Below are 108,577 nucleotides of genomic sequence, written 5' to 3'. Positions count from 1 at the left end.
AAGGCTGAGATGCGGCTTCTCAGCGGACTTTGGTTCTTGGTCCCCTTGCCGCTGGCACCAGGACGTCTGGCTGCCTGGCTGCCCGCGCGCCCTCGGAGGCCCGTCTTAGGAACGCTTTTCCTGGGCAGATAAACACTCTTCTAGAAGCCGGCCAGCGGCGCATTTCGACTCTCCCACTGAATCTGGACTAAAGCCAGCCGGACTGCAGCTAGACAGCCCTGTGGTGAGGAGTAGCTTCTGAATCAGAGCTCTGCAGTAGTCAGTCTTGCCGAAGAACTCAGTTAACTCTGATTTTTCTACTCTTTGTCAATATCTCGGCGAGGAAACACCCAGGCTCAGTGCTGGAATAAGGTGAATTCTGGGACTTAGTATTGCTTTTGGTAGTATACCTTGGACATAACTCAGCTACCCTAATGAACTAGAGACTGGCACAATACTTTTAGGGAGACGTGAAGAAATTCTGTTTTGAAGAGGTTCAGTTCAGTTCAGTCGCTCAGTCGTGTCCGACTCTTTGTGGCCCATGGACTGCAGCACTCCAGGCTTCCCTGTCCATCACCAACTCCCGAAGCTTACTCAAACTCATGTCCATCGAGTGGGTGATGCCATCCAACCATCTCATCCTCTGTCCTCCCCTTCTCCCGCCTTCAGTCTTTCCGAGCATCAGGGTCTTTTCCAAGGAGTCAGTTCTTCCCATCAGGTGGCCAAAGTATTAGAGCTTCAGCTTCAGCATCAGTCCTTCCAGTGAACATTCAGGACTGATTTCCTTTAGGATTGACTGGTTTGATCTCCTTGCAGTCCAAGAGTAGAACAGGGTAGAAAAAGGGTGAAGAGGTAGAACAGGATAATGTTATGTGAGGACTAGCTGAAGAAAGTAACCTGGAAATAGGATATGTGCTCACCAACTCGATGCACATGAGTTTGGGTTAACTCCAGGAGTTGGTGATGGACAGGGAGGCCTGGGGTGCTGTGATTCATGGGGTTGCAAAGAGTCCGACACGACTGAGTGACTGAACTGAACTGAACTCTCCCTTTTATCAGAAGCCGTAAATATCTCTACTCATTTATATCACTTTCAAGTGTCATAGGCATTTGAATTTTCCATCTGTGATATGGTCCTGAGAGACTCCAGAGAATTTACTTACTCAAGAAGTATTAGCAACTGTGGGTGCTAGTCAATGGAGATACAGGTGGACCAAACAAAGGCAAGGTCTCTCCCTATGTAAGAGGAATGAGGAGTAACCAGTGTGTTCTTTAGGCTGACCAACTGTTTGCAAACCCATGGACTCCTCTGTCCATAGGTTTTCCATGAGAGAATACTGGAGTGTGTTGCCATTTCCTTCTCCAGGCAATCTTCCCGACCCAGCAATCAAACCCCTGTCACCTGCAGTGGCAGGCAGATTCTTTAACATTGAGCCACCAGGGAAGCCTGTGTTGAAATATCAGGTGTTCTGAAAAGAGTGATGATAGAAACTGTTAGAAAAAAATACTCTCCATTCACTCAAGAACGTGAAGATAACCTACAGGGTGAGAAAATATTTGCAAATCATACATCTGATAAGGTATCCAGAATCTATAAAGAGCTCTTACAACTCCAGCAATGAAAAGATGGGCAACCTCCAATTTAAACATGAGCAAAGGACCTCAATAGACATTTCTCCAAAGAAGACATGTGAACAACCAGCAAGCACATGAAAGGAGGCCAAACAGCATTAGTTATTAGGGAAACTCAAATCAAAACCACAGTGAGATTTCACTATACACCCACTAGGATATCTGTAATAGAAAAGATGGAGCAACTTTCCTGGCAGTTCTGTGGTTAACATTCCTCACCTTCACTGAAGGAGGCATGGGTTCCAACCCTGGTGAGGGAACTAAGATCCTGCATGCCACCTGGTGCAGCCAAAAAAAAAAAAAGTTGGAAAATACTGTGTTGGCCAAGATGTAAAGTAGTTGACACCCTCAAACATTGCTGGTGGGAATGTAAAATAGCACAGCCACTTTGGAAAATAGTTTTGCAGTTCCTCCAAAAGTTAAAGCATAGTTACCAGCTACTGGATGGCTACTGGATGTCTACACACAGAAGGGCAATTCCATTTTTGGGTATATACCCAAGAGAAAGGAAACGTGTTGAGACTAACCACTAGATGGCACTGGTATTTTAAAATTCTCAATTATATAATACTGCAAAACGTTAATTTGTTAACAATGTTGTGATATATGTTATAATCTGATTTGGATTAAGGCAAAAATAACAAATTTCTGTATAGGTTCCTTATAAAGGGGAAATAAGAGGACGCATAAATTTTAAGTTCCTTAAAATTATGCTTTGTATCAGTAAAACAGGATGTGATGGTCTAATCTGTCTTATTATTTTTTCAGTTATCACAGAATAAGCAAATGTGTCTTTGGTTGTTTGACTTCTGAAGTCTGTCAAGTTTAATTCTTCAGTGTTAGTGGTTTTCAAATACATAGGAGATTGAAAATGAACTTAAATTGAAATATCAAAGGATATGATGTTAAAAGGGGCATTCCAGGTGGCACAGTGATAAACAAACCTCATGCCAATGCAGGAGATTCAAGAGACTCAGGTTGGACCCCTGGTTGGGGAAGATCCCCTGGAGTAGGAAATGGCAACCCACTCCAGTATTCTTGCCTGGAAAATGCCATGGACAGAGAAGCCTGGTGGGCTACAGTCCTTTGGGTCCCAAAGAATCAGACATGACTGAGCACACACACACACGATGTTAAAAATAAGTTTAATCTTTAATTATCAAATAAGGACTCTTCTAACCCTGACCTTGTATAATAATATATATATTTTAAAGTGTGTAATGCACTCGTTTGTTGACCACAACCCACATAAATAAATTTTTCATCCAGACCTAGTAAACTTTTCTATTTAAATCCATTGTATACTACCCTGTTTGTTTGTGTTTTTTTTTTTTTAAGTTGATTGTAACCTACAACATTATTTCAATGACTCATTCTTGGATCATAACCTACCATCTGGAAAACACTGCTTTAGTGTGCTGTAATTTGCCATTGTAATTTTTCAACTTGCCTTTTAAGATATTTTAGGTTCCTTCAGTCAAATGTAAAATTATTAATTAATGGTTAGAAGCCAACAATGGAGAAGGCAATGACACCCCACTCCAGTACTCTTGCCTGGAAAATCCCATGGACGGAGGAGCCTGGTGGGCTGCAGTCCATGGGGTCCCTAGGAGTCGGACACCACTGAGCAACTTCACTTTCACTTTTCACTTTCATGCATTGGAGAAGGAAATGGCACCCCACTCCAGTGTTCTTGCCTGGAGAATCCCAGGGCCAGGGGAGCCTGATGGGCTGCCGTCTATGGAGTCGCACAGAGTCGGACACGACTGAAGCGACTTAGCAGCAGCAGCAGAAGCCAACAATACCATGTGACTAACAGCAGGTGCTTTCAAGGGCATTTGAAGAGTCAGGGATCACTTGAAACTTTCATTTCTTTCACCCACAAGATAGCACACCCTACTTTAGAAGGTGAAATGGAGAAATCCTTAGGGGGTTTTGAGTATATAACAGTTGTTTCTGACAATGGACCAAATCTTCCCAGTAGGACCCCTCGCTGTACCTTTTGTTGCTCAATGACTTATTGCCACTAATTTAAGCAGCAACAATAGGATAGTAACCTCTTTGCTGTATTATAATGTCTATATTTTTCTCGTAGTACATTATTCCAACAATCTAACAAAAGTGAAACTTTCTCTGTAATATCACCCTTGAGAGATAATCATTGTTAATAGTTTGGCATGTATCCTTTGAAATTTTAATATAGATTTTGATTGCATTTAAAGCAAAAGGGTGGGTCACAACAAACTGTGGAAAATTCTTAAAGAAATGGGAATACCAGAACACCTTTCCTGCCTCCTGAGAAACCTGTATGCAAGTCAAGTAGCAACAGTTAGAACCAGACATAGAACAGTGTGGTTCAAAATTGGGAAAGGAGTACATTCAGGCTGTATATTGTCACCCTGCTTATTTAACTGATATGCAGAGTACATTGTGTTACATTCCGGGCTGGATGAAGCGCAAGCTAGAAGACTGCCAGAAGTATCAATAACTTCAGATATGGAGATGACACCACCCTTATGGCAGATATAGAAGAGGAACTAAAGAGCCTCTTCATGTGTAGGTGAAAAGAGGAGAGTGAAAAGACTGGTTTAAAAGTCAACATTTAAAAAACTAAGATCATGGCATCTGGTCCTATCACTTCGTGGAAGATATATGGGGAAACAATGGAAGCAGTGACAGACTTTTCTTTCTTGGGCTCCAAAATCACTGCAGATGATGACTGCAGCCATGAAATTAAAAGATCCTGCTCTTTGAAAGGAAGCTATGACAAACCTAGACAGCATATTAAAAAGCAGAGACATCACTTGGCCAACAAAGGTCCATATAGTCAAAGCTATGGTTTTTGCAGTAGTCATGTACGGATGTGAGAGTTGCACCATAAAGAAGGCTGAGCACTGAAAATTGATGTTTTCAAACTGTGGTGCTGGAGAAGACACTTAAGAGTCCGTTGGACTGCAAGGAAATCAACCCTGAATACTCATTGGAAGGACTGATGCTGAAGCTGAAGCTCCAATACTTTGGATCTGATGCAAAGAGCTGCCTCATTGGAAAAGACCCTGGTGCTGGGAAATGGAGGGCAGGAGGAGAGGAGAGTGACAGAGGATGAGACGGTTGGATGGCATCACCAGCTCAACGGATATGAGTTTGAGTAAGCTCCAGGAATTGGTAATGGACAGGGAAGCCTGGCGTGCTACAGTCCATGCAGTTGCAAACAGTCGGACACAACTGAGTGACTAAACAATAAAAAGCAAAGGGGAGATTGTTAGTGTTACTCACTTAGTCATGTCCAACTCTTTTCTGCCCCATGGACTGTAGGCCGCCAGGCTCCTCTGTCCGTGGAATTCTCCAGGCAAGAATACTAGAGTGGGTAGCCATTCCCTTCTCCAGGAGATTTTCCCAACCCAGGGATCGAACTCAAGTTTCCAGCATTGCAGGTGAATTCTTTACCATCTGAGCCACCAAGGAAGCCCAAAAGGGAGATTATATATACTCTCGTTTTGGAACCTGTTTTTGTTTTCCTTAGTGTATCAAAACATCTCTTCAAATTTACACCTAAAAGTTCACCTTAAATTTAAAAAATTAGATGTGTTATCCACCCAGGTCCTTGAACTCTTTAATCAACAGAAATTTATAAGAGGCTGGAGGAGAAATTCAGGCAAGGCTTTCCCGGGACTTGTACTGCAGCACTAGGGAGAGAAAACAAGTTACAGGTGCCCTTGCTTGCTCTCCTTAAATGGAGTGAGGGTAGGGGCAGCTCCATGGGTCTGGCAGAAGGGGTAGCTTAGGTGGTCTGCCACCCTTGTGGTGGTGCTGTGTGCACAGATCACGCTCAGTACCCTGCTTTTGCTCCAGGCACCTCAGAAGTGGCCGTTGGTTTGTGGCCTTTTTGTATCATTGTTCATAATCACCCTGACTGCCATGCATTCAGCTGTTTTTAGTCCCGTATAGTTTCTTGTATTCTGTTGCTCCATGAGCTCCTTTTGTCCAGGCGCAGGCACTCCAGTAAAGGGTCCCTGATCCCAGGTCCCAGACTATCTTAGGTTCATGGTTTTCTTTTATATGAATGTACTCCAAATTAATTTTACCTCTTGTGATGGTATTTCAATAGTTTTTTTTTTTATAAACAGTATTGCAATAAAAGCCATTTATTCAATGTCTTGTTTAGCAGTGGATATGTTTTCGAGTTCTGGCAAATGTGAGCTCTGCTGGAGAAGGTTTTCTGACTTTTAAGAGAGAGACCACTGAATATATCACCTTTCTTCTTCTAATTTAATTTCTGGACATGATGCTTGGAACAGCTGCATTGGTCTTGAAACCACGAGAGGAACTAGCCTTCCCCTTTCCATACCTCCTTCAAAGGTGAACTTTCTCCTATAATATACAGGAAAGGGAGACAGGGGGCAGTTGTCTGAGAACCCACCTAGGTCTTCACCTAGCTTTCTGACACTCCCCCTGCTCAAAGACACAGTGTGGGTTTTCCTCACTTGGCAGCTAGCCAGCTCTTACAATTCTTGGAGACAGTTCCCTCAGTAGACAACTGCCTCCTTGCCTGAGTACGAGCAGTGGAGTGGGTGTGCGGATCAGGCCATAGTCCGTTTTTCACTCTGTTGGTTTGTTTACTACTCAGTTCCCACACAGCTCTTTACCAAAGAGCTGAGGCTTACATGAGGGAACTACCATCTTTTCGTGTGCTGTGTGTGCTACGTCACTTCAGTTGGGTCCAACTCTTTGCAACTCCATGGACTGTAGCCCGCCAGGCTCCTCTGTCCCTGGAATTCTCCAGGCAAGAATACTGGAGTGGGTAGACATTCTCTCCTCCAGGGGATCATCCCAACCCAGGGATCGAATCTTGGTCTCCTGCATTGCAGGCAGATTCTTTACCATCTGAGCCACCAGGGAAACCCATCTCCCTCTCTCTCTCTGTATGAAACTGCTGTGTCAGGCTTATTTGCCTACCCATTACACATTCTCCACTTCTTATCAATGGTATATCTCTATTATTAAGAGGTGGCAGTATGCCCAGTATAAACATTCCATCTCTCAAGCCTCCCTTGACTAGGGATGGCCATGTGACCAAATTAAGGCTAATGAGGTAAGTGGAAGATATTGGGAAGGACTTCTGGGAAAACTTCTTTAAAGGGCTTCCAGACATCTTGTGATATTAAGAATGAAGCTGTGTGTTTGCATAACAGAACATAAAGGAGACTGGATCTTTGATAAACATGGAATGCCATTACAGCCCTGAAACCATTACTTCTTTTGCACAATAAATAAATTTTTATCTAGGGCACTATTATTTTTTGTTTTCTGTTTAATGTATCTGGACCTAACTCTTAAATGATACTTTGTCTCAAGGCAAAGTATCAAAAGACTAAACAACTGAAGGGAGTTCCCTCTGGAACCAACAAGATCCCTAGCCTTGTTCCTTGGTTTCATATATGCATTTTTCCCTGAGAGCATTAGTTTTGTTCAAATTTCCTTCTTTAAAATTGTCTTTAATATTTCCACCACTTTTCAGGAACTCCCAAGCCCTGCTCACAGGAGTTGGTCTCATGCTAAGATCCATCCTCCCTTCCCTAGCTAAATACTTTCCCAAGAGTAAATTATTCATTTTATTTATTTTTGTTAATATTTATCTCTTTATTTGGCTGCGCCAGGCCTTAGTTGCAGCACTATTGATCTTTGATCTTTGTTGTGGCATGCAGATATAGTTCTCTGACCAGGGATCCAACCTGGTCCCCTGCACTAGGGGTGTGGCGTCTTAGCCACTGGACAACCAGGAAAGTCCCCTATTCATTGTATTTAGAATATGACTTTAGCAAGAGATCCATGATGGTTGTAGGTATTCCAAGTCCACTTCCCTTGGAGACAGTCTCACCTAATTCTTTCTGGTATCCAGTATGCGACTACTATGTCAAACACACCCACCTGTCCCAAACTCAGGCATTCCTTCTGAGATACAGTAGTCTACTGTGAGTACATGTAATCTTTCCAAGCTGAGAAAAAGAAACATTTGATTCTTCTGTAATCAACATAGCTTCAACCCTCCTCACTATAAAGATAGCATTTTATCATTTTATACTGAGGAACAATGTCAGTTATTTTTTTATCTTCTAACTTTCAAACTGTGCCTACCATTGGGAAAGTACGGACATTTTAACTTAGCTTAAGGATCAGGCCCATAATTGAGCCATCTATCTCTTGCTGGCCATTACTTTGCTACACAAAGACCAGACTTTGGAATTCTCCCATGTCTTTCTGCTATGCCAAATTAAATTCTCAGAGGTGCCATCCTCCCACTACACTCTACTAAATTAAATTTTTGATTAAGCTCTCCTACTCCCACTGCTGCAGGAGAAGAGAGGCTATATGAAGACATTATCCTCTAATACAACCAGTCCTCCACCTCCAAGAGCGGGGTGTGGAGGTGGGAAGACTTGCTTTTCCAGTTACATAAATAACATTCTCATAGCGAAGTCCTCCAGACTGTTCTTTCGTTTTTCTGCTACTGACCTTTTGCTTGTTTGCCTGCTCAAGGCTGAATGTTTGCCTGATGCCCTGCAGGATCACATGAAGTAAACATCTTCTAGAACTACACTGGGGAGGGACAGCAATAGTTCTTTCCAGTTGTCTGGAATTGCAAGACTCATTCCACCAACCTTGTAAACTATGACCAGATTTTTGCACAAGACTATTTCAGCCAAGGGCAAATAAGGACAAAGAAAAAAAATATATATTTTCTAACCAATCAATAGCCAGATATGGCTCCTTGTTAAACAGTTGTATCAAAAATTTTAGGGGAAGGTTTGACTCGACCAAAGTGAAGGCTTATTCTAGTGAAAAATAAAAGTATTTCCTATTAAAGATATGGTCTCGATTGCTAAGAAGGGACTATTTTGTCTCATATAAGAACACTTACAATATTATAGACATCTTTGTTTTTTTAATTTTCACTGTGCTGGGTCTTTACTGCAACGTCCGGGCTCTTCACTGAGGCTCGTGGGCTTGCTCTAGTTGCAGCACGCAGGGGCTTCTTGTAAAACACAGCCTCTCCAGTTGTGGTGCATGGGCTGAGTTGCCCTGTGACATGTGGGATCTTAGTTCCTGATCAGCTGGTAAGGGATCAAAACTGCATCTCCTGCATTGGAAGGTGGATTCTTAAACATTGGACCACCAGGGAAGTCCAATAGGCATCTATAATATGTATTGACCTCATACATCTGTAGACAAATGGAATACCAAGGCAGTAAAGGCAAATCAACTCATTATAGTAAGCCAACTTCAGTTCAGATGGGAAGAATTACAGGCAACAGGTTAACAGGAAAAGACGGGTGAAAAAAAGGAGTTGTCCCTTTCCTTCTGCTACTCTACTCACAGATATTCCTCTATGTTCCATCTTTGAAATGACCAGGGTGAATCTCACATTAGTTAACTGGTTAGGCATAGATAAGTTAAGGGAGAATCATGATAAGGACTGGTGAAAGACAGTATAGAAAGCTGCCACAGAAGAGTGGGAATATTGTAATGAAAGTCATTAGTTATCACATTAATTTGCAGGGAAAATGGAAGTCCAGGAAAATGAAAAGAAAATGAACCTGAACCAGAGAAAATTTCTAGTATAATAAACTAGGAAACTGACATAACCCTACCACAAACTATGAAGAATACCTTCCAATTTGTATCCAAATTAAGGAAGGAAGTGATACTTAACAAGCATTTCTTCTAAGAAACAACTCAGAGCCATTTTTAAGAAAATAACTGGGATAGACCTAAAGGTCCAGCAGCTACCTGAAATTTGAAGAAATAAGGACTAGTGCTTCAACAGTATGTGTACTGAGAACTTCCAGATGTACAAGCTGGATTTAGAAAAGGCAGAGGAACCAGAGATCAAATTGCCAACATCCACTGGATCATAGAAAAAGTAAGAAAATTCCAGAAAAACATCTACTTCTGCTTCATGGACTATGCCAAAGCCATTGACTGTGTGGATCACAACAAACTGGAAAATTCTTAAAGAGGTGGGAATACCAGAACACTTTACCTACCTCCTGAGAAATCTATATGCAGGTCAAGAAGTCACAGCTAGAAATGGACATGGGACAATGGACTGGTTCCAAATAGAGAAAGGAGTACATCAAGCCTGTATATTGTCACCCTGCTTATTCAACTGATATGAAGAGTACATCAAGTGAAATGCCAGTCCAGATGAAACACAAGCTGGAATCAAGATGGCCAGAAGAAATATCAATAAACTCATATATGCAAATAACCCCACCCTTATGGCACAAAGAGAAGAGGAACTAAAGAGCCTCTTGATGTGGGTGAAAGAGGAGAGTGAAAAAGCTGGCTTAAAACTCAACACTCAAAAAACTAAGATCATGGCATCTGGTCCCATCATTTCATGGCAAATAGATGGGAAAACAATGGAAACAGTGACAGACACTTTTTCTTGGGCTCTAAAATCACTGCAGATGGTGACTGAAGCTATGAAATTAAAAGATGCTCGCTCCTTGAGAAAAAAGCTATGACAAATTTAGACTCTATTGAAAAGCAGACACATTACTTTGCTGGCAAAAGTCCATACACTCAAAGCTATCATTTTTCCAGTTCTAAAAAATAAAGTTTATTTAAAAAATTTTAAATCTTATAATGCTACATAAATTTAAAAAAAAACTATTTTAAATGACTGAATGAATTTAGAAGAAACCAAGGGAAATGTCTAAGGCAATGATTCTTAATGGAATTTACACCCCAGAGAATATTTGTGAATGAATGTCTAGAAACATTCTGTTGTCACATGTATGTGAGGGATGGTACCAGTATCTAGTGAATGGAGTCCATGGATGCCACTAAGTGTTCTACAATACACAGTACATCCCATCTCCCTGAGAATTATCCCATCCAAAATGTGCTGAGGCTGAGAAACGCTACCCTAATGGATGAGCTTTGGGACCTATAGTCGTGCTGACAGAAATAGGCTGGATTTTGTGCATGTGTAATATTTGATACATCCAAAATATGTATGATATATATGTAAATTATGAGATAATAATAAACATCTGTGAAACCATCACCCAGCTAAAGAACTAGAAATCGTGAGTCATGTGCTTCTCTGATTTCCACCTCTCTGCTTCCTCTCTAAAAGTCACCTCTGAGTTTTGTGTTTACTTCTTCTTTGTCATCTTTTATAAAATTGTGCGTGTGTTTGTGTGTGTGTTCATAATACATTGGTCAGCTTTGCATGGTGGCAGTTCCTTTTCAACTTTATAGAAATAGTATCTTAGTATATAGTTTTTTTCTGATTTTATTTTTCATTCAGTATTTTGGTTTGACTTATCCGTATCATTACTTTTTGTGTTTTATTCATTTTCATGGTTGTATAGTATTCCATTGTGTGACTATGCCACAATTTATTTGCCCATCTCTCTTGATGGACATTTGGGTTATTTGCATGTTTATTATATAGACTAATAATAGTATAGAATAGCAGTGGTGCTATGAAGAATCCTTCATATGTCTTCCCTGGCTCAGAGGATAAAGCGTCTGCCTGCAAAGCAGGAGACCCAGGTTTGATCCCTGGGTTGGGAAGATCCCCTGGAGAAGGAAATGGCAACCCACTCCAGTATTCTTGCCTGGAGAATCCCGTGGACAGAGGAGCCTGGCAGGCTACAGTCCACAAGGTCGCAAAGAGTCGGACACGACTGAGCGACTTCACACTACGTACATAGAGAAGTACTCAAGTATGGATGTCTTTAAATTGAAATTATGTTAAGAATTCATCTTCTATTCTGAAATCATAAAGACAGTCTCCTAAATGTTATTCTAAAAGCTTAAAAACTTTGCCTTTCCTTTCTGAGTCACCTGGAGCAACCTTGAGGTGGTTGTTATCTATATTTGGAATGAGGTAGAATCCCAGGGATGGGGGAGCCTGGTGGGCTGCGTCTATGGGGTCTCACAGAGTCGGACATGACTGAAGCGACTTAGCAGCAGCAGCAGCAGCAGACATCAACTTCTACTTTTTCCCCCTAATTGATCTAAATGTCTTCTGTGTCCTACATCAAGTTTTCATTTATATCCACATCTGTTCCATTAAACAATTTATCTATCTCTGTGGCAATGCTACATGTTCTTGATTATTTGACTTTATAAATTTTAATACTTGGAGAGGCAAGTCCTATTACATTGTTATTCATCAAGATTGTCTTAAGTTATTCTAGAAATTACTTCATCAAACTCCTGGGAAAATCACTTGGGACTGCCTTGAATCCATAGATCATTTTGAAAAAGTACATGTCTACAATTTAGTGTCTTCTAGTCCATACATGGTGTATCACTTCTTTAGGATGTCTTTTCTAATGCAGTTTCTTTCCATAAGATATAACAAATACTTGGTTACATGTATTTGTAAGTATCTTTAATTTTGCTTTCATACAAAATTTGATGGCATTCTGTGTGTCTGTTTATGTGATAAAATGTACAAAATAAAAATTTTATACTTTTAACAGATTTTAGGTGTACAGGTCTGTGGCAATGGTATTACCATCTTTCAGTGATATTTTCTCACTGTTGTTGCTGGTATATAAAATGCAGTTGATTTTCATGCACTCAGATTATACCTAGATTTCCTACTAAACTCATTAATTTTAATAACTTTTACATACTTCTGGATTTTTCTATATAGTCCTCCTAACTGCAAATAATAGCAATTTGCTTTCTCCTTTCCAATATTCGTATCTTTCATTTCTGTTTCTTGTCTTACTGTACAGGAACTATGGTATAATACTGAATAGAAACTTAAGCAAAAGGACCAAAACATAAACAAAAGAAGATTAAGACCTTTTATTTTGTTAAAATTAAGAGTTTTTGTTCATTAGATGATAACACAAAGAAAATGAAAAGAGAAGCCACATTCTGGGAAGAAGGTATCTACTATGGCTATTTATTACCAAGGACACCTGAAAATCAATAAGTAAACAACAGTCAAATAGGAATTTTAAAAAGATAAAACACATCAACAGACATACTGAAGAAGATTCATGACTGGCCAGTAAAATATGAGATAATATTCAATTGTATTAATAATCAAAAAGTGAAAATTTAGGGCACATATGACATTTTTAGGCTCAATGGCAAAATTTTAAAATTGTATTAGTTACAATACCAATTGACCAACTGAGGGTATGAGCAATGGGAGCTCTCAAACACTTGATAACGGTGGTAGTGAAAACTGATAAAATCACTTTGGAAACACAGTAAAGATGAAGATTACCAAATTTCATCACTTCTGAATGTATAACCTAGATTGTCAAGCCTAGAGAAATCTCTGAGTGCCTCAGGAGACAGGTACACAAATATTCACAGAAAAATTATTTATAATAACACAACAAGAAGCTGAAACTAGAAACCAGTCAAATATCAATCAAGAGAAGAATGGATACACTGCAGCATATTCTCATTGAGAAATACTGCACAGCACTGAGAATTAAGGAAACATGGAATTAACCACAGAATCAGAATATTAAGTGAAAAAATCAAGTGGCAAAAAGATATTAAAAATATTATACTGTTCATATAAAGTTCCTATGGTTTAGGAATTTGCACACCTTTTAAAACTATAAAGCAAGCAAGAATGAGTAATCATAAAACTCAGGATTACCATTCTTTGCACTGGGATGGGAGAGATTAGAAATGGGGTTAGAAAAGGACATAAAAGAATCTTTGAGATTTTCCATGGTGGTCCAGCGGCTAAGACTCCACACTGCCAATGCAGGGGTCACAAGTTGGATCTATGATCAGGAAACTAAGACTTCACATGCCATGTGGCAATGCCAGAAAAAAAAGAGACCTTCAAATTTTGCCTTTGTTATCAATTTCTCAAATTCTCCTTGGTGGTCATTTTATGATTATGCTTAATAATTTATGTAAGTGGAAATGCCAACCCACTCCAGTATTCTTGCCTGGAAAATTCCATGGACAGAGGAGTCTGGTGGGCTACAGTCCACGGGATGGCAAAGAGTCAGCCATGCCTGAGCAACTAGCACATATAAGTTTATTAAATTTTTATCTTGAAATAAATGTAGATATTCAGAAAAACTGTAAAATTTCTACAGAGCATTCCTGAATATGCTGTCCAGCTTTCCCTAATATTATTCTCTTGCATAACCACTGTACAATAATCAGAACTAATAAATAATCATAAACATTATTAGCTGAACTACAGACGCGGGTAGGCAGAATTTTAGCAGTTTTTCCCACCTTCCATCCAACAATATTCCCATTCCCTGGTTATTTAAACACTAATTGTAAGTACTGCTGTGAAGGGATTTTCAGGTCTAATTAAAGTTCCACATTAGCTGACTTTAAGAAACAGGGATTACTGGACTCAAATAAGAGCCCTTAAAAGCAGAAGCTTTCTCTGGCTGATGGAAGAAGGCAGAAGAAGAAGTCCTACAGATCGAGGGTATTAGAAGGACTAGCCTCACCAATGTTGCTGCCCTAAAAAGGAACGAAGGTAACCTGAAGGAACTGAGGATGATCCCTGGCTGACAGCAAGGAAACAGGAATCTAGGATCTACGGTCAGGAGGAACTGGATTCTTGCAATAACAGGAAAGAGTTTGGAAGCCGACTCTCCCCAAATGCTCCAGATAAAAGCCTAAACTGGACAATTCCTTAACTTTTGTATTGTGAGATTGAGGAGAGACCCAGTCAAGCCCATGCGGGTTTCTGACCTATAGAACTTCCAGATAAAAATTTGTATTGTTTTAAGCTTCTAAACGTGTACATGATTTGTTACTGTGGAGAAGGAAACGGCAACCCACTCCAGTATTCTTGCCTGGAAAATCCCATGTACAGAGGAGCCTGGCAGGCTACAGTTCATGGGATTAGGAAGAGTCAGACAGGACTGAGAGACTGAGCAACAATTTGGTACACAGCAACAGAAAACAAATAGCCTTTGTATTGTATCTATTTATCTACTAATGTCCTTTTTCTGTTGTAAAACCTCACACTGCATTTAGTTGTCATGTCTCATTAGTTGCCCCCAATCTGTAATATTTTGTCAATCTTTGCTTGTCCTTCATGGTGTTGACACTCTTAAAGAGTCTGTCAATTCTTCAAGAAAAAATACATTTTTTCATTGTAATTTGAGTTTCTCTGATGTCTTCTTGGGGTTAGATTGAGTTATGCATTTTGGACTGGGATATGATAGCAGCAATGTAACCTTGCCAGTGCAGTCCATCAGTTTATCAGGAGTTCACGTCAACATGTCACATTACTGCTAATTTTGACTGCTTAGCTGAGATGGTGTCTGCTGGATTTCATTGTAAAGTTATTATTTTTCTCCATAATTAATAAATATCTTAGGGGAGATACTTTGAAATTATGCCACTATTTTAAGGTTCGCTCACTAATTTTAGCATTAATTGGTGGATCTTGTCTGCAGCAATTATTCTAATACTGGTTTTCTATTTCCTGTATTCCTTCTATGCTTATTAATTAGAATTATTCTGTAAGAGCTATCCTTTTTCCCTTATTTGCTTATTCAAGTATTTATTTATATAAATATTGACTCATTATTTTACTTTAAAGGCTATATAATACTATTGTTATTTATTTTGTTGCTCAAACTATTCCCCCTTTGGTCCCTGGGAGATCTTTCAGCTAGACTCCTGTGCCCTTTTGACAAGTCCCTATCATTTTAAAAGTACTTTACTTTTTAGCAAACTCAAGTTGCTCTAAGCTCATGTATTATTTTTATTTCTGCAGCCCTGGAATCAATGACTTCTCTGTGGAGTCCTGGTTCCTTTTATTGGGGACTGATATTTAGTAACTAAAATGTTGGTAAAGTTAATGGGGTATCATTGTTTGGCTTTCTCAGCAGACAAAACTTGGAAATACAAGTATACATAGCAACCATACATACCAACCAACGCCTGTACACATATCTATATCTAATTCTGCTATACTGTACCTCTCTCTATATATATAAACATATATATACATTGTAAATCAATTATACTTCAATAAAATACCTGTACATGTATATGTAAGATAATACCATGAGATGAAAAAAAGAAAAAAATTTGACAGTTAATGAAAGAATGAGGAGAAAAATAAAATATAATTTTAAAACATAAAAATAGGAATCAAACCACTACTATAGAAATCTGAATTATGGTTGGAGAAAATAGGCTTGAAAAGTTGTACAGAAAGTTAAGGAGAAACAAAAACATGACACTAAAGAATAAATATTGAAATGATCAGAGATCCAATAAATAACTAGTTAGCAATGCTAAGGAAGAAAACAGACAGAGTGAAAATGAAAAGTTGCTCAGTCATTATCTGACTCTTTGCAACCCCATGGACTATACAGTCGATAGAATTCTCTAGGCCAAAATACTGGAGTGGGTAGCCTTCCCCTTCTCCAGTGGATCTTCCCAACCCAGGAATCAAACCAGGGTTTCCTGCATTGCAGGCAGATTCTTTACCAACTCAGCTATGAGGGAAACCTAATAAATATTGAAATGATCAGAGAGCCAATAAATAAATAGTTAGCAATGCTAAGGAAGAAAACAGACAAAGCTTAACATAAATTTAAAACAAAACTTCAAAATCAAGGTCTCTACAAGGAACAACATATTTCATGTATTTATTTAATAAGATAGTCACTGGCTACTATGTGGGAGGCACTGTTCCAGTTGTTAAAAATACATCAGCAGACACACACACAAGTATCACTGCCTTAATGATTTTACATTTTAGTGGAGGGAGACAAACAATAAATAAAACAAGTAGGTTACATATGTTAGAATAAGGAGAAAAATAAAGCAGGGAGGAGAATAAATAACAGGGGTGAGCATGATATCCAGTTTCAAATAAGAGTGGCCAAGAAAGGTCTTACTGGGAAAATTACATGCGAGGAAGGCTAATGAAGGAGCAAACCATGCCGGGGAAAGCGTTCCAGGAAGAGGGAACAACAAGTATAAAGGACTCTGAGATGGGAACCTGCCTGGTCCCAACTAGGAACAACCAATCGGATGTTCAAGAAAGAGTTCTAGGCTAGAGAAATAAAGTTGGCACTCTTCAGGCTATAGATGATATTTAAAACCCTAAGACTGTATCAAGAGAGTGAGTATAGGAAAAGAAGGTCAAAGACTGGGTCTTGAAATATTTGAAAGCTGTTAAGTCAGAACCAGGAAAGAAGATGGGGTGACCAGAGACGAAAAACATAACAAAAATGCGGTTTCCTGAGAGCCAAGTGAAGAAAGTGTACCAAGGAAGAAAGTGAAAGTGAAAGTCACTCAGTTGTGTCCCCCTCTTCACAACCCCATGGACTGTATAGTCCACTGAATTCTCCAGGCTGAAGTGGATCCCCTTCTCCAGGGGATCTTCCCAACCCAGGGATCGAACCCAGGTTTTCCACATGCAGGCGGATTCTTTACCAACCGAGCCACCAGGGAAACCCATCAAGGAAGAGGGAACAGTCAGCTACTGCTGATGGTTTCATTTAGATGGGGTCTGAGAACTGCCCATTAGATTGATTCTAGAAAAATCAAAGACTCAAAATAAAGACATAGCCTAAATAATTATCTAAATTTCAAAGATGAAGAAAAACTCTTCTAAGGATCAGTCTTTTCCATCATAGTTATACGATGCTGAAGGTAAGTAGGGCTATAGTTATAGAGTTCCTGACTGACTCAATAGTTCTTCATATACTGAAGCTTTACCTTAGATAAGTGATAGAATATATAGAGACTCAGGAAACAACCCAAGGTTCCTTCTAAAAAAATCTTGAAAATTTATTCTACTAACTGAAAGATGATTAAAAAGCACAACACTGTCAATTATTTCTAAATAAGTGTGATTATTATTATTTTTAATTTATTTGGCTGCACTGCGTCTTCGCTGCGGCATACCAACCCTTAGCTGTCCTCACGTGGGATCTAGTCTCCTTACCAGGGACTGAATGCAGACCCCCTGGTTGGGAACCCAGAGTCTCAGGGTAGAGAGTACATTGTACCAGTTTTAAGGACAAAGGCTCAGTGCTTAAGGGCAATGATTCTTTAAAGAGGGTAGTGATTATCACTCAAATTGTTCTCTGGCCTTGTCTCAGATTCATGCCTAAATCTCAAAGGACTTTCTCAGAATAAAAATGGAAAGGTCTGGTTTATTAGAAACTCTGAGTGACACTGGGACCTCAGTGATATAGTATGACAAAAGGAAAATTATTCTTGAAAATCCACAGCAACTTTGACATGGGCTGGCAACTGCCACTACCGGTCAGGGACTGAAGACAGCACCTTCAGCGCAAATGCTCAAGTCCTCTGGACTGGTCTTACTAAGCTTCACACGGAAATGACTACATCAGGGCCAAGGATGGGCTCAGGAACATGGACATAACTCATGATGGCAGAGAGGTCAGTGAGTATGTGGGAAACACTTTCAAGTCTCTTCCTCACACAGTTGGGAAGGACTTTGAAGGAAGGCTCATCGTTCAACAGATTGGGCAGAGTGTCAGATTCAGTGTGTGTCAGCTATTATAACCTAGTCTGACTACCAAGTTAACAGCACCTGAAAAATATGAATTATACACCTATATAGTTTCCTTCAGCCTCTGAAGTTTGTTATTGGCATTAACTATTGAACAAATAACACGTACTTAAGGAACACTTGGCAATTTTTTTTTGTTTTATTTTTGAAATAATTACAGATTCACAGTAAGTTCTAAAAGAAGTACCAAGAGGTCCCAGAAACTCTTCACCCAGTTTCTACCAGTAACGTCTTAATAATTGTAACAAAATAAATTGACATTGGTACAATTCATAAATCTCACTCAGATTTTACTAGTTTTACATGCACTGTGCGTGTCTAAAGTTCGATGCAATTTTATCAGATTCTGTAGATTTGTACAGTCAACCTCACAATCAAGACTTGCACCATCACCACAAACATCCCCCTGCTATACTCCCTTATAGTCACACCTGTCTCCTTCTCTTTCTGTATCTTCCATCACCACCACCCTGCCATCCTCCTTCCTAACCCTTGGCAACCACTAATCTGTTATCTATCTCTGTAATTTTGTCATTTTGAGACTGTTAAATAAATGGAATCATACAGTTTGTAGCCTTTTAAGTTTAGCTTTATTTCACTCAGTATAATTTCATGTTTGTATTTTAGTGTATATATGCTAGCAATTATGATTCTGTATTTGTCAGGGGATAAAATGATATTAAAATGTCTCCCTCCTAGATTCATCAAATGGCTGGTCTTATCTCTGACTTAAATTGGGATCTTTTTATTTTTCTGTCTTAGGTATTATTTTTCTATCTTAAGTAATCTTACCTATAAACATGAATAGGGTAACGTGTGTGTGCTAAGTTGCTTCAGTCATGTCAGACTCTGACCCCATGGACCACAGCCTGCCAGGCTTTGGTCCATGGGGTACTCCAGGCAAGAGTACTGGAGAGGACTGCCATGCCCTTCTCCAGGGCATCTTCCCCACCCAAGCATCGAATCCACGCCTCTTATATACGTCTCCTGCACTGAGAGGCCCTTTCTTTACCACTAGCGTCATGAGCAGGGTAATAATGTTCGTTAAATGTTAACTACCACTGCATATTGCAATGTTTTAAGGCAAATGTTCAAAGGTTACATTTTGCCCAAACATCATAATGGAGGGGGTAGGGAGTGTCTCATTAGATGAAGGTGTTTCAGGGCAATTTCTTACAATAAAAATTAGAATAAAAACAAAAGAAGGTAAAGTATTAGAAAATTTAAACTAAATTATTTTAACTGTTTTACTTTTCAAAAGTAAAGAGCAATTAGCAAATAAAGACTGTGTGATCATCAGGAATCCAGTATACAGAACATATAGCTCTTTATGTCAAGGCAGGTCACGTGGGTGATTATCTGATCGTTCCAGAAACTCAGAAACTTAGGCTGATATTATAGGCCACAGCTTTCTAATGCCATATGGATTATAGGAATAGCTAGTATTCTAAAAGTGGTCATAGAAGAACTAAATTCTATTCTATATATTGTTTCTGAATCAGAGAAACTCACAAACCTACGGCGTTCAATCCATGAAAAACCTTTTAAACTTATGGCCAACAGGCAGGGGAGGGGGCAGGGTTTCACCTTGTGTTCTGTCCTGAGTTGTCTTCTTACTATCTAGGCTTCTGTTGCACAACTGGATGTGACTGGTTTAGGAAACGCCATACAGTTCTGTTCATTTCAGCCAGGTACACTTTACACTGGAGACCGTTCAGAGTTATTTTTGGTACTATGGATAGTGAGTGTGAGACAGACTTCACATTTATTTTTTAATACTGAAATCTGTCAGCTATCATAAGGCATTGGCTAAGAGAAATACAACTTTTAAAAGTATAAATTGGTTCAGCTTTTGGGAATCATTTTGTCAATATTTATGAAATCTGAGAATGCTTATGCCTTTTGTCCTCCAATTCTGCTTCTAGGAATCTATTCCTTGATATAATCACATACAAGCAAAGATGCTCATACATATATGATGTTCTTTGCAGTACTGTTAATTATTTTGAATAATTAGAAACAATGTAAATTTCCACTATTTTGGAAAAGGTTAAATAAAATTATGGCACATGAAATAATAGGCAGTATTAAAAAGAATTAAGTAGATTTTTAAGTGAAAAAAGGAAAAAATGGTGAGGTGTTGGAAGAATGCATGCACAACTGTTAAGTGGCTATCATGGGCAGGGGGGTAGCTTGTGAAGAGAAATAATACCTTTTTATATTTAAAATTGTTTTGAATTTTCCAAAATGAGCATGTATGTATATTACTACTTGCATAGCTTAAAAAAAATTGAGGCAATTTTATCAACAGAATATATTCCCCCAACAACAGGAAGACCTCCTCAGCTACTTATCTTGCTGGTATTTTTAATACCCATCTGGCAGTGTAGGTTGGCAATGTTTACAACTGCAACTTCATATTTAGATTTAACATAAGAATCAAAGTATATTTGACCTTTTGAAAAGTAAGATTTAGGTTAGATAACAGTATTTTTAAAATGATCTTTCTTAATAAGATACCTGAGGTATTCAAAAATTGTGTTTTGTCAACAAACAAATAATAAACTGAGAGGAATGCAGCAACCGTCAAGACTGGAACCTGATATTCTTGGTCAGCCCTGCAGTGCTTGGCAAATAGTAAGCAACAAATATTGACTGAAAAGATGGGTGAATCAACAGTTTAAGTCTTTTCAGTAGCACCCACTTTTTAAAAAGCAGGATAGTAGCAAGGATAGATGATGGAGCTTGTAGTTAGTGGCTTTTCGAATGAGGCTGAGAAGGAGCTGTCCCCTCTTTCTACCCAGGAAGTTAAGAATTTGGTGGAGGACAGTGTTCAGTGGCTCACGTCTTGGCGATCTGTGAATCGAAAAATCATTCAATTTCAGAACCAAACAGAATATGAGGGGAAAAAAAACCGAGTTGCCAACTACTTATATTCTTATAATTTTACTCAGACTAAAAGAAAAGGGTTTCTGTGGGTGTCAAACTGTCGGCAAATCACTCATGTCTAAACTTTCATCTGAGAAACGAGAATAAGCACTCTTTCATACGTTTCTGTTTTTTTTTTTAATAGGGAAAATGTGGAAACTTTTATAAAATGCTACCAATATAGTGGCCATTCCATACAGTGCAATGAATGTTTCCTGTAAATTCAATGCCAGACTGAGTGGAAAAGCACTCAGAGAATAAATAAAGCTGTATATTCTCAAGTTCGGGGTAATCTCATTCACCTCTTTCATCTTCATCCCAACCTCACCTACCGAATCGGTGCGGGTCACCGGGCGGGCGACCGGCGCTTCCCTGGGCTGCCAGGCCGGCGGAAGCCCACAGCCGGCGCCTGGCCTCGGTGCTCGGGGCCGAGCCGACAGTCTCGCCCACCCGGGGCAATTTCGCAGCGGTTCTGGGGCTCTCGCGGGACACTCCTACCTACTGTCCGGAGTCGGGTCCCCAACGATTTCCCCGCTGGTACAGGGAGGTGTCCAAGCTAGGGAGCCTCGGGGCAGAAGAGCCGGAAGGCAGGCGAAGCCCGCGGGGGCGCGGGGCGGGGTGGGGGGGGGTGGGGGGCGGCGAAGCGGGAAGCACAAGGCGCGCGCTCCCGCGAGCAAGGAGGCCGGCGGGGGCGGGGGGCGCGCGCCGGGGCGGGGCACCCGGAGGCGGGGTCTCTAGGGCGGCAGCAGGAAGAGGGCGCCCTGGAGCCGAGCCGGAGAGCGGCTGAGGGCGGGGCCCAGGGAGGGCGTCGACGCTGAGGGGCGGGGTGAGGCGAGGCGGGGACGCGCTCGGGGGGTGGAGAAGGCGGGGGCGCGGCGGTGGCGGGAGCGTCCCTGGTCTCCGCCCCTGTTTCCCACTCTCTCTCCACCTCCGACCGGCCGGGGCTCCGGAGAGGCGCCGTTTGCCGGTTCCCGGGGCCGCCCTGTTGCCGCCGCCTCTTTCCTCCGCTCGCGGTGAGCCCGTCAGTCCCCGCACTGTGCTCGCCTCCGTCTGGGCCATGGATGGGTAAGTGCTCGGCGGCGCGGCGGTCACCGGGCTGCGCTCGTCCTCTTTCCCGCAGCTCTCGGCCGGACGCGCCGGAGCTGGGAAGCCGGGCGCGGCGCCGGCGACCGGAGGAGCGGCCCCGGCAGAGCCCGACGGCGGGGCTTCCGGGTGCCTCCTTTGGGGAGCCACGAATCGCGGAGAGGCGGTCCGCCGCAGCCTCTCTTTCCCCCTCGGGGCGCCCCCCTACCCCGTCCTGCCGCCTCTGTACACCCTCGCCCCGGGAGGCGGCGGAAAGCCCGGGGCAGACCCGGGTTCCGAGGTCCGCCCTCCGCCCGAGAGTCGAGGGAGCCCGGCCCGGCCTCCCGACACTTCCTCTCAGAAAATGGTGCGCGGCGCTGGGGGAGGCGGAGGCGGCGCTCAGGGCGGGCGTCCTCCCGCTCGGGGAGTTGGTGTTTACCGGTGAGGTGGGGCGAGCGCTGGAGCTTCCCCTGGCGGGGAGACGAGTGGCCGCGGAGTGGCGGACGGCGAGGGCACGCGCCGGTAAACGTCTGGGCGGCGACCCGGTCCCGGAGCCGGGGCCCCACGCGGTCTCCGGGCTTGTGCTGGGAGCTTGTTACGATTACGGTACTCCGGGCGTCTGGACTCGGTGAACAGGGATGCGTCCCCTTACCAACCCCACCTCCGCCCCCAAGGAACTTCGTGAATTCCCTGCGCTCTATGCAGGAAAAAAAAGTGCGATTTTCCAGGCGGTTTGAAACGCTCTAAAAGTGAATGAAATCTGTGGCCAAAATAAAGATTTAGGATCATCGGTGTAAATATTTCTCTGGGGACTCCTTGGGTGGGACCAAACCAATATTTGAATGATTAAGAAAATAACTAGATTAGATCTTAGTGAATTAGTTGAAGATCCTAGTATATGTCTGTCAAGGTTAAAAAAAAAAATCTGCTCTCTTAGAGCCTGCAGATCCACTTACTTGTTTTCATTATGCACTTGAGATTTTGGTTGGCCTGTTACTTGATTTTGATGGCAAGATTTCTGTAAACCTCTTGGTTGTAGAATATATGGAACTTGCTTGTACAGTAAAATCACGTATATGTTGCCATATAGTTGATTGTTGTCGTGCTGTGTAAAGATCTTCCTGTGTAAAAGGATCTTCGAACAATTTTTGCCTTCATTAGATTTCATTTATCCTAGTTTTATAAATCTGTAAATATATATAAATGCAGATTGCACAGTATTACAGACGTTAGACAAAGTGCAATTTTAGATTTCGCTTATTGTGATGTCCTCTAAAGTATTTTTAAGATTTAATTGAAGCTGTTTTTATTGTTTAATTGAAGCTTTTCTGAGAGCATTGTTAAAAACTCATTTTACATCACCTTTTTTCAACTGCACTTTCTATGGGTGCAAAATTTTGCTATCTTAATTATTTGTGTGAGTATGCCAGTATTTCATTTGAGGAAGGCTGTGAAAGTGGTATTTTCATTATGTGTAGTGAATTGTCTTGACTAGTGGTTTAACGTGAGACGTGGAAGCAGGCTAGCTTTTTGTATTGGAAACTTCACCGTGTTATAAAGAGGACTCTTGGATTATGCGTCTTCGCTGTTAAACTCTTGAGCAACTGTGAAGTGCACACTTACTCTTTTGGGTAGTGTTTAAGAAATTAACTTTTTCTTCCTCCTAAATGTAGTTTGAAAACTAAAAATGAGTTTATTGGCTTAAGTATATGAGGCAATAAGAAATACTGAAAGGTAAGTTCATTTGGGAGTTCAAGTAGGAGCATGCTCTTTGCATCCGGACCAATACTGTGGTATACCTTACACAATCTAATTTTTTATCCACAGATGTCAGAGATATCACATTTAAATTTAAAACAAAACAAATTCGAGTTTCCAAAGTGTATAAGAAAAAATTTTAATCTATATCGTTATTGTTTAAAACAAATTTGCATCATTAGACAAATATAAATTTGTTTACTTCTATTAAATAATGATATAGGTTATTAACAATATATAGAATTTTATTAGAGCTTTCTTTTAGAAGATATTGAGACAAACTTAATTGAAAACAGTTTCTTTTGGGTTAGAAGAGATGGATTTTTGTTTGGCAGAACTATATAGGGTTTTTTACATCTTGATGTTAAGGGATATGGTTTTTAACTCAGTGAATTTATACTTTCAGGAGGCTAATTAAATTTCTACATTTTTCCATAGCCTGAAAAAAGGTCCTTTTTCATTATTTTGGATAGTTAAGAAACCAGCAAACCTCCAGTCAACATATCTTCCTAGTTCCACCTCAGATGCCAGCTGCCCTTGTGTGTGTATGTGTGTGTATGTGTGTGTATGTTCATTTCTTTTTGAGGTAATTTGATCACAGATATGATGCGGTAGGACTTTTTCAAAAGCAAATCTTTGACAGTTTTGATGTCTGGAGTTTGACGTTTGTAATTATTTTAGTTCTAAGGCTGTCTTAGCTATATTTTGGTGAGCCATTTGGGTGGTGGATGCAAATTTTCAAGATATTTTCTATTTCTATAAAATCCACTCAGTGGTTTTGTGTCAGGTAAAACTTTAAGTATGGTTACTCATGCCAGTGATTTAAAAGAATGAACTTTGGTGATTATAAGGCTTGGCTGGATTTGTTAAATAGAGGTAAATGGATAAACCCATTTTCATTTATTGAAACAATTATTTTTCTAAATACTGAAAAAGAATTTGATTTATTATTTGTTTCTTACATTGGCTGTTAAAGCTTTGCTTTTACACTCTGTTGGCTAGACTGTCCCATCGCTTTTCTTTGTATTAACATTTCACAACTTGTCACATTCTTATTTTTATTATTTATTATAATGCTTTTTCTTTTTTCTTTATCTTATCTCTGTCTTTTAAAAACTTGTTTCTAACTTTGTTTTCCATTTTCTCTTTTTACTTTTTCCATACAGTGTTGTTACAGATCTTATAGCAGTCGGTTTAAAGGTAGGAATCTTTTAATATCCTTCCATAAGCATTTAAAAATCTTAGTTTTGGCATTTTTTTTCCAATGGTGAAATCATCTCACCTGTTCATAAAATTACCTGTTTTCCGTATGGTAATAATCTTTTGTCTTTATTTAGCTCCACCATTAGTATACCTGTAGGTTTTATGTATGTATAAAGAGTGGTGACAATATTATCTTGTTTCTATAAAATGTGAACAAAAAGTTTCACTTGAACTGTCAGTGTATTTGTTTGTTTTTGTCTTGTTTTAACAGTTACATGTAACCTTGGCTCTGATTTATTTTCCTGTCATGTCCTTCTATTTGTCTTCTCTTGGATACATTTCTGAGTAATAAAATAAAAATAGCAGCTAAAGTTTCTTCAGTTCCTATTATATGCAAGCTGCTTTGCATATATCTCACTAATCATTAAAATGTTCATTCAAATTAGGTATTAATATTCCAATTTTAGAGATGAAAAATAGGTTCAGAAAGTTTATGTTTAAGGCATGGTGCCTCAGAGTTCAAACCCATGTCTTTGTGGTTCCAAAACCAGACTTTTTTTTATTTTATTTTTACCTCACTGCCAGTAATGAGGAGGGTACTTGTCTACAAGATGAACAGCAGGAAAGCTGCATAATTAATATTTTACAATAATGAGTCTTCTAAGTTACAAGTCATTTCAGTTTTGTCAAAGTCGTTTCATTTATTGGATTCTGAAATAAAAATCAAGTTTGTTAATATGAGACTTTTAAAAATATAGATGGAAGTTTAAGATTTCTTTTAGCAATTTGACATTTGATATACCTGAATTGAAAATCTAGTTCTAAAGGCCACTAACAGTTCAGATGACTGTAAAAAATAGAAATAGTTCCTGTGTACATTGCATGTATTTTATGTTAAGCTGTTCTTCTGCTTTCTGTCCATCATCTCTTGCTAACAATTTCAATACTTCTGCATTTATATTAGATCTGATGGTGGTGCTCATATTCTTAAAAGATCTTAAGATACAAGCATACATATGGTGAACAGCGTTTTAGATTAACAATAGATTGCTCAAGATTAGCTTAATTGGGAACTACTGCTTATACTGTCTTTTGAAGTTGAATGGTGTTAGCTTGCTTTAACAAACTTTGAATATATTTTATGAGTTGAAAGTAAATGGAGAAGCCACTTTTGGTGGGATATACATTTATTTATTTATTTATTTTGGTAGATCCTTAGGTCAATTTCTCATTTGAAAGCGAATACTCATAGACTAGAAACTGCAGGCTTATATTTTGAATCCCTTTTGGTGTTTCAGTAGGGGCCTATGAAGGAAGGGATATTTAAAGTGAGCATTGCTTTGGTCTTACCAGAAATGTAATTTGTGATTCTAGAGTTCATCTGGGAAAAATGAATACATGAGACATTTAAAAAATTTACCCCTTGGGAATTGAGGAGTTACGCTTGAAGGACTGTCATGCCTGTTTTGTTGTGGGGAAAATGTATATCTTGATGATAAATAAAAGAAAAATTTAAATGTAGGGCGCAAGGGACTAGATTTGAATACACAATTTGGATTTCTGGCTACCTGTGTTGCAGCAAGCATTTTGGAAAGAAAGATCAAATCCTAGTCTGAAGAAAAGATGAGCTGGTTAGTTGATTCACTAGGCAGTACTGGAAGTGTCTGTAAAATTATTCATTATATGAAGAACATTCTCATAAGGTTGTTCTGCTTCTTTCTTGGATCCCATCCAAGGAAGTTTAGTTACCAAGTAATAGGCCAATAAGGCTCATATTTCCTCTAAATTTTATAAACCGAAATTAGTGAATTTAAAATAATTCCTTCAAGAATGTCTGTTACTTTTTTTTTAATTTGCTCTCTGAATATGACGATACAGGAAGAGTTTTAGCCAGTGAAAGAGTGGATTTCAGGTGATGCTCCATCAGTTGCTTTCCTCGATGCAGGAAAGTAATACGGATCTTATTTTAGGGACTTGAAAATACCCTTAAATATGAAATCCATTATCTTAGAGAAAGAAAGCTAAATTGTTTTTAGAGATTAAGTGACTCACTGGAATGTGTCATGAGGATAGGAATTTTTGATATTTCCTTCACTACTGTGTTTCCAGTGTCTGGCACGTACTAAGCTCTCAGAAATGCTTGATGAATGAGTGGATGCCAGATTCTCACACAGCCAGTTAGGTGGCAAACTTATACTGGAACCCGAGCCTCCTAGTTTTGCTGGTGTTTCTTCTAATGGGGATATACCATGGTGAGAGAGGATTAAGTTCATTTTTTAGATTGGGATTTTCTTGAAGATGGATAAACATTTTCAGGCAGCTTACATGTGCCATGTTTGAGATTTATTTATACTAGTTGTGTACCCTGGATGTCCTTTGCAAGATATCAATTTTTGAAGTGAAGCGAAGTGAAGCCGCTCAGTCGTGTCCGACTCTTTGCAGCCCCATGGACTGTAACATACCAGGTTCCTCCATCCATGGAATTTTCGAGGCAAGAATACTGGAGTAGGTTGCCGTTTCCTTCTCCAGGAGATCTTTCCGAACCAGGGATTGAACCTGGGTCTTCCACATTGTAGGCAGACGCTACCATCTGAGCCACCAGGGAAGCTCAGTTTTTGAGCCTTGTCTAAATTAGGCAAGGAAATTAGCTTTTGGTACTTCTCAGAAAATGCTTGTTTTATTTCCATTCATTATTTAGTATTCTGAAATGCTTTTTAAAACATCAAGAAGGGATTGCTGTTCTTAATTTTCAATTCTTTCAAATAAAGAACGAACCAGGTGGTTATGAGTGATACTGAATGTGTTTCAAAAACTTTATTATACCAGAAAAAGCATCACCATTTTGGGTAGCTATGTGTGTACCTAAGTATATTTTAAATTTCCAGTTCATACTTTATTACTAGCCAGTTTATCTTAAGTATTTCTCTATTCCTAGATAATTTTTCAGGATATTATTGTAGCTCTTAAATGATTTTCTAAAATGATGATCTTGCATATCAACCATATTAGGGATTTTCTATTTTAAAATAATTACACGAGTGTAGAAAAACAAGTTTAGGAAGGATTATAATCAGCTTCTACTAATTATCATTGCCTGTCACCATATAGGAAAGAACAATGCATCGTATTTAATTTTTTTTTAAACTTGACTCTGAATTAGAAATTAAGCTAAATTAATTTTGAAGATTGATTTTCTGTTTGCTCCACCAGAAGTTAGCAGACTACATACAGCCTGTGGACCAAATCCAGCTTGCCACCTGTTTTTGTAAATAGTTTTAGTGGAACACAGCCATGCTCATAAGTTTGCATATGAGTCTGGATACTTTGATACAATGACAGAGGGGTTATATCAGCCACCATATGACAGCAAATTCTAAAAGATTTACTTTCTGACCCTTTGGAGAAAAAAATTCATCTGCTACTTGCTGTGCTTGAACTACAGAAAATACTGAAGGCCTTTGCCAGGAATTGTTTTTTTCTTTTAAACTGAGCTGTAATTTACATAGAGTGAAATGCATGGATCTTAAGGGTACCATGCAGTAAATTCGACAAACTTATCCCCCTGTTTCCTGTCACCCTTTTCCAGACCCAGTCAAGGCAACTCTTTTGATTTCTATCACCACAGATTAATTTTGCATGTTTTGAACTTCATATAAATGGAATAAAATATTCATGCTGCATGTATACAGTATCAGTTTCCCTGATGGCCCAGTGGTAAACAGTCCACCAGCCTATGCAGGAGACTCAGGTTCGATCCCTGGGTCGGGAAGATCCCCTGAAGAAGGAAATGGCAACCCGCTCCAGTGTTCTTGCCTAGAAAATGTCATGGACAAAGGAGCCTGGGGGGCTTATAGTCCATGGGGTCGAAGAAGAGTTGGACATGACTTAGTGCTAAAATAACGATATACAGCATAAGCTCTTTGATGTCTGGCTTTTACTCGGCAAAATGGATTTTTAGATTATTGATATCTATGTTGTATGTATCCGTATGTTTTTCTTCTTTCTTAATGAGAGTATTGCATTGTATGAATATGTCATGATATTTAAAAATCCATCCTCATGTTGACAGGCATTTAGATTCTTTTCAAATTGGAGCTATTATGAATAAAGCTACTATAAACATTTGTGTCTGTCTTTGCGTAAATGTTTGTTTCATTGTACACCATGCCTCAGAGTAAAATTGGGTGTGTGTGTATTTAACTTCGTTATTTTGCAAAATGTTGCACCACTTTACACTCTGACCAGTTTTGTATTGGAGTTCAGGTTGCTTCACATCCTTGCCAACACTTTACTGTTAGCCATGCTAGTAAGTATAACTAGAACGGCTAGTAGTATCTTATTATAGTTTTAATTTCCATTGACCTGATGACTGGTAGTAGTGTGTACCCTTCCATGTGCTTGTTAGCCATTCACTTACCTTCTTTTATGAATGTTAACTTTTTTGCCCATTCCTTTAAAGTGGATTTCTTATAGACCACATACAGTTAGGTCTCTTTTGTTTTTTTTAAACCCACTCTGAACAGTGTCTTTTCATTGGTATATGTAGACCATTACCTTTCACACTTCAAGAGATGCTTAAGTGGGTTGAATTAGCAGGTATCTTGTTAATAAACTGTTTTGTATTCACTGACTTGTTCTTTGTTTTTATTTTTCCCCTTCTCATTTTTTTTTGCCTTCTCTGGTTTTAGTTGCGCATTTTATGTGATTCCTTTATCTCCTGTTAATCTCTCATAGTTTAAACCATTCTTAGTGGTTGCAGTCTGCATTTGCAACTTTAAGTCCACCTCCAAATAATACTGTACTGCTTCATGTGTAGTGCAGGTTAGCTTAAACAGCGAAAGTGAAGTCGCTCAGTCGTGTCTGAATCTTCGCGACCCTGTGGACTGCAGCCTACCAGGCTCCTCCATCCATGGGGTTTTCCAGGCAAGAGTACCAGAGTGGGTTGCGATTTCCTTCTCCAGGAGATCTTCCCCACCCAGGGATCGAACCCGGGTCTCCCGCATTGTAGACAGATGCTTTACCATCTGAACCACCAGGGAAGCTTAAACAGAGCATTCCCAATTTGTCCTTCCTGTCCCTTAGGACATTGTTATCTTTCCTTTTCTAAAACAATTAGTTATTTATTCGGATCTGCATTGCTGAGTGGGGATTTCTGTAGTTGTGGTGAGTGGGGGGCTGCTCTCCAGTTGTGCTGCATGGACCTCTTGTTGCTGCGGCTTCTCTTGTTGGAAAGCAGGTTCCAGGTGTACACGCTTCAGTAGTTGTGTCTCCCGGGCTCTAGAGCAGAGGCTCAGTAGTTGTGGAGTGTGGTCTTAGTGGTCCCATGGCCTATGGGATCTTCCCGGACCAAGGGTGGAACCCATGCCTCCTGAGTTGGCAAGGGGATTCTTCACCACTGGGCCATCAAAGAAGCCCTCATCTTCCATTTTACTTAATTATATGCTGTAATCACCCGGTATCTTGTTACTATTCTTACTTTAAATAAAATCTTTCAGATAAATTAAGAATAAGAAGTATAAAATACCTTCACTAATTCCTTCTTCAGTAGTCTTCCTTTCCTTATGTAGGTCTGAGTTCTGATCTGTTTAATTTTTTTTCTTCCCAAAGACCTTCTTTTAATATTTTTTTGCAGAGCGGGTCTACTAACAGTACATTTCCTTGGTTTTTGTGTGAGGAAGTCTTTTTCTTCTTTACTCTTCATATAGAAATTCTAGATTGGTGTTTTTTTCTTTTTTTCCCTCCATTAACACTGCAGATATTCCACTCTTCTTTCTTCCATGGTTGTGGTGAGAAAATAACCTCTGTAATTCTTACCCTTCTCTGTTACGTAAGATGTTTTCTTCTTCTCCCCCCCCCCCCGCCCCCCCCCGCAATATTTTCTCTTTGTTTTTGGTTTTCTGCAGTTTGAATGATACACTGAAGTGCATATTTTTTGGCATTATCCTGTTGGTGTTCTCTGAGATCCTGGTTTTGTGGTTTGGTATCTATCATTGATTATAGAAAGCTCTTAGTCATTCATTACTTTCAGATTTTCTTTTTTTCTTCACTCTCTCCTTTTCTTTCTGCACCACCACCCATTCTTTTTTTCTCCTTGCATTTCAGTTGGGAGGTTTCTATTGGAATTAACCTTCAAGCTCATAATTCTTTCCTCAGCCATGTCAGTCTGTTGATGAGAATTACATAAGATAGGTATTATTTCTTTCTTAAATGTTTGATAGAATTAATCAGTGTAGCTATTTGTGGATGTATTTTCTTTGTGGGAAGGTTTTTAATTATGAATTCAGTTTTAAAAATAGATAGTGAGCTATTAGGTGTTTTTCTTTCTTGTGGATGTCCCACAAAATTCGGTATACTCGGTTTTAATTTTTACTTAGTATAAAGTACTTTCTACTCTTCCTGTGATTCTCTTTTTACCTATGATTATTTTATAAGTGCATGATTTAACTTCTGAATATTTGGGGGTTTAATTTCTAAATACTTGGTTTCCAGCCCAAATCTTGGAATTTCTAGTTTTTTTAAAAAATGCTGCTTTGAGTAGAGAACATGCTCTGTACCATTTCAGCCCTTGACATTTCCTGAGATTTGTTCTGATGTCAAGCGATGGTCTGTCTTTGTGAATGTTCTATGTAGACTTGAAAAAAATGTGTACTTTACTTTTGTTGGGTGTAGTGCCTCTTTATAAATGTTGGTAGGATAAACTGGTTGAAGTTGCAAGTCTTCTGTAATCTTCCTGATTTTCTTTCTATTCTGTTCATTATCAGATTTTCTTTCTATTCTGTTCATTATCAAAAGAAGAGAGGGATATTGGAATTTCCATCCACAGATGTGGTTTTCTTAAATTTCTTTCTATAGTTCTGTCCGTTTTTGCTATATATATTTTAAAGCTCAATTACTCTAGTGGTAAAGAACCCACCTGCCAATGCAGGAGATGTAAGAGGCCTGGGTTGGGAAGATCCCCTGGAGGGAGGGCATGGAAACCCACTCCAGTATTCTTGCCTGGATAATCCCATAGACAGAAGCCTGGCAGGCTACAGTCAATGGGGTCACACAGATTTGGACATGACTGAAGCAAAGATGCATTCACGTTTAGGAATGTTATATTTTCTTGATGAATTAACGTTTTAATAAATCATTTTTGATATACATCTTTACCTAGTAATAGTTCCTGTTCCAAAATCTACTTTGTCTTATAGTAATAAAGTCATTCTAGTCGTTCCAGTTTTCTTATGATTAATATTTGTGTGGTATATCTTTTCTTCCTGTTCCCCCTTTTTTGTCCTTTTAATTTGTCTGTATTTAAGATAGATTAAAGGGTGGATGAACCAGAGATAGTAAGGCGCAAGATGGTAGTCTTAAATCTCCTTGAAGGATTAGTTTCCGAAAGCCTGGCTTCTCTTGCTTTCTCTGATGGAAATGAGCTGCCTTATGGAGAGGCCCGTTTACAGACTGGATCCTGCCAGCAGTCACTGGAGCGAATGCGGAAGCAGGACCTCCATTTCCTCTGTTGAGCCTTGAGATGATTCCAGTCGGTGAGAGACCCTGAACCAGAGAATGGAACTAAGCCATGCCTAGATTCTTGGCTCTCAGAAATTGAGTTTTAAAAAAACTTTTTTTTTTTTTTGAGAACTTCCGTAGTGGTCCAGTCGTTTAAATTCTGTGCTCCCAATGCAGGGGGCAAGGGTTTGCTCCCTGGTCGCAGAACTAAGATCTCACATGCCACATACCAAAAATAAAAATTAAAAATTAAAAAAACTTAAAGTTACTAGATTTTGGGATAATTTGTTAGGCATACATGTATAACTAACAAAACTACCAGTAGTGAATAAATATTGAAAGATGAGTAATAAAATAGCTTATTAATGTCTAAGTTTTCCCTGGTGGCTCCGTTGTAAAGAATCTGCCTGTAGTGCAGGAGACGCAGGTTCAGTCCCTGGGTCGGGAAGACACCCTGGAGGAGGGCATGGCAATCCACTCCAGTATTCTTGCCTGGAGAATCCCATGGACAGAGGAGCTGGCGGGCTACAGTCCATAGGTCGGAAAGAATTGGACATGACTGAAACAACTTAAAATGCACACAGGATTATAAAAAATGCAAATACTTTTTTGGTTGTAAATCACTGTGCATATGACTTTTTTATATTACCACATTCTCTCTCTCTGATAGCTTACTGTAGTTTGTACATATGATTTTTACTTTATAAAGATTTTCTTTTTTCTTTTTGTACTTAAGTGATGAATTTCATTGATATCTTTTTAAACTTCAATACAAACTTACAGAAAGGTTGCAGAGTACTAAAAAAAAACTTACATAATCATTATCCAGGCAATTCACATTTGCACCATTGTTTTATTTTTCATTTATAGTCTTTTCTCTCTCTTTGTATAGCTATATGTTACTTTCTGCAGATATCTGTATATCTCTCTATTTTCCTTTTTTATCCTTCTGAATCATCATTTGGTTAGCATGATTTTCAGCCCAGCTCTCCACTATATTATTAATTTTCCCTTCTTAATTGTATGTCAAGGAGATTCCTTGCTACTTCATTGATATATTATTTTACTTTATTCTTTAACCCCTAAATACTTTAGAGTATATTGTCTAAAAACAAAGACATTTGACATTACTGTAGCATAATTATCAAAATCTGGAAATTAATCTGAAGTGTTGCTTCAGTCTTTGATTCATGATATTCATATTTTAAAAGAATATAGGCATGTTATTGTGGAGGATATCTCTTACTTTGAGTTTATCTGTTTCTTTTAACTAGATTTAAGTGAATACCACTTAGTTGTTCTTAGTGTATTTTTTCAGAAGGCAAAGGATGTTGATTTGTCCTGTTACTTGTAATGTGTTAACTTTGATCACTTTAGATTGTCTTTGCCAGATTTTTCACTGTAAATTTACTGTTTCTCTCTTTGCAACTTGTTAGTATTTTGGGGAGTGATACTTTGAGGCCACACTAACATTATTTTAATTCTCAAACTTTAATGTACTAGTTTTAACATCTATTTTGATGATTCTTGCCTGAAATTGTTATTATAATGATAGTTGTAAGGTGGTGATTTTCTAATTTTACCCTTGGAATTAAGATTTCACTCACTAGCTGCTTAAAATGAACTGAGAAACTCTCATTCTTTTGCTGTTTTTGTGGAATAAATGTTTTCTTAATAGTTTAGTTGACCTCACCTGCAAAGTCATCTGGACCTGGATCAGTGGTGGGGAGTAGGGATGTCTTTGTATATTATTTCACTATCTTTAATCCTTATGGTCATTTCAGATACTTTATTCCTCTCACACTAATTTTGGGATTTGGATTTGCTCTGTTGTATTGGTTCTTTTCAGTCAGATAATTAACTCACATATTTTAAAATCTGCTCTTTCCTCATAAATGTATTTTCAACTATAAATTTATCTTTAAGTGCTAAAGGTGGATCCCACAAGTTTTCAATTTATGTTTTTCATTTTCATTATATCCAAATGTTTTTACGTTTTCCTTATTATTTCAAAGTTTTTATGTATTTATTTTTAAAGTCCAGTTGAGTTACAGTGTTGTGCTTGTGATGCACAGAAAAGTGATTCAGTTACATATATATATATTTACATATGTGTACATGTATCCTCTTTTGTATCCTCTTTTTCAGATTGTTTTCCATTATAGTTTATCACAAGGTATTGAATAGAGTTCCCTGTGCTGTACAGTAGTTTATCTGTAATAGCAGTTTGTATCTGCTTATTCCAAACTCTTAATTTATCCCTCCCTCTTTTACCTTTGATAACCAGAAGTTTGTTTCCTGTGTCTCTGAATCTGTTCCTGTTTTGTGCAGAAGTTCATTTATATCATATTTGAGATTCCACATGTGATATCGTATGATGCTTCTGTTTCTCTTTCGGACTCCCTTCATTGACTATGGTAATCTGTAGGTCCGTCTGTGTTGCTGCACATGGCATTATTTCATCCTTTTTTTAATGGCTGAGTAATACTCGTGTGTGTGTGTGTGTGTGTGTGTGTGTATCTTACAACTTCTTTTTCCATTCATCTGTTGATGGACATTTAGATTGTGCCCACAGCTTGGCTACTGTAAATAGTACTGCTAGGAACATTGCGGCACATGTACATTTTGAAAAAGTTTCCATTTTAACTCCAGGATTATTTCATAGCTTTAAAAGTTTAGTTGTCAAACATTAGCTATTCTTTTTTTATCATTTCTAATTTTATTATAGAAAACATAGTATGTTCAGTATATTCCTTTGAATTGTATTGAAACTTCTTTTATGAACTAAAATGGGAATTGGCAACTGTTGTCCAAGGACTAAACAGGGCTCGCTGCCATCTGTTTTTATACATCCTTTACTAAAATGGTCTTTATACTTCAAAGTGCTTGAAAGAAATCCAATGATTAATATTTTGTAACAGGTGAAAAATAGGTAAGATTCAAATCTCAGTGTCTATAAATAAAATTATATTGAAACACAGCCATGCTCATTCATTTTCACATTGTCTATGATTGCTTTTGTGAATTGTGACAGAGACTGTATGGCCTACAAAGTCTAAAATATCTTACTATTTGGCCCTTTACATATAAAGTTTGCCAATCTGGCACAGGGTCGGTTTTTATAAATGTTTATTCTTAGCTGGCTGTCTGGCTCTGCATTCAGTATATCTCTTAGCTCAAGTTGTTGATTGTTTTATTTGTTTTTTTCTGGTCATATTTTATGTGTTTGGTCTATTGGTTTCTAAGAGAAATAATTTAATTTCAATTCAGCTGTTGATTTGACTTTTTTTCCTTATATTTCATCAGGGCCTTCCTCTCACTAGTTTCATTCCAGCGACTCACACATCCCTTTAGCTTCTGCAGCTTCTCAATGGTTGATTTTGGAGATGGGCGTTAACAGTTTATGCTAACTTCAGACTTCCGACTAATTTATTGCTTAATACGGGAAGTGCATAGGACAGTGATAGTCTTGAGCTTCAGATCCACCTGTTTATTACCTAGTACAGGAAGTACAAAGCATTATAACTTAGATATGTTATTGTGAAATTTTAGAATTCCATGGGTGAAGAGATGATTCAGAAAACTTCCAGGCAGAGGAAAAAAACAAGTCAGTTTTAAAGAAATGAATGTCAGACTGGCATCTAATACTTTATGCTAGATGAAAATGGGACTCTGTTTACAGTTTTCTTAAGAAAAATAATTTTTAACCCAGAATTCTTTACTGTCAAATGATTAATTACGAGGATAGAATTTTTAGACATGCATGGACCCAGAAACTTTAACTTGGTGTTTACCGTCATTTAGGTAGTTATTTAAGGTTGCAGCAAAATAATGTGAACTAAGGACACGGAAGACAGAAGTTCAGGAAAAAGTTAAGTCAACCCAGATGAAAGTGAAAACAAGGCTTAAGTTAATGACTGTTCAGAAGTCCTAGAAAGCAGTCATTCAAGATTGAAGCAAGAGAAAAGAGGGTTTTAGGTGGGAGATCTTAGGAAGAAAAATGAGAACTGTATGGAATGAGTGGTATCATGAAAAGTTTGGGGAAAATTTGATGATATAATAAAGGATAATAATGTCAGAAAAATAAAGACAGTTTTAAAATGTTATGGGAAGCAAAATGAATGAATGAGTGAATGAATGCATAAACAAAGATGTCTAACTGTGAACCAAATTAGAATATATCGTGGTGTTAAATTGATAGAGTGTAATAAATAATCCATTTAATCTTGATTCTAAGAACAGTCTTTTTCAAGTGGTTCTAAGGTTGTGACGTTAGACATATAGAGTAAAAAGCGAAGTGTTTGAGGATTATGTTTCCTTGTACAATATTTACATAGTAATAAAAATATGAATATTGTTTCTTGATATTCAATTTTGAGTCATCCTTTGGACAGGACAGAAATGGACAAAGCCAAGAATGCTACTGTTGGAGGGCAGAATATAACAACTATACCAATAAAAGTAAAAATGAAGCTGATGGAGAGGGAGGGAAGGTGGGGAACAGGTTACTAGCCCCAAAAGCTTTCTTTCAAAATGGAGAATCAAGAGATAATGTCACCTGTGTTCAACTCCTGGTCAAGGGATTAAGATTCCACATGCTGTGCAGCATGGCCAAAATAAAATTTTTTAAACATTCAAAGAAAAGAATGAATGTATGTATAACTGAACCACTTTGCTGTACACCTGAAACTAACACAACATTGTAAGTCAACTATACTCCAATAAAATGAAAATAATTTTAAATAATAAAAAATAAAAGAATGAGATCTAACATTTCAAAATATATACAAAAAGAGATAATGTCAAGTTGATAAGCAATAAAGATATAAGTTTGGTATTTAAAGTTCAAAGATACTTAAAACAAGAATTAAAACTAATAGCATATATTTCAAACATTGAGAGAACAGAAAAGGGAGGAATTTTAGAGATAAATTCTTAAGGTTTCATATTGGAGGTCAGTCAGTTGATTTTTCAAGTTGATAGCTTGTAAGTACTAAGATAAACATGCTGTCCAGTGTTGTGGTGGCAACCATTAGAATAAGAACTGTTTAAAGACTGGGTTTGGGTGCTGAGATCTGCTTTTATCCTATAAACTCTTTTGTAATATTTGTTCTAGTACACGTATTTGATAAAAGTAAAAATTAAATTCATAAATAAAAGAACAGAAGTATTTCAACAGATTCAACTGTGTACTTGTGGAGAACTCTTATTCACAGTGTTGCCCCTCTTCTTGTCTTTTCCATAAAGACAACAATTTTATTAGTTTTTTCTTTACCCTTCCAGTACCTTTCTAATGCCTATATAGGGCTTCCCTGGTGGCTCAGACAGTAAAGAATCTGCCTGCAACGCAGGAGACCTGGGTTCCATCCCTGGGTCGGGAAGATCCCCTGGAGAAAGGAATGGCTACCCTTCCAGTATTCTTGCCTGGAGAATCCCATGGACAGAGGAGCCTGGTGGGCCACAGTCCATGGGGTCGCAAAGAGTCGGACATGGCTGAGCAACCAGCACTGTACCAGAGACAGCTATCCATATTTTTTCTTCCTCTTCTAATACATTATCAATATCAGTAATCTCAGATATGCAGATGACACCACTCTTATGGCAGAAGGTGAAGAGGAAAGTGGAGAGGAACTGAAGAGCCTCTTGATGAAGGTGAAAGGGGAGAGTGAAAAAGGTGGCTTAAAACTTCAAAAAAACTAAGACATTCAAAAAACATTCAAAAAAACTAAGATCATGGCATTCAGTCACATCACTTGATGGCAAATAGCTGGGGAAACAATGGAAACAGTGACACACTTTATTTCATTATTTTTCTTTCTTTCCTAAACTTTGCTTATCTATTGTAGTTTTAATCTAATTATACAGAAGGAAAAACCGGTGGTGTTAACTATAAGCTAATACCTTAGAGCAAACCTAATACCTAATTAAAAAAGGTAGTTCTAGTATCATGGAAAATAATGAGTTTTTTTGATAGCTTCTTTATGATCATAGTACCTTGATAGACTAAAATAAATATCTTATTCTTGAATTTCACATGCATTTAAGTATGATCTGAAATTTAACCATGAGCTAATTAATGGTTTATTTTCAGAATCTTCCTTACCTGTTATTTTATTAGCTGATTCGCAGTTGTGTGGATTGCCTTTTGTCATATTAATAATCTCACTTTAATGCTAAACAGAACCACTTCCCGTCAAATTGATAATAAAACACTTTATTTGTGGTCCTTAATTGCAGTATTCCTTTGCTTTGTTGGCCCTGTGTATTTAATTATTCTTCAGCAGGAGAGAGCTTCAATAATTGATACTTGAGGCAGTGAAGCTAATTGGTGTGTTGACTTAACCAGAAAGCTAACAAGTCCACAGAACGGCTGTTGCACTTTTATAAATTTACTGTGTGTTTCTAAGGAGACTGTTGAGCAAATATTGTTTCTGCTCCACCCCCACCCCATGATGTCTTCATTATTTGATTTGTTAAAGCCTTTTTGTTTAATGATAATTTACCTGTGGTACAGTCTTTTCTTTCACTTTTTAACTTTTTTTTAACAGTTTTCTTCTGTTGATCATCTACAGTCACTCATCCAAATAAGCTTTCCATCATTTATTTAGAGTCTTCATTCTGCTTATCTTCCATTCATCTTGTAAACTATAATTTCTTACCATAGCTGGCACAGAGTGCTGTGCTTAGTCGCTCAGTTGTTTCCGACTCTTTGCGGCTCCATAGACTGTAGCCCACCAGGCTCCTCTGACCGTGGGGATTCTCCAGGCAAGAAGACTGGAATAGATTGCCATGCCCTCCTCCAGAGGCAACTTCCCAACCCAGGGATCAAACCCAGGTCTCCCACATTGCAGGGCAGATTCTTTACTGTCTGAGCCACCAGAGAAGCTCCAGCAGAGAGTCAGGTGGAGCAAAATATGCCACCCTAAAATAGGCCACTTTGGTGTGTTGATTATTTTGAATTAAAGTTACTTAAGAAACAGATGATGCAAGCACACTGACCCTGCTTTGTCTCCCTGAAAGCAGGAAATAAATCTTCCAAGTGAAAGTATCCTCCTCACATTAGGACAAGGAGGGTAGAAGTCATCTTTTTCACCAGAGATAGGAAATTCAAGGCAGAGAAGGCTGATTAAGCCCCAGGCCATTTGTTTTGTCAGATCTCCACAAATAATTGTTTTCTTTGTCTAAAAGGCATAAAAACTGCATGCTTTGGTCACTTCTTGAAATCTCATATCTTCATGATTTCCTGTATGTATGAAATTAAATTTTGTTTTTCTCCTGTTAATATGTCTCGTGTCAGTTTAATTTTTAGACCAGTCAAAGAACCTAGAAGAGAAGGCAAACGTTTTCCTCCCTTACAAGACACTCAGTTTTACCTAGGTCTGCAATGCTCTTCCTTGACTATAATGGAAAATTAGTTTTCAGACACTTAGGATATAAATATTAAGCATGATTTTCATAAATACTTTTTGTTTTTTGTGAAGTAGTCTGTTAATTACAGGCAGTGATTCCCGCCCCCCAACCCCCACCCCAGGAGAAAGAATTGATGTCAAGGAAAGAATAGTTGTTTAGTGAACTGATTGTGTTTTTGTCACTGTTTACAAGGTTACAAAGTAATATGACTCGGGATTTGAGCTTTATAATGTTTTAAAACCTTTATTTTCTATGATTTGAAAATGAATATTTGGGAGCAAAAAAGCTTAGCTAGTAAATTTTGATTATCAGAATATTTTTTATGACTGCATTTTCAAATGTAAGCTCTTTTTGCTATCTTTGTCTTTTATCACATCCTGAAATTATTAGGGTCAAAAGTTATCAGTTTTTTAAAGTGTCAAAATTATTTGAGATATGCATTGTTTATTCTGTAAAATGAATGATAACCCCATCCCTGCTATTTCCAAGTATAAAACTTTAGGATCAAGTATTTTAATTTTTCTTATTGTATAATAAGACATAAAAACAGGCATTCCAGCATTTCACTGGATCCTATAGGGTTTGCTTTACTTATGCATTATTTTAGGCTACTCTCTTAAAAAATTGTTCTTGTTACTATTGGAAGATCTAGTAGAATTATCAAACTTAAGTGCTTTTATTTTGAAGACTCTGTAATGTTCACCATTTCCTTGTTATAGTTTATATTTCGTGTAGAAACATGAGATATAACAGTTAATGTTGCATTACTTAATATGCCATATAAATTTATCTTTTTTAAAATATTTGATTAGTAGATCACAATTTTGGACTAAATTTTTCTTTTACAGTTACAAATCTGAATGGTGATTTAGAGGTGAAGAATAAAGTTTTAAAAAATCCTTTAAATGAATAGTTATATTTGCCCTATTGATTCATCATTTATCCATGAGAGGAATTAGGCCAACAGTCAAGTTAGAGAACAGGCTTCCCTGGTGGCTCAAATGGTATAGAATCTGCCTGCAATGCGGGAGACCCAGGTTTGATTTCTGGGTCGGGAAGATCCCCTGGAGAAGGAAATGGCAACCCACTCCAGTGTTCTTGCCTGGACATAGACAGAGGAGCCTGGTGCACTGCAGTCCATGGGGTCACAGACATGAGTCAGACATGATTTAGCGACTAAACTACAAAACAGCAATTCTGTATAGCGCAAACAACAACTCTGTGTTAAGCATACTTGTTTGCTCTGGAGGCTAATCTTAAAATTTATTCTCCAGCCATCCCTCTAACACTGTCTGGTGGCTCAAAGCCCCTCAGGTTTAAAAAAAAAAAAAAAGACACTTTCTCAGGCATAACTTTACCAGGGGTTTAGAGATTACCTCCTAGAAGGAGAGGGCAAAAACCAGACCTCTCTTTGAACAAGGTTAGATTCTTTACTACACAGACTGTGAGCCAAACTGAGTAATATTAAAATTGTGGTGGTCATGTGCCAATTCCAGCAATATTTGAAGAACCCGTTAGAAGTAGCTCAGCTGGTAAAGAATCCACCTGCAATGCAGGAGGCTGGTTTGACTCCTGGATTGGGAAAATCCGCTGGAGAGGGGATAGGCTACACACAGCAGTATTCTTGGACTTCCCTTGTGGCTCAGCTGGTAAAGAATCCGCCTGCAGTGCAGGAGACCTGGGTTCGATCCCTGGGTTGGGAAGATCCTCTGGAGAAGGGAATGGCTACCCATTCCAGTATTCTGGCCTGGAGAATTCCATGGACTGTATAGTCCATGGGGTTGCAAAGATTCAGACACAACTGACCGACTTTCACTTTTACTGTAGAAGCAAAAATGCATCTTAGTAGTCACTTGTAGTGTATTAGTAACTTGAAGTTACTATATATTGTTAAATAGAAGCTTGAGGTTTCTTGCAGTTTTACCTTCACTCAAAAAGAAAAGATTGTCTCTTTTACTTCTGAATATTTATTCTATGGATAGAATATAAAATATAGAAAATAACTGTATTCTAAATGCAGCATAATTTTGGGGATCAATAAGTTACATGTGATGCTAATATTGAGTAGTAGGGAAATAGTAGGCAATTATAGAATTTAAGAATTCATTAAATAATTATGATGGAGACTAACAAAGTGACAAAAGCTTATCAGTTAAAAATTTTACAGAGGAACATAGATTCATATTATAACTTTGTACAGTGTGTATTAGGATAACACAACTATGAAAATTATCTAGCTAATTAACATCTATATATTTTCCTGATATAATTGGATAAGTATGCAAAAATGTTTAAATGAAGATGGTTATAGTGAAAAATTTGACCTCCTGTTTTCTTCCTAAACAGATATCATCAATGTGCTGAAGGAAAGTTCTAATGCCACATTGTTTATTCTTCTTATGTCCTACTCTTGCCATCCCATGGACTGTAGCCCGCCAGGCTCCTCTGTCCATGGGATTTTCCAGGCAAGATTACTGGAGTGGTTGGCCATTTCTTTTTCCAGGGAATCTTCCTGACCCAGGGATTGAACCCGGGTCTCCTGCACTTCAGGCAGGTTCTTTACCAACTGAGCTACCAGGGAAGCCCCTCTTATTCTCAAAGGTTAATTACAAATGGAACTTTATTAAATCTCTTTTGCAGTCCTTTCCATTTTGAATTTGTCAAAATCCAGTCTTTTATCAATTTATCTGACAGAGGGAATTTGCTTTTTGTTGGTATCAAAAATTTGGATTTCTTTTTAAAACTTTAGAAAGTTTCCTTTATTGAAAGAATATTTTTACCTTTAAGGGATTGCTATTCACTACTAATTACATTGTGTATGTATAACTAGATCTCCCCCATGGCTCAGCGGTAAAGAATCCACCTGCCAAGCAGGAGACATGGGTTCCATTCCTGGGTCGGGAGGATCAGGAAATTCTCTTCTGCTGTTGGGGGCCAGGTTTCGATCTCTGGTCAGAGAACTAAGATCTCGCAAGTGGTGACGTGTGACCAAAAACATTGACCGAGAGCTGAACAAATGACCATTTGAAATAGGTTGGTTTTAAATTTATACATGTTGCTTATTGTCATTCCTATATATAAATGTTTTAATCTTGGTAATAGACCTCATGGTTACAATGAAAAGGCTAGTCCCACTCACTCACCTTTTAGCTTTGATAATTCAGCTTTGAAATTGGTCAAGCTCTTACCTGAAAAAAAGTCTTAAATTACTTAAAAGAGTAGTTATTTAAGAAATAATACACAGTAAAGACCATTTAAGGAATAATGGATGAAAAATCACTTATTTAAAGGATTTGGCCAATATAGAAATAAATTACATCTTTTTGTTCAACTTTTAAGAATATATGTATATAATATATATATCATGAAAAAGTATGTATATATTTATATATATATGTATGAAAAAGTTGGAGTGCTGCACAAATTATTCACATGCAAATGCTTAAAAAAGGTTATGGGATTAGGCTCCCAATTATGTGATGGCAGTTCTGTTTTTTATTGTTAACAACCATGTTGATGTGCCATAATTTTCCTTTACTGTTCTCTTCCAACCTTTAGATATGATTCTTGAGGTGTTCTCCTTAAATGCCATGATATCAGATTTAAGTACTAGTACTAGCTTTTAAAATTTTTGGTAGTAAATTTATGGATCATTATCAGAGACTCATTTTTATTAACAGAATATTGCTCTTGCTTTTCAGCGGGGGTCTGATGAGCTTCTTTCTTCTGGCATCATTAACGGACCTTTTACCATGAACAATTCCACTCCTTCTGCAGGTGTATACGGTGAGTTTTCTTTTTTTTTTGAAATTTGAGAATTTTCTTCCCTGGATTTCAAACATTTTTTCCACAGTGTTCTTATTTTGCTCATCTTATAACATCAAGTGCCACTATTTATAACAAAAGCTAAAATTTGTGGCAGTGAAGTTCATATAGATGAAGTTCCTAGTTACAGCACCCTTAAATTTAAAGGATTAATTTGGATCTAATTTTTGACTGACATTCTTTGTTACATAATTGTGATAAATTATCAATAAGTTGGTGATCTAGAACTGTTGAGTAAAAGAGCTAGATTTAAAAGGTTGCACTGAATGATGATGGCTTTAGAAGTATTAAAACTAAGTTAAAAATTTATAAGCTCACATGATTTTAAAACTAAATGTTCTTGAAATTTGAGGACTGTAAAATGCATTGGAGGAGTGAAGTACTGAAGAGATCGCGAGGGGGTGAGGAGGCTATTGCTGTATAGGAGATCCTGGTAAGGGAGGAAAATTTGTACTGTAGCAGTAGCAGTTGTGATGGAGAGAATTAGAGAACTTAGAGGTGAAATTGATGGTAATTGGTGATTAGTTGAATGTGTGAATAAGGAATTCCACTGATGCTTTTCAGATTTTAGATTTGGATAATTGTGTAGCTGAACTGTAGTGCCTTCGTTTATTTTAGAAAATACAGAAAAAAATAGGGTTAGACAACATAGCGTGTTCACATTTCATACAATGATTTGAGGTTCCTCTGGGAACATCCAGATGGAAGTGTCAGGTAGGTAGTGGGTTCTTCTGGTTTCAGCATCATAAGAGAAATTTGGAAATTGGTATCACAGTCACTTAACAATGGAAGCCATGAGAGTAGAGAGTCTCAGAAAAGGTGAGATTTTTTTTTTTTTATCCAAATGTTTTTGGAGTTATAGGAAGTTAGACAATGAGTGGACCTCACCTTCTAGACGCTGATGTTTGGAAGAGTGAACAACCTTTATGTGAGGACCCCTATAAGAGAAGTGACAGTTAAGACAAAAGATGAAAAGAAAATTCAGTGAAGAGATTCAAAGTGTATGAGAATTGGTCAGCCATGGAACATTACTCTAGAAGATTCATTGGTGGGGCAGCACTAGGGGGTTTGTTCTTGTGGAAGTGTGAACTGTAGATAATAGGAGCAGAGGACTGAAAGCTCTCTCAGACTTGACTTGGCTTCAGAGTCATCCGAGTGTTAAAGCACAGTTGCAGAGTTCATCCTCAGAGTTGCTAGGCCAGTAGATCCAGGATGGTCCTGATAATTTTGCATTTCTACAAGTTCCCAGGAATGATGATGCTGACGTTTGAGGAGCCACACTTAAAGAGAATTACTGAATGAAGGAAATAACTAGAATTTGAAGTTCTGAATTCTGATTATCCTGTTGATGTGTTAGACTTTTAAGGAAAATTTGGCTCTTACTCCTAGAGCTATGGTACATCTGGGAGGGGGTGGGCCATGTGTTTGCTTTTAACTTTAAAACTGAGGTCAGTTTGTTTGATCATATTTATAAACTACTGGAACAGATGACCAGAAAGACTGACATCTTGATTGATTGATTGGTTACTTAGGAAAAGAAAGATGTATGAGCTGTGAGTTTATCTGGCAGCAGTAGTCCGCTCTGTTTTGTCTTATGTTTTGAATTTCTTCTTGTATCCCATTTCATTCTAGGTTCAGTGTTTTTAGGTTGACAGTTATTTTCTCTTAGTACTTTGCAGGTACTGTTTTATTATTCTTTTAGCCTCTGTTATTGAGAAGCCTTTTGTCAGCCTGTTATTGTGTAGACAGAATTAATTCTCTGTAGTTGTTTTAACATTTTTCTCTTTAATTTTGTTCTGTGTCTCTAGCTATGTCTGGGTGTGGATCGCTGGTTCTCTGAGGGTTCACTAAAATAGCTTGGGAAGCTTTGAGGAAAATACAGATACCTTGACCTACTCCACACCAATTCTGAAATTGCTGGTTGGGGAAAGAGAGGCCTAGGTACTGTTTTTAAAGCTTCTTAGCTGATACATGTAAGGTACAACCAGGGTTGAAGACCATTGCTGCAGACTTACTTTGATTTATCCTGCTTAGTAGTGACCCCAACTTTCCACAGAATTGCCTCCTTCTGGAACTCCAGTTAGACACGTTTTGGGCCACCTCATTTAGTCCTGCATTTGTTTAACGTCTTGCATTCATTGTCACCTCTTTCTCCTTAAAGTCCTGTATTTTGGATAATTTCCTTGAAATGGTTTTCTGATTCACCCCTTTTTCAGCTTTTTCAGCTTTGTCTAATATGCTGTTTAATCCTTCTGTTGAGTATTTGATTTCAAGGCATATATATATATTTTTCAGTGTCTATTTGACCCGTTTTTTAAAGACCACCTAGTTGTTTTTTTTTAATATCATGTTCTTTTCTTATGGTTTCTATTGTTTTTTCCCCTAATTTTTTAATTATTTAAAGCAATTTTTATAGTCTCAGATTTTACAATTACGGAGTTCTTAAGGGATGCTAATATTCCTGGGTTTTGTATCAGCTAATGTTTGCTTATGGTATATTATTTTTACTTGATTCATAATTTTTGGTTATGAGATAAACTTCAACTAAATTATTTTTGAGAATCTTTTGTGTTTGCTCTGCTAGATTTGCTAGGGTGGAAATGGCAACTCACTCCAGTATTCTTGCCTGGAAAATTCCATGGACAGAGGAGCCTGGCGGGTTATACTACATGGAATCGTACAGAGTCAGACACAACTGAGTTTGCACACATAGTATAGTTCTGCTAAGATATCCTAATGTATATGTTAATATATTGCTTTGGGGATTCATATCAGAAGAAAAGAGAAAATAAAAATCTGGATATTTACATTTCTCCATTCAGATCTCTGAACAGACATATACTTCCTTGTTCAATACCTGTGGTAGATGGAAAATTTCTAATCTTAGTTTGCCTTTTACTGAAAGGGGTCCTCCTAAGGGGCCGGCCTATTGGTACCTAGAAATTTTACTTCTATTTTTTAGGTCACCTATACATTAAAAATACTTTTGTAATACTTCATTCAATATTTGCAATTCTCTAAAAACTTCAAAAACTAAAGATTATGTTACTCTTAGTTCTTGACTTTGAATAAATGTTTCTGATTGATTTTGAACAAATTTTATTGGAAAGTTTCTAGGGCTCATTTAAAGAGTTTAATCCCATTTTAAGATACTTAAGTAGTTCTTCAAAGACACAAATAATTTTAAAAATCACATTAATAATGGGTTGCTAAAAGAAAGCCATGTGTAGTACTGTGTTGAAAGATCTTTTTGTTTTCAGTACAGTCTTCAGCACAAAATTGTTGTAGTTTCAATTTAATTAAGTCACTCAGTTGTGTACAACTTTTTGCGACCCTGTGGACTGCAGCACGCCAGGCCTCCCTGTCCATCGCTAACTCCCAGAATATATTCAAACTCATGTCCATCAAGTCGGTGATGCCATCCAGCCATCTCATCCTCTGTCATCCCATTCTCCTCCCACCTTTGATCTTTTTCAGTCTTTCCCAGCATCAGGGTCTTTTCAAATGAGTCAGTTCTTTGCATCAGGTGGCCAAAATATTGGAGTTCCAGCTTCAGCATCAGTCCTTCCAATGAATATTCAGGACTGATTTCCTTTAGGATGGACTGATTGGATCTCCTTGCTGTCCAAGGGACTTTCAAGAGTCTTCTCCAACACCACAGTTCAGAAGCATCAATTCTTTGGCACTCAGCTTTCATTATAGTCCGACTCTCACATCCATACATGACCACTGGAAATACCATAGCCTTGACTAGACGGACCTTGTTGGCAAAGTAATGTCTCTGCTTTTTAATATGCTATCTAGGTTGGTCATAGCTTTTCTTCCAAGGAGCAAGCGTCTTTTAATTTCATGGCTACAATCACCATCTGCAGTGATTTTGGAGCCCAAGAAAATAAAGTCTGTCATGGTTTCTGCTGTTTCCCCATCTACTTGCCATGAAGTGATGAAACCAGATGCCTTGATCTTAGTTTTCTGAATGTTGAGTTTGAAACCAACTTTTTTACTCTCCTCTTTCACTTTCATCAAGAGGCTCTTTAGTTCCTCTTGGCTTTCTGCCATAAGGGTGGTGTCATCTGCACATCTGAGGTTATTGATATTTTCTCCCAGCAGCCCAGCATTTCTCATGATGTACTCCGCATATAAGTTAAATAAGCAGGGTGACAATATACAGCCTTGATGTACTACTTTTCCAATTAGGAACCAGTCTGTTCCATTCCATGTCTAACTGTTCCTTCCTGACCTGCATACAGATTTCTCAAGAGGCAGGTCAGGTGGTCTGGTATTCCTATCTCTTTAGGAAACACAGTTTGTTGTGATCCTATCAGTGAAAGACTTTGGGATAGTCAATAAAGCAGAAGTATATGTTTTTCTTGGAACGCTCTTGCTTTCTTGATGATCCAACGGATGTTGGCAATTTGATCTCTGGTTCCTCTGCCTTTTGTAAATCCAGCTTGAACATCTGGAAGTTCACGGTTCATGTACTCTTGAAGCCTGGCTTGAAGAATTTTGAGCATTACTTTGCTAGCGTGTGAGATGAGTGCAATTGTGCAGTAGTTTGAGCATTCTTTGGCATTGCCTTTCTTTGGGATTGAAATGAAAACTGACTTTTTCCAGTCCTGTGGCCACTGCTGAGTTTTCCAAATTTGCTGGTGTATCGAATGCAGCACTTTCACAGCATCATCTTTTAGGATTTGAAATAGCTCAACTGGAATTCCATCTCCTCCACTAGCTTTGTTCATAGTGATGCTTCCTAAGGCCCACTTGACTTCATATTCCAGGATGTTTGGCTCTGTAGACAAATGTTTTACACCTGTCTACATAAATCATATGCTTTGCCTTCTAAATGTAATCTTAGGAATGATGGCAGAGATTATTTATTGTGTGCCTCAATACTTTTCTATTTTCTTAAGCAACAGAGCGCTCATTTTTAACAGGGCATGTTGTCACCCAGATTAAATGACTGCTTTTCTAGTCTTCCTTATAGCTAGGTGTGTTCATGTGATTGAGTGCTGTCTAACAAGATATAAGTGGAAGTGTTACATTTCTACATGGGTTTTCCTCTATTATCTTTCTGCCTATAGGAGTATTAGCTTCCATCTGTGAGAAAAACGCTCCAGAAATCTGCCTTTGAATTTATTGCTGAATATTAAGCCACACATGCCTGACCAGTAGGGGTGGTATTTCAGCTCTACAGTAAAGACTATTCTAAACCCACCCTAAAAAGACTTAAAAACAAGCTATAAAACAAATACCTGATCTGAAAGTAACTTTTTTTCAGGAAGGAGTCTGGCACTTTAAAGGAATGAAACAAATGCTGGTGCTCACAATGTTGAGCATTCAACCAAAAATTGCCAGACATGGAATGAACCACAAAATTGTGACCCATAGCTAGAAGAAAAATCAGTCAACAGAAACAGGTTTAAAAAATGACAGATGATGAAATTAGCAGATATGGACTTTGGAACAGTTATTAAAGTATGTGAAAGGATTTAAAGGAAAATATCAACAAAGAGAAAATAAAAATCAAATGTAACTTCTAGAGATAAAAATATAGCATCTAAAAAGAAACAGGCATGGCTCCAACAGCGCTAATATTCTGTAAAAGAAATAATCAGCGAATTTAAAGTCAACAGTAGAAACTAAACACAGACCAAAAACAAAAAACTGGAAAAAAAAAAAAAAATCAGAGCCTTAGTAACCTGTAGAACAAAGTAAAGTGGTTCTAAACATGTGTATATTTGAAGTCCCAGCAAAAAAGATGGGGGTTGGGAAACAAATATGTCTAAAGAAATAATGACTGAATATATTCCAAATTTGGTGGAAACCGTAAACCCACATATCCAAGAAGTTCAATGAACCACAGGCAGGATAAACACAGTGGAAACCACACCAAGGCTCATCATAATCAAATTGCTGAAAACCAGGAATGCAGAACAAATCTTAAAAGTAGCCAGAGGAAAAAAAAACAAGTCACATTTTTCAGAGAAACAAAGATACGAGTAAGGAGAGTTCTTGCCCCCAAATGGTGCAAATCAGAAGACAATGGAGAAACATCTTCAAAGTACTGAAGATAAATAACAATCGGACCGAAATTCTATGTCCAGTTAAAATATTGTTCAAAAATAAAAGTTAAAGCTTTTTTGAGGCACACAAAAGCTGAGAACATTTGTTAGTAACAGACTTAAATTTTATGAAATGGAAAAGGAATTTCCTCAGACTTGAGGAAAATGATACCAGGTGGAAATTTGGGTCTACACAAAGTGGTAAATATGTGGATATGTGACTTTTCTTCCTTATGTTTTTGGTTAAGTTCAAAGATAATTGAGGGATTCTGGGGAGGTGGTAGAGTAAGAAGCACCAGCAGTCTTTCTACCTAAACGACAATTGGGCTGGCAGAATCTGCCTGTAACTAATTTGGAACTCTGAAGTCTTTTGAAGGCCTGCGAGTTCCAGGGGAAGACTTCGAAGGTAAATTGTGGTTAATTATGGTCGATTTTAGCTCTCAGCACAGTAGCAGCTACCATCCCTCACCCTCAGTCATATGGTAAGCAGCTGTGTGAGTTCCAGAGCAGCTTACAAATAGGACCCAGGGTGGGCAAAAAGGATCTTGTCCGTCAGCTTCAAGGATCTGTGCTCTGATTGCTCCATCTGATCACATAGATGCAAAGAGGCAGGCAGCCATTCTTCTTGCCTCTCTCCCTTTTGTCAGCACCTCTCACCCCCAGTACATGTGACTTTCAGAGGATATAAAGGGCTGGTGTTTTCCACAACTTCCTCCCCTTCATTTTCCTTCCTCTGCCCCCTTTTGGGAAGCAAATATTAAAGACTAGGACATTAAAAAAAACAACTGCATCTACAGAGAAAATTAGAAAGTAATAGTGCATGCCCAGGAAAAGACTCAGAAGACACTTGAGAAGGACTTAAATTTAGTCCTTTGGCATAGAGACAGTCCAAAAGAATCAGAAAAACAACACAGACAAGAAAACCCTGAGAAAAGGGAAGAATCTGATTTCCAGCATTACCACAATACCAAATTTGATGAAAAATATGAATATAAACATCTAAGAACCTTTATGAACTCCTGAATTCGATGAGACCCACACTGAGACACATTTGAAAACAATCTTTTGGAAGTCAGATAAAGAGAGAATCCGAAAAGCATTAAGAGAGAATTGACTCATCACATGCAAGGGATCCTTAATAAGAATATGAGCATATTTCTCTTCAGGAACTTGAACAAGGCAGTGGGCCAATATATTCAAAGTTCTAAAAGAATGTAACTGTTAACCAGGTATCCTATGTTTGGTAAATTTGTCCTTCAAAAGTGAGAGAGAAATTAAGGCATTCCCAGATGAGTAAAAACTGAAGAAGTTTATTACTTAACTAGATCTGCCCTGCAAGAAATAGTCAAAGGAGTTCCTTGGGGTGAAGTGAAAAGACACTAGACAGTAGCTCAAAGCCGTTTGAGGAAATAAAGATCTCAGTGAGTGCCACTGTAAAAGCCTATATCATTCAAACAGTGGTTTGTAATCCACTTTTTCTTTTCTGCAGATTTAAGGGCCTAATACACTTTTTAAAAAAAATTATTAATCTAAAAGCTCTCAAGTGACTTGGTTTGTAACTCCACATTTTGTTTTCTACATAATTTAGGAGACTGATAACATTTAAATAGATTATTAGTTTGTTTTTCTGGGCACACATTGTTTAAAGATCTACTTTTTGTGATAATAGTGGGAAGGGGTGGGGACAGATCTATAAAGGAGCAGAGTTTTTGTATGTTATTGAAGTTAAGCCAGACTAAATTCAAATTAGAGTGTTATAACTTTAGGATGTTAAAAGTAATCCCCATGGTAACCATAAAGAAAACAGCTATCTAATATGCTCAAAAAGAAATGAGAAAGAATACTTAGAGTAGACAGAATCTTAGAGCGAGAGAGTAGAATGGTGGTTGCTAGGGACTGGAAGTAGAGGGTTTAGGGAGCTGCATTTAATGGATATAGAATTTCAGTTTTATCAACACAAGGTGAAAAGTGCTACGGAAATGAATGGTTGTGATAGTTGCACATTGCGAATGTATTTAACATCACTGAATTCTGTGTTTAAGGATAGTGATTTTATGTGTATTATACCATAGTAAAAAATTTTTTGAAAAAAACCATAGAATGCTCTCTGTGGAAAGCTTCATAAGATACAAGTGATTAAAACAAGATGCAAAAAGGAAAAAAGGTAATTGACTTTAAAGCAAGATAAAATTAATATAGTTGGGTTGTAGCAAATGCAAAAAGTACAATATATGACAGTAATACAAAGGATATGTATGATAAGAGAAACAAATGTATACTTTGAAAAGTTCTTACATAATACCTACGTATTATAGTATTTTAAGGTAGACTGGGGTAAGTTAAAGAAACTTATTGTTGATTAAACTCCAGAGCAATCACTTAAAAAAAACTAACCAAAAAAGTAAACATAATTGAAAACCAGAGGTTATCTGCCATTTATGTGCATGTTTTATGTGTGACGTATTATGTTTTCTTGATAAACTGGTCCCTTTATCATTACGAAGTGTTTTTCTTTATCCCTGGTGATATTCCTTTTCCTGAAGTCTACTTTGATATTAGTACAGCCACTTTATCTTTCTTATGATTAGTATTTACATACTTATCTTTACCCGTCTTTTTAGCTTTAACCTGAGATTTTTATATTTAAAATGAGTTTCTTGTTCACACCATATAATTGAATTTTGCTTTTATCCAGACTGTCGTAACTTCTGCCTTTCAATTGGAATCTTTATGCCATTTTCACTTCACATAATTATTGATATGGTTGGGTTTACATCTGTCATCTTGCTATTTGTTTTCTATTTATATTCATTCTGTTTCTGCTTTCTGTCCTGGCTTTCTTTAGATTATTTTTTATATTCCATTTTATTTATCATTTATTACTTTGCATTCCATATATTTATTTATATTTCTTGATACATATATATATTTTTCACCTAATTATAGAGCTTCAGGATACATAAAGAATACTAACAACTAAACAAAGAAATAGAAAAGTCCACAGTTATAGCTGGAGATTTCAATACTCCTCTCTCAGTAATTGATAACCCAGTACATAAAAATTAGTAAGGATACAGAACAGGGGTTGGCAAATTCTCCTCTTGGCCAGTTCCATTCCAGTTGCTCATTTTTGTATTGCCCATGAACTGAGACTGATTTTTTACATTAAAAAATAAACTATATACCTCATATTATTTCATTAAAAATTTTTTTATTATTATTATTTTTTGACCCTATGGCATAGCATGTGGGATCTTAGTTCCTCAACCAAGGATTGACCTGGAGCCCCCTACCTTGAAAGCATGGAATCTTAACCAGTGAACCACCAGGGAAGTCCCTGATTTTTATACTTTAAATGGTGAAAAACACAAAGAATATTTTGTTGTGATTGTGAAACTTACATGAAATTAAATTTCATTGTCTGTATATAAAGTTTTATTTGAACACAGGCATGCCTACTTGTTTACATATTACCTCTGGCTGCTTTCATTTTATAACTGCAGAGATGAATAGCTGGGTCAGAGCCTGTATGGCCCACAAAGTCTAAAATATTTATGTGACCCTCTAAAAGAAGTCTGTAGGTCCTCTAATACTGAAGTTTTCATTACTCTCAACAAGCTTGACCTAATTGACATAATGGAATAGTCTCCCCAGCACTATCAGGATACATACTCAAGTTCACATGAAGTGGTCTGCAAGGTAGACTATATGCTGGGTCCTTAAATAGGTCTCAGTTAAATATGAGTGCATTAAAATTAGATCTTAGAATTGTATTAGAACTAGAAATTTTTAAAAATGATACTCAGATATTTGAGAAGAAATCTCCAATTGCTTAGAAAAAGAAAGTAATACAGGTATACATATATCCCCTCCTTCTTGAACCTCTCTCCCATCTCCCTCCCCATCCCACCCCTCCATGTTGACACAAGGCCCCTGTTTGAGTTTCCTGAGAAATATAGCAAATTCCCATTGGCTATCTATTTTACATATGGTAATGTAGGTTTCCATGTTACTCTATCCATACATCTAACCCTCTCCTCCCCTATGTATATATGTATACATACATATATATGTCTATCTATGGCTGATTCATGTTGAGGTTTGACAGAAAACAACAAAATTCTGTAAAGCAATTATCCTTCAATTAAAAAATAAATTTGGGGTTCCTCCTTCCCTAAGATGGCAGCAGCCGAAGACGAGTTACTGCTCCCGCGGCTCCCCGAGCTGTTCGAAACCAGCAAGCAGCTTTTGGATGAAGTGGAAATCGCAGCTGAACCCACCGGCTCCCGAATAATCCAAGATAAGGTGTTCAAGGGACTGGATCTCCTGAAGAAGGCTACTGAAATGTTGTCGCAGCTCAACTTGTTCAGCCAGAATGAAGATTTGGAGGAGATCGCGTCCACCGACCTGAAGTACCTGATGGTGCCAGCATTTCAGGGAGCGTTCACCATGAAACAAGTCAGTCCCAGCAAGCGTCTAGATCATTTGCAGTGGGCTCGAGAACACTTTTTAAACTACTTAACTCAGTGCCAGTACTATCACGTGGCAAAGTTTGAGCTGCCCCAAACCAAGACCAACTTAGCTGAAAATAACACTGCTGATTCCTCCATGGCCTATCCTAGCATCATTGCTATGGCATCTCAGAGACAGGCTAAAAAAGAGAGATACAAGCAGAAGAAGGAGGTGGAGCATAGGTTGTCTGCACTGAAATCTGCTGTGGAAAGTGGTCAAGCAGATGATGAGCATGTTCGTGAATATTACCTCCTTCACCTTCGAAGGTGGATTGGTATCAGCTTAGAAGAGATTGAAAGCATTGACCAGGAGATAAAGATCTTGAGAGAAAAAGACTCCACAAACGAGGCATCAACTTCTCAGTCATCTCATCAGGACAGGCCTCCAATGAAACCATTTGTTCTCACTCAGAACGTGGCCCAAGCCAAAGTATTTGGAGCTGGTTATCCAAGTCTGGCATCTATGACAGTGAATGACTGGTATGAACAGCATCGGAAATTTGGAGCATTACCAGATCAGGGGATAGCCACTACAATGTCAGAGTTCAAAAGAGCAGCTCAGCAACAAGAAGATCAGGAGCATGAGGAGGAAGAGGAGGACGAGCAGGCAGTCCGCAGAGCTCGCGAGTGGGATGACTGGAAGGACACCCATCCTAGAGGCTGTGGCAACCGGCAGAACATGGGTTAGCCTCCCCCAATAAGGCAGGACAACAGGGGCTTACGTCTTCCCCACCAAAGACAGCAGTGCTGTCTCCCCGTCCCTGCTCTTCTGCTTCAGCTCTGCACAGTGAAGGCAGAGATGCTTAGTCTTGCTTAATGTTCAATAAAATGTCAAGCAATGAAGTGTGTATTTGTACCCTAAATGATAAGCCAGAAATCTTCTTTTGGAATTAATCATTTTCATCATGATATATTTTAATTTTCTTAAGTAGAAAGAAAAGAGGACTGAGAAATGGCTCTGTATAATCAATCAATGGTTGTATGAATTATCTTAAAAACAAAAAAGTCCCTTCTATCACATGCGCCTGTGCAGAAAATAAATAAAACAATTAAAAAAAAAAGTAATACATAATCCGTGGATCAAATAAGGAAACACAAGGGAAATTAGAAGTATTTTGAAGTGGATGAAAAGGAAAACATGGCTTACTAAAATTCATAGGATTCGGCTAGAGCTGTTCTTAGGAGAAAATTTACATCTTTAAATGTTTTATTAGAAAAGGAGAAAATGTCTAAAATGAATAAGCTTCTAAGTGTAGCATAAGAAGGACAAAGTAAACCCCAAGTAAACAGAGGAATGAAAATGTTAAATATGAAAAGAAAGTTAATGAAAGAAGAAAATGAGGATTAATGAAAGCAGTAGTTGCTTTCTAATAGATCAATAAAATTAATAAACTTCTAAGTAGACAGAAAAAGAAGGTAAGTTACCAATATCAAGAAGGATCCTGTAGACATTAAAGAGGTACTTTTATGGACTGAATATTAGAGTGGATTGCCATGTCCTCCTCCAGGGGATCTTCCCAACCCAGGAATTAAACCTGTGTCTCTTTGGTCTCCTGCATTGGCAGGTGGGTTCTTTACCACTGGTGCCACCTGGGAAGACCTGGATAAGTTATTTGAAATCCTAAAAGATAATGCTTTTAAAGTGCTGCATTCAACATGCCAGCAAATTGGGAAAACTCAGCAGTGGCCACAGGACTGGAAAAGGTCAGTTTTCATTTCAATTCCAGGGAAAGGCAATGCCAAAAAATTTTCAAACTACTGCACAATTGCACTCATCTCACCCACTAGCATAGTTATGCCCAAAATTCTCCAAGCCAGGCTTCAAGAGTACATGAACTGTGAACTTCCAGATGTTCAAGCTGCTTTTAGGAAAGGCAGAAGAGCCAGAGATCAAATTACCGACATTCGCTGGATCATCAAAAAAGCAAGAATGAAGTTGCCCAGTTGTGTCTGATTTTTGCAATACCATGGAATGTGGCTTACCAGGCACCTCCATCCATGGAATTTTCCAGGCAAGAGTACTGGAGTGGGTTGCCATTTTCCTTCTCCAGGGCATCTTCCCAACCTAGGAATCGAACCCAGGTCTCCCGCACTGCAGGCTCTTTAATGTCTGAGCCACCAGGAAAGCCCCCAAAGTTGTGCCTTGCCCCTCTTCCTCCTGTTTCACCATTAATAGGAAGAGACTAAGTTAGGGCCCACTCTGTTTCTTGAAGAGCAAGGAAACCACCCGCATCACCAAATGGTTCTAACAGAAAGGGAAAGTGAAGTGAAAGTGAAAGTCACTCAGTCGTGTCTGACTCTCTGCGACCCCATGGACTATATAGTCCATGGAATTCTCCAGGCCAGAATACTGCAGTGGGTAGCCTTTCCCTTCTACATGGAATCTTCCCAACCCAGGGATTGAAACCAGGTCTCCCACACGGAAGGTGGATTCTTTACCAGCTGAGCCACCAGGGAAACCTGTGTGGATAACAACGAACTATGGAAAATTCTTCAAAAGATGGGAATACCAGAACACCTTACCTGCCTCCTGAGAAATCTGTATGCAGGTCAAGTGCAGTAGTTGGAACTGGACATGAAACAATGGACTGGTTTCAAACTGGGAAAGGAGTACATCGAGGCTGTATACTGTCACCCTGTTTATTTAACTTATATACAGAGTACATCATGTGAAATGCAAGGCTGGATGAAGCACAAGCTGGAATCAAGATTGCTAGGATAACTACAGATAACCTCAGATAGGTAGACGACGCCATCCTTATGGCAGAAAGCAGAGAGGAACAAAAGAGCCTCTTGATGAAAATGAAAGAGGAGAGTGAAAAATCTGACCTAAAACTCATTCAAAAACCTAAGATCATGGCATCTGGTCCCATCACTTCATGGGAAATAGATGGGGAAACAGTGGAAACAGTGCCTGACTTTATTTTCTTGAGCTCCAAAATCACTGCAGATGGTGACTGTAGCCATGAAATTAAAAGACGCTTGCTCCTTGGAAGAAAAGCTATGACCAACCTAGATGGCATGTTAAAAAGAAGAGACATGGCTGTGCCAAGAAAAAGTCCATCATGTTTGGATTTGAGAGTTGGACTGTGAAGAAAGCTGAGCGCCAAAGAATTGATGCTTTTGAACTGTGGTGTTGGAGAAGACTCTTGAGAGTCCCTTGGACTACAAAAGAGGTCAAACCAGTCCATCCTAAAGGAAATCAGTCCTGAATATTCATTGGAAGGACTGATGCTGAAGCTGAAGCTCCAGTACTTTGGCCACCTGATGTGAAGAGCTGACTGATTAGAAAAGACCCTGATGCTGGGAAAGATTGAAGGCAGGAGGAGAAGGGGACAACAGAATGAGATGGCTGGATGGCATCACCAACTCAATGGACATGAGTTTTAGCAAGCTCCAGGAGTTGGTGATGGACAGGGAAGCCTGGCGTGCTGCAATCCATGAGGTCACAAAAGAGTCAGACACGATTGAGCAACTGAACTGAACTGATGGAATGAATGTTTGTATACCCCTAAAATTAATGTGTTTAAGCACTTATCCTCAGAGTCTTTGGAGATGGGTCCTTTGGAGTGGAGTTCGCAAAGGTTTTAGTGTCTTTATAAGAAGAGATATCAGAGAGCTTGGTTTTTCCCTCCACCCTGCCATGTGAGGACCATGTGAAAAGGTGGCTGTCTATAAGGCAGGAAAAGAGTCCTCACTAGAAAGTGACAATGCTGGCCCTTGATTTTGGACTTCTATTCTCCAAAACTGTGAGAAAGTAAATTTTGATTATTTAAATCACCCTGTCGTATTTTATCATGGTATCCTGCCCAGGTTAAGATGGATCTCAGGTGAACATTATGAACAGTTTTAAGCCAGGAAATTTAGATGAAGTGGGCAAATTGCTTGCAAAACATAAGTACAAAAAAATAGAAAACCAGCTTCCCTGGGAGCTCAGACAGTAAAGAATCTGCCTGCAGTGTTGGAGACCTGGGTTTGATCCCTGGGCTGGAAAGATCCCCTGGAGAAAGGATTGGCTACCTATTCCAATATTCTTGCCTTGGAGAATTCCACGGACAAGGGATGGGCGGGCTTCCATCCATGATGTTGCAAAAGTCAAACACAACTTAGTGACTAACACACAAATAGCCCTATTCCTGTTTTAAAAATCAAATTGGTAATTTAAAAATTCAGGTGCAATTTTCTTTTTTGTGGTCATATGAGTCATTTGTCAAAGGTTGTCAAACTCTGCATTTAAAAGGTGGGTGGGTTCTACCATATCTAAAATCTGCCCTAATAAAGTTAAATTTTAAAAAAGATCCATATTTCTAGGATAGTTTTTCTGGTAGATCCCTTCACTTTTGAGATGGGAATATATGAATTTTTTAAAAACCTCTTCCACTGTTCTCTTTGGAACATGATTAATATATAGTAGCCATTCAGTTCAGTTCAGTTCAGTCGCTCAGTCATGTCCAACTCTGCAATGCCATGAACCGCAGCAAGCCAGACCTCCCTCTCCATCACCAACTCCCAGAGTTCACCCAAACCCATGTCCATTGAGTCGGTGATGCCATCCAACCGTCTCATCCTCTGTCGTCCCCTTCTCCTCCTGCCCTCAATCTTTCCCAGCATCAGGGTCTTTTCTAATGAGTCAGCTCTTCGCATCAGGTGGCCAAAGTATTGGAGTTTCAGCTTCAACATCAGTCCTTCCAATGAAGACCCAGAACTGATCTCCTTTAGGATGGACTGGTTGGATCTCCTTGCAGTCCAAGGGACTCTGAAGAGTCTTCTCCAACACCACAGTTCAAAAGCATCAGTTCTTTGGCGCTCAGCTTTCTTCACCATCCAACTCTCACATCCATACATGACTATTGGAAAAACCATAGCCTTGACTAGATGGACCTTCGTTGGGAAAGTAATGTCTTTGCTTTTTAATATGCTGTCTAGGTTGGTCATAACTTTCCTTCCAAGGAGTAAGCGTCTTTCATGGCTACAGTCACCATCTGCAGTGATTTTGGAGCCCAGAAAAATAAAGTCAGGCACTGTTTCCACTGTTTCCCCGTCTATTTCCCATGAAGTGATAGGACCAGATGCCATGATCTTAGTTTTCTGAATGTTGAGCTTTAAGCCAACTTTTTTGCTCTCCTCTTTGACTTTCATCAAGAGGCTCTTTAGCCTTTAGCCTCTTAGTTTAGTTCTTCTTCACTTTCTACCATAAGATGGTGTCATCTGCATAGCTGAGGTTGTTGATATTTCTCCTGGCAGTCTTGATTCCAGCTTATGCTTCCTCCAACCCAGTGTTTCTCATGATGTACTCTGCATATAAGTTAAATAAGCAGGGTGACAATATACAGCCTTGACATACTCCTTTACCTATTTGGAACCAGTCTGTTGTTCCATGTCCAGTTCTAACTGTTGCTTCCTGACCTGCATACAGGTTTCTCAAGAGGCAGGTCAGGTGGTCTGGTATGCCCATCTCTTTCAGAATTGTCCACAGTTTATTGTGATCCACATAGTCAAAGGCTTTGGCATAGTCAGTAAAGCAGAAATAGATGTTTTTCTGGAACTCTCTTGCTTTTTCGATGATCCAATGGATGTTGGCAATTTGAACTCTGGTTCCTCTGCCGTTTCTAAAACCAGCTTGAACATCTGGAAGTTCATGGTTCACGTATTGCTGAAGCCTGGCTTGGAGAATTGTAAGCATTACTTTACTAACGTGTGAGTTGAGTGCAATTGTGCAGTAGTTTGAGCATTCTTTTGCATTGCCTTTCTTAGGGATTGGAATGAAAACCGAACTTTTCCAGTCCTGTGGCCACTGCTGAGTTTTCCAAACTTGCTGGCATATTGAGTGCTGCACTTTCACAGCATTGTCTTTCAGGATTTGAAATAGCTCAACTGGAATTCCATCACCTCCACTAGCTTTGTTCGTAGTGATGCTTCCTAAGGCCCACTTGACTTCACATTCCAGGATGTCTGGCTCTAGGTGAGTGATCACACCATCGTGATTGTCTGGGTTGTGACGATCTTTTTTGTACAGTTCTTCTGTGTATTCTTGCCACCTCTTCTTAATATCTTCTGCTTCTGTTAGGTTCCTACCATTTCTGTCCTTTATTGAGCCCATCTTTGCATGAAATGTTCCCTTGGTATCTCTGATTTTCTTGAAGAATTTTGTAGTCTTCAGGAAGCCATTCAGTAGCCATTCACGAAGTTTCTATCAAAAAGTACAAGATTTATTCAGGTTAAGTATTTTGAATGCTTATTTTCATAATACAGTTTTCAGAAAGTCTTTTATCATTTGTATAGAGAATAATTCGTCGAAGCTGCATATTCAGTACAATAGAATTTCCTTGTTTCCTCCTTAATTAAATTATGATTCCATATATGCTTATATGCCTTTCCATTTTTAAATTGTTATATTTATCAAGTCTTTAATTATAACCTTTTTTGGGTCATCTAGATGAGTAGTTCTTTAGGTTTTTAGATTTCACAGACTAATAAAATTTTGAATTAATTTTGAGCAATGTGTTAATTTTGCAAAGTTAGGACAGCAAGAGAAAAAAGCTGCTGTTGGCCTACAATCTTCATTTTAGCACCAAAAAAAGTAGAAAGAACATACTTTCCAGGTAAAATAAGCCCTCTTAAGAAAATGAAGACATATGTTGTTGATCTCTTTGTAATGGGCATTACATCTAGCATTTAAGTATTAATGCTGCTGCTGGTAAGTCGGTTCAGTCGTGTCCAACTCTGTGCGACCCCATAGACGGCAGCCCACCAGGCTTCTCTGTCCCTAGGGTTCTCCAGGCAAGAATACTGGAGTGGGTTGCCATTTCCTTGTCCAGTGCATGCATGCCTAAGTCGCTTTAGGCATGTCCGACTCTGTGCGACCTTGTGGACAGCAGCCCCTAGGCTCCTCTGTCCACAGGATTCTCTAGACAAGAATACTGGAGTGGGTTGCCATTTCCTTCTCCAAAAGAAAAGGATGAGCAGTATCTTATTAAAGATGGTTTTGTAATACAAATCAAGTTCCCACATGTGTTTCATACCAGTGTCCTGCATATTGGAGGAATAAAAGAAAGACCTCACATCCAGATGAAAACAAATGATCTGGAATTGGTTGTTAATATGTTACTCAAACAAAAACTAGTTACCTCATTAGAATGATTCTCTAACAAGAGAACCGAAGGCAGAGAAAATATGCTAACATTGCAAAGAATCCTGAATTTAGGTTATATATGAGGATGAGTGGCTTGAATGAGAAGGTTGCTTAATTTAGGATTAGATATTGTGAGATCTTTTTATCTGACATCTCTAGACATAGGCTGGATTGTAAACTGTATATCTTGCTGTGATGTAATTTAATTTTCCAAATACTCATACTACAATTTCTAAATACTGTTGTTATACTCATTTTATAGGAAAAGAATCTGAGGCTCAGTCATATCAGAACACGATGTCTGTTTTTTTAGCCCATGCTTTTAACATAGCAGAGACTTTTATAACACAGAAGAACTGAGAACTTGAATTGGTTATGTATCTGCATACTTCTTGATAAAAAGTTTGTCACGATTGGTTTTTATTTGATAGTGCAGTTCAGGTTCAAGTAGCTTGTATGGGTATTCATTTTATTTCACACGTGGTTTTGCAGAGATTATAAACACCTCAGTTAAAGAAATACCCTTCTTAATGTTCATTTATTTGTTGTGGATTATTCTGGGTAAACTTCTAAAAGCCTTTGCTCCTTAGGATGATTTTCTAGTCTTTTAGCACCTTATGCTGGTCAAGAATATACAGGGTTGTGGTATTTTTGTCACAACCTAGCCATCTAGGCTTACAGAGAGGGGCGGTACAAAAAGGCACTTCATACTTGTCCTGGAGGTGATAATGTAGCATTTGATTTAGTGACAATATTATCACTATAATACTATATACTGACAGTATAATCCTCATAAATCTGTATATACTCTGAAAATTTATTGTCATCATCAAGTTGCTTACTTTTTTTTCTAGGAACGGTAACACACTTAGAGATTTTTGTGATTAAAAAAATTACCTTTAAACTTAAGTTTGAATAATGCTCTTTTCACTTCCTAGCTGTATACAAAAATTGTTTAATCTCTGATCTGTTAAATCTCTTCATCTCTTCATCTGTTAAAGTTAATAAGATATAATTTAATGTATTTTTATGTGTTAACTCCAGTGAGGCAGTATAAATGAAAACAGCATGAAAACTAGAAATTAAGGATCTTTTTAGGTAGTTGGAAGCCTGTCAGGGTGTTTAGAACAGGATAATGACATGACACATACATTTAGGATGATAAAACGTTAGATCTTAGTGGAAGTGGAGGGAGTGACACTAAAGGAAGGCAGAGTGGAAGGGTCATAGGTCATAGGGATCATAGGTGAGGTGACATTGAGAGTCGAGATGAAAGTGGAATCAGTTATTTTGGAGGGGAAAATCGATGTTTCATGATGATTCATGAGGAAGGAGAAGGAATCTTTTGACTCCCAGAAATTAAATACTTGATTTCCGATAAGTATTTGCTGATTATTTTCCACACACTGTCCTAGGCATTTGCTGTATACAGGCACAGACCTGTAAGGGCCTCTTGGAATTGATAGTATTGTTAGGATGTTGCCTGCGTTCATGAACATAGAGAAATTGGGAGCAAGTGCTAGTTTTGGTATTAAGTGCACCTATTGACCTGTAAGCTAGTGATGTTCTGTGCTATAGGAACAGATACAGAATATTGCCAAGACTTTTATGTGGTCCTCGTGAAATTTGTTTATTGAGGGTCACAGACATATGACTGTTTTTTCAGTGTTTTAGAAGTTTTTTTAGTATTTAGAAAAACGGTAATCTCAGGTGTTTGAAAAGATTATATTTTTCTTCTAATAGTGCTAAGTATGATGAAGTGAAGTGAAGTCACTCAGTCATGTCCGACTCTTTGTGACCCCATGGACTGTAGCCCACCAGGCTCCTCCATCCATGGGATTCTCCACGCAAGAATACTGGAGTGGGTTGCCATTTCCTTCTCCAGGGGATCTTCCCGACCCAGGGATCGAACCCAGGTCTCCCACATTGCAGGCAGATGCTTTAACCTCTGAGCCAGTATTAAAAAAACAACACTATAATGAAACTTTGGCTTTTAGATAATTTGCATTCAGTCTTACGTGGTGCTATTTCTGGGGAAGAAAAAAACCTTCCTGAATCTTATTTATGTACATAAATTTGACTACTTGTTACAGGCTTGTCAGTTCTAGTTACTGTCAGTGTTAAAACATAAGCTTTAAATAAAATTTGGCTATAAACTGGCATACTGGATTACAACAGTGGTTCTCAAACTTTAGGTTGCTTCAGAATCATCTAGAGAGCTTTTAAAAACACAGGTTACTGGGATGTTTCTGATTCAGTAGGTCTGAAATGAGGCTTAAAATTTGCATTTCTAAAAGGTGATGATACTTATGTCAAGAGCTGCCTATTATATCATAAAGAATAGGATTATCCTAAGGAAATCACAGTTTAGCTTCTGAAAGTACTTTAAAAAGTGAATTGGCAAAAATTGTATGCCTGAGAAATAAACTTATTTTCATAAAAATGCATCTCAAATTTAAATCCTTGTAGGGTGTGATAAACATGAAATTTTTATTACCATCTATCCTAAAAGTTTTTATTCTGTTTTATTAGTAACAGGACAAACTAGAAAAGCATCTTTTAAGATAAATTAAAGATGATATAACTATTGTTTTCTATTCACAACAAATAGTTGACCATTTAGAGGTTTTTGGTACCTCAACATATGTAATTCATATATCAAGCACTTTTTCTTGAAGTTTAAAATCCAAATTCAGTTTTAAAAAAATATACCTGCAGTGAAAAATTTTAAAAAAAACCACTCATTGAAAAGCAGATGGTTTTGTTTTCAACTGTCTTCTACTCTTCTCCCATCAGTCCCGTAGTTCCTGAATTTCAAAACCTGAAACTCTTGGAAGATCAAATGTGATGATATGGTTAATGTAGTATGTCAACCCAAATTAGTTTCGGCAATTAAAAAACAAATCTTGTATTTTTTAGCTAATGGGAATGACAACAAGAAATTTAAAGGAGATAGACCTCCCTGTTCGCCTTCCCGTGTTCTCCATCTTCGCAAAATTCCAAGTGATGTCACCGAAGCAGAGGTCATATCATTAGGTCTACCATTTGGCAAAGTAACTAATCTTTTGATGTTGAAAGGAAAAAGCCAGGTATGTAAGTGTTAAAGATTGACCCACAATTTTTATTTCTGGGTGTTAGTGGGAAAAAAAAAAAACCCACATTATTTTTAAGGGAATTCCCTGGTAGTCCAGTGGTTAGGACTCTGTGCTTTCACTGCCAAGGGTGCAGGCTCAATCCCTGCTGGGGGAACTAAGATCCTGCAAAGTGCAGCCAAAATAAAAGAAATGAAAGGTTTTTATTTTCTTGAACTTTTTTCCTAAATTTTGTTCTATTTACATAGCTTTTAAAAATAGAACATTTTTAATGACAGGAAGCAATAAACAAAAATTACATGGAAAACAGGATTCTCTCTTATTTATTATCTTGACCAAACATATTTTACATTCTTAATTACAAAATGGTTTATGAAAATATCCTGTGATTATCAGAAGAGATTGTTTACTATCCAAGATTGGATAATGACGTCTGATTCAGACCTCTATCTTTAGTAAACTATTTATTTAAATTAACAGCCTTGTTTAAGGTAGTTGAGGTTATTAAGAACTGGAGAAGTTAAGTAGTATGTCTTAGTATTCAGTCCTTGTTGTGTTTATACATTTTTCTTATATCTTTTAGAGGTAATGTAGGCACTTGGATCTTAATTTTCTTTACAGACGCCACTGTTGAGAATAGTATGGTTTGCACAGTTTGAAAAGAGCCAACATGACCATGTCTAATGGCTGTCTGATGTCTAACAGGCACGTGTTACGTACATTAGTATGTTTCATGTAGTATATCGTATATTTTATGTCAGATAACTCTGAGAGGCAGCAGGCAATGTCACAGTTTCCTTTGTTTCTGCTTGGTTCTAGGTTTATATTTTTCTATAGTGCTGATTGCTGTTAATTGCTTGTCTTTTGATCCTAAATCCTGTTCAGAATATACCTTGTTAGTAATCTACTTCAGCAAGAGATTCTGATGTGAGTCACTATAGTAGTACTTGTAGGCATAATCATTCCATGGTTCTTGGAGGTGGAGTGTTGAGGATAGAGTAAGGGTTTTTTTCACCAGCCTTTCTGTGGGTAGTGACTTTTGATTTTCTCTTCATCCTACATTATGAAAGTTGATCCTTGGCTGGATACTTTGGGAAAACATAAATAAGTCTTTTACTGGACTCCATGTGGAAAATTTTATTTTTAACATACGAAGTTTTAGGTTGTATCTACGTATAGGAATGATTTCCTGACTAGAATCACAATATCCAAAGACATTGTTCAGCCTTTCCTTTGTGTGACATTGCAGGAGTCTCAACATTTAGTAGGGAGTTTACAGGAAGAGACTCTCCCCATATGGTGAATATTATTAGAATGTACAGTTTACAAATTCTATGTTGAAAAGATGACTTTAAAAAACCAGATAGTTGGGAAATACTGGCATAGCTATTTTTGTTACCTTGATCGTTTTTATCTACTTCTCTTAGAAATATAAGAAAAACTGTATTACTTATACAATTGGATAGAAGCTTTAAAGTGTATCATGGACATTTGTACCTTTTAGATACTGTAAATGACTTAAAATCTGTTTCTTTCCTTGAAGATAGTGATTTGGATCATGAATTCTTCCTGTACTTTAAATTGGAAGTGTTCTTAGAGGTAGTTAGGGCCCAGAACTGTTAGTATATGTTTTATCTTTTTAACCATTGAGACAGGGTGATAAAATCTGCCACCTTGAAGATCTGTAAGTATCCAATTCCTGTCACATAAGTTAATGGGATTTATGATGGTGAGGAGAAGCCATAAACAGAATGAGACATGGATCCTAAGGAGCTTCTTCCATCTCAGTTCTTTTTCATCTTCAAATAGCTAATATCAGTACAGTGATTACCAATAGCCAAAAAAGGTCACTTGAATGACCCAAATCAAATCAATATTGACTTAATATAGGATGTTCTCCCATTTCCCTAATTTGTACAATTTGAGCCTTGGCACATGAATGTTCTAGTTACATTCATAAAAAGGCAAAGAAGAACAGATCATTGGAGAAATTTTTAGGAAGAAACTGAACGCGTCTATTTATAGTAGTGATGTACATATTTATTTTTGCTTTTTTAGTTGTTTCTAAATTTTAGAAAAAAACGAAGTAAGAAGAAGACCAAAAACCACACAGAGTTATTTAGTCAACTGTCAATTTCCCGATCCCAAATCCTTTATTGAACCCAACTTTTGTCAAATATGTTTTCAGTAACTACCAGTGATACAGTTAGAAACAACATTCTTTTCATCCCCTTGGGGGCAATATGACTTCTGTTAAGAATGCATGAGTTTTAGAACAAGCTAGAATGACAAAATAGTTCTTAGCTGCCTTTCAAAAACAGGAGCTTTCACTTTACTTTCTTGTGTTTATTGCAGGCTTTCTTAGAAATGGCTTCTGAGGAAGCTGCTGTTACTATGGTGAATTATTACACTCCTGTTACTCCTCACCTTCGAAGCCAGCCTGTTTTTATTCAGTATTCCAATCACAGAGAACTTAAGACTGACAATCTGCCTAATCAAGCTGTAAGTATTAATATCATTTATAAAAACAGTTGTAAGAATACATGATATAATAACTAATTTTCTGTTTTTAAGTGGAAAAAAAATCATGTGTTTTCCTTCATCATGAGATGCTCTATTGATAAAGATTGTATATATAAATTCTTATCCAAAGACTCCAATAAGAAAGCACTGCCATTTGAAACTGTGTTTGAGGATATGGCCTTAGAAGTGGCAGGCAATCAGTTTTCCCTTGAAACTGTTTCCATAAGGGGGGGAAAGTACCTTGTTAATGTCTCTTAAAATTTCAGATCTAAAGTCAGACCTTTCTTTTTACAGAATATGTAGCAAAGGCATTGAGAAGTTGAGTGGTGCTCCTATTGTTATAATAAGAGTTTATATAAATATGTTAATTAAATGATTTTTGACTCTCCAAGATAAATGTGGAATATAGAATATGAACATTTCTTACCTCATTTTCCAGTTTTGATATAATTCATACTGAAACTTTTCTGTCTCTCCAGGTTGATTTTACAAGTAGTTAAAATAGTAATTTGAAGTAGTTTAAGGGTAGGAAAAATTTATCCACGAAGCAAGTACATTTTAAAAAATAGGTTTTATATTATGCTGAGAGCATTGTTTGGCCCTGATAGTCTTGTGCTAGGCAAAAGAACTCCTTCAGCTCTTTGTTTCTGTGTTGAAAATCATTATAATGCAAGCTGCTGAATTTAAATTCTAGTTTTCCACATTTTTAAAAACAATCACATTTCCTGCATCTAATCCTTAACTTATTCTAAGACATATTAATGACATATAATAAATTATCTAAACTTGAGTAAATGAAATGTTAGATATTTTTAAATGTATAAAATTTTTTAAGTAAAACATTGCCTTGTAAGTAGGATACATGCTCATGGTAAAACATTCAGACAATCCAGAAAAACAAAAAACAAAAGACAATCCAGCTACCTAGGTATAACTGATTAACATTTTGCAGACATTTTACTGTGTACCCTTCCCTATTCAGGTTTTGTCTGTGTATATAATTTTACACGAGTGGAATCCTAATGTTTTAAGAGCTACTGTTTTTTCTCTGCAGTAGGTCAGTGATGATCTTTCATGAGAAGAAATACACAGTTACTTCATACTTTTTATTTTACTTTTTATTACTTTATCATTTTTAAATGACTGCATAATACTTGCTTCAAAAGGACAGCCATAATTTATCCAGTTTCTTGTTAATAGACATTGAGATTGTTTGCAATGTTATGCTTTTACAAATAGTACTGTAGTAGCATTCTTATATAGGAGAAGGCAATGGCACCCCACTCCAGTACTCTTGCCTGGAAAATCCATGGACAGAGGAGCCTGGTAGGCTGCAGTCCATGGGGTCGCTAAGAGTCGGGCATGACTGAGCGACTTCACTTTGACTTTTCACCTTCATGCATTGGAGAAGGAAATGGCAACACACTCCAGTGTTCTTGCCTGGAGAATCCCAGGGACGGGGGAGCCTGGTGGGCTGCCGCCTATGGGGTCGCACAGAGTCAGACACGACTAAAGCGACGCAGCAGCAGCATTCTTATATATCTTGGCACAGTTGCAGCATTATCTTATAGTTTTTGTTTCTGGCAACAGAATTGCTGGTACTTAGCCTGTGTATGTTTTATGTTTTGATACACATTGCAATATCGCTTTCTGTAAAGATTATTTGCTGATTCAGGGTGCCAGTGATAACATATGAGCAAGCAATTTTCCTGTCTATTTTTGTTAATACAATAGTTAACAAATTATATCTTATTGTTTTACTTACTTTTATGTAATAACTTGTGAAGTATTTATAGTGATTTCTGTTAATGCAGTTTCCCTCCCCATTTTTTCATTTGTGATAAAATATGTATATAATATGAAATTTACCATTTTAATCATTTTTAAGTGGCATTCTGTGGCATTCCCTGGTGGCTCAGACAGTAAAGAATTTGCCTGAAATGAAGGAGATTTGATTCACTCTCTGGGTCGGGAAGATACTCTGGAGAAGCAAATGGCTACCCACTCCAGTAATCTTGCCAGGAGAATATGGAGAGAGGAGCCTGGTGGGCTACAGTCTGTGGGGTTGCAAAGAGTCAGAAATTACTAAGCGAGTGAATAACACTTCAGTGGCATTAAATACACTCACATTGCCCAACCTGTCACCACCATCCATCTCTAGGACTTTTTCCTCTTCCCAGACTGAAACTCTGTACCCTTTAAATACTGACTCCTCGTTTCCCCCTACCCCCACTGGCAGCTGCCATTCTGTTTTCTGTCTCTGAATTTTGTTTGCTAATTCAGTTTTAAAATTATTTTTATGTAAGAGTCAAGTCTCTTAAGTTGTGTTGTGATCTCTGACATGGGTACCATACTCATAAAAACCCAGTATAGCAAGATTAAAAAGTTTTTTTCTGCCTATATTTTCTGATACGTCAATGTTTTGGTTGTCTTTATTTTAGTGTCTAAATCTTTGTTGAGACTGTTTTGTGGATGGAGAGGGAGGCTAGGGTCTTTCACTTACTCCCACTGACCAGTTTCTCTTTTGTTGTGGTTGAGGAACCCATTTATTATCCATTCACGTAAAACTTGTCCTTAGTCATGTTCTCCTTTTCTGTACACAGGCTTTGCTTACTTACAACATGGATAAACATACTTGTTAGACATGACTGCACATTTTGCTCGCGTGACCTCCATCTACCCTCGTGTGTGCTGCTCACGCGGTATGCAGTCTATGTCTAATCTGGATTACCTTTTGGATTCTGTTCTGTTCCATTCCTATTTCAGTGTCCCTGTGGCTTAATCTACTGTAGGGCAAGGCTCAATTCTTCCCCTCTCTTTTTAGAAATTAAATGTATAATACGTTTTGTTTATTTCTCAGGCTATATTAGAATTATTTTGATAACTCCTGTCCCCACCAAAACACAGTTGAATTGGTTTGATTTTATAGATTAATATAGAGATAATAACATATCTATATTGCTAACTAATCCTTTTGAGGAGGAAGTTATATTTTATTTCCTATCTCTCAGTAGAATTTTCAGTTCTCCTTTGTATAAGTCATGCAGTTTTGTCATTAGTGTGATTCCTAATTATGTTTAAGTCTTGAAGAAGAAACAGACAAGTTAATAAAACTCTTAAAGACTGGATTATTCTAAAGGGAAACAGTGAGAAATCCCAGTTGCTTGGCAACCAAAGCCAGCCCAAATGACCTAGTTTATTCTTAGATAGCCTTGATTTCTTCCTAGTACCCTTGCCATTTTGTTACTTTTGTCCATTTTTTGCATTGACTTTTGATAAAATAATGGTTTTCTTTTATTCAGAGTCCTACACAAAAGCTGAAGTCAAAATTGAAGGTACCTGTTTACATACGTATTAATGAAAGGTACCAGATGTTCTTTTATTCTTACAGCCCTCAGAAGCTGATAAATTACTGTTTCATTCTCTTTTCTTCTCTGAAGAGCAAGATATCCCAAAACATACTTATGGACATACTTGGCAGAGGGTCAGGTGAATATCAACTATTTCCCTCCCTTGCTTTAAACTAAAATTAGAGCTAAAAGTTTTAGATGGTATTTTTGAGGTGCAGCATTTGAGAAATGGTTGTATTAGTAGCAGTCATTTTTGTATAGACAGTTTTTCTTGATCTTATAGGTATAAATTTATAAATTTGCAAAATGATGACCATGGAAAATTTTTTCCTTAAAATATTTCCCCCAGAATCATCAAACTGAACATTTAAAGATCTGTGAATTTTGTTGTATATTCATTTCTATCTCAACTTTAGAAATACCTTCTTTATATTTTCTAGGCATATTTAAATTTTACATGAAGTATATATACGTTCCCAACCTCAATAAGTATTTGTTGGTTTTTCCTTCACAATACTGCTATTTCCTGTACTACTAATTAATGTAACCATTCCAGACAGTTTGTGGCTGAAACATTGAAAAATTATCTCCCATAATAAAAATTCTGCTGCCTCGTAATGTTTAGCAGCAGATACACAGAAAATACGTCTTCTGTGTACCTGAACTATCTCTTCATATTAAGAAGACATTTCTTTTTCCTCCCCCTCACTTTTCTTTTGTCCTCAGTGAAGCGTGTCCCTCTAACTTTTCATTTTCTTCCTTAAATATTTTTGCGTAATTGAAAATTGAAACTAGAGTTACTTATTAAGCAAATCTTTCTCAGATTTTTATTGTCAGAAAATTTTTTTTTGCATGCCTGCAATGCGGAGACTTTTGTACTCAGTGCTCTGTGAAGTACTCACGTGGAGTATGTTGACAACTGTAGAGTGATTAGGACAGTGCTCTGTGAAGTACTCACGTGGAGTATGTTGACAACTGTAGAGTGATTAAGACAGTGTATACCGTATCTTCTCATATTTCTCCAGTGTGAGATCTTTTATGCCAAAGAAGGAGTGAAGGAAGAGAAACTGCAACAATAGCAACAATAACTGTAATATAGCAGTAGTGAGCATATATATAGAATTATTTAATAAAAAGAATTGATTGAATGATTGGTAGATAAGGAAGTAGAGTCAGTGAGGTTGGGAATTCCCTGGTGGTTCAGTGCTTAGGACTCCACACTTAGTACTAAGATCCCACAAGCCACCCAGTGTGGCCAAAAAAAAAAAATGTCAGTGAGGTTACATTTACTTTCAGTTATTCAGGCTTAGTTTTGATAGGATGATTAAATCTTGAATAATGGTTCCTTTCCTGATGTGAGAGAAAAAGGAACCATTATTCCACTGAGAGCCTCACTGTGTTGATGTTTGTTCCTAACCATTCTAAAGTTGTGAGTAACTGCTAGCTTGTTCAGTAGGTTTAATATGGTAACTGCTCGCTTGTTCTTTAGTCACTGAGTCATGTCCGACTCTGTTGTTATTCTGTGGACTGTAGCCTGCCACACTCCTCCGTCCATGGCATTCCCCAGGCAAGAATATTGGAGTGTATTGCCATGCTCTCCTCCGGGGATCTTCCCTGCCCAGGGATTGAACCCAAATCTCCTGCACTGGTATGTGAATTCTTTACCACTGAGCCACCTGGGAAGCCCTCAGCTGCTAGCTAAATGTGAATAAATTTAAATAAAAAAAATAAAAAATTCAGTTCCTCAGTTGCACTAGGTACATTTCAAGTGCTCACTAGCCACCAGTGACTAGTATCCAATATACTGTAGATGTCGAATATTTTCATTATCACAGGAAATTCTATTGAACAATACTGTCTTCCATGTCTCTGCTTAACCTTTCGTGTGAGTGAGTGTGTGTGTGTGTGCGCGAGCACTTGATACAGATATAATAACTACTTTAATGTTCTTGTTTGCTAATTCTAATCCCTGTGTTAATTGAGTCTTTTTTGAATGACCTCCAAACCTCATCATTGCCTATTTAAAGGCTTACTGTGGGACTGTGAGCCAATTTTCAAATTTAAAAGCAGTACAACCCTGTTTTCCAAATAAAATTTTCCTGGGGAGCCCAGTATAAAATAGGTAAACTGCTACGTGTGAAGCAGAATTGGGGTGCTCAGTATCACACACTTGATTTTACAGGCGCATATGTATTTAATGATATAAAATATTCAAATTATTCATATATTGTTCTCAGAGATGATTTGGAAACTGAACATTTGGCAGTTTGAGTATTACTTGATACGTAAAAGTCTTTGTATGGCAGAAAATGTTAAACGGTTTAAAAGGAGTTGTATATAAGTACAAAAGTGGAAGTTGTTCAGTTATTAAGCATACAGAAAAGACTGCCACTTTTCAGAAAGACATTTATTTTAATGTTATTTTTCATAACAAAATGTTAAAAAGCTACTCATCCCACTTTTGAAAGGTGGTATAATAAATAGTAAACTAAAATTAAAGTCATAAAAAAAATGTTAATATAAAATAACAAAGAACTGTGACACAATACTGTGGTCTTTAAAATTGCAAGTGAATACAAGATATAGAAATGAAAGAATCTGCATTAAAGTGGTGGGATGTTTTTTCATTTTTTCGGCACAAACATTTTATTCATTATCACTATTGTTAGGAAATTTGTAAGTACAGAACACAAGATTGATTAAACTTACATTTAATTTCACTAATTATTAGCTTAATTATTAACCATGCTTTTTTTCTCTTCAGTTCCCCCTTTTCACCTGAATAATTGTTTTAAATTTTGAGACAGTCACAAAATTTTTAAAAAGAGTCGTAAATACAATACGAAGAAGTTCTGATTACTTGAGGCGTTTGGGAAAAAACTATTAATCTGGCGTATCTTTGTTGGCCAAAGTTTCAGTGTGCATTTCCTTCAAAGAAGGATATTCTTTTACAAACCAGAATGCACTGGTCAAAATCAGGAAGTTAACACTGATGTATTACTTCCCTCCAACCCTTAGCCCCCATTCAAGTTTTGCCAGTTGTCCCAGTGATGTTTGTTCTAGCAGAATAAGCATTATTCAGAGTCGCGTGTTCCATTTAGAAATCATATCTGCTAGTCTCCCTTTGTCTCAAACAGTAAGTTCTTTTTTTTTTTAACTTTCATAACCTTGATACTTTTGAAAATTATGGGCTACTCATCTACTAGGCTATCCCTCATTTTGAGTTTGACTGATGTTTCCTGTGATAAGATTCAGTGTATGCACCTTTGACAGGAACATCACAGAAGTAATGCTCTTTTTCTCTCATTGCATCGTATCAGGTGGCACGTAATTTCAATTTGCTGCATTGCTGATGGTGTGCTCTTTGATCACTTGATTTGACTGCTCTTTGCCTGGCTTCTCTAGTGTAAAGTTATGACTTACAAAGGAGGAAAGAAGAGTATTTGAGGGGAGGTACTTTAGCAGTGTAAATAGACTGTTCCTTATCAACTGTCAATTTTTATCAGCCTGTGGACTTGCAGGTTTCCTGTTTTATTTGATGGGTTTTCATTTGTTACAGTCACTATTTTGGTTCTCAAATAATGCCAGTGGGAGCCCCTTTCAAGCTGTCTTCTGTGTCCTTTTGGCTTGCTTCTGTTGCTCTTTGAAAACTGTTTTGCATTCCGGTACAAAACAACAACAAGAAAACCCCACAAAACTGGAAATGTTGTACACTCATCTTGTGCTTTCCTGCTCCAGTTTTAGAACTAGACATTTTTTAGAGCACCCGGTTCCTTTTAATAGAGCATCATATTTAGAAACTTTTCTGCCTTCCTTTTCTTTGATTCTCACACCTCATACCAGGCTGCCCCCCCCCCCCCCTTTGAATTCCTTACTCCATTCAGGCCCCATGGACTGACCTCCCTACTCGAATTATCTTTACTACATTGGCTACCTATTCCCTGTGGCTGCTTTTGTTAGTTGCTAAGTAGTGTCCAACTCTTTTGTGACCCCATAGACTGTGGCCCGCCAGACTCCTCTGTCCATGGGATTTCCCAGGCAAGAATACTGGAGGAGTGGGTAGCTAGTCTCTTCTCCAGAGGATCTTCCCGACCCAGGGATCAAACCCGCATCTCCTGTATTGCAGGTGGATTCTTCAACAGTGAGCCACCAGGGAAGCCCCCAATTCTCTGTGGCCCTCTTCTTGACTCTCCCTGGGCTCTGATAATCCTGGCTAGGCTGCTCTCCTCTGGATATCTTTCTTACCCTTCTTATGCTCCCCAGGTTCTGACAGCTGGCAGTGAGCCTCCCAGTCACAGATGCCTTACTTACCTTGTTTGGGCTCAGGTTCCCCTTGCCAGGCACATGGATACCTTCCTCTTTTCGCTCAGGCTCTGATGCTCCATGCCAGGATGCCCTCCCTGCCCGACTCTGAAACACTACGGCTCCTCCTTGTTTATGCCTATCATATGCCACCCAGAGGTTTTAGAACTCAGTTGTTCAGAGAGGAAAAAAGAAGAGGGATTTGAGTGATTTTTTTAAAGTGGTCTTTAATGTTACTTTCACATTGCTTTCTTCCCTTTTGTCATTAAAAAATGAGGATATGAAAGATATATACAAGTTTTCTTCTTTTTTGGTTGTATTTTTTTCATTTATTCAAGTAAATTTAAGCAATTTTATTAAATATTGTGTCACTGTGATAAGAAAACAAGACTTTTGATTTTTGACTGATTACAGTATTAGGATATATGCATCCAGAGAAAGTTTAACAGATATGTATATTTTTATTTAACCATAGTACTTCATATTAATGTACATCAACTAAGGATTATATAATGTGTCTGTGTAACCACAAGTTCTCATTTTGGATTGTTATATAGAGAGCCCAAGCTGCACTGCAGGCTGTCAGTGCGGTCCAGTCAGGAAGTCTGGCCCTTCCTGGAGCGCCTACCAATGAAGGCACAATCCTCCCTGGGCAGAGCCCTGTGCTCCGAATAATTATTGAAAACCTCTTTTATCCTGTTACCCTGGAAGTTCTTCATCAGGTAAGGAGGAACATGCTTATGAAAGCAGGGTCAATTATGACCTCTGTAACTTTTAATGTTTTCTGTCTTTAGTTTTTCAGGTTGTTGATTCTGGTTAATGTATTTACTTATATAATAAAAGTCCTGTTTCATGCAAGGAATAGTGTCAGTTAGAGATAGTTTTTGAAAGCCTCCTTTTTCTAACCTAAATAACTTGATTTAAAAAGGAATGTAAGAATTCTGTGTTTTTATACCTAAGCATGAAAATGAACAAAGCATAGACTCCTGTTAAAAAAAAAAAATTGGTACTAGTTATTCCTGAGAAAGTAACATCAATATAGAAAACAACAAATTTATTTCTATAGATTTCTCCATACATTTGAGCACTTTTATTTTAAAACTTTAAAAGGAAGATATGAGTAACTTCACATGCAATATGGAAGTATCAAGTTAAATACTGATTCTCAACATAACTTTCATAGACTATCCATTACTATGTCTAAACTGTCTTGATAAGAGGCAGTGTACCACATCATGGCCTACTATGAAGAGACGGAATTTAAGAATTGCAAGATCTGTCATCTAGTTATTACATAATTTTGTAGTGAATAAAACTAAATCTCCAATAATTGATAAGTATTGTAAAGAATAATTGAAGAACCAGTCAGAATTCAAGCTTCCTGATGTCATCTCCAGTATCCATTTCATTATACTTAACAACCTATATATAAAAATTATTTTAAAGCACTGAAACATTATATGCTTATTTTCATATTTATATCTCAATATATATAATATTAAACAGTATAACCCTAGGCCAATTTAGAATCATTTTAACTGTTTTCTAAACCTTTGGGTTTGTACTACTGAATGAAGAGTCATGGGGGGTCGTATGTGTGCACTTATATCTAAGAATTGAAATGTATCCTCTCCTGTTCTCACATTTTACAAATAAGGAAAGTGGGGACCTTAGAAGTTGTTACTTTCCCCGCAGTCATTGTACCAACTGGTGATAAGAGCTCAGATATATTTCCTAATATGATTCATGTTGGGCTTCCCTGATGGCTCAGACAGTAAAGAATCCACGTGCAATGCAGGAGACCTGGGTTTGATTCCTGGGTTGGGAAGATCGCTGAAGGAGGACATGGCAACCCACTTCAGTATTCTTGCCTGGAGAATCCCCATAGACAGAGGAGCCTGGTGGGCTACAGTCCATGGGGTTGCAAAGAATTGGACATGACTGAATGACTACGCACAGCACATGGTTCACATGCTATGCATGTAAATACCAAAATATACCATTTATTATGCCTACTCTATTCCCTATAATAGTTTCCTGAGTACCGTGTTCTAAATACGTACGTTTGTGAAGCATGTCCTGTGGAGGGCTTTAGCAGTGGTATTCATAGCCACTGTTGTTTCCTAAAAGGGTTCAGCAGTTACTTTGATTGGCTTCTTTGTCCTGATGGATTTTCACTTCTTCTGTTCATCCCCCCAAGTAGCATCGAGCTCTCTGTGATCCATCAGCATTTTCTGTTTGCTTTTGCTCCTGTAGCACTGTAGCTGCTGCTGCTAACTTCTGTTGCTTCTCAAAAGATGTTACTGCACCTGTGGCTCAACATTGCTATCAGTCAGCAGTGCACTTAGCCCAGGTTGTGTGGTCCTGTTTTGTTATTCCATTTGTCACTTCGCTGAGACCAGTAACAAACCTTGTTTCTTTCTCTAAAGATCATGGGTCCTTCAAGTGAAGAGAAGTATTTCTGAGTCTTCAATGGTAACCATTGGGATAGGACTCTCAGCCCTTTAGTAATAGCAGTCTCTTGTTGAATCCTACTTCACAGTACTGTTGCAAAAAGCAAAATTCCTTACCAGGGCCCTTAATGCCCCCATATCAGACCTCTCACTGTCTCTGTAACCTCACTTCCTGACTGTTCTGCTTATTTAGCACCCCGGCTTTTCTGGCTCTTTGACCCTCTTCCTCTTACCCTTCATATTTCTGTCTTAGTCCATTTCTGTCTTCTATTTCTTGGGCCTAGCCACTTAGCTGAATCTACATCATTCCATTTTCAGCTCAAATTCACCTCCGAGTGTCTTTCTCTAATTACATTAACTAAGCCCTAACCCTCGGCACTCTTTTCCATTAACCGATTTAAGTATAGTATAGCAAAGTAGTAAAGGGTACAGTTTCTGGAGCTGGTTTGAACCCTAGCTCCACCACTTACTACCTCTATAACCTGGGGCAAGAAACTTGCTGCTTCTGTGTCTTTTTCTTATTATATCATGGGGATGAAGATGGTATCTCTTTTACACATTTGTTATGAGGATTTCATGGGTTGATGCATTTGAAGCACTTAGAGCAGTGCCTGTTACATACTAAGCTCTCAAGAAGTGTTCACTGTACTTAACAGATGCTAGTAAGAAGCTGTTGCTTTGTAAGAAACAGATCCTTGCTCTTGTGGCCTTCTGGGTAAGATGTAAGTAATAGCATGGAATGTGATAAATATTGTGATTGGGAAATACATGGAAGAGTAGAGTTGGTTGCACATGTTATAATTAGCAAATTTTTCTGTATTCTCTGCTGAAGAGTTGACATTAGCTAAACTGCTCTCTAACATCTATGGAAGCTAGTGTTTTTCCTTCAGCTCATGGTGGGGAATTAAGAGTGACTGAGATGGTAATAGTGCTACTTCAGATGAGAGAAGTTTCAGGTGACGGAAGTATTTACAATATGATGACATTTGAGCAGAAGCCTGAAGAATGTGAGGGTGTTAAATTATGTGTATATGTGGTAGAATAATGATCTAGTCAGAAAGAACAGCAAGTGCTAAGTCCCTAAAATGGAAGTGTGCTTAATGTACTCCAATATCAGAAAAAAGACTAATAAATTGGATATAAAAAAATACGAAAGCTATGACTGATAGGCTCAGAGAAGGGGTTAAGACCTGATGATGCAGAGCCTTTATAATCTTTACACTGAGTAAAATAGGAAGCCATGGAGGATTTTGAGTAGAAGAGTGAGATGACAGGCTGAATGTCTTAACAGAATCACTCTTGTTGCTATGTTAAGAATGAACTATAGGCATACGTGATGGAGAAAGAAACGGCAACCCACTCCAGTATTCTTGCCTGGAAAATTCCATGGACAGAGGAGCCTGGCGGGCTACAGTCCATGGGGTTGCAGAGTCAGACACGAGTAAGTGACTAACACACACACATAGGCATAAGTGAAAGCTCTGAGGATAGTCCAGATGAGAGTTGGTGGTCACCCAGGTGGGGACGTGGGCACTGGAAGTGGTGATTACATATGTATTTGGAACGATGTGCTGATGGGTTGAGTAGATGTGAGTTATGAAGAGAAAGAGAGTAACCATCAGTGCTTTCCAGATTGTGGATGTAAACTTCTGGTAAAGCAGAGCCATCTTATACTAGATCGTAAAGACTGAGGAGGGGAAAGATGTGGGGCAAGGGTGGGAGATAGGGGAGGAATCAAGAGTATATTTTCAACTTAAGTTGGAGATACCTGTTAGACATCCAATGGGAGATGTTGAAGAAACATTTGGGAAATAAGTCTGTATTGAGTGTAAGAATTCAGGACTGGAAAATTGGTGATCATTTGCATATGACTGGCACTTAAGGCTGCGGGATTGAATGGCATCACTTCGTATTTGTAGGTAAAGAAGGCATTCATCAAGTGATCCATTATGTAAACTCAGCCCTGCATTCTTCTTTGTCTACTAATGGAGTAAGGCAAAACAGTATTTTTTTGGAATCTATTACTTTGAAGTACCATCGTGTGTGGTGTTAGTTATGTCCAACAGAGGTCCAATAGATGAATCTCTTCAGGATGAAAGACAGATAAGTCCTTTTTGAATCGAAGTATAAAGATAAATAGCTTGCAAAAATCAATTATTATTGTATCAAATAAAAGAATCAACACTAGTAATATAAAATTCTAATTTAAAAAGTTACTTATTTCTTCTTTTTGACTGCTGGGTTTTCGTTGCTCTGTGGGCTTTTTTCTGGTTGTGGTGAGCAGGGACTGCTGTCTAATTGCAGCGCGTGGGTTTCTCATTGCAGTGGCTTCTCTTGCTGTGGAGTGCGGGCTCTGGGGCGTGTGGGCTGCAGTAGTTGCAGCCCTTGGGCTCACTCAGTAGCTGTGGTTCCCAGGCTCTAGGGCACAGCAAACAGACTTGGTTATTCACAGTGTGTGGGGTCTTCCTGGATCAGGGATCGAACCTGTGTCTCCTGCATTGGCAGGCAGAGTCTTTACACCACTGAGCCACCAGGGAAGCCTCCAAATTCTAATTTTTAAGTCCCCTTTTTGTTGCCTACAAAAACTATTGTAAACAAATTGTGGCTAATGTGCTTGCTATTTTTCTAGTATGAATAATGCTTTTTTCAAGTGAATACTAGTGAACAGTTTCAGTTTCTGGCAAGTTCTCATTATCACTCTTTATTAATCTTCCTCACCCTGAAGATTAATGTTACCAGAATCTGATCTCTTGTATTTTATTAGTCCCATTTTGAAGTCTGAAAAGATTAAAATGCGCAAGACATATCAAGAGTTGAGTCTCTGTGTATTTGTATTTATGACAGCAAAATATATATATTAGGGAAGTTGTCAAAGACCTTGTAATCAATAAAAATATATGTTGAACTTTCCTAAACAGTGATCTTTTGAGGCCAAATCTATTTAAAAATAAGTGTTTTGATAATTATAAAAAGTTGTTAAAAATCACACTTAAGGCATTGCTGAATTCCCTGATATTGGTGTTTGCTTACTTTAATATCAGATTGATCTTTGTAGCTCCTCAGTAAATACAATCCAGGGAGCTCTAGAGAGCATGGTTAGCCAGATGAGTACATTTGTATTCTCTTAGCACATTCAGATGAAAATTATACAGCCAAACACATCTGCCAGGGAGGATATGCTTCAGGCTGTTGTTCAAATTAAATGAGAGAAAGGGATCTAAACATTAACAAAATCTGAAGATTAAGTGGAAATTAATTAGGTCCTATAGCATAATATAGTATAAAAATGCCAAATTTTAGAGCAAGCTATATGTTCTTGTTACTTCGTTAACAAGATAATTTACAAAAGAAATGTTTATCATTTTAAAATTTGCATATTGCCATTATTCTTCAGTCAGGTCTCAGAGTATAATTTTTTTAATCAATTAATAATAAACTTTTACTCTGTGCCTTGTATGTGCCAGGAAGTTGTCGTCAGTGCTAACAAAATGACCAAGACAAGCAATGTACCTTCAAGGAACTTTCAGTCTAATTAAAGAAGACATATGTAGACAAATGTATAATACAATATAAGTAAAACAGCAAGATAAGTATTTGTATGAGGCCAAATGGGGATAAAAATATTTGGTAAAGAAAATGAACTCTATTGAGGTTTGGGCGAGGCTAAGAATTTTCTGGTGGCATTATTGCTGAGCTGAGTTTTGAAAGAGAATAAATGAAAATTTCCTAGGCATTATGTAAAGAGATACAGGAACAGGGAAAAAGCCACATGTATAGGCATAGAAGTCTGAAACCGCTTTGTGTATCTGGAGAACTACTGTAGTTGTTGATGTAAATAGTGTAAATAGTTGTTGATGTTAATAGTATAAAACGTGTAAATAAATAGTGGGAAATAGTGTCAGGAAATGAGGTTGGAGAGGTACACCAGGGAGAGATTGTGTACGTTATACCAGAGAGCTTGGATTTTGCTGTGTGGATAATGAGGAGATAGTGAGGAATTTTAAGCAGGGAAAAATGTAATCTGGCTTGTACCTGTGTGCAGTATGAAGGAGGGAAGTTAGGCAGTTAAATATATCTCCTTTTATATATATACACATAAGTATATGTGTGTGTGTTAAAATATATATGGATAACAAAAAAGAACCAAAATATTTAAGAAAAAAAGCTACTAGAACTACAAAAACACTATTTATTGTTGGAGACTTTAGTAATATCCCTCCAATACAGACTTAATGCATAAGTCTGTATTGAGACTGTAACCATAACACACACACATATGCATTTTACAGATATTTATCTATTTATCTGACTGTGTTGGCCCTTAGTTGCGGCGCGTGGAATATTCCATTGTGGTGCGTGGGCTCAGTGATTGCCGCACGCAGACTCTCTGGTTGTGGCACATGGGCTCCACAGCATATGGGATCTTATTAGTTTCCCGACCAGGGGAATATAGGGATCAAACCTTGCAGGGCAGTTTGTTAACCACTGGACCACAAGGAAAGTCCGTGGTACTATTTTATAAACTTTATTCTCTAGGATATGAGGGTGTATTGAGGAAGTACTTATTATAAGACCAAACCTTTCATTAAAAGAGCAAAACAAAAATTTCCTAGTGTTTTTCAAAATAGAGTTATATGAGGGATTAAGGTCTTAACATTTTGAACTCTGAAGTATGACCATAATGAAATTATATATTTTTTAAAACATCTTAAATTTCAATAGAGAGCCTTCAGACTACATCTTTAAGAATGCAATTTTCTAGTGACCCTTTCCAAGACAAATTAGTTTCACAAAGTAGTCTTGTTGATCTCCTATAAGAATTGTTTGACTCTATACAGTGGTATAAAGAATCCGCCTGCCAGTATAGAAGACAGGTTTGATCCCAGGGTCAAGTAGGTCCCCTGGAGAAGGAAAGGGCAACCCACTCCAGGATTCTTGCCTGGGAAATCCCATGGACAGAGGAACCTGGAAGGCTAGAGTCCATGGAGTCGTAAGAGTTGGACACAACTTAGTAACTAAACAACGACAGGGTTCCTCATAAAAGTGGAATCACTCATCATTTGCTGTTTTGAGACTGGCTTATTTCACATAACAGTGTCTTCAGGGTTCATCGGTATTGTGTGAGAATTTCCTTCCTTTTTAAAGCTGAATAATATTTCATTGTTTGTATACACCACGTTTTGTTCATTCATTCATCTGTGGATGGACACGAGTTGCCATTGAGCATCTTTTCTTGTGCTTGTTGCTATTTGATTGTCTTTGGAGAAGTGAAGTGTCTTTGGAAAAGTGAAGAGAAAGTCGCTCAGTTGTGTCCGACTCTTTGCAACCCCATGGACTGTCCATGGAATTCTCCAGGCCAAAATACTGGAGTGGGTAGCCTTTTCCTTCTCCAGGGGATCTTCCCAACTCTCCTGCATTGCAGAAGGATTCTTTACCAACTGAGCTATCAGGGAAGCCCTTTCTTTGGATAAAGTTCTTTTCAAATCCTTTGCCTGTTTTTTAAATTGGGTTTTTGTTGTTGCTGACTTGTAGAAATTCTTTTCATATTTCTGTATATTACCTCTTATCAGATAAATGATTTGCAAATATTGTCTTTCATTTTGTGGGTTGCCTTTTTTCAATCCTGTTGATAGTCTTTTGGTGAACATGAGTTTTAATTTTGATGTAGTTGAATTTTTCTATTTTTTCTTTTGTTGCCTGTCCTCTAGGATAGTTATTCTTGATCATTCATTCTGATAATAAAAAAGCAGGATATTTGCCTATTAAGGAAACACATACATAGTATGTAATGACAGCAAATTCTTACCAGCATAGGGAATACTTAGGTTTAAGAAGCAAGACACATTTCTGGCTTCTTAAAATCCAGATGTAAAATGAGACATCAGAGGAAAGCATAATGCATTGTAGGAACCCTGGCCGTGAACTGTGCTGGGGAAGTAGAACAAGTGTTGTAAGAGCATTGGTAACCAGGGGTCTGTCAGGAAACCTTCCCCTCATTCTGTTAATTCCTTCTCCAAAGACTCTTCAGAGAGGCCTTCCTTGAGCACCCTTGCACCTTCCCAACTTGCATCACGCTCATCCCTTTCCCTTTTATTTTTAAAACAAAACACTTTTGTATGACCAGGTATTGTTGTTTATTTGCTTATTTATTGTCTTGTCTTTGCTTGCAAGAGCAGAGACTCCTTTCTTCCTTCCTTATGATTTTCTAGGTGTTTTTTCCTGTTACTGGTTTCTTATTTAAATCTATAATTGAGAATATACATTGTATGATTTTTATTATTTTAAATTTAAGTGTGCTTTATGGCTCAGAATATGTCTGTCTTGGTGTTCATGTGTATTCTGCTATTATTGGATATATTATTCTATAAATGTTAATTAGATCCAACCCCTCTCCCCTTTGGTATCCATACGTTTGTTCACCGTCTCAATACAGACTTATCCATAAGTCTGCATTGGAGGGATATTATGAAAGTCTCCAACAATAGTGTTGTTGTAGTTCTAAGAGCTTTTTTTCTTAAGTATTTTGGTTCTTTTTTGTTACGCACATACATTTTAAAGATTGTTCTGTCTTCGTAGATAAATGACTCCCATTATCTTATATAGCATCCCTCATTATCCCTGATAATTTTTCTTCAGAGGTCAGCCTTGTAGGAAATGAATATAGCTCTGCCAGCTTTTCTTAAAAATTAGTGTTAGCATGGCATATCTTTCTCTCTCTTTAGCTTAAGTCGTTATATTTAAAGTGGATTTTTCTCGAATAACCTAGAGTTGGGTCTTGCATGTGCGTTTTAAAAAGCCCACTCTAACAGTTCGGTATTTTAATTAGCGTATTTAGAACACTGGCATTTAAAGTGGCTTTTTTATATATCTGCCAAGATATATCTGGACATGTATCTGCCAACTTGATAACTGTTTTCCTACTTAACTCCGCTTGTTTGTGGTTTCCTCCCCCGTTCTCTTTCTGCCTTTTCTAGTTTTTCTCCTGTTTCACATTTTGTTTTATTAGAATTCTTTAGAGCATTTTTAGTTCACAGAATACTTTGAGCAGAATATATATACCTCCTTACCCCCACAGACACACAGTTTCCCCTATTATCAAGATCTTGCATTAGTATGGTACTGTTGTGTAAAATTGATGAACCACTGCTGAGATTCTTGTTTCTACTTTGTTCACTCCTGACTTTTTTCAGAGCTTACAACAATTCTCTATGGCTATTTGATGAGTTAATAGAGCATTGGACATTTTGTTCTTCATTTTGTTGAATATTTTGTAGTTTTACTTTCTATAAAAATTTCAGGAAGTAGATGCTGATTCTCAGGCTGAAATAGTTGATCTGTGTGACTCTTCCATTTCCAGGTATATGCTTTGCAACACCGTTATCTCATAGCACTAATTAATTCCTGTTGTAACCTTCTGTTTCAGTACTGTGCCAATTATGACAAGTTATAAAATAGGTTAAATAGTTCCTATTGTATGTCAGACACTGTTTTAAGCCATGTATGGGTGTTAGAACATGAACATCTTAAGCTTGATTTAAGTAATTTTGGTACCAGTAGTTTTAATAAAGGATATAATTTTCATTTAAAACTGAGATTTATGAATCAAGTTGTATTTATAAAGATAAGTTAGCTAAATTTTTCCCTTAAATTTAACCTAATGTGAACTTTTTTCCAGATATTTTCTAAATTTGGCACAGTCTTAAAGATTATCACCTTTACAAAGAATAATCAGTTTCAAGCCTTGCTTCAGTATGCTGACCCGTTGAATGCACATTATGCCAAAATGGTAATTATGATCTTTGTTTCATTTTTCACTTGTTACTATAGTCACTTTAGTGATACCAAAGAAAGTCATCATGTCTTCTCCTGTGCTGTAGTTTACTATGTTTTTTTTTTTTAAAAATTGTAATAAAATATACAAACTAATTTATCCTTTTTAGATGTACTGTTCCTTTTGCTCTTTTTATAGTCTAAAAGCTACTCCTTTCTTCATATGAAATGGTTTCAAATCCCTTATCATTTCTTATATTTCTGGGACTCATTTCTGTTTGTCATATTTGAAGTCTACTAGAGTTGCACAAAGTACTCCTGATATAATCTAACTAATAGAATAGAATTATCTTTGCCCTGGTGCCCTCATTTACTTCTATTAAGTGAGCCAAAGATTGATTGATTTTTATATTTTTGCAACCATATTCAGTGTTGAATCTCATTGAGCTCTAAATTGATAGACGTTAAATCTTAGGAAATATGCTGCTTTCAATTCATACTGTCTTCTTTTTAGCACACAAGTGCTTGACTTTTGACAAGATATAAAACTTCACATTCAGTTTAGTTGTGTTTGATCCATCTCCTATTGAGATCTATCCCTAACTCTAATTCTGTCTTGTATCAGTATCTGAATCACTTCTAATTTTTTCACGAAGATAGAGACTGAGGCGGACAGCACCTTGTGTATCACATAGTGAGCTCTTGACTGGGAATGACATTGATATTTGCTGTGTCTCTGCCTGCATGCATTGTTCTGTACCTTTACAATGGCATACTCATCAGTAACTGTTAGGATAAGTAAGCGTTTTTTAGTACATTTGTTTTTTGTTTTATTTTTTGTGTTTTAGTTTCTGGAATCTATTTTTTGTAAATTCAAGTGTTTGTGGAAGTCATTAGTAGCTATAAATATCCCTTCGGAAGATCTTTATCATTATGAAAGAAGAGATTGCTAATTTTTGATCTTGTATCTGCTCTGACTTAAAACTTCCCTCAATCTTGTTACTCAAAGAAAATAAATTTACAACAACAAAAAAAAGTGGTTGATACTGTTCCACATATTGTGGTTCTGACAAGTACCATTTACAAAGACTTTATATCATCTTAACCTATATAAACTACACTAATACGAATTAAGATGAAATGTTAAATTTAAATATATTTAAACATTTTAAAATAATCATAATTAGTACAGTGTACAATAATGTGTTATAGGTTTTCAAGCTTATACATTTCTCCTCTTCCACTTATCTTACCATAGATAAAATAAGAGATTATCACTTTACAGAAGAAAAAACTGAGAAATAGAGTTATCGTTTTCTCTCTTAGGCTCACACAGTTAGTGATAAAGGTAAAAGGAAAAACAGTTCTTTGGCTTTTAGTTTAGTCCTCTCTACTTTACGCCCGATTGCCACTTTTTGTCAAAGTAGAGGCTACTTGATTTATTGTTGTCTTGCAAAACATCAGTCCCTTTCTTACGTGCTTTAGGCTCTGGATGGCCAGAATATCTATAATGCATGCTGCACTCTGCGTATTGACTTCTCCAAGCTCACCAGCCTTAATGTGAAATATAATAATGACAAAAGCAGAGACTTCACTCGCTTAGACCTTCCCACTGGTGATGGCCAGCCATCCCTTGAACCCCCTATGGCTGCTGCTTTTGGTGAGTAGTTCTGTTTTGGGTCATAGAACAAGCTTTCTGAAGTTAAAAGTTTGATTTGTTAATCCATATATGTCAGCTGATTTCTTCTTGGATTCTTTCAGGATTTCTAGAGAAAAGGGAGACTCATGGAACAAAAATGTGTTCATTAACTGAATCTTAATATTAGTAGATTCTATTAGTTGTCAAAAACAAGTGGATACCTAAAATTGAATTTATTTTCTAACATTAATTAAAGAATATTGCTCATTCTTTATAAACCATACAACCATTTGTCTGGATTTAATAGTCATATATTACTATTGGTTTAAACAAGTTGATTTATAGCCAGCAGAATATTCACATAAGTGCTCTTGAGAGAAATACTTCTCCTTTTTAAAGTAGTGATATTTTACAACAAGGGCCTGAATTGGTAGTATGTTCTTTCTTTATTCAAAGAAGAGGATTTTGTTTTTTAAACATCAGAACTTTTCGTTATTACCCTAAGTTTGTGTGAAATTGCATTTTTGCACTAATAAAAATACAATCTTCTGCATTATTCATGCTAATGTTGCTTTGAAGAGCTTCCTTCTTTTGTTTAAGATCAGGTCTCAGTAATCTAAACTTTTGAAGTAAACCTTTATGTAAAAGGAAAAGTAGTGAATAGCCTAGTTGAATATATCACTAGATTAATGTACTTTTTGGCTTTGCAGCACTCAAATGTGGTTTATTATTTAGATAAGGTATTAAATTTTATTACCCTTCGTGATTGATTTTTCTTTCCCAGATGACACCATAAAATACTAACTCAGACTTTCAGTGGTATTTAGTTTATCTTCATTTTACAGGTGAGAAAAAAGAATCCTTAGCCAAATAGTTGTCCAGATTTTCTAGAAAACAGTAAATTTAAAATAAAAGCTTCTTATTATTTATAACTGGAAAAAGTCAAATGGATTGTTCAGTTTGTGTCCCTGAATTGTTAAAGTTTCTGTTTTAGTCTAACCAAGTTTTTGTGTTTTATACATTTGGCCTTCCATATCTACAGGTTTGGCATCTGTGGATTCAACAAACCACAGATCAAAAATACTTAGAGAAGAAAAAAGTTTCATAAAGTTCCAAAAAGCAAAACTTGAATTTGCCTTGTACCAGCAACTATTTACATAGCATTACATTGTCTTTACCGTGGCTCAGACGGTAAAGCGTCTGTCTACAGTGTGGGAGACCTGGGTTCCATCCCTGGGTTGGGAAGATCCTCTGGAGAAGGAAATGGCAATCCACTCCAGTACTATTGCCTGGAAAATCTCATGGATAGAGGAGCCTGGTAGGCTACAGTCCATGGGGTCACAAAGAGTCGGACACGACTGAGCGACTTCACTTTCCTTTCCTTTCCTTTACAACATATTAGGTATTATAAGCAATTTAGAGATGATTTCAAGTATACAGGAGGTGTGCAGAGATCATATGTACATACTGTGCCGTTTTATAAAGGGACTTGAGCATCCTTGGATTTTGATGGTATCTATAGGGTTGGGAGTTGGGAGTGTCCTGGAACCAATCCCTTGTAGATACTGAAGGGGGCTGTATTTGTTATCAGCCTCTACTCATATGTACAACTTGACAGAGCCCAAGGTCTTTGTAATTAGCATTTTAATAGCAGGTGATAGAAACGGGCTGTCATTCAAGTTTGCCAAAGCTTGGCTATCAAGTGCAGGACTGCACGTATTCCAGTAATTAAATGCATACTGTTGCTGTAATTAATGTTCTGCATTGTGGGAGGAGGACATTTTAAAAATACGATTAAGAATTTTGGTTTCTGAATATAAAATATCAAACTGTTGCTATCCTTTCTTATTGTGTTAATAAGTCCTTTGTCTTATTGCAAATAGTATGTACATTCTAAGATAAGTAATTTATCAAACAGAACAATACTTTTAGGTGTTGTATGAAAGTTTACTCTGCCTCTCACAAATATTTGACATAGTTCACTATTCCCTCCTTTTTTTCCTCTTGGCTTTGAAAAAGCTACATTTCCACGTCTCTGTTCCTTACTTAACTAGCTGTTCTTTCTTTAAAGATTACCCTTTCAGGTTCTTAAGAGCTAAGTTGTAAGCATTCTGGGGTCTTCCTGATCTGTTTTAGAGATAATATATAATATAATATTATATTATATTAATAGAAAAGCTTGTAAAAATATGTGAATATAGTTTTTTAATTTTTTTTTTCATGAAATGTTTAACATTATTCTACTAATTTCATTTAGTTAGTTGGTTATGGCTGTGCTGGATCTTCGTTGCTGTGTGGGTCTTCCTCTAGTTGCAGCGCGCCGGAGTCCGCTCTCCAGTTGCGGTGGATGCCCTTGTTGCAGAGCATGATCTCTGGTGTATGGGCTTCAGTAGTTGTGACTCTTGAGCTCTAGAGCACAGACTCAGTAGTTGTGTGCCACGGGCTGTTGTTCCATGACATGTGGGACCTTCGTATATCAAAGGTCCTCCTGCATTGACAGGCAGATTCTTTACCACTGAGCCACCAAGGAAGCCCCTGAGTACAGTTTTAAATATCCATACTACCCAGATTAAGAAATAAAGTGTATACCCATACTGTAGAAGTGCCATTTGTACCCCTCTCATTAATTGTGTTCCCATTCTCCCTGCTCCAATATAACTGTAGTCTCAAATTTTTGAGGGTAGTCCTGCTTTTGCTTTTTTGCTTTTCTCCTGTGGTTTGGTTTTGGTTTTTTACTTCTCATTATGCAGCCCTAAGTGCTAGAGATTTTTCTCCTATATTTAGAAGTTTATTTAAATGGAATCACACTGTTTTCCTTTTTGATTCATCTATGTTCACATATGTGGCTCTTGCTTATCCATTTACAACACTGTCAAGTATATAGATTTCCACTGTATGAATATATTATAGTTGGTTTATCTATGCTACTATTGATAGACATTTGGGTTATTTTAGTTTGAGGCCATTATGAACAGTGCTGCTTTGAAATTTTCCCAATTATCAGTGAAGTTAAACTTACGTTTGTTGGCCATTCTTCTTTATGAATTTTCTGTTAATTCCTTAGCCCATTTTTATGTTTAGTTTCTTGTCATTTCTTATTTGTAGGAATTCTTTTAATATCCAAGACACTAGTCTTTTTGTTGGTTTTATGTGTTGCAAATAGTTTCTATCAGTTTTGGCTTTTTGGTTCATTCTCTTCATGGTATTTTTATATGGCCAGATTTACTTGCCATATCCTTTATGTCTGTGTTTTTGTGTCATGTTTAAAAAAATCCTTTATTACTTTGACATTATAAATATAAACACTTAAAAATTCTGAAGTGTATAGTATTTTAGTAACTTTTTATTGCAGTATTTCAAGTTGCAGAAATAGTTGAAAGAATCCCCCATATCCTTCAGATTCTCTGATGATTAACATCACACCACATTTACTTTATCATCTCGCTTTATGTGTGTCTCTGTGTGTGTGGTATTTTTTTCTTCCTCTGAGTCATTGGAAAATAAGTTACAGTAAAAAATAATAATAATAAGTTGCAGGCATGATGTCCCTTCTAAATACTCATTGTGTATTTTCTAAGAACAAGGACATTCTTATGTAAATAACAAAATCAGAAAATTAACAATACCATTATCTAATCCATAGACCTTTTAAAAATTTTGCCAGTTCTGAAAATAATGTTCTTTATAAGAAAATGTTTTTCTAGTAGGGATCCACACCAGTATCAGGCTAATATATTTGTCATGTCTCATGGAGGCCTTTAATTTGGAACATTTCCTCATTCTTTGTCTTTTATGACCTTTAAATTTTTGAAGAGTTCAGGGTTGAGTATTTAGTAGAATGTATCCCAATATGCATGTCTGGGTTTTTGGCTGAAATAATGTTGTGTCTTTCTCATTTCATTACATCAGGAATGCTGCCAGTTTATCCTATTCGTGGTGATGTTAACTTTCTTTGATCACTTAAGGTGGTTTCTTCCAGTTGTCTTACTGTTTTTCTCTTTGTAATTAAAAATACTTTTTTGTAGGGAGGATATGTTGAGACTATATAAACAGCCTGTTTCTTACAACTTTTCACCCTTTAGTTGTTTGTTTTTAAAGATTTTTATTTGATGTGATCCATTTTTAAAGTTTTTATTGATAGTTACAATATTGCTTCCGTTTTATGCTTTGGATTTTTGGACATGAGGCATGTGGGTTCTTAGCTTCCCAATCAGGGACTGAACTTGCTTGCATTGGAAGACGAAGTCTTAACCACTGGACCTCCAGGGAAGTCCTTCTCACCTCAGCTTTAATATCCATTGCCTAAAATAGTTGTCACCGTAATGGTTGTTGCTGTGTTGGTGATTTGCTAATTTTATCTTTCCTCCTGATTTAGTAGCTGGGATTTTATTATAAAGGACTTTTTTTTTTTTACCACTCCATTCATTCATTCATTTTTACTACATTTATGTGATTTAAGGTTTATAATGTGCTACTTTGTATTTACATAGTGTAGTATGATTGCTGGTGTGATATCTATCCCATTGCATAATTTTACTATTACTGTCTATGTTCATTATACTGTGCATTAGCTCTGTATGACTTATTTACTATTCATTCTATTTATTTTTTCACATTAATATGGACTTGTAAATTCTTATTCTATGGCAGTAATTTCATAGTATTGTTTTCCATTTTATGTTCAAACTATCCCAGATTTGGCCAGTGGGAGCCCTTTCATACACGTTTCTGTGGCCTTTTGACATGTCCTCACCATCGTACGCACACTTCATTACTTTCTGGCAGAAGATGTGTCAATTCTTTTTTACTTTCCCTGCCTTAGCACTGTAGTCAGCCATTTCTCCAGTGAGCCCTGGTTCCTTTTAGTGGAAAATAGTATTTGCAAATCAGTATTAAGGCATTATATATTCTCATTGATAATAGGGTATCATTGCTTCTAGAAACTTTAAGTGGATGTGTATGTGTACTTCATAAATATACTTCTCTGTGTGTTTTTAAAAAAACACTGTTACTTCCAATTCTTTTTTTTTTTGATACTTCCGGTTCTAATTGAGCACTGATGCTTCCAATTTAACTGATACTTCCGATTCTAATTGAGCACCCTTTTTTTCATATTGTGATTCCTTTCTTCAGGAATGAGAAATCTAGTTTTCCATTAGCCTCATCATATTTACCCATTTGCTCAATCCTATAATACACAAAAAGTTTCAGAATTGTTAACACATACCATTAACTAGAGATTAATATTTGCATAAGTAGTTTTCTGGGCATTGCTCCAATGGTCTGTTTATTATTTTTGTCATGACCACAAGTCTCAGTGTCTGACAGAGTTAAGTTTCTTACTCTTCAAGAGTATCTTGGCATTTCTTGACCATTTACACTTAGAAATTTTAGGATCAGCTTTTCAAGAGGGGGAAAAAAGCACTCTTAGGGTTTCGATTAGATTATATTGACTTTATAAATCACCTAGAAGACAGTTGATGTCTTCACAATAGAGTCTTCCAGATTTTGAACACTGTGCACCTCTCCATTTGTATATTCTTTAATGTCTTTGAGTAAAGTTTGATGACTTTTCCTATAAAAGTATGTTTACATATGTTTTGTTACAGTTATTCCTAAGAGCTATACTTTTTAGATTCTAATTCTCAACCAGTCTTTTTGATCTGTGTAATTTTGGGCAAATTGCTTAACTGCTCTGTACTTTTGTCTTTTTATATGTGAGATGAACATAATAATAATACTTAAAAGAGTTGTGATGAATATTATATGTGCTAATGTACATAAGAGCTTAGAATGATGCAGTGTAAATTTTAGCCATCATTTGGTTTTCATAGTGTTGCTAATATACAAATGCAGTGTTGTTGTTTCTTGAATTTATATTCAACTTTGGTTAACTCTTCTTTCTCTAAATATTCTAATTTCTTTCTCTTTACTTTAGTAAGATGCATTGAACTTCTAAAATTTACTTAGAAATGGAAAAGTATCTAGAAGAGTGAAAGGAAATAAATGCGAGACTTAACATAAAGTACAGTAATCAAACCACTTTGACAGTGTTGAAAAGATAGATATATAAATCAGTAGAGAAGCATATAGAGTCTAAAATCCACCCACATGTATAGGATGAGCTGATTTTGAGCAAAATTGCCAGTGTAAAAATTCAATAAAGGAGAATCTTCCAATAAGTAGTTTTTGGACAGGTGGATATCCATATTGGAAAAATAAATTTTGATTAGTATCTCACACCATACCGACAGATAGACTTGAAATGGAGCTTAGACCTGTCTGTAAACTTAAACCTAAAAAACTCCTAGAATAAAACATAGGAAGGGGGACTTCCCTGGTGGTCTAGCAGCTAAGGCTCAGTGTGCTTCCACTGCAGGGGACACGAGTTTAATCCCTGGTCAGGGAATTGGAATCCCACATGCTATGCAGTGTGACATGGCCGAAACAAAACCAATAAATAAATAAATAAATCTTAAAAATCACTACGCGAAAATCTTTGCAACCTTGGGATATGCAAACGTTTCTTAGATAAACCACAAAAAGCACAAACCATAAAAGGAAATAATTTATGTATTGTATGTACAGCAACATTTTAAAAGTTCTGTGGCTTGAAAGATACCATCAAGAAAACCGAAAGGCAAGCTTATAGACTTAAAGAAAACAAATTAGTTATATCAGGGTATACAGGGAATTCCCAGTTCAATACTAAGAAAGCAAATCATTAAAAATGGGCAAAAGATTTGAAAAAAATATTTTACAAAAGATGGTATATGAGTGGCAATAAACACATGAAAAGATGCTCAGCATCCCTAGTCATCAGCAAAATGGAAATTAAAATTACTGTAATATATGACTTCATACCCTTGAGCAGCATCTTGATTTGGTGGAGTGTTGTCTCACTGGTCCTAAAAGTGATCTTTTCACATATGCCATCTTCAGACTGTTTCTTTTCTTAGTTTTTGGGATTTTGACTAGACTTGTTAAATTCTCTTACTCTGTTCTGAGTATCTCAAACTTTCTGTCGTGTTTTTTCCTTTATCTCTCCGAGCTTCATCCTGAATAATTCCTTAGGGTCTTTCATTTTATTAATGGTCTCTTCACCTTTTGTCTAATCTGTTGTTAAACTTGTCTGATAATTTTAAATTTCAGCAACTGTGCTTTTTATTTCTAGAAATTTTATTCTTTTTTTAAGTATCATCTGCCTTGTAGATACTTTTCAGCATAGCTTTTATTTTTCCAAACATACCATTTAGAATCCTCATCTGATAATTCCAATGTGTGAAGTCTTTGCAGTTATTTTTCTGCAATTAGATATTTATTTTTCTACTTTCTTCTTTTTGAGTTATTCACTTACTTGGGAAATAACTTGTGAGACTTCTTAGTCTCAAGATGGTATGTTCCTCCAGAAAGAAATTACTTGTTTGCAATATCAAAGGATCTGTGTCTGGAACCATTTCAGTCTAAATCCATCATTTTGTTAATTTTCCCTTGAATTCCTGAGAAATGTGAATTTAGACTGCAAATTTGCATGAGAGCTTACTTTTGGCTAGACCTTTTCAGGAACTTTTTTTTGTCTCTGTTAGACGCAAAGTGAGCTTTTCCTTGTAGTCTTCTGAAGGCAGGAGGAGTAGGTAATGGGATGGGTTATTTTAGGCTTATTCTGTGGCATTAATGTCATGGAGGTCTCCTGTTGACTTCCTTCCTCTTGGGCTGTCCTTGGGATTTGCATCTTGTCCATTAGGCATGAGGATGATAAAACCAAAGCTGTTTGATAGAGTTAGGTTTTTAGCTGGGTTACTCTTAATCATCATGCTAGCCATTAGGTTTTTTTTTTTTTTCTTTTTTAAGATCTTTTTACTGTTCATTGGACATATCTGCCACAAGGTTGGTCTTTATTATTTAGTCTGCTACTATATCCACATTTTTAAAAAACAATAATTGGACCTTTTTTCCATAATATATATTGTTTGTAATGTTTCAAATATCTTTGCATTTTGTCTAGTGACTCATAATTTATATAATAATCCTCCAATTTAGACATTAAGCTTGTTTCTTTAGGGTTTGCTACTATAAATAATAGCACTGAGAAACACTAAAACACTGATAACCTGATTTCATAGATAAAAATGTTATCTATTTATATTACCTTATTTGCTATTGGTAATACATTTTCCAAATGTAAAATACCTGTGATATAGCTATTCAAATCTTAAACCTTTTCCTTTAAAGTTTGTGTAAACCAATGTCTAATAGGTTAATTTGCTAAAATGTTTCTGTTCCTGCTTACTTGAGGAATGTAGATTTATGGAAACTTTACAAATGTTTCTTTTGTCAAATATTAACAAATGTTCTTGTACTTGGAAACAGTTATTTAAAATTTGGCCCTGGAACAGTTTGCCAGTTCTTTCATTTATTGCTGTTGAAGGTTCAGTGAGAGTTTATATCAAAAATGTTCCTCATTTCTCTCAAACCTACTGCATATCTTCTGCCTCATACCACCTCCCCCCATAACCACTTGTATTAGACTTGTTTTGTTTTAAAAGTACCTCCCTTGCCTTTCTGACAAATCTGTGACTTACAGTAATTAATGTTTATTCCTCTCACATAACTGACACCTAAACAACTGTGAATCAACTTTTGCAAACTTCCCTCACATGTCTTTTTGATCAAGGGTCCAGGCCAAAGGTGTCACTCCATTTGAGACGTGGCATTCTCGTGGCAGAGGGTGAAAAAAATCAGAGAGCTAGTGTAAACCCATAATGCTTTTGAACGCTTCTGTATAGCAGTCTGTGTCATGACTGTCTGTATGTTCCTGTCATGTGATTGAATGCAGTCGTGTTCCATACAGATGTATGTTCTGCAGGAGACACTGCAAGTCACATAACTAGCCAGAGTTAGATGGAAGGGTCAAGTGAATACTTGGCAACCATATTTCTTCTTTCATTTAACTTTCAGTGTAAATTTTCATAATAACTCATATCCATATTGAAGTGTCTCTGGTAAGTCTCCCTCTATGCCTTAAAATAGTTATTTGTTACGAAAATGAATCATTTTACGTATGAGCTTCAGCCTACTTAAATATAAGGTTAGCAAGGGCAGAGGTTCTTGTATGCATTATTCAGTGCTTCCTTAGTGCCAGAGGGGTGCTTGCCTCCTAATGTGCTTTCAGTGATATTTCTCTTATTTCATCACTCTTGTCAGTTCTCATTTTTGTGTCTTCATTTATTGTCAGTTATCTCTGCTAGCTCTGTCCCTGAAGTCTCTTTATGATTATGTTTTCTTGAATTATTTTAATAAATCATAGCACATATTTAACAAATTCTGTTAAATAATTCTCTTTAATGAAGAGAATAAACGTACGTGATCTTTTAACTCCTCTGGAAAACTCAGCCTACATACTTGCTATAAATATGCATATCACCCTATCATTAAAAAAAAAAACAAATCCCTCCCTTTGAATCATACAATCTAGCTTCTCGCTATTGCTCTAGAACTATCGCTTCCAGTTTATGTTTCTCACTCTCCCTGACTTTTATTGAACCCCTCTCCCTGAAATCCCATCTCTGGATCCTGAGGGACTATGATTCTTTGTTTTGTTTTCTGAGGCTGTTCTCTCTGTCTCTTTTCCTTAGAATGCTCCTCTTCCACCTAAGTGTGCTGATACTCCCAGGCTCTCTTTTTAGCTTTCTTCATTTCTTATCTTGTGCCCTTTTTAGTGGAGTTCTTCTTCATATGGCTTTTATATTTATTTCTATATAGATGATTTACAAATCTGTATCTTGTAATAGTTGGAAATTCTGAGTTTACCCCCTCATTTCCACTTATGGCATTGCCATTTGAATGTCTTAGTATCACCTTGACCTTAATTTGTCCTAACTCAAATTGTTTTCTTAGTAATAATGATTCCACCGTTTAGAGCTAACTCATGTATTTGTTGATGGTGCCCAGTCGCCAGGCTTCTAAATGGAGAAGGAATATCAGCCTTTGTTTGGCATCTGGTACACACTAAGCACTCAGTTCAGTTCAGTCGCTCAGTTGCATCCGACTCTTTGTGACCCCATGAATCGCAGCACGCCAGGCCTACCTGCCCATCACCAACTCCCGGAGTTCACTCAAACTCACGTCCATAGAGTCAGTGATGCCATCCAGCCATCTCATCCTCTGTCGTCCCCTTCTCCTGCCCCCAGTCCCTCCCAGCATCAGAGTCTTTACCAGTGAGTCAACTCTTCGCATGAGGTGGCCAGAGTACTAGAGTTTCAGCTTTAGCATCATTCCTTCCAAAGAAATTACAGGGCTGATCTCCTTCAGAATGGACTGGTTGGATCTCCTTGCAGTCCAAGGGAAACTCAAAAGTCTTCTCCAACACCACAGTTCAAAAGCATCAATTCTTCGGCGCTCAGCCTTCTTCACAGTCCAACTCTCACATCCATACATGACCCCTGGAAAAACCATAGCCTTGACTAGACAGACCTTTGTTGGCAAAGTAATGTCTCTGCTTTTGAATATGCTGTCTAGGTTGGTCATAACTTTTCTTCCAAGGAGTAAGCGTCTTTTAATTTCATGGCTGCAGTCACCATCTGCAGTGATTTTGGAGCACTGCTTTTCACTTAATGTCCAGCTCAAGTTTTACTTGCTGAGAAGCCTTCAAACAGTCCCAGAGATCCTTGGCAATCCCTTCTTCTTAGACCACTTGCAGTATATTTGTATTTAAACCTCTAGATCCTCAGCATGTGAATCTTCTGTAATTCATAATTTTAGTTTATAAATCCTCTCAAAGGCAAAGATTTTTATTTCATATTTCTTTTTATCAGCACAGTACCCCAGCAGTACAGTATAGTTTAGTGAATATTTGATGATATTTACATAGAAACAGTGCTCTAAATAAGGTCAGGAATATCAGCCTAAATAACAAAACCAGATAAACTAAAACTAAGTAGCAAACTAATAACTCAGAATGAAATATTAATACCATTCTATCTGTAGTCTTGAACCTTGAACCCAGTTGAAAGGGATTAGCCTCTGGAAGTGGCAGAGGCTCTTATACAACACAACAAGGATCATCTGTTTGTTGGACAAATCTTTACTCCATGATAGAATCTCTCTGTCAACAATATACCCTCATATGGCCATTTTATTGTGTTGATAACCATCTTTTTAGAAGGTAGTGTATTTATTTCAGCTTCTTTTCCCCATTAGGTGCACCAGGAATCATTTCCTCACCATATGCAGGGGCTGCTGGCTTTGCCCCCGCTATTGGATTTCCTCAAGCTACAGGTGACTTTTTTAAAGTTAAAGTTGAAATGATTTCTTAATGATGATTTATATATTCTAGAACTTATCAGAATGAAAGATATGAGCATGTTTGAAGGATTTACCAAAAAAGCATTACGTGTGTCAATCATGGAAGTGGCTCATGGACAATAGACGATTGTACAGCTTCCTTGTGTTTATAAATAATTCTCTCTGGTTTCATTCCCAGCACTAAAATTCTGTTATCTGTTCTGCATCATACATACTTGCCATTGGCACAGATAACTATAGGTTGACTATATTAAATAACCTTAGGTTTGTCTCTTTGGTTATGATATAAAATAGCGGAGCTGCTTGCTGATAAGCAGCTCAATTACATGTTAAACAGACTGCTGTCTTACTTATCTTTGTGTCCTTACTGACTTTAATGGCATTCAGTACTTATTATGCAGACAGCAAACATTTGAATTAATAAACATTGACTATTTTATCTGTAAGTACTTTTTTTAAAAAAATTAATGGATTTGGAAGTTTACTATAGAGGATATGCATGCTATTTTATTTCAGAAAAAAAGTACATGTATACACATTTTTTTCTTTAGCTAATGAAAATAAGAGAGAGAACAATCCGTTAATACTTTGATAATGACTCTGACTCTTCCAAATAATAAACAAAATGAATTTGATAATAAGAAAAAATACTTTATGGTTTTGTGCTTAAAGAAAATACTTGAGGTTGGTGATTGGAAGAGTGATGCAGTGTTAAGTCTAGTCTACATATTACCTTTATAGCTTCCAGCTGATCTGTGAATGTAACTGTTTTAAGCTGCAGCGTAGCTACGTTCTGACAATGATCTTAGTATCCTCCCTTTCTAAGTCTGAGAATTGTAACTCTTCTATTCAGGAGAGAGGATGAAGTTAACTAAAAAGAAAGAGTGATTTAAAAGGTTGAGATTTATTCAAGTTTTAGGATTTTTGGTGGTTTTAAGACATTTTAACATATGTTTAATTAGTGAGTGCTCTTATCTATCTCATGAAAATGAAGGCATTATACATTGTGTTTACGTATTTGAAGCTCCCAAGAGTTACACATTTGGAGGTAGTGATACATGGTTTCCTTTATTTTAGGTATTTTTTTGACATGCTGTATCTATAAAACACTGTAGTAGATGTTAAGAAAGAGAAAAAAAATGCATAAAGAGGGCTCCTGAGTTGATAAGGCTTTCCAGGTGTAATAGGGGGATATATGCACACACATGATTTGTGATAAAGTGGCCAGACTCTATTATAAGGAATTTTGAACTTAAAGAATCAATACATTAAAGAATTGGCTCATTTTACATCAACTTGGCATTTTATCTTATGTAGTTTTTAAGCTGAGAATACAAATAGTTGGACCTTGTGAGGAAGTGTAGTGTGTTATGTATTGTATGTAGTGTCAATATTCTAGTATTACAGGGCTTTCAGTAGCTTCTGCAGTATCTAGGGGAATAGAGAGCTCTGAAAATTCTTGCTCCAAAAGAATATTGAATTCCATAAATTTGTTGTTGATGGTAATAATTTTTACAAGGTTACAAAATGTTTTTTTCCCCATGCAGAATACATGTATACAATTTACCTGTTTTAGATGTACACCTCAGTGATTTTTAATAAATTTACAGAGATGTACAGCCATTATTACCACAATCCAATTTTAGAACATGCATTACTACCTAGCTTGCAAATATGTGACTTCTGCTGAAGGGCTTTTAGAATGTATATATGTAAACACACACACACATATATATATGATTTAATGGTAGAAGTCAATATGAAAATTCATCTGCTTTAGGGAAATGTATTGGAATATATCTATTACAAGAAATAGAAGGGATACTGGTAGTTATAGACCCTTGTAAAAAAGCTCATGGCTTTAAGACTGGTGAATTTGGTTGGTCTGCAAAGTGTTATATAAATAATAGAGTATTAAGGATCATACTGTCAACAAATGAGGAACTCTACCCCCCGAGTCTGGATTGACCTTTGTTATCCTTATGGTAGCTTTGAAACATTTTCTTCTCTATTTTTGCTTTTGCTTTCATTTGTTTTCTTACGTTGCATCAAGTGTTATAATTCTCCAGATAACTAGAATACAAAATGCTTCTGCTGTTTCATAAAGGTCTGTCAGTCCCAGCTGGACTAGGTCCCGGAGCGCTCGGTCCCCTTGCAATCACCTCCTCCGCTGTCACTGGAAGGATTGCCATTCCCGGGGCTGGTGGTATGCCAGGAAATTCCGTTCTGCTTGTCACCAATCTTAATCCTGATGTGAGTTGGAAAGTATCATATGTAAAAAGTCTTTCAGGAGGAAATACTGTAGCTTCTGACTTTTAGTTGAATTCAAATGGAAATGTTTAAGAATTTGTGTTAAAGTTCATCACTAGTATATATAAAGAAGCATGTAGAAAAGCAACACTTTAAACACAGTCAACTCTCGTTTTTACAAGTAAACTTTTAAAAAATTTTTAGTTAATGAGACCCTTATATTTTGTGTTCTCCTTTTCAAACAGCTTATCACACCACATGGACTTTTTATACTATTTGGTAAGTAATTTCTTTTGCATTGCTGGTTTTGTTTTTTTTTTTTTAGCTATGATGTGAATTGAGCCCATTGCATCATTCAGTAATACTACTGCTGTGTGCCAATTAGTGTGTTTGAGGATAGAATAACAAGGAACATTTGTTAAGTCATTATAGATACAACAAAGTTTTATAAAAAGGGAAACAGATTGTAATAAGAACATACAGCTGGAAGACCTAACCTTGCTGAGGGAATCAAAGATGATGTACAGAGAAATGATAGTTAAGCTAACTTGTGAGAAATGAGGAAGTGTTACATCACCCAGGCAGAAAGGGAGGGCAAATGTCCATTCACAGATACTAGCAGTGAGAGACAGAGCTCTTGGAACATGGAAATGAAGGAAACTCAGTGGAGAGTATAAGGGAGAGACTTGTTGAAGCTGGACAGACGAATAGGGGACAAGGCCATTAAGAGCTTTGTAAACTATATTAAGGAGCTTGGTTTTTAACCTAAGAACAATTGGAATCCATAATAAGATTCAGATTTTAAAAATAATCCCTAGACTTTTTAATAGTGTACCTCTCTCAGTTAAAAAAAAAAAATTTAACATGTACTCCTAGTCTATACATGATTAATTAATCATAAATTTCATCAATCTTTTACTGTACTCTTTATGTATAGTTTTATGTTACAAACAGAAATACAAGAACCATGAAGTAAGCAATGTTTAATATTTTAAAGATTTTTATTAATGAAAGTTTTTTAAATAAAAATATTGTTAACATTTAGTGAGAAATAAGATTTAATATGCTTCATTACTTTCAAAAACCTTTTTCACTTTGAATCAGTATTCCAAAATCTGATTCTAAATTCACTTTATTTTTTTACTTGATGGTTGTCGTAACTGAAAAAGCTACCCCATAAGGATACACAGGGAAATTCCCTGGCAGTCCAGTGGTTAGGACTCAGTACTTCACTGCTAGGTTCTGGGTCCAGTCTCTGGTTGGGTAACTGAGCTCCTGCAAGTCACGTGACATGGCCAAGAAAACATTTTAATTGAAAAATATAAAAATGTGGTATGAATGAAAGTGTTGCATTGTTGCTGTACTGATTAAGATACTAGTTTTTTAGTCTAATCCACTAAATTTTGATGTATTTTACTTGGAAAAAGTTCCATGTTTCCTTTGGTTAAATTGGTTGATTTTGAAATCTATTATATTAGAATAATGGGGCTAAAGCTCACTAATAATCTTCATTTGGAAAAATTTTTAATAGAATGAGAAATTGTTTCAAATTTTTTGAGTGGATAATAGGTTTTTTTAACAGTGTCTTTCAGATATAATTTACAGCCATACAGTTCACTAACTTAGGTATACAACTAAGCGATTTTTAGTCAGTGTACAGAGTTGTGCAGCCATCACCAGAGTTCAATTTGAGAACATCTCTGTCACCCCACAGAGATACTTCATACTCAGGTGCAGTTTCTATAATAGTTTCTATTCATAATACATTTATGTGATTATCAGTAGCAAAATCATGTGTTCATGCTAAATTTTCATATGTCTCTTTAGTAGCCAGAGCACATTTCTTTCCAAAAATAGTTAATTTCTCACTAATTTAGAAAAAGTCACCCTCAGCTTGAAATACAAATTGTATGTTATTTTTTAAAGGCTATTTATTTTGGCCAGGAGGGACAGGGAAGCCTGGTGTGCTGCAGTCCATGGAGTGCAAAGAGTTGGACACTACTGAGCGACTGAGCAACAATATTTCAGCCACTTGTCATTTCTGAAAAGGACAGCAAATTTGGGACATTTACATATATAAACATATTTTTTTTAGCTACTGTTTATCTCTCAGTTTAGTTGCTTGTAGGGGCTTGCCCATAGATAACCAGTTCTCCTTTGTGTGCCCTGAAGGTTGTCCTAGTCATTCTCTCATCCTGTTACACAGTATGGTAACGGTGCTACTGTTTAAGGATCTTATTTTTACGATATTGGTGATACCCTGTTCCATATGAACTGCAAAATATTTTAGCACACTAAATGGAAAAAAATGAGCAAATGTCCTTCACATTGTAGAAAGTTTCCACCTATAATTTCTTCTATATGATGAAAATTAGTAAAATGTAGTTTTTCATATAGGTTTATATAAACAAATCAGGATAAATAACAGTTTATTATCCTCTCGGGCTTCGCTGATAGTTCAGTCGATAAAGAATCCACCTACAATACGGGAGACCCTGGTTTGATTTCCTGGTTCGGGAAGACCCACTGGAGAGTAGATCGACTACCCACTCCGGTATTCTGGCCTGGAGAATTCCATGGACTGTGTGGTCCATAGGGTTACGAAGAGTCGGGCACAACTAAGCGGCTTTCACTTTCATTATTGTCCCACACCCCAGTGAATCGTTTTGCCTGCTTTTTGGGATGTGGGACCCACTTTGGGGAACACAGTGTAGAAAAATTAGATGTAATGAGATCAGTTTGTGAGGTTGTTGTGATTGTCCAGTTGTCACATAGTGATAATTGCTTCGATGGTAGGGAGGATGGGAAAAGTGGACAAATGTGAGCTTTTTAGGCCATAGAATCAATGAGTACTGGTAGTTGATAGGATGTAAGAACTTAAGGAAAGGAGTAGGTCAAAAGATGACTCCCAGGTGTCTGACCAGAGCAAATACATGCATGATGATACTGTTTATCAAGAGAGTTAGTGAGCACAGGAGGGGACAGAAAGGGGAGATGAGTCGGTTTGGAATATATTAAATTTGAAGTATTTATGAGACATCCACGTGAAGGGATTAATTGAACACTATACAGTCAACACTAAAAAACTATTTTGTCTTTTTAATTAGGAGTATATGGTGATGTACATCGAGTGAAGATAATGTTTAATAAGAAAGAAAATGCCCTGGTTCAGATGGCAGATGCAAATCAAGCTCAACTAGGTACTAGTGATTAGTAATAGTCATTATTATATGTGCATATTATATGCTCCTTTTGTATGTGAATTTTCCTATGAAGTAAACTTACAGCTTAAGTAGAAAAAGTTCCTCTTTATGTCAGTGTCTGCAGTATTATTTGGATCTGCTTACATTTTAAGATTTAAAAATGTTTAAAACTCTTTGAAGTGCATTTATCTGTTTGAACATATCATTGATGTTTAGAGCTTTGACTCTAGGATTTTTCCATTAGCTTTAAACTAATAAACATGACTTGTTTTCTTTCATTTGTTTGCTTGTTTTCCTGTTAAGTTTTCTAGAACTGTTGCTTAAAAGTTCATAATGATAGTATAAGAAAGTGTCATTTTGCTATTTCACCCTTCATTATTATAGTGGCTGCTGAAATATTACTAGTCAGACTTTTATTTTAAAAAGCTTTACTTGAGATTAATTTATTCAGTAGCCACTTCCTGAGCTTATGTTATATTTCAGGCATTCTGAAATGTTTTAGCATTCTGCTAGGAAAATAGGTATTTTTTGTTGTATTGCTTTTCATTATGGTAAAATCAACTCATTTAATATTTTTTCATATATAAGAGTTCTTAAATTTAAAACTGTTTAAGCCCTCAAACTGATAATATAATTTTAAATGACTAAATAAAAAGAATTATGATAGTTTTACAGAGACTCTACCTTAATATCCAGAATTTCCTTATTTTCTTGTTATGCACCAGCAATGAACCATCTGAGCGGTCAAAGACTTTATGGGAAAGTGCTTCGTGCTACACTGTCCAAGCATCAAGCAGTTCAGCTTCCTCGAGAGGGACAAGAAGACCAAGGTCTGACTAAGGATTTTAGCAATAGTCCTTTGCATCGCTTTAAAAAACCTGGCTCTAAAAACTTCCAGAATATTTTTCCCCCATCAGCTACTCTGCATCTTTCCAACATCCCGTATGTATCTTAATTTGTTACTATTCATTTCAGTGATAAATAATCTAGAGTATATGGTTTGGGGAGATAACTGAAATTATTAACGTAGTAGTAGAAATTCACTAATTTATGTCAGATGATTTATTTGCCATCATGTCTTAAGAAGTTTATCTAAACTTACACTCCAAAAGTAAAGGTAGCAGTGTTTAAAATTTTTCTTTCCAAACAGGGAAGGGCAAAATTACATTTATGCAGAGATATTCCATTGGTACATACTTATTCATCGTTCCATAGAAGAAAAGACCCTTCAGCAACCAGCATAGCAAAATCAAATAATTTATGTTTTTAAGAATTTGGTAAGCTTCCCAGGTGGCTCAGTGGTAAAGAATCTGCCTGCCAGTGCAGGAGGCACAGGAGACATAAGTTCAACCCCTGGGTTGGAAATATCCCCTGGAGTAGGAAATGGCAACCTTCTGCAGTATTCTTGCCTGGAAAATGCCGTGGACAGAGAAGCCTGGTGGTCTACAGCCCATGGGGTTACAAAGAGTCAGAGGCAACTGAGCATGCACGCAGGAATTTGGTAAAACTGAATTCTCTGTTTTTTAACCTACAAGCCACATATATATCTAAAAGCTAGAAATTATTTTCTTACAACCAGTCTGTAGTAACCAGTGTTGTAGCAGACTTGTTCTTTAGCCATCATCTAGCTTAGAGACTGACATGACAGACTACAGCCCATGGGCCAAATCCACCTGTAAGGCCCATGAGCTAAGACTAGCTTTTACATGTTAAGTGGTTGGGGAAAAACACAAGAATAATGTTTCATGATTTGAGAAAATTACATAAAATTTCACCTTCCATGAGAAAAGTTTCAGGGAACACAGCCACATTTATTGATTTATGTATTAGCTATGGCTGCTTTTGAGCCAATACGACAAAGCTGAATTGTTTAGAATAGAGACGGTGTGGTCATCAAAGCCTAAGAAATGTAAAACAGGAAATCCCAGTTTTAATTTGTGAAATCCTTGACCAAAAAAGATGACAGTTTTATATAACATGGAGGAGAATAGCTTTGGAAAGAAAGGGTAAAAGTTGGGGGGTATAGTTGTATGCGAGCATGTGTATGAAAAGTTAAAAGGGAATGGAAGAGCCTACAGTTCTGAGACATTTCTGAAAATGAGAATGGCCATTGAATAGGAACAGAAAATAATCATTTAAAATACCGTTGAATGCCCAGACTCCTCACTAGTCTCCAATTAGGCACATGGAGAAACTTTGCATCTGAATTGGGCAGTGGCTCAAGCCTTATGCCTTCCAGGCAACAGGAGGAGTCGCTTTAGGAAAAAAATCTCAATTATGTGCATCTAGAAATTTAGCACCTCATTACTACAGAATGAGCGAGTGAGGCAACATATTTAAAGACTAAAGCAGGCTCCCTCTTAAGGACATTTATCCAGGAGGTGGTCTCAGGTTGCAGCCTACACTGGGCATGTAGGTAGGAGAAAGAAAGTATGTTAATGTATTTTTTAACCATCTACCAAGTATTGGGCACTGTGCTGGTGTCTTACATGCATTACCTCATTTAATCTCCGTCATAATCTTCTTTTTAAAATTGTGGTTAAATACATAACCATTTTAACCATTTTGGAGTGTGTGTTTCAGTGTAGACTCACATTATATACTTTCATAGTGTGCAACTATCACTTGTATCCATCTGTAAATCCTTGTCATCATCTCAGATTGAAGTTCTGTACCCATTAGACAATATCTCTCTGTTTCTCTCTGCCCTGTCCTTGGTAACCACCATTCTGTGTTCTGTCTGTAGCAGTTTATCCATAATAACCTTTGGAGTAAAGGTTGTTAGTTTCATTTTAACACTGAAAGTGAGAGGCTCAGATTAAGTAACTTACTCAGGAGTGACATACCAGGTGAATGGCCCATAGGATGTGCATTCAGATCTCTCTGCTAGCAGAGCCAGTTGTTGTTCTGTAAGACCATCCTTGCTGGCAGTTGTGAAATGAGGAAGAGTCTGCTTTTAGTCAGCGGACTGTCATGTGGTAGACCACCATCTTAGCTGTCCACTGGTGTGTAAGCAGATCACTCCAAAACCTAACAGCTTAACACAATAGTAGATGTTCTTTGTCTCAAACTGTTACTGTGAGTCAGGAATCCACAAGTGGCTTAGGTTTTGGCTAAGTCTCCCACAAAATAGCATCTGAAGGCTGTAATGGGGCTAGAGTCCACTTCCAGAGTGGCTCCCTCATATGCTTAGTCAGTTCCTTGCCACAAGGACCTGTGGTAGGGCTACTTGGCTGTCTTCATGAAAAGGCAGCTGGTTTCTTCCTGAGCTAATCATTCCAGAAGTGGCAAGGTGGAAATCACAGTGTCTCTCAGCCTCAGAAGGCACGCGTCATTTCTATAATACCCTGAGGGTTACAGAGGACATCTTTATTCTGTATGGGAGAGGAGTACCCAAAGGGTATAAATACTAGGAGGCAAGTGTAATGATTGGCACATATACACGTTTGTAATTATCCTGAAAGTAATTGAAAAGATACTGGACTAATAGTGGACTATAGAAGACAAATCAGAGCTAGGGAAGGGGCTTGGAAGTACTGCTGCTAAGTCGCTTCAGTCGTGTCCGACTCTGCAACCCCATAGACGGCAGTCCACCAGGCTCCCCCATCCCTGGGATTCTCTAGGCAAGAATACTAAAGTGGGTTGCCATTTCCTTCTCCAATGCATGAAATTGAAAAGTCAAAGTGAAGTCGCTCAGTCGTGTCTGACTCTTAGCAACACCATGGACTGCAGCCTACCAGGCTCCTCCATCCATGGGATTTTCCAGGCAAGAGTACTGGAGTGGGGTGCCATTGCCTTCTCCATTGAAAGTACTAGTTAGGTACTAAAGCCTTATGGGTAATAATCCCATTGAAAGAGTAAATATAAAAAGATTATCTTGTTCTTTAGATACTGCCCATGTCTTATGCAAAAGAATTGAAACAAAATTCCATTGTCTGAAGACATGCATGCATCAATCTTGAACATCTTTTTTTTTTTTTTTGCGACTCTATGGAAAACCCAACAGGCTCCTCTGTCCATTGGATTTTCCAGGCAAGAATACTAGAGTGGTTTGCTCTTTCCTCCTCCAGGGGATCTTCCCGACCCAGGGATCAAACCCAAGTCTCATCTTCTTCATTGCAGGCAGATTTTTCACCACTAAGCCGTCGGGGAAGCCCAACCTTGAAGATCTTTAAAGGCACTTGCAAATGATATCTTCATTGCGTGGCTTTATGGTCTTTGTAATGTGAGGTATTCTAGAGACCTAATGATGTCAGGAGTTAATCTTTGCTTCATTTGAAAATTAGGGATAAGATAGTTGACTCTCTCTGTGATGATGTTTTCACAGCCCCTCTGTTACAGTAGATGACCTGAAGAATCTTTTCACAGAAGCTGGATGTTCAGTGAAGGCTTTTAAATTCTTCCAGTAAGTCCATTCTTTTAAAAAATACATTAACATGATTTGCAAATGTTTATGGTAATTTAATGAAATCTTCTAGGGTTGGGGAAGAGGTTTGTAGGCAAAATTAATTCTGTGTACTTTTTCTGTTTCTTCTGCCACTTTAGGAAAGATCGCAAAATGGCACTCATTCAGTTGGGATCTGTGGAAGAAGCAATCCAGGCCCTCATTGAGCTTCATAACCATGACCTTGGAGAAAATCATCACCTCAGAGTTTCCTTCTCAAAATCTACAATCTGACTTTTCTGTGAATTTTTCTCCTAAGACTGGACCATAATTTCAGTAAAACCTTCAGACATAGACTGAAGCAGCTCAAGACCAATTCTGCCTCTTTTTCAAAAATAACTCTTTCTGACTTTGATGTTAAAGTATATTAAAAAAATCAAGGGATGTTCTCTTTTCCCATTTCTCCCCTCTGCCAGTATGTCGTCAGAGGCGTGTTTTTCCTTTGTACCATTGTTTCTAAAATGAAAATAATCTTCAGGAAAAAAATTTTTTCCAGTAATTTAATTCCTGTATTAAATTGGATTTCAAGAGGACAGACTTTCTTTTAATTTGGGTCCAGATCAGCCTTATACAACATTTCTAAACTCCTTTGTACTTTGAAAAATTTGAACATATAGACTTTTAAAATTACTTGACATAAGTAATTTAAATGACCTACAACCAAGTTTTTAACTTTATGATTCAGAAGTTTGAGTCCTGTAG

The 108,577-nt window shown here is 37.3% G+C and overlaps 1 protein-coding gene across 2 annotated transcripts; it reads left to right on the top strand.

The window, feature by feature from the left end:
- The first annotated feature begins 22,020 nt into the window (after nucleotides 1-22,020).
- Nucleotides 22,021-108,282, top strand: PTBP3 (polypyrimidine tract binding protein 3). 2 transcript variants are annotated; one of them, XM_052644481.1, is made up of 15 exons: nucleotides 22,023-22,153; nucleotides 25,075-25,108; nucleotides 43,717-43,801; nucleotides 64,465-64,634; nucleotides 66,993-67,139; nucleotides 75,370-75,534; nucleotides 84,941-85,051; nucleotides 86,521-86,695; nucleotides 97,874-97,951; nucleotides 100,086-100,231; nucleotides 100,474-100,507; nucleotides 103,336-103,428; nucleotides 104,157-104,373; nucleotides 107,759-107,836; nucleotides 107,977-108,282. In XM_052644481.1, the coding sequence occupies exons 1-15, from the start codon at nucleotides 22,146-22,148 to the stop codon at nucleotides 108,107-108,109; spliced, it is 1,674 nt and encodes a 557-aa protein (XP_052500441.1). In that variant the 5' UTR covers nucleotides 22,023-22,145; the 3' UTR covers nucleotides 108,110-108,282. The 2 variants fall into 2 exon arrangements, with proteins under 2 accessions (XP_052500442.1, XP_052500441.1); XM_052644482.1 differs by lacking the exon at nucleotides 25,075-25,108 and having other exon boundaries at nucleotides 22,021-22,153.
- Nucleotides 108,283-108,577: the final 295 nt, after the last annotated feature.

The sequence above is a fragment of the Budorcas taxicolor genome, chromosome 8, assembly GCF_023091745.1.
Source record: "Budorcas taxicolor isolate Tak-1 chromosome 8, Takin1.1, whole genome shotgun sequence".
In the NCBI taxonomy this organism is placed as follows: Eukaryota; Metazoa; Chordata; class Mammalia; order Artiodactyla; family Bovidae; genus Budorcas; species Budorcas taxicolor.
The sequence above is the reverse complement of the archived record's forward strand: the minus strand, read 5'-3'. Positions and strand labels throughout refer to the sequence as shown.

Coding starts and splice junctions, on each gene's coding strand:
- PTBP3 (XM_052644481.1), top strand. Junction 25,109..43,716: donor TTATAGCAGTCGGTTTAAAG/GTAGGAATCTTT, acceptor CTTGCTTTTCAG/CGGGGGTCTGATGAGCTTCT. Junction 75,535..84,940: donor CCCTGGAAGTTCTTCATCAG/GTAAGGAGGAAC, acceptor ACTTTTTTCCAG/ATATTTTCTAAATTTGGCAC.